Source organism: Aedes aegypti, chromosome 2, assembly GCF_002204515.2.
Source record: "Aedes aegypti strain LVP_AGWG chromosome 2, AaegL5.0 Primary Assembly, whole genome shotgun sequence".
In the NCBI taxonomy this organism is placed as follows: Eukaryota; Metazoa; Arthropoda; class Insecta; order Diptera; family Culicidae; genus Aedes; species Aedes aegypti.
This window is the reverse complement of record NC_035108.1, coordinates 171,971,694-172,095,278: the sequence shown is the minus strand read 5'-3', so window position 1 is coordinate 172,095,278 and position 123,585 is coordinate 171,971,694. Positions and strand designations below refer to the sequence as shown.

The window sequence follows — 123,585 nt, the reverse complement described above, 5'->3', positions numbered from 1 at the left end:
CAAATGATCTTTATGCCAAATGACTTTATGCCAAACGGCTTTATGCCAAATGACTTTATGCCAAACGGGGTAGCCCCGTTAGGAGAGCTTTGTTTGTAGTTGACAGCCGTACACCCACCCTGATTTTCTCCGTATTTATGGCGTTTGAGCTTTTACGTCCATTTATAAACATAGTCGAGAAGTTTATCCAAATTCTAGCAACACTGCCAATATGTTTTGACATCGTTTGCTTCTGTCAAAACCAGACAAAATATTTATTTGGGAACAAAAATCGCAAAATCGATTTCATTCTCGAAAAATTGTAGATTTCTGGTGAAAACTCGTCTTGTGCATTGTGTAGTATGTTGTAAATCGAACATTGTGTAATTCCTCTTGTGATTGTGTTGTAAAAAGCCAGCTATGTTTTCGATCAAAACTCCACGCATCCAACAAAAGGATCTCCAATGCCTCAATGGCTGCGGATTTTACGGCAATGCCCAATGGAACGGACTGTGCTCCAAGTGCTATCGCGAACGCACGATGAAGGAACGGCACATGAAACGTAAGTGTAATGCAGGGATATCCATCGATATTGAAGGCTCATCTCATATCTGGCCCGTTGACTGTACTACCAGCAAATCCAGCTTTCAGATACAGTCAGTCAGTGGCACAATTTCATATTCCTACAGGACACTGTTTTCACATCAAGCTATTAAATGATAAATTGGGTTGAAAATACTTTATCAATAATGAAGGTCATAGGTGTCTCAACAATCATGAAATGTTTCCATTTACATTCATCTTTGGATTAATTACAAAGTATTGAAATCGGATCTAAACTAGAAACAATTCTATATGCGTACACCTATCGAAATGCAAAAATACAACATTGAAAACTAAATTTTTATGCTCTATTTGATTGCTCAAGTTTTTCATTACGTTGTTCAAATGTATGAGAGTACATTTTGACAATATATTGCTTAGTTTCTCCTTCAAGCAGTCTTCAAGCTTGGGCACTTCAGAAGTTTTCAGGCATATCGAACCAATTTTTTTTTTTTTGGTTTTTGGAGTTGCTTTTCAGTCATATTGCTCATCTTAGTCACTAAAACCACTCTTATTTAATTGTCTGGCCGCCGCTACCAATCCTGTCTGCAGCAGTTGCCTTTTCCTATTTCTCCAAACGAAATCTTTTTATTTGACTGACTTTCATTCAGTTTTACGAAACTGTTTAAACTGCTAGTGCTTCAACACACTACGCAATATAATTTCTGCGATTTGGCCCGCGGTTCAAAAAGCTTGGGTAGACCTGGTGTGAAGCGATCACCTCTTCGCGTATATTTTATCAAAGTTCCGAATGAAAACGTTGATTGTTGCATTACCTATTTTCGTTTCAGTTTATCGCCCGGTTCGATTCGAAGGTCACTCAAGCGGAAAAAAGCAAGAGTCTCATCACGGTGTGGGACACAAACAGAACCAACAGCAGCAACAGTTATCGCATCAAGCTGATCAACGTCATGCTGCTAAAGTCGTTCATGGCCAATCGGCCAAAGCTGGAGCTGCCCCCAAAGAGGAGGACAAAAAGAAGAAACGTAATCTAATGGATCTACTGAAAAAGACCACTTCCATGAAGGAATCGGACAGGCCTTCGAGGCATCATCATCATCACTCCCATCACCACCATCGACAGCCAATGGATAAACTGGAACAGGAATATCAGGATGCGTTGAAAGCTCTGAAAATTGACGATGCAGCCAAGAGAGGTCTCAAGTATTTCATCGAAATGTTGGACCAGGAAATTCGTAAAAAGCATTCGGACTGTAGCATAGAAGAAGTATCTGATATTGTCCAGAATAGCTACACCAAGTTCCAGGAATATATGAACCTGGAAAATGCCCCATTCATAAACGTATCGCAGGAAACCAAAGAGCAGGCGCTAGACTTTTTCGAAAAGTGCATCATGACCATGAACCATAGTCGATTGTTTTCCCCTCCGACGACAAATGACGAGGAGAAGGATTCGCTCATCCAGAAACGCATCCGGCAACTCAGCTGGATCAATGCCAAACATCTGGTGTGCAGTATCGATGAGGTCAATTCGGAGGTTCGCGATCTGGTGTACACGGCCATCACGGAGCTGGTGTCGATGGATTCGTTTCATTCTCCTCAGGTTAGTTGGTAGCAAAAAAGCAAGGCTCGAAAAGTTATGGTGCTTAACGCTAGAATGGAAGATATGTTTGTTTGTATGTAGCATATTTTAAGAACAAATCAACTTCCTAGGTAATTGTTTAGGGGTTGCGCCCTGATTAATTTATGAGAATGGTTATATTTTGACGTTTTGTGGTAATATTTTCAAAGCTCACTGTTTTTCTTATATTTTCTTATTTATAATACTCATAATATATTATAAGTATCATTGGGCAGTCGTTCGGCATTAATGTATGAAAATACAGTAATATCTCGATATAACGTAACTCGATTTTTGTTTGAAGCAAAATATGTTTTTTTCTTAATTTTGTTTAGTGGGCATTTTTTTATGGGAAAAAGAATCTAAAATACAGTGGGGGACCGAATTCCGTACAGGTTCAAAATCCATACACTTCATTTCTTAGGCGTACGCATTTCGATCCCGCACGGTAGATGTTATTCGCCTAGCAGGTGTGTTCAGTCTTTTTCACATTTTTTTTATATTTTCCCAGTTTTTTTTTCATTTACTACGTTTCTATTTGAGCAGAGCCGATTTCACAGCGAGCTATAGATTACTGAATCGTTTGCTTAATGATATGTATTTTAAGTCCTCCGAAAAAAGAAACTTGAAGGAATGTTTGTATACAAACTTTAAAAGAAATACCTGGAAGATACTGATGTTGTCTAGTCCATACACAGGGTGTCTACTACCTGGAAAAACATGGAAAACCTGTAATTCTCAGGGAGTTTTATTCAACCTGGAAAAACCTGGAGTTCTCAGGGAATTTCGGCTACACTCAGGGAAATTCTTTCGAAACAGTAATAGATAGTAGAATATGTGGGTTCTGTGGCAAAAATCTCCTCAACCATAAATTTTGTCGGCTGTGCCGCTATCAAAACGCTAGTTGACATGTTCAGTCTTTTTAACGATTTCTAATCAATCAGTATAAAACATGTTCAGACAAGGACTTGAGGTTGCCAAATTAGTAAAGGCAAGTACAGTTTCAGTTGGATCTCGTTCATAAGCAGTTGATAAGTTGAAAACTTGAAAAAAAAATCAAAATTGTTTTTTTTTTTTTTGATAATATACAAAATAAATAAACACCTGGTGCAAAATTCTAGAGGCTCCAGAGAAATCTACAAAACCTATTAGGCGATTATTCCACAAGTTCTTAATGATATTTGTCTCAGATCTTCAGACTGCTTCAGGATTTCTAGTAATTTCTCCAATCATTTTCGTAAGGATTTTTTCAAATATTTATCCTCGATTACTTTCAGGAATTGCTCAAAAAATTATTCAGGCATTATTCGATGATGTCTATTATAAACTTTTCAAAGAACTCCTCGATAATTTTCTTCTTGGATTTCTCATTAAGTTCCTCCAGATGTTTTTCTTGGAATGTCTCCAGCATATCATCAAAATATTGTTGCTGTGGTTCAAACATTTCTCTGATATTTTTTCTGTAAAATTTTCCAATCTCCATAGATTTTTTAAAAAATTATTCAAGGTTCAGGGATTCGAACCAACTACTTCAATTATTATCTTCAAAACGTTTTGTAGAACATTATTTGGAGATAATATTGACATTTCTAGGTGTCTAAAGGTTTTTTTTTTTTTTTTTTTTTTTTTTTTTTTTTTTTTTTTTTTTTTTTTTTTTTTTTTTTAGGATCATTCCAAACATTACATTCATTTCTTATATCTAAGTGTTCTGTGCTATTAGACAACACTATCATCCTAATTTGGTAAAACAAATTTAAGATTTTATTAACATTTTGTTAACAACATATTACATTTCATTTGCCGCAGCAGATCAGATTTTTTACAGGTGAGTTGATTTCACCTGCTTATAAGAGAAAAAAAAACGCTTTGAATATACTTAACCTAACTTAACCTAAACATATAACGCATTAATCGTGGCAATAGAAGATTGTAACGATTTTTGCCTGAAATTATTTATTATTTTATTTGACATTTGTTCCAATGTTTCAACATTCATTGGATATTCTATGTAACTCATTGGTACTATACCAGGGAGGAAGTCTCAGAATCATTTTCAAAATTTTATTTTGAATTCTCTGCAGAGCTTTCTTCCTGGTATTACAACAGCTAGTCCATATTGGTACAGCATACAACATGACTGGCCTGAAAATTTGTTTGAATATCAAAAGCTTGTTCTTAAGACAAAGTTTTGATTTTCTATTAATAAGGGGATAGAGACATTTTACATATTTATTACATTTGGCTTGAATACTCTCAATGTGATTTTTGAAAGTTAAATTCTTATCTAGCATGAGCCCTAGATACTTAACTTCATCTGATCAATTTATTGGAACCCCTCTCATCGTGACAACATGTCTACTTGAAGGTTTCTAATAAAGAGCTTTTGGTTTATGTGGGAATATTATTAGTTGAGTTTTGGAAGCATTAGGAGAAATCTTCCATTTTTGGCAAGTATGAAGAAAAAATATCCAAACTTTTTTGCAATCGACTACAGATGACACGCAGGCTTCGTCCTTTGGCAGAGAGGCCTGTGTCATCCGCAAACAAAGATTTTTGACATCCCTGGGGTAACTCAGGTAAGTCAGATGTGAAAATATTGTATAATATTGGTCCCAAAATGCTGCCTTGAGGAACACCAGCTCTTACAGGAAGTCTTTCAGATCTGGAGTTCTGATAATTAACCTGAAGTGTACGATTTGATAGATAACTTTGAATTATTCTAACAATGTATGTTGGAAAGTTAAAGTTTTTTAATTTTACAATCAAACCTTCATGCCAAACACTATCGAATGCTTTTTCTATGTCTAGAAGAGCAAGACCAGTAGAATAGCCTTCAGATTTGTTGGAACGGATCAAATTTGTTACACGTAAAAGTTGATGAGTGGTTGAATGTCCATGGCGGAATCCGAACTGTTCAAAAAAATTGGAACAACCTTGGCATTTTTCCATTTGTCAGGAAAATATGCTAATTGAAAACATTTGTTAAATATATCAACTAAAAATGATAAGCTACTTTCTGGAAGTTTCTTGATGAGGATGTAGAAAATTCCATCATCGCCAGGAGCTTTCATGTTTTTGATTTTTTTAATAATAGTTCTCACTTCTTCCAAATCAGTCTCCCAGGCATTTTCGAAAACGTTCTCTTGATTGAGAATATTTTCGAACTCCTGAGTAACTTCATTTTCAATTGGACTAGTAAGTCCTAAATTAAAATTGTGCGCACTTTCAAACTGCATAGCAAGTTTTTGAGCTTTTTCGCAATTAGTTAGTAATAATTTGTTTTCCTCTTTCAATGCCGGTATTGGCTTCTGAGGTTTTTTCAAGATTTTAGATAATTTCCAAAAGGCCAGGGTCCAATTGAGAAATTTTATTTTCAAAATTGTTGTTTCTTAATTGAGCAAAACGTTTCTTGATTTCTTTCTGCAAATCCTGCCATATAATTTTCATAGCAGGATCACGAGTGCGTTGAAATTGCCTTCTCCTCACGTTTTTAAGACGGATCAAGAGTTTAAGATCATCGTCTATAATCACGGATTCAAATTTTACTTCACATTTTGGAATTGCAATGCTCCGAGCTTCAACAATGGAATTTGTTAAAGTTTCAAGAGCATTGTCAATATCAAGTTTAGTTTCTAAAGAAATGTTAACATCAAGATTAGAGTCAACATACGTTTTATATATATTCCAGTCGGCTCGTAAATAATTGAAAGTGGAGCTGATAGGATTGAGAATCGCTTCTTGGGATATTTGAAATGTAACAGGGACATGATCAGAATCAAAATCAGCATGAGTAATCAGTTGGCTACAAAGATGGCTAGAGTCGGTTAAGACCAAATCAATCGTAGATGGATTTCTAGAAGAGGAAAAACATGTGGGGCTATCAGGGTATTGAATTGAGAAATATCCTGAAGAGCACTCATCAAATAAAATTCTGCCGTTGGAATTACTTTGAGAATTATTCCATGACCGATGTTTGGCATTAAAGTCACCGATGACAAAAAATTTTGACTTATTGCGAGTCAATTTACGCAAGTCAGTTTGGAGTAAATTAATTGCTGCCCAGAGCATTGAAAAGGCAAATAGGCAGCTATGAAAGTATATTTACCAAACTGTGTTTAGAAACACCTAAAGTTTCAAAAACTTTAGTTTCAAATGATGAAAACAGTTGATGTTTTATACGCCTATGAATGATGATTGCAACTCCCCCACATGCCCCATCAAGGCGATCATTACGATAAACAAAAAAGTTAGGATCTCTTTTGAGTTTAGATCCAGGTTTTAAATACGTTTCGGTAATAACTGCTATATGCACGTTATTAACCGTAAGAAAATTAAACAGCTCGTCCTCTTTACCATTCAGAGAACGAGCATTCCAATTTAAAATATTTAAATTATTATTTGGATCCATTAGAAAAACGTAATCCAACAACAATTTGATTTGTAAATTTTACACCTACTTGGACTGCTTCAGTCATAGTGGTGGCTTTGAACATTTCATCAATCATTAGATTCAATTGTTCAGTTAGAAAATTAAAATCAGAGGCAGACATGTCATGTGATTTCCCATTAGAATTTCCGGTAGACGAAGAAGCGGAGTTACCTGTGGCGGTAGGATTTTTTCCATTTGATTTGAAACAAGTAGAATGGGTACCCATGGATCGAACAGGGGAGGAGTTCGAATTTCCTGCTACGATATCGGCAAAGGATTTACCGTGGGTAGATACATTCGAAATTGAAAGATTCGAACGGCTACCCGACGGATTAAAATTAGTTTGTGAATGAGCATGATTATGATCTTCCTGATGGGTATGATTCATGATCAAGCGATCGTTAACTGAAAAATGAGCATTGTTCGATACTCTACCAGGCAAATTGCGGAAACGACCGTTATCGTAACGGATATTATCTTTCATCTGCCTGGCACGAGCCTCAATGACCTTTTTGCGTGAAGGACAATTCCAAAAATTGGACTTATGGTTAGCCCCGCAATTACAACATATGAATTTGGTGGTATCTTCCTTCACTGGACAGACGTCTTTGGCGTGAGAAGAACCTCCGCAAATCATCCATTTAGCATCCATGCGACAATTTTTTGTACCATGACCCCACTTTTGGCACCGACGGCACTGAGTGGGGTTCTGGTAATTTCCTCCAGGTTTCTGGAAATGTTCCCAAAGCTTTAATATTATTTAGTTCTTTTTTGTTAAAGTGAACTAAATAAAATTCTTGAGAAAGCCCTTTCCGAACAATGCCAGATTGGGTTCTCTTTTTCATAATGATTACTTGGACTGGGGAAAATCCAAGTATATCATTTATTCCATTTTTGATCTCTTCAGGTGATTTATAGTCACTTGAGAGACCTTTCAAGACAACTTTGAACAAACGTTCAGTTTTGTCGTCATAAGTAAAAAATTTGTGCTTCTTCTCTTCAAGATGTTTGAGAAGAAGCTCACGATTTTTAAGAGTTTCCGGCAAAACGCGACAGTCTCCTTTCTTTGCGATTTGGAAGGAAACCTTGATTCCCCTAATGGAGTTCAAGATTTCCTGCCTAAATCCCGCAAATTCGGAACAACTGACCACGATAGGCGGCACTCTTTGCTTCCTCACTTGAATCAAAGAGCCTGGGCTAGAGGCTGCTTCGATTTGGTGTTCGGAAAATTTGTCTAGAGCATCGAACTGATTGCTCATTTCGATACAATTATTCATTTCACCCTTGGAAGAAACTTTGCATTCCGGGGAAGCGTCCTTTCTTCCATTCTTGCCACGTGTAGTGACAGTTTTAAAACCCACTTTTTTGGAAGGAAGTAGTGAATTCAGAGATTCACCCTTCCTTTTGTTTGTTGTTGATACCATGTTCAATTAATAAACGAAAGAAGACGTGACCTTCGAGAGGTTTTTTCCCAAGACGGTGTCCAAGAAGGATTACCACCGCTAGCTTTCGCCAACGGGTCCAACGAAAAATCGAAGGCACGGGTCCAAACAAGGATCGTAAAGGGATCAATAGTAGAAAAAAAAGTACTGAAAAGTACTGTTTTAGTAGCACTGAAAAGTACCGTTTTGAATTTTAGCACTGAAAAGGTACGATGCGCACAATCTAATGTAATTATTTCTAATACGATCATACTATCAGTCTCAATTTCCCCAAAGAAAAAAAAATGCAAAACGCTCTCCAGAAAAAAATATTGTGGGTACGTCAATGAAGTCCATACATCTGAATCCCATTTTAAGAGAAATATTATGAGTAAGGCTCTTTCAGATCACTGGATAAACATTCTTGATTTTCGTGGTAAACAACAAAAATAATCATTTTTTCCTAGATAATTTTATTTTCGAACATACCTTTTATTTGAAAATAGTTATTTATGCAACAAGTTGCAAAATGATGATTTTTTCAGCACGAATTGTACATTTTTACCACAAATGACATGAAGAGACTGGGTTATTCGGTTGACGCCTACCTAGCACTCTTTTCGGTGCTGAAAAGTACTGTTTTGGTAGGCGTCAACCGAATAACCCAGTCTCTTCATGCCATTTGTGGTTATTCTGCGCGGCGTGTGAGTGGAGACGAGTCGTTCTTACCACGGGTGACGTGAGGCGACTAATCAAATGGGAACGAGTCGACACCTCACCGACTTATCTCGCCTTGCATGTCGCACAGAATAAGCACATTGCATCAGATTCTTGGGTTTCTTCTATGATTGGCGTGATTTGATGTCGTATAGCGAGGTGACAATTCTCGACTCGTGTGAAGTGCCTTTCATTTGGTTTACACGGTGAGTCACTTCACTCGAGTGTATATCCGCTGTGTGATCTGGTTCCGACACAAGCTGGCGGATCGTCCAGCTTTTTTTGACGTTGGATAACGTCTTACGGCAACATACTGGGGTACAATTTTGAAAAACGAAAAATCGCTCGCGTCACGAAAAGTGGTTAGATTTTGACTGTTAATAACTTACTAACGCCCGGATAGATTTTCAAGATTCTTGCACCAATCGATTGGAAATCTTTCTACGAATCTACTCCAACAATGAAAACTATTGATTCTCATGACTAAACTATTGAAAAAATTGGGAAATATCGAAGCATGTCTTATTTTTCATAGAAAAGCACATTTTTCTTGTGTATTCCTGACACAGACATCATTGCGCGATATCTTAGCCACTTTCGTCATTCAAAGGGAAACGCCCCTTTCGGTCTTCTTCTTACTTCTCTTTATTATCTAGTGTTCAGTCGAAGTCAACCAAACTCGACTTCACGCGCGCATCAGTAAATCGTTGACCAGCAACCGGAGAAGGGCTCATATCTGAATAAATTTTACACATTCGTCGCTGCTGCTGCTGCTGTTTATTCCCAAGCTAAAAGCTGCGGGTTCCGTGTAATCGCTCATCATGGCCCTTGACATCCAGCTAGCCCATCGAATTCGTGGAGAATGCGTCCAGAAACCTTGATAATTACCGTCGGAGGAGTGAGCAAGCCATCGAATACCGGGTACCCCCGTTGGTTTGACCACATTTAATCTGAACACTTTTTAATCTGTACCCCGCTAATTTGCACATCGTTCAGATTAAAAATGGTTCAAACGTCATTTAGCTCATGGAACGCTGTGGAACGGAACGCAGAATCAAAACAAACCAGTGAAAGAGGTAACCAGAACACGTTTCTAGGGTGACTAGATGTTCAAATTTAAAATGAACCCCGATGGTTTGCATGAGGTACCGTTCAAATTAGCGGGGGTTCACGGTACAAGGATGGATAAGAAAGCACAAAATTACCGACCGCATTTTAATTTTATCGTCTTCGGTGATCTTTTGGCGTGTTTCTATCTAACAATGGAATGAAAACTCAGTTTGATCGACGGTGACTACCACCAACCGTCCTTTTCAGGACAATTTCATTTTAAAAGAGTTGTGAGAATTTTCCACCGTAAAGAGCGACATTACTGATGATTGGATGTGATTGATTCAGATTTTGGTCAGTCATTTGCACGCAATCGTAAATGGGACAAAAATTTCCCATTGTGCGCGCGCGGGGCAATCGTCGACAGTGTGTGCATGAGTCGGATAAATTGCGAACGGCACTTGAATGAAGAATCCCTCCCAGTTTGTTTCGCATTTAGAGATGATCGCATAATGCCGTTGTCGCCGTCGCTACGTACATGATACTAGAGCGATCAGTATCAACTCGTCGAACACAGAGCTAATACTAATCAGCAACAGCTTTGTTGACGTTTCGATTTGGTAAGACATTGTCGATCGGATGGAAATACGCACACAGAAAAGACTGCGAAAATGCTACCGCCGCCCGACCCGAACGACGAGAACCTATGTTAAACTTTGTTTGCCATTTATCTCCGTTGAAAACTAATCATCCTAAACTATAATTGATAACTAAATAAATTATTTAATCAATTATGGCCCTGAAAAGGGCAGTTGTTTGAAATTGTGCTTCAATGCAATTTAAGCGCGTTCGCCACGGATACGACGTGCATCGAAAGGCTTCGGAACCCACTTAAGCAATCAATCTTAGTGGATCATGCGTGGACCTTCAAGCGGAATATTTGTTTGTTGACCGCTCATGCTTCTTCTTCTATCAGCCGGTTGAAGTGTTATTCGAATCAACCAAATAATAACACAAAATGTTCATAATAGGTCAGAATTGACATGCAACAAATAGTGTGAAAATTGATTAGACGAGCACTTATTTTCGACCTACAAGAATTCTGTGCCAATTTTCGGATTTTCATACAAAGTAGGCCAAAACCGTATCGAAAATCGGTCGAAAATTAGGGTTGGGTCGAAAATTGGTGCTGTTCTCTTAGGAATCTTTCATAAGTTCGTGACGGTCTCAAGCCAGGAAATAGAAGAAGCTAAAGTTATCCAACGTCACTTTGGCGGTCGTATCTCGGAAACAACCTCTTACTTTTTTGCTACTGTATGTGCTGTCTTACCTGTTCTTCCCTCCAATAGGGAATATAGAACTGCATGATACCGATGGGAACGAGAAAATTTGTGACATTCATGGGTACTATTGTATCACAGCCTACGTGATAGAAAAATACTGAGTGCGTAGTTTTACGCATGGCTGTATGCCCATGTGGGTTCTCTTAAGGGGGCAGAATCCGTCATGAATTATTGTGATTTCAATGATTATTTGGCTTAGTGTTAGTGCGCACTAACATTTTTACTAATTTAAGCCTTATTGTATTATAAATCACAACTTACCTGCATCTGTTAATGTTCACAGGATGATTTAAATGAAATATGTTGCAATAGAATATTCATGTTCATACAAAATCGATTGAAATTTCCAAAAACTGGTATTTTGTAATCACGCATAATTTACAATCCTCACCAATACCATGTACACGTGTCGTTGCTATAACAAATACATTCACAAGACACCGCCACTCGAAAATTGCAAATGAAAATTCTCTTTATTTTCAAAACATTCCTGCGGTAAAAAACGATTCATCACCCGGAAAACACATATTAATTTCAATATACATTGATATTTTTCACTTTATCACTCTTTAATTCCAGAAAAGTACTTTTCAAGACTCGAAACCACAGGACGAATGTTTTGTCGGTATTGCCTATGCGTTAAACATCGCGACTCACAAAAAACTTGCGCATCAAGCAGATCTGATCTTTCAAAACAATCACATTTCAAATTCGACATGCATTGCAATAAAACCCGCACTGCTGGTAGAACTCACACTGTAGAACAAGCGAATGGAAGGGGCATCATCATTCAATTGTTGCCAGAATTATTTATCTATTCTTTCCACAAAAGTCAAGACGATAACTCACAGAATATCGCAAAAAATATGAAAATGATTTCAAGTGTCATTTGAAAAGCGATATTGATCATTGTATGATCTTTTTATAATAAGGGGAGTAAAAAATCGTTTGCTTGTTACATTTACCAGATTTATATTTCAAAAGCAAATGATCACCATCCTACCAGCTGGCAACATTGCTAGTCAGCTGTTATCTTGATACCTCCCTATTTCCTCCCATCATTTTGTAAACAAACTTATCGCATGACTGAGCGTGACTCTCTCTAATGTGCAGAAATGATGGAATAAAAATGTTCAAAACACGGAAGGTCTAATGAGCCACTTTGTATCCCGTTAAATAGAAGCGGATGACGTATGCGCTTGGAGTGTGCTAGGATGTAATACACATCAATCTGTAAGAGACCAAATTATGTACCAAATCATAGTGCGCGTAAAAAAACAGGACAGCAAAACCAACTATGGGCTTCGTGGTCATGCTGTTAGCTGCCTTAGTCGACTAGGTGTATTGTGCCACAGGGTGTGGGTTCGATTCCCGTTCCAGTCGGTGGAAACTTTTCGTCAAACGAAAAATTCACTGGCTACTGGGTGTTTCGTGTTGTCCGTTGCCTGATGTTAATGATCGTTCAGTCTGTGCAGCCTATGTGCTGAAGACGGTGTAAATTGCCTTTATGTTATGTCTATTATGTTTGATCAATTTTATATGGCATAACATAGGCAATATTTTCCTAACGTATTAGAAAAGTGAGTGAAACAGTAAATATTTACGTTACTGGATTGTATATATTTCAATAAATATCAAAAACATAATTAATATCACCCCTTACCTCATACAATAAACATTACTTCAGATAATTCATAAAAAAAAACGTAATATTGAATGAAATTTCGATACTCATCGAAAATCCATAGCATACGAAAAGTAAAGCACGTGTTTGGCTTTCCACACACACATTTCAATTCATTATTTCCAGACATACTAATACAACAGCATGAGAATCATTGATGATCAAATCAGACTTACGGAGCGTTGAACGTTAAAATGCCTGTTTGTGCTTCTAGAGTTCATTCAGCTGAAACGGCGTTTTTCGAAACAGCAAAAAATGTTGTATGCAACTCGTTGAAAAACCCGATTTTTTCAGCAATCGTTGTATTTATCCAACTCGGCGAGCCTCGTTGGATAAATGTACAATTCGTGCTGAAAAAATCATCATTTTGCAACTTGTTGCATAAATAACTATTTTAATCATCTTTAACTAACTATTCGTATGTTTTGGGGAATTTCTTTAACCTAGATTTTTTGTTAAACCTGGAAAACCTGGAAAACTCAGAGAATTTTATTTCTGTAAATGAGTAGACACCCTGATACACTTTTTTAGTGCATTATGAACAATGTCGACCAAATGTATTGATGGGTTTTCAGGATAAAATGCTGCAGAGTTTATGAATTATGAACGAAGCAATTATTGCGCATTTCTTTCACCACTGAACTACACTGCCCCTCTTTGCACAACAGTCCCATGTTAAAAAACGATAAAGTGAGAAAAAGACGATTGAAATTTGCAAACAATTTCGCTCCATTTTGAGTCTCTATGTGGCCTAAACTGTGTTGTATATCTACATATCACTATTTGTTGAGTACACGGACAAACCTAATAAATTTCTTTTGAATTCAAGTTGAAAATTTGCTCAAAAATGCACAAAAATTGTAGCGAGACTGTTATGCGAATATATACAACATAATATACCAATATATTTGCATACCAGTCCCATTATGTTCGTCGGCTCGGTCGACAGCTAATAAAACACTGGTTGTTATTAAAACACTGGTTGTTCCATATTCTATTTATGTTCTTTGGTCGTAAAAAATAGTTATAGTACAGTCAACTCTCCGTAACTCGATATTAAGGCGACTATCGAGTTAGGGAAATAGCGTGTTAATGAACACAAAATCAGGGCAACTTTGGTTCAAGGGTCCATCGAAGTATCCATGAAAACCCACATTTACTACACATATCTCTATAACTGTATAACTCAATATCGAGATACGGATAGTTTACTGTATGTCCATGAATGAATCACCAGATAAAACAATCTTCGGGTTTAATGGTTTCTCAAAACACAAACGTCATGATGTGGAATGCGCTTACAGTCATGAGTCGCAGTCATGATGAAAGAACTAGAAGATCATCTTTTGGATAATGCGGAAATGGAATCCGATGGAAATGATTCAATGTTTTAGAACAATCGATTCAGGATAAAACATCCCAATCTGTGATATGGGAGATCGAGAATGACGAAACAGTTTTTTCAGGCAGCTTCTATAAGCCTCGACCGTAGATGTAAAATGCAGTGGCTCGTGGGATGATGCCGAGCCAAAGTCTTTCTGTATTTTCCCAATAAGTAGATGATATATATATATATTTTTATATGGAAATCTTGCTTTCGCGTTGAAAAGTTTGTATTTTCCACACTCGCAAGCAAGTACTCCGTGAGGCAATTTTACCAGTTACCGAAAAATACAAAATAAGTTTTAGTTCAATATTCCTGAGCCCATGCAAAGTAGGTAGGTATACAAAATTTGAATACAAATTTGTGGAATTTTATTTATTTTATTTTTTTTTGTTCCACATTTATTTTCCCCCCTAGTACCACCCAAATGGTTACGGATATAACAGAAGGCATAGACCTAGGGGCGGGACAGCTTTACTCAGAGCAAAATTTTGAACGCAGAGCAAGCTTGAGTTACTCGCTTTTTGCTCACAACTAATAACGATTACTTGGATCTGTATAGTACCTGACGTCAAGAGTGCACAACACGGTATTCACTAAATATGTAAAACGTTTTTTTTTCTTCTGTTACAGCTAATTTAACTCATTTTGCATTTCAGATTATAAGAATGAAGTTTTGTGTCACATTTGTTTGTCCCAGTGAAAGAGGCAATTTCTAAATTTGATAAAGATGTCTTCTACTTACATTGACGAATGGAAAACTTATCTCAAGTCCCATTTATTAAATCTCTGTACAACTTCGATTGCTCTGGTCAATCACGGAGTAGCAACTACAAATTGTACGGTCACCTATGCTCATGCTCATCCATAACTAAGATGTCTTCTACATTAACCATGCATAAAAGTTGTAGAAAAAAGAATTTGGGTTTTTTAAACCCAATGTCCGGGATTCGAGGCATCCTGGCGTTTTGAGTCAAGACGGTACATAATATTTCCCATAGTGGGTCTTGCGTCTAAGCCAACCGCAGTGAGCTTCGGAGTGAAAAACTTTCGTTAAAACATAACAGAGCGCATTCATATGCTTGAGAAAATTGCGATCTAATCGTCGTAATAAAATGATTAATGGTGAACGAATTTAAAATTATTTTTCTGGGAAATGAATAAAATTCACTGAAAGTTGAAAATATACGTAACACCGTGTAGTAACAGAGAGAGCATAGATAATAGTTGCAACGCTTATTGAGTCGGAAAACGTTCTTCGGGAAATGTGCACTGGAGCGGGATCTTAAAACGCACTTCTAGATAAACTTAGATTCAATCTGATACTAGCAGCCACACGGGTCCCGGATCCACGAATTGAATAACGGATGCACCACATTCATCAAACATTTTAATTCAGCACTACAGCTTCTGGAACTAGTCAGTATAGAAGTCAGACATTTTCGAAACAGACATTTTTAAGTAGCTCGTATTCTACAAATTTCAAGGTTACAAGCACTGTTTCACGTTTTCCAAGGTTTTCTGACCAACATCTATCCGTAAATTAGAAGGAAGAAATTTTTGTTATCATGAACGCACGTCATTTACGGCATCAGTTTTCAAATAGTAACGAGCTATTACGGGTACGGGTTGCTATGAGTATTTCATAAGCAACCAGAGTTACTCAGAGTTGCTCAAAATCTCACTCAAGAGTTTGCTCAAAAGCAAAAGCTATCCCACCCCTAGGCATAGACCATCGACTCATGGAGGTTTCACTCTATAATTGATTTGTATTTACTACACTTCACGTCAGTGAATAACTAGTAGTACCGAGAGATTGAATGTAGTACTAGAAGTGGTTACCATTCCGAGCCCGACCACTAAGTCTTTTTACGGACTTTGATGTGACTGTTATCCGATTATTTTCAGGATGGGACAACACAAGTGAGGTTTGGTTTTGTACAAGTTAGGAACAAAAGCTACTTTTTTAGCAGTTTTTATCGAGCTTCTAACCATGTTGAGTTGATTTATGCAACAAACGCAAATCGGTCAAAAGTCGACATGGGACTGTTATGCGATTATGGGCAGTACAGTGATGGAAAGTGGCGAATATTTCTGCCGAACTGAAACAAAAACAAAACCAAACGCTCCCGAGCGTCAGAGCGCTGGTTTACTCGCATCTGTCATGCTCCCGAGTAACCGAAGCTAAAAGTGATTCGCGATTGTGTTCGGAGCTGTTCAGAGTCATATTGTGCTTTTAGGAAAAAAAGCTGCTTCCCCTCCGAGATGTATGGTTTTCAAGCATTTGACTACAAACTAGTAGTTTACTGTCGATATGATGGTTATACAATTAATTTGTCTGTCAAAACCATAATAAATCACACCTTGCTCGGTTTCTCGCGAGTAAACGCTCCCGAGCAGACGGGTGCGGAATTACTCACACCTAGCCAGTTCCCGAGTATGTGACGTTTGTTATGCGTTGGTATACACTCGTAAGCTGCTTCGTAATGCAAACTTTTCCAGCACTGATTATGAGTAGTCCGTTGCGCTCTCTAGAAATTTAATATTCTTTAGGATTGATGAATACAAGACCAAGAAACAATGACTATACTTAGCTGTGGAATAAAATAATTGTAAGGTAATTCGGCCATTGTCTAGTCATCTGGTCGAAAGTCCAGACTGCCAAGAAGCATGTTCTTACAGAAACGCTGAGGTTGTTTCATAACGTTTGATCAGTCACATAGGGAGACTTACGGCTTCGGCACCATTTGACTATTATCGGCAACCAAATTTCAAATGCCAAATACACAGTATTTTTCTATCAAAACACATCAATAAAAACATTCAGATGATTCTTCGTTCTGCCGTTTCCCCGCTGACGAGATTTTCTAGACTGAACGCCATCATCAATTTAAATGAATACGCCTCAAAATGCGATTGATTTGAAGCTGCCGAAGAGATTCACCAGCAGTTCTTATGGTAAAGTTGTCGAACAGAATGAGGCTGCCGACAATAGTCACACTGACAAGAGATGTTCGCAGCGTTGTAAAAACATTTCCAAAAGCATTTTGACAAGTCTGTTGGTGTGAATCGATAGAGGATTGAGCAACGCATAAATGTAAATAGACAAACACGGAATTTGTCTGCTTATGTCTGAGAAAATTACAAAAGAAGCACGGCATCGGCTTAGATTGCCGAGAACACGTAAGTTCCCCTACCTAGTTTTGAGCTTCATCCATGTATGTCTGGTTTACCGGAAGTGACCCTACAACCCAGCATTTGTCATACAGTAAAATTGACAATATTGAGAGTTGATGTCTTGCATTTGGTTTCTGAGATGATTTCATGACGTTCATGTAGCCGTATTGTTGCTTCGAGTCAAATTCCTTGGCATCGGCTACAAACCGCAAAACACTTCCGGAACCAAGTTCCAGCTTTCGCCCCGTGCACGAAAATAATAGTAGTTTACGCAACAATGTGCCGAATGAAAATTTGCAGCACAAGTCGTACGTTTATCTAACGAGGCTTCCCGAGTTGGATTATTACGAGTGTTGTAAAAAATCGAGTTCTGCTCCGAGTTGCCTACAACATTTTTTGCAATTTCAGGCAAAATTACTTAAGGAATAATTTTAAAAATATTTTTCATCAATCTGCACATGACCGTCCGTAGCCATGCTTGAAAAATTCTGATCGTAGTAGGTTGTACTGAGCAATTGTTAAAATTTTTCAAGTCGAGTTTAGTACACGACACTGAAGACGGCCTTACAGTTGAGGTCGAAATACGCGTATCTGTCAAAGGATACAAACTCTAGTAGAATTAAATGGTATAGTACTAAATTCGGTTTTTTCATCTACTTATAGGTATTCTACTAAACAGCTCGAAGATTTATTATCCATTTTTTTTTTTATTTGTTATCAACATAAATAGGTAGACGGTTTTTCAATTAAGTATATTCGTTTGGACTATTAAAAGAAATCATTTGTTAATTCAATAAAAGAAGAACAACTTATAGAACTCTTTTGAACTCCCCATTTTGTTCTAACAATGATAATTACATAAATCCTAAGAAAGAAAATTCATAGACCTCTCATTTTTTATAAGAATGATAGTTACATAAATCACATGTCCTTCATTACGTTACTGAAAAGCGTTGCATAATGAACCATTAACAAACGCTTGTCAGTTAGGTAATAGACTCATACGACAATGCGGGAAGCAGTAGGATAATTACGACGAGTGCTGTAAAAATCGAGTTCTGCAACGAGTTACGTACAACATTTTTTGCAATTTCGTAGAAGACCACTTGAGGGTATCAGAAATTATGTCGGAATGCATTCATCATTATTTTATAATTTCTGAAAAATAGTTGTGTAATGATTCATTACGGAACTCAAAACAGTTGCGTTATGAGAAAGCGTTGCGCAATGAACCATTACAGCACTGGTTTCAGTTGCGTAATGAGTTCTCCCGCACTGCAAACTTTAGTGCAGGAAAGTAGGTCGTTTCATGACAGATCGGCGTGATGAAAAACAGCCTATTACGATGAGAAATTGCAAAAAACCGCTTATTACGATGAGAAATTGCAAAAATCAAATTATGTGTTATTGCATTGGTCCGTTACTTGAATCCTAGCTAAATGAGATGAAACATATTCCACATCATTATCGAACTGTTTATCAGGAAAACTGTAGCGCACTACCAGAAAATAAAGGATGCTACAAGAAATCTTGAATGACATTGAATTGCATATAGTTCTTAGTAGAAAACTAATTTCCAGGAGTAGTATTATATTTTGTCACGATTTTTCCTAGCACTTTATGTTCATACATATCCGCTAATACTGTTTGCTTTTGTTAGAGAAATGAAATCATGGTCCTTAAGTACGTCAATTATCAAAAATGTTAATTTTTCATAAATCGATCTAGCGGTATCTCTAAATGATTTTCAGAAAGGTAATTTGTTCTAGAAAAATGCTATAGATAAGCATATCTCTTATTTTAGGGTTGATCACCATGTCTTTTCGAGCATTATTTTTTTAATGGGAAGTTACATGTTTCATTAACATTCAAATATGAAAATAAATTCAATTTTTTTTTCAGGAAAAACTTGAATGCATCATTCGTTGTTGCCGGAATATTTTCAGTCTGTTGAAGCAATCCGTGGGTGGTCCCGCAAGTGCAGACGAATTTCTGCCAGCGCTAATATTTGTAGTCCTCAAAGCGAATCCCGTCCGTCTGCACAGTAACATCAATTTCATAACTCGGTTTAGCAACGCATCGCGACTGATGAGCGGCGAAGGCGGTTACTATTTCACCAACCTGTGTTGTGCAATATCGTTCATAGAAAATCTAACTTCGGAATCCCTGTCGATGTCGGCCGAGGAATTCAATGGGCTGATGACGGGTGAGAAAGCTGGACCATCGGCTTGGGAGAGCGCGCTGATGGCTTGCGAAAGCTTACACTTGATTTCGGAGAATATGAAAACGATGAAAAAATTAGGTACCCGGAATGAAGAAATTTTGAAGGGTATCGAAACTCTGAACGAAGACATCGTGACCTTTCGGGTAAGTTAATTTTAAAAGGTAGCTACAGATGGGGCTTCTTTTGACATTATTCCGTCAATCTTCATCTTTGAAGACTTGTAACTCTGAAAATAATAGATAGATTTCGATAATTACATTGAAGATGGAAAGGTACTCCAACTCCCAAGCTACATATGACGGTTCTTTGTGAAACTTCGATTGTTCTGGTCAGTCACGGAGTAGTAACTACGAATCGTAGGTCATCAATGCTTAAGATATGCAAATTTATGATACGTATTGAAACGTATGTATTTGTATTTATTCATTTTTAAAATACATTTTCAATTATTTTTTGTTATAAAATATACAATCTAACACTTGAGAAAAAAAAAGTTTCAAAAAAATAGACTTTTGATCGACCATTTCAATAGAACAGCAGTTTTGAACATACAACTATTACAAACATTGATGTAGCATGACGATTCAATGTTTGTGTGATGCTTCCAACAAGTTTCCATTATTTGTGAAAAATTAAAACAATATTCACACAGCATATGTTTTATTCGGCATTTTTGTAATGTATGTGTTCTTGTTATTGGTGAATATTTTTTCAAAGTAATATCTATGTAGAGCATATATTGATTAATGAAAGTGCTGAAGACACAAAATTGCTCAGATCAATATTTATGCTGTAAACAAATCCCAAACGTAAGTGTCAAAATTAGCCCCCGTCTGACAGTATTGAATGAACTGAATGATTATACATATTGTGGTTTTATTTGTAGAATGAAATAAGCCAAAAAGTGACAGAGGTCCTAGACCGTACACCGCTTGTATTGAAACCGATTCGCACACCACGACGTCTGGAGAAACGTAATGTACAAATTTTTAGCTCAGCTAGTGGTCATCAACCAGTCGATGGAGGTCACTTTCAGTCAAATCTAATGACGGTCATGAAGGTAGGCGACATTGACGAAGGAAAAAAGTCAACCATGGAGCCCGCTTTCGCACCGCCAACCAATTTCGATGATCTAGTTCGAAATCTTTCCGATACGCTGGTTACGCCTCTAGTTTCAGTGGAAAGTGATAAGAACTTATCACCTTCTCCGTTGCTAGGAGTTAGTGCGAGTAATTCGTCTGATTTGTTGTCAGCTTCACCTATTTTTGATTACAAGAGAGTTTTTGACACACCTTTGGATGAAACTGCAACTCCGGACGACATGGCTCACACATTCATCAAAGGGATTCGTAACATAAACTACGATTTTGATTTCTCCGACCATAGCGGCGAGAACAGTGCAGCCGACGAAATCGATGTAAAACCAACGCCATCAGCTGCGCAAATGAGTCGATTCGATCTAGAAGAGTTCGACCCTTTAATTGCAAAAAAACGCGAAGAGACTGTACCATCGTTACCACTGCAGCCCACGACCAGTGGAAGTAACCTGTTGGATGAGGATTCACCGCGAGCGCTTTTGCTAGAATCGCCCATCAAACCAACCGTAGCAGAGTATCAAGGTTTTTCACTGCAGGGATGCAATATCCCAACCATAACGTGTGCCGCCGGCGATATGGGGGCTTCCTGTTCCAACACGAAATCACATCAGCCAAAGTCGTCTCTAGAGAATGCCCTAGGTAGTGGTGGGAGCTTGATATAAAGTTGAACCCTGTCCTGCAGGTGAGTACAGCTTGTATGTAGTAGTTGTTAAGTCCGTTATGTGTACGTTTGAAGATGTTTAAAATATTTATCAACCTTTATCAGCAAATATTACAACGACTATAATATATAGATGCAATACTTATCAATAATAAATCTACTTATGTTATGATGTTATGCCGAAACTAACCGTGTACTTGTTTGCTTTGGTTACTCTGATATTTATATTGTCAACCTTATTGAAAGTCTAAGATTCTTCTGCCTAATCCCGTGAACTAAGGTGGGGCAAAAGCTCAACCTTAGTAAAATAATCAATATCACTGCAGAACACGTTTTTGTCTCAAGTTACCAAAAAAGTGGAATACAGGTCGGACTCGATTATCCGGAGTATCGATTTTTTTTTCATTCCGGATAATCGAATCACTAAGAAAAAAATTGAAATCTTCGATAAAAGAACTTAAATATTATCTTTTTTCTTTGTTTTATCTATATGATGCAGTAGCGTAGCCAGAAATTATTTCTAGAAACAGTTGGGGTTTTTACAAGAAAAAAAAATGTTTTTTTCCAGCATACACAAAAAAAAAACACTTTCTTAAACCCCCTTTGCTTAAATACGTTCAAAACCGCAAAAACCTTCCAAATTGTATACTGCAATATCAAATTATCTCAGATTTATGCATAAAAATTGAAAAACAAGACATCAAAAAACAAATTCCGGATAATCGAGTCTAAAATTCCGGATAATCGAATCCCGGATAATCAAGTCCCCGGATAATCGAGTCTCCGGATAATCGAGTCCGACCTGTACTACTTTTCTAGATCTGTTTTATAACAAATCTAGAGAAAGAAACCTGACCATGCTGAGGGTCGTGGGATCGAATCCCGCTGGTCGAGGATCTTTTCGTAAAGAAAAATTTTCTCGATTCCTCAGGGCATACAGTATCTTCGTACCTGCCACACGATATACACATGCAAATGGTCAATCGGCAAAGAAAGCTCTCAGTTAATAACTGTGAAAGCGCTCATAAGAATACTAATCTGAGAAGCAGGTTTTGTCCCAGTTGTGACGTAACGCCAGAATGAAGAAGATGTGAAAGAAACCGGCAATCAAATATACAGCCCATAAAAGCATAACTGTCCCATATGGATTTTCGAACCAACACCTTTTTTCATCGAAAAATCCATGTTTTAACATATACTTTACGCCGCATATGAAAATTTACACATTTTGTTTGAAAATGTTGTGGACAAATATGATGCTGGTGCAGTCCCATATTGAAAAATAAAGGCATAACAGTCTCTATATGAACTACAAATCCAAATAGCAACTGAAAAACGTGAATTATAATTAATAATCCTCTGTAAAAGTGTTACTGAATAAAGATAGAAGATTTTGGTAATTTTACAATTTACTTCCAATACAAAAAAGCCTAACTAACCTGTTACAAATAGTCTAGGATTTGTTTTTCGTTTCTCTCCCGGGTAATTTGGATTCTTCAAGCAGTTTTTTTTTTCAGGAACTCCTCAATGTTTGCTATCACATAGGGTAATTTACGGCTTTGGCAGCATTCGAATATTATCGGCATCCGAGTTTCAAACGCCAAATACACCGTGTTTTTCTATAAAAACACAACATTGAAAACATTCAGATTATTCTTTGTTCTGTCAGCTTCCCACTGACGAGATTTCCTAGACTGAACAACAACAAACAATATCGCCAAAAATATCATCAATTCAAATGAACACGCCTCAAAATGCGACTGATTTGGAGCTGCCGAAGAGATTCACTAGCAGTTCTTATGGGAAAGCTATCACTCAAAATAATCTAAACGTCGTTACTACGTGAAAAATCACGTAGGTTCATGATAATGAACCATCCTCTGACTTTACCTGACTAAGGTAACAGTTACCGGTTCATAAATGAAAGTAATATGTTGCTTCGATAATTTTCACTGCGTCAACCTATCGACCTTACGTGAAATCTACGTACATGCTTTAATTCATTCCGAACGTGTTCATTCTTCGATTCATTTTGTTCATGGCGTCAAGTGAAAATAAACATCAAGATTTGGTGGACTTCCCATTTTTTGATTGATTGAAAGGTATATTTTAATTTGTTGTAGTAAGGCTTAAATTGATTTGAATTTTACTTCTCAATAGATCATCGGGCCATTTTTCTGAGTCGCATCTTTGCTAGCAATGCGGGTCAGATTGGTACGTGGTACTGGAAGAGCTGGCGCTGGTCAACTATGGTTATCCCGTTTTTTAAATTTAAGCGTGAGTAAACATTTATTTTGTGATGCTTTTAAAAATAACTATTCTTGTTTCCGATATACCCTGGCCTGGATCATGGGGATTGACGGTGCCAAAGTGAAGGTGCACCGTAAAATAATATCCGTTTGTATAAAATATCACCTTCCCATTACTTTGGCACACCTCTAACGGATCATGATTTATCATGAAACGGCTGCTTGCAGGCTGAGGATCTGTTAATAAGTTTCTGCATATTATCAGGAACTCTTCGAATGGAGGGACCGCCAGGGCTCAGTAGTTACTTATGCACCTCTACTTGTAGTTGCAGTTTGTTAGATGAATTGTAGCATCCTTTGTACTAATCAGTAATGGTGGATAGGTTTCGAAGCTAACGTATGATCCAACTTTTTGTTATGTGATTTAAAAGTGAGTATTCGGTGAGTATCTGTGTAACATTCGTCGTTATAAAATTAATGATTGTGAGGGTGATAATGATACTTGATGAATTGCATAGTGATGATAAACAGTTGAAATTGCATTTGAAGTGATTGTGAGGGTTACGTTAATACCATAGACATAATAATAACAGTATGCAATTATTTCTTTAAAGAAAAATACTATTGCCTAGTTCTTTACACTTTTACAATGACAGTGTTCATAATAACAGCGAGTGCAATAGAAGTGATCGGAGTATTTTTTGTTACGGTCGTTGTGATAATTCGTAGTTCAATTAAATAGTAAAAAAACAATTATTGGGTAATAAAATAAATTGGTATGAAAGTGGCTTGATGTAATATTGGTGAAACTTTTAGCTGTGATAGTGGAAAGTGATAACGAAAGTTCATACATGATAATCGGGTATAGAAGTGGTAGTATCAAAAACAAAAGTGACGACAGCAAAAGTGAGACAATTATCTGACAGTGAATAATAAAATAAAATGGAGAATGGGGACCTTTCAATAAAGCTATTTCGTTCTTCACTTTAACCACTCTAGAAGCATTTCAGGCCTTATCATAGTTTGATAGTAGTCTAAAGTAATAGACTGCAAAACTACGGTAAGGGCTGATTGCTGCTAGGGTACACAGTGACCATTTGAGCAACATTGCTTAGGAACGTCTGTGTGATGAAAGCAATAGAGGCTTATAAAAGCAAATGCTGGGAAGGAGCTTAGGGCAGAATAAAAGTGCCAGTACTACCCCTATCGCTACCGACAAAAAAAACTATTCTTGTTTCCGATATTCTTTCTCTGAAACAGAAACGTTGGCTGTAATTGTGTGCCGAAGGATTTTCGAGAATTTCGAGCCGAAAACACACAACAAAACCAGACTTGTTACCAGATTTTCCGATACTCCAGCATTGTGTGAAATACCGATGGTTCAATAAATAAAAGTAAGAATTAATGTTTAACTCGTTTTATTGAAAAATAACAATGCGAAAGCAGCATTGCACCTATACAACATTTTAGTACAGTTTACCGGGAGCGTATCTTAGGTTCCATCCAACTACTTGGTAAAATATACGAAAAAATCACGTAGCTGTTACGCGTGTCTCCGATGGAATGGTACAAGTTCATTTGTTCATTGGTTCATTCTTCGTCACCTACGATTCCCGTAAGAGCTACGTGAAAAGTGAGATGGAAAAAAACTACGTATGTTTCCACGTAACAATGACGTTTGGATTATTTTGAGTGTACCGAAGAGAATTAGACTGCCAACAATAGTCACACTGGAGTGATTCCAAGCAACAGCACCAAATTTGGTAAATTTTTTAATTCATTTTTTTCTATTGAGCTGAAACTTTGCACAGTTTTCCAGTTCCATCTAAATCGTCATTTTCCGATATCAAATCATCAAGTTGAGTCACGACTAACTTTTCAAAAGGGTGTATGTGAAAATGGTTCAAAAATATTCAAAAAGCTGCACAGCAAAAACGGTTCGTTCGATTGTTAGACAACTAAAGAAACAAAGTTAGACAACTAAATAAAGATTCCAAAAAAAATACACACAGTAAAAAAATACACACAGCATTAAAAAACATAATTTTTGACACAAAAACTCAAATATCTCAAAACCCTATCGGAATACCAACGTAATTTTTTGAGGGAAAACGGTCCATTATATTAGCTATCTACCATAAAAATTTGGTGATGGTAAACCAATAAACAAAAAAGTTATGACATTTCAAACATGTCACAATTTTCACATTTAGTAGAAAAAAAAATTTTTTTTCGGTGTAAATTATTACGGGAAACGCAGTTTGTTGCTGATTTTATTGTTAAGGGCCTTGCGTGAATTAAACAAGTCGTTTTCATGTATTCATTTGTATTATGTATATTATATGTATAAATATTATGTATATGTATAAATATTATATGTATATGTATATATGTATAAATTAAAATGAATTAACAGATTACACGAAAATAAAATTGTTTTTTACCAGGATATTTTTTTTAGAGTATGATCGATGAGTTTCTAAATGTTATATATAAACTTTAAAAGTTTTGGATTTGGGTATGCGTTATGAGATCATGAAAACATTTTATTAATACTTATTTATTTATTTATTGTTATTCATTTTTTTTACAATATCGAACACTTTTGCATCATTATCAGTACAGTTCGAGTATAGTTTTGCTTTAATTTTATTTTCTGACAATGGAATGAAACAGTGAAATTTTTGGGTTCCTTGGATTGTTTTCGCGTTTTTATATTGCTCGCTGAGCTCTGATGCCGTTAATTCGTACTCTTCAGTAGTAGTAAAACAAAATGATCATTTTGTTAAATCTTCTTCTTTTCTGTGATTCGCCCATAGGCCCAATAGGCACTTTTCAAGCAACCCGATAATTAGTTGGCGCCTTTATCTGCGAGAAACAGATTTTGTGAAGTGCTATAATTGTTGATCATATTACTGACGAAAAGCCAAGATCGATCCGATCATATGCACTGATCCAGCTTTATCGGCTCTAAACTTATCGCGATAATTATCACAAGGGAAATAACAAAAATGTTTGCCGCCGACGGGGTTCGAACCCATGCCCATGAGCAAAAACGTTTTCAAAACGCGCGTGCACCATAACCACTCGACCACGCCAGCTAAACGAAGGGGGAGGGAAGTTTGGTACATAAAAGCTACATGCGGAAGTAAAGTACACTCAAAACGACGAAACAAGAGAAGAAAAGAAGGAAGCCAACTTTTCGTTGCTGGTGATAATATAAATTCGCTGCTGCAGATCTCGTGAGAGCGCACTCTCGCAGTGCTAGACGGGTATACCCTATAGGATATTATCGCACGTCTCTTTTCTCCGGAAAATCGGCTTGAGCGATAGGCTTATGATTATCGCCGTGACCGATAATTTCACTCCCAGCCCTCGGCAGGGCTAATCCTTTGCTGCCAACTCTTGGTCGGCGCGCCATAGGCGCTGCAATTATAGCATAATGTGAATGACAGCCGTAGTTACTGTATTCCACCACTCGGCATCAGTTCACATTCTCTGGAAAATGTGCCTACAATCCAGCTACTGAACATTCATTCATTCTCAAAATATAAAATAAATAAATTTCTGTTTGATAATAAAATGAAACGAAATATAAGGCAAATACTTGAACTTATTATACTCTAACTTCAAGCTGGTAGAACATTCAACGGGCCAGTTATGAAACGAATCTGAACTCTTCGCAGGCCGCACAAAATGAATACGCGGGCCGGATGCGGGCCTTACGTTGGGCAGAAGAATACAAAAAAATGAGGAGATTTTCTTTTCATTTCAATAACCTTTAAAGAATGACATCAGAGAAATACTGAATGAAATTTATTCTTCAATAATAATATTATTTTAAGGTGCTGCCCTCATGTTTATGCCCTCAGAAGAATCGCGTATATTTTTCTAAACATGCCCAAGTTTTTAAAAGAAAGGAACTTTGAATTGAAAGAAAATCCGACTTGTCATTAAAAAAATAAAATCAGCAGTTTATATCGAATCTTTCACAAAAACATATAATACTTGCGAACTAACACTAGTCCCGGTCACTGATTGTTCAAAATTGAGCTATAAAATTTGTCCTAAACTGTAACGAATCCCTGCCAATGCCTCCACTCTTTAATCTCTGCGTATAGTCCAGCAGCATCGTTGTTCTGTATTGAGTCGTCAATTACGCCAAATAGTCGATAGTTTGGCGATAGGCAAAACCTTCTGATGGATTCCGTTATTAGTGCCTTTGTTTCTGCGTACATCACATTTTCTGGCCGTTGATCATTGAAGGTCCCTAAACGATGTATAAGAAATCAATAAATATTATCAGTTGAAAAATTGCTACATTGCTCCATACCTATCATGCCTACAACAATTGTATCGTTTATTCCGGGGAGATTTGGAAACCCGTGTTGAGATTTCCAGCCTCTGCCTTCGTACGTTTTCCCATCTCCACCTACTAGGAAATTATACGGAATGTGCGTTCCGTTTTGACTCCACGCGTCGTTTTGTAGTTTCTGTACCAATTGAATACATGCGGCTTGATCGTGGCATGTCTCACTTCTCGTGTGCAGAATTATTACATTCTGAGTTGCACGTTTTTCCAACGGACTTAACTCGAATTGCTCTGCTGGTTGTTTCCACCAGACATTTCGCTCCACTAGGTAAAATGGATGAGACACGGGCCAAGGACGAGGTACTACAAGACAATTTAATAAGAAAAATAATTATTTATACTAACGCATTCACTCACCTTGCATCAGAAGCAAATAAACTGCTATTATAATGCCCAGCAGAAGGAACAGGAGCAGCGTTAAAATGCCAAGAAGGGCTGTGGTTTGTACGGTTTGAATCTGACGAGATCGATCGTCCACCTCAGGTGCGAAACGAACCCTTGAAACCAAAAGAGGTGTTCGCTCTCCTACTTCCAGGTCGTATTCGGATAAGTTACTGCCATTTCGACTGATTGGATTTTTCAATCGGTTGGAACTGCTTATGGCGGCGGTACGGGCTGCAATTGTATGAATAAAATTGTAACAATGTTTATAACAACGTTCTTGACCGAGTGTCGGTTGACTGTCTCGGTTTAATGATAATTTATCGGAGTACTTCTGCTCGAAAAGGCGCTCAACGGTGACAATCAAACGAGAGTTTAGGAAAATTAGCATTTTTGCGTAAGTAGTGTGTTGTATAGATGCACATAGAATACTGTAGCTGCAATTTTCAGTTGGGATGGATTCCTCCATCAGGATAGAGTGATAAGACAAAGGTCAAAGTTTATTCGTAACTTGTCAATAACTTAGATGTGATTATCTTCGCGATAAGTGTACAGTGTACACAGCTCATGTACAGCTGAGTGGACTGTTGACACTGTAAATATTTAGAAAATCACTTCCTTTCGGAGGATTATGTTTGGTGGAACATCATTGCCCAAACACAATTTTCAATACATATTCGTAGGAAGCGTAAACTATGATCTTCAGGTTTTCTCTCTGGAAATAGTTTACGCGGTTTCTGATTCTCCGCTAAAACAATATACAATATTTACTTGGACTTTTCAATATTTTTCATCATTGGTCACCTGGTTTTGGAGTTATTCCGATGTTCTTTGATTGTAAGTAGGCCTTTGTCAAAACGACAAAAATTGCCTGCCGAAAGTGTTCTTTTGACAGGCAATTTATTGCGGTTTTGTACTGTTAGCTGACAGATCTGGCAATATTTTCATTACAGATTTTCTGTTTTTTTTTCAAAGACAGCTGTGCTTTGAATAATACTATTATCGATTCCTATTATTTCGATCAGATATTTTCTTTTCTTTTGAACAAAGCCCGATCTTTAGATTTATGATTTTATAATGATTTTTGTGTCATCTCAAGTGTTATCTTCTTCTTGCTTATATAGACTGTTCTTTTGAACAATTGTTGAAAAAATAGTTACTTATACTTTTGTTAAGACCTGTTAAGAGTTATGCTGTTCTGCAGTGCTTATTGATGAGAGCCATTTTCTACTCATCTGATTTTGTTTTTTACTGAGTACATTATTTTCACTGATTTTCACAGCTTTAATTTGAATAAAAAAAAAATCGTTTCTTTCAAGCATTACGTCCTCACTGGGTCAGAGCCTGCTTCTCAGCTGAGTACTTCCAAAGAACTGAGAGCTTTCTTTGACATAGTTGCCATTTTCGCATTTGTATATCGTGTGGTAAGTACGATGATACCCTATGCCCAGGGAAGCCAAGGAAATTTCCAATACGAAAAGACCCACAGGGAATCGAACCCAGACACCATCAGCATGGCTTTGCTTTGTAGACGCGGATTCTAACCACTCGACTAAGGAAGGCCCCAATTCATCAACTTACTAATTAATTATCAAAATATGACTAAAAGATCTCCTAAAGTAAGGCAATTTTTTCCCTTGTGACGGTGATGAGTGATCGCCGTGATTTTTTTTTTTTTGCAGTTCCTATGCATAACAAGCTAACCACACAGTGGCGGGTCTTCATACAAAGGTCGGACAAAACCTCAAATACGTCCCAAATCGCTTGATAATGAGCCTGTGCATGCTATAAAACGTTTGACTTTTACTGTGCGCTCTGTTTTCAAGTTGCCCGTGAGAGAGAGCGAGACAGCACCAACACACGGCGCACAGTAAAAGTCATGAGAACAAAAGAATTTATGGCTCGTACAGAGGCTCATAGTAATCTAGTAACTATTTTGGATACCTGATATTATCCCATTGCAAATAACTGTCAAATTGAACATTCGGGTTTCTAGTGAAATTTGTCTAAGTTAAGGTTTTTCTTCCAATCGAATAAAAAGGCTATTATTACAAAAAAAATGATAATAATGCAGAAATTTGTGTATGAACCTAAACTAGAGATACATATTTAAGTTCCTTGTAGTGATTTCTATAAAGTCTTAAACGAGTTATGACACATTATACAGATTTGAATGGTAAAATGGATAAATTATAATGAAAAATGAGAATGGAATTTTCACCTCTAGGGGCAAAGAAGGGCAAGAAAAACTATTGCACGTCAGAAAGTATGGATGATTTTCTGCTTTATAGTGAGTGACTCACTTCATATAAAACGCACGAAGTTTTGAAAATATATCATAATTTTGAAGAAAGATTGCAAAAAACATTTTTTTGCTACAAATAACAACTTAATGTGTTGAAAATTATGTTGTTATAGTCAAATTAAAGGCTTAAGACTACGCTTTCAAATGAAGCCGATTGAGCTTAAATCGGATATGATTTCGTTGAGATACATCTTTTTGAAATTTGAAGTTGATGAATTTTCAGCAGTCCAATTTTGCTGACTTCAGAAATTTGGGACTAACCTCTAACCTCTATTTTGGAATTCCGCTGCGATATTGCTGAAAATTCTAAAAAAAAACCTTTCCGAAATCTCCTAGATTTTGCCATAAATAGGTACTCAAAATACCTCTAGAAATTTACATTATCCGCTTAGAAATTTACAGGACACCCTAGAAATTTTAAGAGTTTATTAGGAACCTCTAGGATTTGGATATAATTCCCCATAACTAACTAAACATTCTCAGGATCCCGCAAAAAACCCTCAGTGTCCGCTAGGAATCTGCAAGACATCCCTAAGAAACCGTTGAAATGTCTGCGAATTCTCTAAAGAACCAAGAATTCCTCAAGGATTCTTTAAGATACAGTTAGGAAACTCATAGACCCAGCTCGTAAGGAACATTTTGATTATTTGTTGAGACTCGTATCGTTGATTTAAATTCTTGTACAGAATGACCCGATTTTGTCAGCCCCCAATTTTGTCTACCCCTGATTTTATCTACCCCCGATTTTTGCACCCTTTTTGACCCGATTTTGTGTACCCCCGATTTTAGCATCATTTTTTGCCCGATTTTGTCAGCCTAAAATTTATATTTATTTTAATCAGAGTAAACACGTCTAGACTGGCAACACTGGGTGCATAAAGTCAATTATGACCTTGGCCACGTCTATACAATCATCTAAAGACCGAAATTTCGAAATTTGAAATCTATATAAATAAAAATGGAATGGTGTTTGTATGTCACGAAATAACTTACGAACGGGTCTACGGATTTGGATGAATCTTTCTCCGCTTCGTTCGACAAGGGTTCCGACGTGTTTGTGTGCATCAAAATCCAAGGATAGGTATTCACCAGAAAAGTCGAAAAACCGAGAATTAACGGACCTGTCATTTTGTATGGGGTGATTCAAATCGTTTGCCAACAGCCTACTTGATGGCAAGACGAAGTTTGCCGGGATCACTAGTTATTAATAATTATCCAAGAAACTGATCAATGTTACCTTGGAATATGGTACATAGAAAATGGAAGTAAAAAATACAATGTTTATACTAACAAAATAATAAAACTAAGTTCTTAAGTTAAAATAAAACTTACAACTTGTCGAACAAATTTTTCCCGATTTTGTCAACCCTAAAAGCAGCATGGAGCTGACGAAATCGGGACATTAATGTATAGAATTCTGGATAGTCTCTCAACAAATCTAACATCTTGCAGAATCTTTAACAGTGAGGGAACGTAGCTCTAAATAGTTGACACAGAAATATCAATATAGGGAGCCGGACCAAATTCTTGACACTTTTGATTCACTTGGGCAGGGGTTTTTTTTAGAAGCTACAAATCTTATATTTGGTCACAAGATGCGTCTTACTGGAGTGCCTCTTTCTTCAAAGCTTCAAAAACGGTGTAGGATTTCGAATTTGGAATGATTGTGCTTCGATTTTTGGGGAATACGAAAGAACGACTTTATTCGCTCTACTGAATATACGCGGCGATATACAGTGTGATGCGGTTAACGTTTTATTTGCGACTGAGTGAGAGCTCTGATGGCTATCGAGTTTTATCGATAAGCGGGAAGATGGTATAGAGATAGGATCTGATAACGATCGGTAATCCGATCGGATGCTGTGATCTTCTAATAATATTGGCACATGAGCGAAAGCGAGACAACTATTGATGTAACTATTCGAGCAGTTGAAGTGAGTCCATTAATGACTTATAGTATAGTTACAGATTCAACAAGTTACACAGTATACCCTGGCCACGATCACAGAGTTTGACGGTGCCAAAGTAGAAGGTGCACCATAATAATACCCGCCTGTGAAACATATCACCTTCCCAATACTTTGGCACACCTCTAACGGTTCATGATTTATCATGAAACGGCTGCATTCAGGCGGAGGATCTGTTAATATGTTTCGGCATATTATCAGGTCCTCTTCGAACGGAGGGACCGCCAGGGCTCATTAGATACTTATAAACCAGTGCTGGTTGTTTATGGTTCAGTTCGTTTACCACGAGCTGTAGCATCCTTTGTACTAATCAGTAATGGTTGTTAAGTTTCGAAGCTAACGTGTGATCAATCGTGTTATAATGCAACATAAGAATGGGTGTTTGGTGGAACTGCGCGTAACACTCGTTGTTATTAAATTTAGTGATTGTGAAGGTGCTAATAGTGATTTTATAATAAAATCTATGGTGATGAAAATTTGAAAATGAAATTGGAAGTGATTCTGATAGTTTTGTTAAAAATATAATAATGATGATGTATAATGATGTGAACTCTACTAATTTAATAAAGGCCATAATACATTTTGCAATCATTTCTCTGAATATAAACATTATTGCCTAGTTCTTCAAACATGCATGATAAACGTGTTAATAATGACAGCGAGTGCAGAAGAATGGATCTAAGTGATTTTGTTTTACTTTAACTTTTTTGATAGTGCTAAATTGTAGTTTGAATAGTAATGACTCTACAGCAACAAAAATAATGAAACATTTAAATTGAGTATCTTTTAATTACTTAGTAATGCTAACAGATGGTAAATGGTAATAACAATGAATTTATATGAAAATGGTGTGATATGAAAAGTGATATAATGGAAAGTTGATGAGTGATAATCGGTGATATACGTGATAGTGTCGAAAATAAAAGTGACGATAGTGAGTGATGAAATGAAATGGGGAATGAGGGCCTTTTAATAAAACTATTTCGTTCTTCATAACAAATTAAATGTTCTTAAGCAACTATACAAATATTATTGTTTCTGTCCAGCTTGTAATCCGAATCAATCTTAAAGTGTTATGTATTAGGGGTAGTGGGAATACAATTTTTGTACGGTGAAAAAGCACATTGCTCACTTAACTGTTGATCAAGATCGAGTAGCTTAGTACCGTAAAGTGTCGTAATTTAGTACAGTTAAGGAGAAAAGTCGATTCAAATGCTTAATTGACAATTAGAATTGCATAAACAAAAATGCTTTATGAGTGGATCGCTAGCAAAACTGTTTTAGATTATGGGAAAAATATAAATTTTGGAATAGGTCACTCGTTGAAATTGCCTATTTCCGCGTATTTTTAAAACGTTTTCCCATATTCCGCGCAGAAGAATGCCTTATTCCGTGCACTCACGAAACAATCAAATTAACATTAGTTTTAATGTAAGACAGCATTCATTCATTACATAGTGCTAAAATTGGGGCCCAGATAGCCGTAGTGGTAAACGCGCAGTTATTCAGCAAGTCCAAGCTGAGGGTCGTGGGTTCGAATCCCACCGGTCGAGGGTCTTTTCGGGTTGGAAATGTTCTCGACTTCCTAGGGCATAAAGTATCATCGTACCTGCCACACGTATACGCATGCAAAAATGGTCATTGGCATAGTAAGTTCTCAGTTAATAACTGTGGAAGTGCTCATAAGAACACTAAGCTGAGAAGCAGGCTCTGTCCCAGTGGGGACGTAACGCCAGAAAGGAGGGGGATAGTGCTGAAATTGAAAATATTCAACCCCTCTCCCCTCCATACCGCTTTTTGTATGAAGATAGTAAAGTTTTGTATAAATCGTAATGCTTTAGTTCACGTTTAGTTTTTTTTAAATAAATTTTTTGACTATACACGAAATAAAGGTAAACATTTGCTATAATCTTTTCAATACCGTGGCATTGGTAGTGTGAATTTCGTATAGGGAAAGTGAGTCTAGAAGGAGGATAGAAGCACCATGAAACATATCTTTAGCAAGTAGTTCCATGGAATATTGCATACAAATAAAACATTGTCAATAAAGAAATCGCATTGTTTTGTCCTACAGCACGGACGCTAAGTAAATTAGAAAAATAGCCATATAACCTAGGATAATCAAATGTCTAAGAAAAATTTTTTGATTTATAAATTCGATTTTTGTAATTTTTTATGATATTTTTGAAATAGCTTAATTTCGATTCCAAAACCAAACTCTACGCATTGTTTTTTTTATTAACAACTTTTTTATATTACAAACTCCGAGGCTGTATACTGTTTCGCGTCGAAAAATAATTTAACCAACGTGCCTAGATCGATTTTTGACCAACTTCGACGCATCGCGACTTCGCTATATTGCGCATCCATGCCCCTGCCGTGTGCATTATGTGCACTATTGATAATCGAGTTGCGACGCGGTAAAGTTGGTCTGAAATAAAACTTCGCACGTTGGTTAACCCAAAGCAGTATACACTGATCGCACTATTATGGGTCACCTAGTCACGATTATTATTCACTCTGTTGGCATGCAATTTAAATGGAAATGACCCATAATAGCGTGACCACTGTACATTGTGTTCAAGAAATTCTATAGAAATTGACAAAACTTTGATCTGGTTTGATTACATTTTAATTTGAGATTATTCATATAACAGATGACCGGCCCTAATAATACATGAAAGGAAGAAAATGCCTGGCTTTTGACCCTTGATGTTTTAGAAAGATGAAAAATCAAAAATCGCAGTTATCTATGACAAGAGCTCAGCAATATTCACGCATCGATGTAAACTGAATTATTACCAATGTACCGTAATAAGCTACCACGGGAACAATTTGATTCATATTTTCTAGATTGTACTGATTTGAACTGACGAATTCCAAATCGTTCTTAGAACACCACAAACACCAACTGTACAGAACCAACACTCACTACAATCTACCTGTAAGCTTCTTTATCCTGCCAACTGTTCAGAGAGATGGGATGAAGCTAAGGCAATAACTTATCACGAACTATGGATGTGATTTGTTTACCATTGTTTCGTTATCAACTCAACGTGTCTTCAAACAATTGTCGACAAAGAGAAAATAATGAGATCATTCTCACTAGCACTATTACTTATATAATTTATCAGAATGCTAATATTGGTTTTTAAACTAACGTCTGCCGTCTTGCTACCGGCTGATGGTAATCTAATTAGGCTGTATATGAACTTACCTGAAGAGTACATACTGGTTGAAGAACAACTTCCTAACGACAAAACACAAAATTCTGGTCCTAACAAGTCTACAGAATTCCGTATCTAACGGAATCTGCTAGGCCCTAACGTGGAACGCACAAAGTACGACCGACCGTTGAGTGGGGCCTTCCAAGGATTCGCTACATTAAAACAATCGTTTCTTCTATTGGGAAATAGGCGTTATTGGCCTACACTGCTGTTAATAGTTTCGGGCACTCGTACAACTTTTCTTCGTTTTTCAGGCCTATTAGCTCAAGGAGGTTCTCGGACGAACTGCCTATTCGCAGTGTGCGAAATTGTCATCTGAGAACGCCAGCACCGATTTGCACATACTGAATGAAGAGCAATCTTGTATGCACCCAGCAGCTCGATAAGTGATCGATCGGCTTTCTCTGCAACCGATGCCGATCGATTGTTTCTCCTCTCTCGTTGTGCACTTGCCGACCGACACAGATAAACTTTTGAACCTCGTCGGTTGATCTCTATAGCCAGCGCTCGATTGCAGCTCAATAAATAACAATTTGTTCCTTGCCAGAACGTTTGTGCTCGATCTGGCTATGTTTTATAGGTATTTATGGCCTCTATAAGGGATGGATTTAGTTTGTAGATGAACCGCAGCCACACGTTGAGTATCGTTTTTCAACTTCCAAACTGAAACGATTCAAATTACTGTGATCGCACTTGCTGCATCTGCAAACTGCACAGATAGACTGTACCGAGCCCTAGGCAGGCGTGTGGGATGTATTAAAGAAGCATGATTAAGCGGTCATCAGCAAGATTGTAGAGTAAACAAAATGACCTTATCTGAATAGTCAAGAAGTATTGCGATCATGCATGTTTCGTTGATTTAGTTTAGGAAACTGGTAGGGGGAAATATTTGAGTATTATGTCTGTCCTCGTTGAGTTAAAGGCATAGTGTCAAAACATTACAATGTTTGTGCTTTCCGCATGCAGCTAGCGGAATTTGGGGCAAGTGTGCCATAGGGGCAAGTGTGCCACCCCTTATTTTTATTAAAACTACACTATATATTTTTTCTTTGAGCTTCACTATATGTTCCCTAATAGTTCATTAAACGATGATCAAAATTTGACGAAAATTGCTCTATTTTTCATGTATTTACATCGACTTTTGTAAGAACGATCAGATTTCAGTGAACTTTTATAAGATTTCGTTGTTTCTAAATAACATGATGAGAGGTAAATTAATAACATATTTTGCAAACGTATTGTACATCGTGAAGCTATACAAAAGTGTAAGTTATTGTAGCATTTGGACGTAAAAAATATTTAGTTTCACAAACGAAATCCATTTTGGTTGAAATCTATACTTTTTGGGGCAAGTGTGCCACCTATTTGGTAAACAAAGATGGTTGGAGTGAAATTCATAAAAATGTAAACATCATCCACATAATCATAATAATAATAAAACCAAAATGAGGCACCAGTAGTGGTTTCTGAAGTGTAGAACGGGAAAAGCGAGCATTTTTGCGCCCAAAGTGATTTTTTCTTCAAATATTCGATAATAACATGGTTTTAGGCGTTTTAAGAACTGTTTTACTTATATTTATCAATATTTTACCGTTTTTTGTTGCTGATCTAGTGTAATATTATACAGATCCTCCGTAATAAAAGGTTAATTTATATATTGTATTGAATGAAGACAAAAATAACCATTTGACTTATTCGACTTATTCCGCATGTAATGACCCTTGTTATAAAGCATCCCCTTATGACGGTAAACTCAAAAATATTTTTTAAATTATCAATAAGTCTCTGCTTTGTAAGTAATATCAATATGAAATAAATAATTTTTTATTACAAGTGGAATTACATGTGATGTTCATTCGGTGGCCGTCTTGCCCCATATGGGTGGCACACTTGCCCCATAGTGTTGAAAATTAGGTAATTTTGGATGATTTTTGAGGAGATCCAAAACTAATACTTTTTGAAATTATTTTCATTTTAAATGGCATAGTGCTTATGAAAAGATGCAAAACTAACATCGTGAGGCTAAAGTGGTGGGTTTTTTAAGCTTTAGACAAAGTTAGAGAACAATTTGCTTAAGGTGGCACACTTGCCCCAAATCCCGCTACTAATAAATTAAGGTGAAGATAGCCGTAGCGGTAAACGCGCAGCTATTCAGCAAGACCAAACTGAGGGTCGTGGGTTCGAATCCCACCGGTCGAGGATCTTTTCGAGTTGTAAATTTTCTCGACTTCCCAGGGCATAAAGTATCTTCGTACCTGCCACACGATATACGCATGCAAAAATGACCATTGGCATAGTAAGCTCTCAGTTAATAACTGTGGAAGTGCTCATAAGAACACTAAGCTGAGAAGCAGGCTCTGTCCCAATAGGGACGTAACGCCAGAAAGAAGAAGAAGAAGAAATCGAAGCCAAACTTCAAATTTTTTGAGCACAAATCTAGAAAACAGAACACCCGTTTGAGCTTAAAACTTAATCGATTGGTCACCCCCAGCTAGTGACCAATTGATTAAGTTTTCAGCCTAAACGGATGTTTGGTTCTCCAGATTTGTGCTCTTGAAAATTTGAGGTTTGGCTTCGATTCATCTTCACCTTAAATTACAGCTCATTTGGAGTGCTTTAATGATAATAAATCTCCTAGCTGTTCGGTGGAATACCTACATGTAAATAAAAACCGAATTTAATACCATACCATATAATTCCACTAGAGTTTGTATTCTTTGCCAAAAAATCTGTTTTAAGGGGGCAGGATCCGTCATTGATTTCGGAATTTTCAAAAGCATTTTTTTCGTTCAAAATCAAGAAAATTTACAGGAAAATATGTTCACTGTATTCTATTCTCCAACCGAAACACAGTGAACACATTTTCATCGAATATTTTTTTGTTTTGAACAGAAAAACTGCTTTTGAAGTTTCGACAATGACGATGATTATGATGACGGAGCGTTGATCGTTAATACAATACACATAGTCACATATGTCGTTAATCATTATTTAAATAATGTGCTAAGCTTGTGATCAAAACTATGATCTAAATTATCACTTCTAACGAACGGCAATTCAGGTACCGTAAAACGGGGTACCATCAGTGCACCAGTATCCGCTCATACCCCTATTTCCGAGCGTAAAAAGGGATTTTTCGTTTCAAAAAACAACATTTTTCGCATGGATATATCCTAGCAATAATAGCAACATTCAAATTAAGCCGTTTGGCATTATTTTCATTAGATAAAATATTTATTTATATTGAAAACACAAGACCTCGTGAGCGATTATTGGAAAACTATGTATACAACAAAAGTTGTATGCATAGTTATGTATACATACAAAAGTGTCAATAACCGCTCATGCAAAAGAATTATCAAAATTTTGAAGAAATGTCGATTTTAGTATACAGCCTTCTTTATTGCAGTAGTAGCAATGGCTTGACCATACAAAATATCAGGATAAATAACTAAATTCGAAATAATGCACTTAGTTACACTTAGTTCATCAAGTGAGCGGAAATAGGAACACTCAGATGTAGTAACAAATGCAATTAAATAATTTGGTATGAAAGTTTTTCAAATTATTATTATTTTGCCGCTGATTATCTATACTTGGAGCTTCATTGTGACATAAAAATAGTATTGATCGACACAATAGTTATTTTATAATACACATTTGAACACATAACTTTCCTTAAATGAATCGTAATCTGGTGCACTAATGGTGTATTTGATATTGCGAGTAACTTTGATAGTATGGCACCCATAACATCAGGGCTGGTAGCAAGTCACTTTTTAGTGACTTGGTCACTTTTTTCGACCTGGTCACTAAAAAGTCACTATTTTCAATAAAAAGTCACTAAAGTCACTTTTTTCTGGAAAATGGTCACTAAAGTCACTTTTTAGTGATCTGATGATTATGAAATTAAAGGCAGGTTAGCTTTTCAAACATAAACTGAAAGAAAGAAAAATTTGTTATTATAAAAGCAACTATCAGGTATCAGGTATCAGAAGGCCGGCTCCAAAGGCACGTTCCCCACCAGTTGGGAGATTTGTGCCATCGCCATATTTGAGCCTATTTCATCATCTACCCGATGGGAGAGGAAAGGGAAGGGAAAGATGGGAGGAAATAGGAGTGGGGTCCCTTGAAGAGGGAAGATCGCATAAGCGAAATGAGAGCATGTAGCTCCATACCACAATGGGTTCGAACAGCGCCCTAAAAAGGGCACTGCAAAACGCATGAGCGTAAAGAGAGCCTATAGCTCATTACCATAGCGGGTTAAGAATAACAGAATGTCCTGAAGAATCAGGCTTCTGAATTCAGTTTCACTTAATAAGTGTTTACCAAGTAATTGGAATCGCATTTGCGAAAAAACTGGACAGTTACATATCAGGTGATACGAAGTTCCATAATCGGAGTCACAACTATCACACACAAATGAGTCAGCACGCTGAATATTTGCCATGTGATAGTTGAGTCGGCAGTGGCCTGTCAACGCTCTGACCAAGAGATTGCAATTCTGCTTTGACAGATTTGTTAAATACTTCGCCACCCTTGGAGATGGCTCAGTAATGTACAATTTTGTTTGACGACATGACTCCAAACTATTCCAATATTGCTTATGCTGAGTTGCCGCCCAAGAGTTTATCTGAAGCTTAACCCTGCACTTCGAAATTGGAATAGCCGGCTCAGGGCCAATGACGTCATGCGATGCTCCATCGCGAGCTAGCTCATCGGGCAATTCATTTCCAGCGATGGAAGAATGGCCAGGTACCCATGCAAGGTTTACAGAGTTGACTGAATTCAGTTCCTCAATTTGAGTTCGACATGCGATAACAAGCTTCGACCTTGAGTTGGCCGAAGCGAGAGCTTTTATAGCAGCCTGACTATCTGAACAGAAGTATATGACTTTACCCATTACGCGCTGTTGAAGTGCTGATTGCACTCCACACATAAGAGCAAATATTTCCGCCTGAAAAACGGTGCAGTTTCTACCAAGTGAGCAAAACTGATTCAGCCTTAGCTCACGAGAATATACTCCTGCACCAGCTCTACCTTCAAGAAGGGAGCTATCAGTGTAACATACTATATTGTTTGATATACTTCTTTCCAAATAGCCAGACGTCCACTCTTCCCGTGAAGGGAATTGTGTGGTAAATGTCCAGTAAGGAAAGTTACAAGCAATTGTGAGATCACTTGGAGCAAGGACAATTTTGTCCCAATTCACCAAAAGTGGAAACAACGAAGTGTGTGTAGATCTACGATTCACTGGATTTTTCTCCAGTAGATCCAGTACCCATAAACGGTAAGAACAAGAAAGTGCTTCTTGTTTAAGATATATGTGTCGTGGCGCAACGTCGAAAAGGGCCTCGAGCGCTGCTGTGGGAGTTGTAGACAACGCACCAGACATCGCCATCAAGCACATCCTTTGGAGATGGCCCAATTTTGATTGGATTGTTCTCACTTCGCCCTTTTGCCACCACACAAGACATCCATATGCCAATATTGGTCGAACAACTGTTGTGTAAATCCATTTGATATATTTGGATTTGAGGCCCCAAGTTTTACCAAAGGTTCGCCGGCATTGACCGAAGGCCATACAAGCTTTTTTGACTCTGAAATCAATGTGAGGTGTCCATAAAAGTTTGGAATCTAGAATGACTCCGACATACTTTACTTGATCAGTGACATTAATCTCAGTGCCAAAAAGACGTAAAGGTCGAATTCCATCGCGGTTTCGTCTTTCCGTAAAAAGAACAATAGATGTTTTATTCGGGTTAACCGAAAGGCCATATTGGCGACATCAACTCCCGACTACCTGAAGAGCACTTTGCATCAGGTCGAATAGGGTGCACATACCAACTATCAGAGCTAGATAGTCGTCGGCAAATCCATAAGTTGGAAAACCGCAATTATTGAGTTGCCTCAATAGCGTATCTGCTACGAGATTCCACAAAAGTGGTGACAAGACTCCCCCTTGGGGCATCCGCAGACACTCAATTTTCGAATCGCTGCTTGACGCAATGTCGAGAAGAGATGTCGGTTTTTGAGCATTTGATGAATCCAATTGGTAATCATTGTAGGTAGCCCATGGTTTCGTGCTGCTTCCAATATGGCATCGAAAGACACGTTATCAAAGGCACCCTCAATATCCAAGAAAACACCCAAGCAGGATTGCTTCTGAGCAAATGCTTTCTCGATATCGTATACAACTTTGTGTTGAAGAGTCACAGTGGACTTTCCAGATTGGTAAGCATGTTGATTCACATGAAGAGGCATGTTTGCCAAATAAACATCACGGATGTGATGATCGATAATGCGTTCCAGACATTTCAGAAGAAAAGAGGTCAGACTGATTGGTCTAAAACTCTTCGCTTCCTCATACGACGCACGTCCTCCTTTTGGGATAAACTTTACAGTAATATCACGCCAGGATTTGGGAATGTACCCGGTAGCAAAATTGCTTACAAGTAGCTTTTTCAAAACATGTTTGATAGACTCAAATCCCTTTTGGAGCAGAACAGGATAAATCCCATCCGCTCCTGGAGATTTGAAAGGAGCAAAACTATTAAGTGCCCATTGAATCGATTCAGTAGTTAGCGAGCCGAGGCCAGAGACTCGTAACTACATGAAAAGACATTTGGTTCATCCGTAGATGCTATGTCCACACATCCGGGGAAGTGTGCATTGAATAAACATTCTAGAACTTCTTCATCGGAAGAAGTAAAGTCACCATTAGGTAAGCGAATTTCGTTCACTTGGAAATCCTTAGATTTTGCAAGAATTTTGTTCAACCGACTGACTTCACTCAAACTGGAAACATTTGTACAAAGGTTTTTCCAGCCGGATCGTTCAGCAGAACGAAGAGCCTTCTTGTAAGCCTTGCGAGCTGACTTGAACGACTCTGATCCAGCTGAACGGCGTCTGTTCCAACTCCTTCTACATTGTTTCCTGAGTCTAGTCAGATCGGAATTCCACCATGGGGTCCCTCTTGTAGTCTTTACAGACCGCAGAGGACATGCTTCTTCAAAAGCTTCCATTATGTAGGATGTTGTAGTATCAACGGCATCATCCAGATCACTTGGATTTTCAATGGACGGAGAATATCCATGAAATTTGGTCGCAACCAATTCAATGTAGATTCCCAGTTTGTTGACCGGGGATTCCTAAAACGCAAAGTCTGCGCAGTTACATTTGAATGTTCAAAGAAGATGTAGCGATGATCAGATAATGATTCCTCATCTGATACATGCCAATTCGTCAACTCGTGACTGATTCTATTCGAGCAGAGCGTTATGTCTAACACTTCTTCTCTATTAGAAACCATGAAGGTTGGGCGATTGCCTATGTTAAGTAATCCAAGGTCTGTACTACTTAAGTATTCCATCAGACTGGAGCCGTGTAGTTCCGGCGTCCAGAATAGAACTACGGACAACCCGTTCCGGTGGTAAGAGTCCACCAAACGGGGTAACCCCAATTCAAGGTGTGATGCGAAAAACCGTGCTGAGGAATGAATGGTCGAAGGGGTGAAAAAGATGTTCGGCCATTAACGGAGCCTGTGGGGCACCTGGGCACCCCTCACAGTATTTTGTCCCTTACCGCGTTAATGCAGGGCTCTGGCGTGCATTCCCGTGCTACTCGTGGGATTCAAAAATGAGTACAATATCTAATCAAAACAATAGTAGTAGTGCAGGTAGTAGCAGTAGTAGGGAAGCGAACCCCTTCGCAAGAAGTGGGCTAGCTAGATCTCCGTTGAGGAGAGTAGAAGCAGGAGGAGGTAGCAGTGCACGTAGTGCCAGTGCTGGAACCCATATTTCATCCCCGGCTAACGCATCGGGTGAAGTTATGGATGGAGCGTGGTTGATGAGGGTCATCAATAAAAGTAGAGATGGGCTCTCTGCGATGGAAGTGGCTGCACAGCAGCTCGACTCCATAATTGACTTTGCGTCCTCGAAGTCTAACATCAGCAAGGACCTCAAGCAGGCCTTGCTTAGACTTCGTAAGTCAATGTTGGCGGCCAAGCAGAACCATGCTGAACCCATGGTGACTGTGGCTGCGGCAGAACCCGTGGAACTGAAGGTGCCGAAGTCTACCCAGACGGAACCCTTCGTTTTCGCGGGCAGCCCCAAAAGCGTGGAAGCGAATGCTTACAGCAAGCAATCGCAGAAGCGCGCGAGGCAGCCGTCAGGGGAGGAGCTACCCGGCGGCGCTCGTAAGGCCAGGCGGATACTGACCCCGAAAACCGGCAGAAGTGCCGGAAAATCGGACCCCAGCCAGGCGTCCCGGAAAGCCGAGAGGGGTGGGCCCGAAAAGGCTGGCCCCTCACGGAGTGATGGGAACAGGGGGTTGCGACCTTTGAGAGGTCCTCCATCACCACAGGTCAGGGCGGAGCAGGGGGGGGACGCCCCCTGGACAACCGTAGTGAGGAAGAAGAAGAAGAAGAAACAGGAGAAACAGGAGCGCAGGGATACCAGACCTAAGAAAGGTAGGAGGGTAGGTGCCAAGCGCGAAAAGGGTGATGCGATCATCATCAAGACGGAAGAGTCCAATTACTCGGAAGTCCTGAAGGCGATGCGCAGCGACGCGAAGCTTGCGGATCTAGGAGCCGACGTACGCAGTGTCAGACGCACTCGTACAGGTGAAATGATCCTCGAGCTTAAGCGCGACAAGGAGCGCAAGGGCGCCGCCTACAAAAGTTTGGCGGAAGAGGTCCTTGGCGCTGGTGTTGAAGTGAGGGCTCTGACGCAGTCAGTGACTCTGAAGGTGATGAACCTTGACGAGATCACTAACGCAGAAGAGCTCGTCACGGCACTGCGGCAACAGTGCGAAGTGCAGGTGCCCACCACCGCCGTTCAGCTACGGAAAGGTCCGGCAGGTACTCAGGTGGCCTTAGTACACCTACCTGTGGCAGACGCAAATAAGTCCGCTAAGGTAGGTAAGATCAAGGTTGGTTGGTCAGTATGTTCACTGAACATACATGAGCAACCAGTGATCTGCTTTAGGTGCAGGGAACCTGGACACAAGTCCTGGGGCTGTAAAGGCCCTGATAGGACTAAGTTGTGCAGGCGTTGTGGTGAGGAAGGTCATAAGGCACTAGGCTGCAAGAACCCTCCCAAGTGCTTGATTTGTTCCGGCAAGTCCGTGAACAACAATCACCCAACGGGAGGCTCAAGGTGCCCGACCTTCAAACGAGCCATCAACGAAAAATCACAGTGCAGGTAACGCAGCTGAACCTGAACCACTGTGACGCAGCTCAGCAACTGCTGTACCAGTCAGTTGCTGAGTGGGGGACGGACATCGCCATCATATCGGACCCATACCGAGTACCCGCCGGCAACGGCAACTGGGTCGTGGATGGATCCGGAAAAATGGCGGCGATATGGACAACGGGTAAATACCCTGTCCAGCAGTTGGTGTCTACTACCTACGAGGGCTTCGTGATCGCCAAAGTAAACGGGGTCCTCTTCTGTAGCTGCTATGCGCCTCCGAGTTGGTCGACCGAGCGGTTCACGCAGATGCTGGACTGTATGACGACCGCGCTGACAGGGCGAAGGCCAGTTGTAATAGCGGGTGACTTCAATGCCTGGGCCGTGGAATGGGGAAGCCGTAACACGAACCAGCGAGGTCAAATCCTGCTAGAGGCACTGGCCGTGCTAGATGTCGATCTGGCTAATGTTGGTGCCAAAAGTACCTTCAGCCGTAACGGAGCGGAGTCGATTATCGACGTTACTTTTTGTAGTCCTGGCCTAACGAGTAGTTCGAACTGGAGGGTAGACGATGGCTACACTCACAGCGACCACCTGGCGGTTCGCTACAGTATCGACTACAACAACAGCAGGCAGCGGGTTGAGGAAGCGGCTAGGTCAAGGCCAAGCCCTCGTAGGTGGAAGACATCGTACTTCAATGATGAAGTACTTAGGGAGGCGCTCCGCCGTGAGCGTAACCTACTCGGCCTAAGCGGGGACGAACTGGTAGCGGTGCTTACGCGTGCATGCGATGCGACCATGCCTAGAAAAGTCCACCCTAGGAATGGGAGACCACCGACATACTGGTGGACTCAAGCTATTGCGAACCTGCGCCGTGCCTGCCTACGGGCCAGGAGACGGATGCAGCGAGCACGTACCGAGCAGGAGCGTGAAGAACGACGGGCGGTGTTCACCGCTGCCAAAGTCGCGCTGAAGTCTGAGATAAGGGCAAGCAAAAAGGCCTGCTTCGAGGGACTCTGTCAGAGTGCCAACGCGAACCCGTGGGGTGATGCCTACAGGATCGTAATGGCGAAGACAAGAGGTGCAATTGCTCCTACGGAGCAGTCTCCACAGATGCTGGAGGGGATCATCGAGGGGCTCTTCCCGCGCCACAACCCTAGCCCGTGGCCTCCTTTTGTAGGACAGCCGGGGATTGGGGCTGGTGATGAGGATAGAGTAACTGATGAGGAACTTGTAGGGATTGCAAAATCCCTAAGCATGGGGAAGGCACCAGGTCCAGACGGAGTTCCAAACCTGGCCCTCAAAGTCGCAATCTTGGAGGCTCCCGGTATGTTCAGATCTGCTATGCAGATATGCCTGGACGAGGGAGTATTTCCAGATGCGTGGAAGAGGCAGAGCCTGGTACTATTGCCAAAGGCGGGGAAACCACCCGGTGACCCGTCGGCGTATAGACCAATTTGCTTGATTGACACGGTGGGGAAAGTGCTCGAGAAGATCATCCTCAACAGACTGTCGAGGTACACCGAGGGTGTAAATGGTCTCTCAGGCAACCAGTTCGGCTTCCGGAAAGGGAGGTCCACTGTAGACGCTATTCTGGCGGTTAAGAAAACCGCTGAGATAGCACTCCAGCGTAAGAGGAGCGGTATTCGCTACTGCGCAGTAGTGACTCTGGATGTAAGGAATGCATTTAATAGTGCCAGTTGGGCGGCTATTGCTGATGCGCTCCTGCGTCTGGGGATACCCGAGTACCTGTACAAGATTCTCGGAAGTTACTTCCAGAATCGGGTATTAGTCTATGACACAGAGGTGGGTCGGAAGTGCTTTCACATAACCTCAGGAGTCCCGCAAGGTTCCATCCTGGGTCCGGTGTTATGGAATGTCATGTACGACGAGGTGTTGAGATTAAAATTCCCGGCGGGTGTGGTCATCGTTGGCTTTGCCGACGATATTACGCTGGAGGTCTACGGTGAATCGATCGAAGAAGTGGAATTGACTGCAGCCCACTCGATCGCAATTGTGGAGGAGTGGATGAGCTCCAGGAAACTGGAATTGGCTCACCACAAAACGGAGGCTGTTGTTGTCAACAACCGAAAGTCGGCGCAGCAAGCGGTGATCAGTGTAGGCGACTGCACAATCACTTCGAAGCGCTCCGTCAAACACTTGGGGGTGATGATCGACGACAAGCTTACCTTCGGTAGCCATGTCGATTATGCCTGCAAGAGAGCCTCCACAGCTATTGTGGCACTGTCCCGGATGATGTCCAATAGCTCTGCGGTGTACGCCAGCAAGCGTAAGCTTCTGGCCAGTGTCGCCTCGTCCATACTGAGGTATGGTGGCCCGGCTTGGGGCACGGCTTTGAGTACCGATAGCTACCGTAGCAAGCTAGAGAGTACTTATAGGCTAATGTGCCTGAGGGTTGCGAGCGCGTACCGTACCGCGTCACACGATGCACTTTGTGTCATCACCGGTATGATGCCTATTGGTATCCTTATCATGGAAGACATAGAGTGCTTCGAAATGCGCGGCACAAGAGGCATACGCAGGACTGCCAGACTGGCCTCCATGGTCAAATGGCAGCGTGCGTGGGACAGTTCCACCAAGGGAGTGTGGACTCACAGGTTGATTCCGAGGTTAGATATCTGGGTCAATAGGCGCCATGGGGAACTAACATTCCACCTAACACAGGTCCTTTCGGGTCATGGATGCTTTAGACAATATCTACACCGTTTCGGTCATGCGGGTTCTCCCGAATGTCCAGTTTGTGCAGGTTTAGAGGAAACGGCGGAACACGTTTTGTTCGTGTGCCCGCGTTTCCGCACAATGCGTGACCGCATGTTTGCCACATGCGGTCGGGACACGACTCCGGACAATTTGGTCCAGAGGATGTGTGCAGACGAGTTTGGCTGGAATGCCGTTTCATCGGCTATCACCCACATCGTCTCGGAACTCCAAAGGAGGTGGCGTGTGGACTCGAGGAGTGACTAGTGCAGACGCTAATCAACAGGTGGTCCAAGGGTTCGCAGTCGGCTACGTAGGTCATACCGGTGCCCTACGGTCGAAATCGACCCTTACAGCGATTAAGTGGCCGCGGGGAGAACATCCTGGTAGCGCTGCTGTCGTGGCACCGGCCTACTGGGTGGGTACGAGCCTCTGGTTGTTCGGGGCAGGTGGAGGCCCCTTCGTCAGCAATCCCAGCTCGTGCTAGCTGATAGGGCCTGAGCCTTCAGTAGGTCAAATTGCGAAGCCCGCAGTATCAGTTCTTGATACCTGCGGTGCAGCTGGGCGCGGGCTTAGTGGTCGACCCTGCCCGCCTTCAGCGGACAACGGGAGGTGAGGACCACCCGGGAAGCTGGTAATGCGCCAGCATGCTACCTTGGTGGACCCCCATAAGCGTGTCATCGATGTTCGTTGCTGCATGGCTACGCAGCTAACCTGGAGGATGCGATGTGCAATAGCCCCTCTCCGAAGCAATGCCTTCTTGGTGGTCCCGGAGAGACGAAGGGTTTGGCGGCAATGGAAATGGTTTAGTGGGTCGGGGGTGTAGTCCTGTTTACTGCTTGTACGTAGTAAATGGTCCCCAACCCCACACTCCCGGACCTCGGTCCGGAGTCTGTTGAGCAGATTATCCCCCCATTGCTTAGAAGGAAAGAAAAAAAAAAAAAAAAAAAAGACTGGAGCCTCTCAAATTGATATCCGAGCTGCCCCAGATGATGTGATGAGCATTGGCATCACTGCCCACAATCAGCGGAAGGCCTTTTGTTACGCAGTGTACGACAACTCGTTTGAAGTCATCCGTTGGGGATGGTTCATCATGTGGTAAATATACCGAACAATAGACGTATTTCCTGTTGAGGTCACCAACAGAAACATCGATTGTGACAGCACATACATCTCTGGTAGTTAACTCAGAAATGAGTGTAGCAACGATTGATTTATTAACGAGCACGCATGCGCGGGGCATGGAGCGCGATTTTGTTATTTCAAGCTTGCTAAAAGTAGCAAAAACTGGGTCCACAAGGTTACCTAGATAAAAGTTCCCTCTACGAAAGTAGGGTTCTTGAACTAGCGCCACTTGGGCTGCACCATTTTGCATGAGTCTGCAAAGATTGATCGTTGCTGTTCTTTTATGCTGAAGATTGATCTGAGCTAACCTAACCGTAGCCACTACCCAAACTAGGCAGGATTAAGCTTTTTGCAACCTCAGCACGAAAAAGACCAGCAACGAAAAAAACAGATCGGTATCTATTTAAAGTCACCAAAGGCGAAAGAGCACAGAATACACTGTGTAAAACGCATAATGCGAATCCATATAGGTGATAATTTAAATTAAATGTCAACATATTCATAATCCCACCCTTATTAAGCCTCAGGATAGAGACTGAAGAAGGGCAGCCGATTATCTCGGAGAAACACAAGGTCACCTGCACCATTGCTCCGGGTAGCACAGGAAGGACTCAATACTGTGGAGGGCACCCTGGTACCCCACAGGCTCCGTTTGCGGTTAGGTTTTATTAGACCCCCCTAACCATTCATTCTTAGGCACGGTACGCATCACACCATAAATTAGGGGTGATCTGATGATTATGAAATTAAAGGCAGGTTAGCTTTTCAAACATAAACTGAAAGAAAGAAATATTTGTTATTATAAAAGCAACTATAGTGTAAATTTGAAATCAATGTGTCAAGATTCTTGACTAAAGAAAAATTTAAACTCCCGGCTAACTTTCTGGAAGAATTCTGGTGAATATTCGGTAGACATTTCCAATGGAAAATATAAAATTTTTCTAATGAAAAATTCTGTCAAAACTTAGAAAGCGACTTAGGGATGAATTTTTTGTCCGAAATATTTTTATAAATTTTGACAAAAACCAGGACCATTATCTGACAGACTTGCTGGATAAATTACCAGTGATCTTTATGCAGTAATCTACGGCTATGGAAGGAATCCTGAACTTGCCTTATGGAAGAACATCATCAAAACTCATCCGGGAATAAGCCAGAGACGGTTAGAAATAACATCCACAAAATTCAAAGAGTTTGTCAGAAATTCGTACATAAAAGGTTATGGTTATGGCTTAAGGAAGCGAGTACTAATTTTGCTAGAAATCATTTCAGAAATTATATTAGAAATGCCAACAAATAAACTATACATTTATCCATTGATTAACCCTCTCTTTCCCATGGTAGCACAGGTGATCCACCGATTTTCAACGAACGCTAGCTAAACCGAATTGGTACGAGGAGCTCAATAATTATTGGAATAAATTTATACGCTCATTTGTCATATCAAACATCGAAATGAGTGACCTAAGGGTCTAACTATTGAAAAAAACGATCAAAATTTTTTATTGTGATTTTGAATAATATAGCTTATTAGCAACAGCTTTTGTTCAAGCACTTTTTTAGAAACGCCATTTTGATAGTTAAATTGTCGAACAAAGCTGTGGGAAAGAAAGGGTTAATTCTTGGCACTGTTTTTCATACGACTTTGGTCAACTTTTTCTATACATAAAACATGTTTCTATAGTGAATGCATGAACATTAGACTGGCCCTAAAACAAAAATGTTGTAAAACTCAACGGGGCACCCCCTAGATATGAACCTTGGGGTAAGAAAAAAGCTCTCAAAAAATTTCAACTCGATTGGTTGCTCCACCAGCTGGCGCATTCAATTTGTAGTTTGTATGGGATATTCGTTTCAAATATATAGAGAATTACCCAATGTCACTGTTTCGTTCCGTATACTAGTTGGTCGCGTTCAATTGAACCCAGAATGACAAATACACTAGTTGATACCCTAATGAACATAATTGCAGAAGGTTGCATCTGGATTTGAGCTCGTTTTCATTAACTTTTCAGTTATTGAAAGTAAGGCTGAATCAGCCTCCCGTACAATCACATATATGCATACGCCTTGTGTAGCAGCTCGCCCAGCGTCATAGGTGGCTATGATGCGCTTAGTGGCTATGTTGAAGAAATACAAAGCAGTATAGCATGAGATTAGCAAATCTGCTTCAAATAGTTAAAACACCAACTTTATCAATTTTAATCATGATACATCCTTCTACAATATTGTTCATTATGGTATCAAGTAGTGTTTTTGACATTCTGGGTGCAATTGAACGCGGTCAACGATTTTCCTGAACCAAACAGTAGATGAAGTGCTGAAACCCATATGTTTGAGCTGGGAATCCCATATTAATTTCAATTCAAATGCGCCAGCTCATGGAACGACTGAATGAGCTGAAACTTTCAGGAAAGCTTCTTCTAACTCTAAGGAATAATCCTGGAGGGTGCCCCGTGGAATTATACAACTTTATTTTTCTCCCATACTAAGCTGGGCCAGTCTAATGAACATTGTAGGGAAATAATAATTGATTACAAGTGATATCAGTGGCTATTTCCTAGCATCAAATCCACCTATTCATGCAGTAATAAAAAAGCGATTTCTATCGTTTACTGTTTGCTTTATAATCTAAGTATGCAAAATTAGTCATTTTCAGGACCGTAGATCAGATAAAACATGTGGTTACGAGTCGCCACTGAGTGATATGATTGTTTTCAAAACCTAATTCATTTATTGAAACAATCAGTTGGAATATTTCAATTATGCATAGAATCATTTTCTAATGCTTTGTGCAGGATTTTTTCAGAATTTTCTGAAATTCATTCACGATTGTCGTAACTTAAAATTTTCCCTCGAATTGTTCCACAGATTTGATAAGAAATGCTTCAAGTAATTCGTTTTGCATTTCAATTTCAAAATTTTCAATGGACTTTTGCCAGTAAGTTTCTCATGAACATGAGTTTGTTTACCGTAGTTCATGTATTTGAAATCAGAAATTTAGAGTAATAACCTATATCAAGCTAATGTTCATCTTTTTGTCTCATCCCGAACAGATAATTGTTAATGATTTGAAATTAATGCGGTTCTCTATATTCTAAATTTACTTAATATGTAAACTTTTGATAACTGCATGTGTGTAATATACGACAATAGTAGGCATTGAGTAAATGGAATACCAAGTGTGTATTTTATGGCAGTATGAAAAAAAAACTAAAACTTCTTAAAATTACCAGAGACTCAAAAGTGCTTATTGGAGGATGAAATTTTGTGCAGCTCATGCCCAATATTAGGTGAATAGTCACAAAAAAAATGTTGATAGGAGTTTCATTTCTACTACATTACGAGGCTCATGTATAATCTTACTGTGACTGTTATGTGGTTACTTGTAGCAATGTAACAAAACTTGTTTTTTTTCTAGAACAATCTTACAGATATCAGTAAGTTGACCGAAAGTGTTTATCATTTGATGACTCTCCACGGTATCAACTCGAAATTGGTTTGTTTAAAGGTATCCAGTTTCTTACATATTCTGAATCTACGTTAAAAATTGAACAAGACTCCAAAGTTTCACAGTTTTTCGTGGCCCGGAACTATTTTCAAAACACGTTTGAAATTAGCATGGAATTCACTTTTGAATCATCCCTGGTGTTCGGTTTTCGCGTTTTGCTGGGCAGTGCGATTCAGAAGCCCAAGCATGCAGTTTTGTTTTTATTTTCGCATTAAATTTTTCATTCACGCGTTTTGCTGAACTACGTTTTGCTACGGCAACCCAAGCCATCAGGATCGTTTACGCCACCCCGAGTAAAGAAAATTTGTTTTTGCGATGGTCGATTGCAGAGAGGTTTCAAATGCAGAATTTGGTGAGCTTGTTCCAATATGAACCAATGCCAAAATATTATTCATAGGTGCCAGAACGTCTGCCAAACGTATCCAATGGTCGTTCACATCCCATTAACATTCCACAATATCCCATAACACCTATGAGAGGTCATAGAGTTCTCTGCATCTTTCTCAAGTAGGTGTTCAATTAATCATTACTTCCCATTCCTCAGCATTCGCAAGGACGTGGCCAGGACATCTCTCAACTGTTGGAGGATGCGTCAATCTTGTCTAAGAGTCAAGAGTTAGTCCTAAATCTTTGACTTTGGTAACGGACGGGGAGGAGGCAACCCTCATACAACGGCTTAGGACTGTACCACCTACGAATTTGTGCGAATTCCTTAATGCTAATGCTAATGCTAAAATTCACTTTTGAATCACTCCTCGGCATATTTTACTTCGGGGCGAGCTGTCATGTAAATTGAAATGCCATTGAGTCGACGGATTGAAATCTTTTTTAATCATTTCTGATATCAACATTAAGATATTGAAGTGCAATTAAATCGTGTCATACTTAGAAAAATGTGTTCTTTCGATCAAGCTACAAAAAACTGTGGATTTTTCTTCACTATACCAATTTAAAAAAATGTCGAATGTGTCAAATATGCAGTTATGGACAGTAGAATGGTTCATATACAAATAGAAAGTATTTTCATTTCTAGCCATTTTTATGACCAATACTTGTATTTTGAAGTCACTTTTAGGTCACATTTTGGTTACTATTTGGTCACTTTTTGGTCACTATTTTGATCATTTTGGTCACTAAAGTCACTATTATTTTGCTGTCTGACTGCTACCAGACCTGTAACATACTTAACAAAATAACATATTTTCTGTTAATCAGTTAAGTAAAACGAATGCAAAAGTAAAGAGTACTATTATGATACTTCATGTCAGAGCTATTTTCGTTGAAATAGAATACTTTTATGGTTTTGCATTCGAATATTTAAAATTGATGAGTTTTTGATATTTTGGATATGCTTACAAACAATCTGTTCTATGATCACTATATGATTATGTTATAAAAAGTCACTTATTTTGGTCAGCCTTATTATAGAAGAACTTGAATTCAGTCTCAAATCTCTTAACGAAAAGTATTTTTTGAATTGGCGTTTTTGTAATCAAAGTCAGACATTTCTATGTAACGTTAATCGCTAAGAAATATGCAATGCCCTATATGCTTTTCGTAATTCATTCAATTTTTTTCGTAATATTCTCATTTAAATTCCAAAAACAATTGATTTATGTTGGCAAAATAAGATTAAATTAGTAAAAAATGTACTAAGTTTGTCATTTTTCTTGAGAACCATGTTATACAGTCATCTCTCCCTTACTCGATATTGAAGGGACTATCGAGTTAGGGAGATATCGAGTTATAGAACACAAAAGCAGTGCAACTGCGTTCCAAGGGACCATCGAGTTAGCCATGAAACCCAACTTTTACTATGGTTCTCTAACTCGATATCGAGATACGGAATATCGAGTAAGAGAAAGTTAACTGTATTATATTTTTTGCTGACGAAAATTTAACAAACCCAAGTTCTAGTTGAGATATTTTAATAATACGATGCATAAAAATTAGGATATGACGAAAAAACTTGAAAAATAGTGCAATTTTTAAACCTTTATATTTTAAAAGCGCAAAAAATCGCTAGCGCAAATTTTCAGGCTACATAGAAACGGATGTCAAAATTTCAGAAAGGTGTATTTTTAAGGGAGTGGTCACTCTACGCACTTCATTCGGCACAGCTGTGCCTTTATTGCGCCTAGGTGTGCAAACGTGCTATAACACTGCATGCCATTACTCCTCGAAAATTGCATTACTTCCCCGTCATGTTTTTTATGGGGCGGTAGCTTCCCGGGATACATTTTACTTACATTGTCCCAGGGGATACTAACGAGGAAATCAGGTCTAGACATCATTTGGAAGGTTTGAAAAAATCGGTTCACATGATTTCCAAGACAACACGGGAACTGTGTATTTTGATGTTTTTGAGATATAATTATTTTTCTAAGGTTTTTTTTTTCACTATACGATTAATTGTTTCGTAGCAAGTGTAATTTGAAATTAGCGGAAAAAATATTTTATTACTTCATAAAAGTACTCTACCTACAGTACAAGCTGGTTTCAGATTGTATCTGGTTAATCGTCTCTTAAAGTTTTTGGAAGCTATTCATTTAAGGAACAACCTAACAGTTCTCGAAGCCGCAGTAATCTCCAAATTGCAATTTTTGATCTGATTCCTCTGTTTCAAAACTTCCAAGGATCGATCAACGCTCTTTCCGCTAAAAACAAATTTACAAGGCTTGTTAGAGCGTAATGAAATTCGGATCTATCATCCGAAACAGGTGCTAAATTTTATCCGAAATGTAGTATCTGATTGGGATGCATGCCAATAGATGTGAAGATAGCTACTTCATATTGTAGCATATTTGTACAGTACGGCAAAAACAAAGAGGATAACACAACAATAGATCAACTTAATAGTCGCAATGGTATCATGCCTACACATAGCTTTGATAATGTTCTCTATTATCATCTTTCACGTATATTTTATATAAACGATTAACAGAAATTATGCTATTATGGTATCAAAGATACATGTATTACCCCGTTTCACGGTAACTGATTGATATATTTGAAGCAAAATGTTGTTAAATACTTCAAAGTAAAAACTATGGTGAAACATTATAAATCATTATTTCTATCAACACATTCGATATTTTACAGTTTGATTTTGCAAAGAAATGATACAGATTCACAAATTACACCTTAAATGTTACAAATATGAGTCAAAACGATACTTTGATTGCCCATTCTCACAAGTCTTTCGGGTGATTGATGAAGTCAAGCTTGCTTCAAGCTCTGGGTACTACGTCACTTTCGCATCCGGCTTACTTCTGCATACTTTAGGATAACCTTTAACTGGATTCTGTTTGACAGAACAAATACTCTGATAAGCCGGCGAACATTCCGGCTGGCCGTGACGATATCTACGTATGCAAGGTGGAAGTAAGTCGTATCATTTCATTGCCTAACGAAATGATCAAACCACACGGTTTTAAGGCGAATACGAATAAAAGTCACATCTCGAATTTTCAGGAGCACAAATCTGGAACACCATACATTTGTTTCATCTGAAAATATGATTAATTGGCCATTCGCTGGTAAATGACTAATGTATTAAATTTTCAGTGCAGAGCACTTTTTTGTTCTCTAGAAAATTCGATATATTTCTTCGTTTTTATCTTGCATTTAACGACAATGATGAATCACATGTAGTACGGGGAATGCTATCTGGCTTACGCTGTCATTCAACATTGATCGTGAAATTCGGCGGAGGCAAAAGGCAGTTCAATAGGAAAAAATATGTTTCAATTGGAAAGTTTATTTTTGACTCATTCATACATTTGTAACTTTTAGTAATCATCTCATATAGTAAATATTTTTTTCGAACTAGTGCAACTTTTATTCACACTTGAGTGTATCCAAAGGTACTATTTTTTCGTGCCTTCAAGAAAGATGCTCGTAATGTATTTCTAGTGAATAACCTTTTTTCGGTATATTTTGAAAAACTTGCGCAATCGATCTTGCAAGGCTTGGTACACAGCTATATTGTGATATCATGATATATATCATAAGTCTAAATGTACACAATCTTTACGGCTAAGGTGAAATTTATTTCAGAAAGACACATTTGCTATACAATGGGATCTTCAAACTGTTCATGATGACCTCTAAATCTATATAGTACATAATATAACTAAACACACTCACACTTTTGATTATAGTAACATTTCAACGATCGATATCTTAGCCTAATGACATTTCAGAAATCTTCACTAATCCACTTCCAACTTTCGGAAGCTACCCGTAATAGTTTCCATGCCCAAGGCGGCACCATTGTTGTTGTTACGATCGGTTCCATTCCGCGAAATGATGCTTCGATCGCTGAGAATGTTCATGTTGTCCAAAGAGAGCAATGTGTTCCGCTTCGCTGCCAACTCCTGCTTCCACCAATCGATCATTTCGACCATCGGGATGTTGCCGCCCAGTTCCTTCGGAAGACAAGCCGGGTCTACCTTTTTGCACAAATCCGGGATGGTAACATGAACCTGAAAAATATCGTTTAATGAAACTACGTTAGAAAGAGAAAACCAATATCTGTTTAAAATCACTTTTTTCGAATACCCTACGCAGAGAACAATTTTGTCTTGTTGAAATTTTCAGCAAAAAATGATGAATTTTTCACCAAATTCTGCTAATTACCAGCATCAATATGCTGAATTTCAGCAATTTTTTGCTGATTTTCAGCAATTTGGTTTGCTGAACGCTTCAGCTCAACAAAATATTGCTGAATGGGTTTGGTGTGTATGGTTATATTTCTTCTTTAGAAATAGGCTAGAAAAAAATAGTTCCCACCAGGGATTTCAAACTACTAAGCGAAGCAAGCATTTTACTCAAGAATTTTTTGATTTAATGTTTCAACTCCCCATAGCTTCTAACTCAAGTTACGCTAATTTTATTAAAAGACACGGACACCGTCTTCAGCCATTTAGCTGCACAGACTGTAACTTAACACTAGACAACGAACAAGCATGCTCCAATGGCACAGCCGTGAAACATTCCTTAAAGGCCTGACGACACTAACCGCACGGCCACGAGGCCCACAACAGTTATGGCTAAACTGGTTAAACGACATTATGCCAAATGACCACATCTTTAAGATTCACTAAAAAATAATTTAATAACTAGGGCTGGTAGCATCTGAGTGTCTTTAATATATGAAATTTCGATACCTTATTCTTGAAAAAAAAAGAGACCGAACGGAACATAGAAACCAAAAACATTTTAAACAAGAATTAGCAAATTAAAGTAGGTATTTTAATGAAAAAAGAATTCAACCTGAATTTTCAAAGAATAACCCCAGAAGGTGGCATCCATTTATTACGTAACGCTAAAATTTGTAATTTTTGACCTTCTCCCCCCTTCCGTAACGTTTTTTATATGAAAAAAATATTTTTTTGTATGAGCCGGTACGCTTGAGCCTACTCCCCCTTCCCCTAGAGCGTTACGTAATTTGTGAACGGCGCCAAAGTACTCCAGATAATCCACCATGAATTACTTCAGGAACTCCTCCAAAAAGCCTTGCACTAATTTTTCAAAAATAAAAATCCAGTGATTCTTCTATCGATTTCGCTAGGATTTTTGTTCAGTATATTTACAAGAACTAGAGTAATTATTTCCCTTTAGAAATTACTAAGACATTTTTCCTATGATTTCTTCAGAAATTCCAGTATTCAGCAGACATTTTTCTAGGGATAACTTCAATGGATAAATGTCAAGAGCATTTTAAAAGAAATCATTGGACATTGGTAAAATTGTTTAGCGATCTCTGATAAAATATATGCATGTAATTCTTGGTGATCTCTTGCGTGGATCTCTGAAAAACTCCTTAACATCTAAGGAAGTATTTGAAGTTTTTCAGGATGAATTGCTAAGATATTTTGTAAAAAATAATCAATTGAATCCCTGGATAAAATCCTGCAGGGTTTTATGAAAGCATTCTTTGAAAAGCATGGAATTTAGTTCCTGAAGAAACTCATGTAGAAATACTCAGAATGACTTCTGTATGTAGTATTTACTGGTCTCAAACTTCAAATAAAATGTTAAAGATTCCTCGGAGATCTAATTGTAAAATAACTCGAGAATCGTTTGGGCGAACTGCAGGAGTGATTCGTAAATGAAGTGTTGGAGAAATTTATCCATAACTAGATAACTTATAATTTTTTTAGAGTACTTCCCGTGAAAGAAAGAACTTTTTGAGGAAATTCTCAGTAAATTCGATCAATAATTCATCATTAACTAATTCTTGATCGAATTTACTGAGAATTTCCTGAAAAAGTCCTTTGGGTAACACGGGAGACCGTGTTATTTTCCCTATCTTTCGTCTCAATCTAACAATTACCATCCAAACTTTGCAAAAGCAAGTCTCGAGTTTTTATGAACCAATCAAGCTGACAATTTAATGGGTTGTGCACTACATATATTGAATTATAGTGATACATTTTTCACATCGACATATGGAGTGGTACTTGAGCTTTGCTTCTTCAAATGCATAGGGGGATTATAATAACGTCCCGTTATTATCAGATCTTCTGGAATTATCACCTATCAGATTTTCTGGAATTATCCCTGGAATTGGAGTAATTCCTGTGATAAATTGTAGAAACATTCACAAAGGAAATCGTTTGAAAATGGCTGAAGAAATCATCGTAGGAACTTTTTGAGAAGTACTTGGGATTCCCGAAAAAAAAACATTAACTCATTTCTTAAAAACTCTGTAGAGAAAAAAAAATTGACTATTTTCTTGAAAGAATCTCCTGTGGGAATCTTTGAAAGTTTGTTGAGTAATTGCATATAAAGCTTTCTAAGAACATATAATCTTCTCAGGTCAATTTTGATGATCAATTTACTAATCTTATTCCTATCAACATTTGCTTTAAGGGGGCAGGATCCGTCATTGATTTCGGAATTTTCGAAAGCAGTTTTTTCGTTCAACATCAAGAAAATTTAACGTTAACGTTCAACGCTCCGTCATCGTAATCATCGTCATCATCGAAACTTCAAAAGCAGTTTTTCTGTTCAAAACTAAAAATTATTCGAAGAAAATGTGTTCACTGTGTTTCGGTTGGAGAATAGTATACAGTGAACACATTTTCCTGTATATTTTCTTGATTTTGAACGAAAAAACTGCTTTTGAAAATTCCGAAATCAATGATGGATTCTGCCCCATTAATCCTATTTCTTATCCTTAGCGACTGTAAAGAAGTATTGTATAGACGACGTAACGTAAAGTATATAACATAACGTTCAACTCAGTCCAACTGTCGTAACAGAATGTCAACCAAATCGTTACCTGAAGTCGTTCCTTCATTTTCTTGCTAATCATCGACTTTCCAGCTTCAATGACGTATTTCACTGCAGAAGGAACGTGCACCAGGTGCACCTCTTTGTGGCGCATTGGAATCGACTGTTCACCCCACTTCATCATGCGTAGAAAATCGGTCGGATTCCAGCAGGAGACGTGTGCCGTGGTAATGCCCTTGAAATCTCCAATGTGTACATAGCCCATGATTTGGTTCTGAGCGTCCTCCTGTAGGGTTTCGTAGGTTATCGCGTGCACTCGGGACATGTCGGAACTGTCGTGCTCTTCCGGGTTGAAGTTTCCTGAAACAATCCAATAATTTAGCAATATTTAAGTACCGCCGCTGAAAGTCCGTCTAGCATACTTGCAAATCCGATGATCAGCCGTCTGCCATGCTTGTCCCGCACTGGCGATGGAAACATGTAACCGTTGTTTATCAGTTTGTTCAATTTCGGCGAAAGGAAGTCCAGTCCGTACATCAAGTGCATGTGGACCTTCCGAAGGTTCAAATACTTCAAGATCATTTGCTGAGCCATGAAGACACTGAACTTCTTGGTGCGTAGAAATTTGAGTAAGAACAGATCGTCAGTGCGAACGTTCTCGACATCTTGGTTTTGTTTGAGCCATTCGCGCATCTGTTCAAGGGCCTGCTCGCGGATCGCTTTGTCTTCGCGTAGTTCTTTGCGGGCCACTTTCATCACGACGTCGGTCAGGCCTGTGTCATGGTGGATGTCTCCCTTTGGTTTTTCATTGTTGTTGTTATTGTTGTTGCCCCATGGAAAATTCAAAATTACACGGGTGGTCGTCATGGTAGTGGTTACGTGGAGGCTGATGGATGCTCTGAAATGGGAAATTCAAATTATTATGAATCATTATTCTTCTCAATAGATATTTAACGACAATTAAAACTGAAAACATTTGTAAATAGGACGTCTGTGTCAGTGCAGTGATGGCGGCAATTTTAACGGGTTCAAAAATAAAAAAATCGCCAAAAAAAATATTAAAAGCTTGTTTTTAATATATCTATGAATAGGTACAATAAGGTCTCATATAAGACTCGGCCACCCACTTTCCTCCCACGCTAATTTCTCATTAGATATTAATAGGATGAAGCTGAGTTTTGTGTGTGGCTGACACATACTATGAGCTTATAGTCTGACGAATTTCATCTGAATCGATTGGACGACAGCTGATAAATTGTAGTGGGTGGAAGTGTCTAATAGGAGACCTGACTGTGCGTCATTCGAAAGCTTTTCTATTCCATTTTACATAAATAATAATCTTAGAATGATAAAATTCATTGAATCTATTAAATAAGCAATTTCTCCATTACGTTTCAGTAATAGTGATACATACAGTCAGGTCTCCTATTAGACACATGGCGGGGGGCGTAATAGGAATCTGCGTTATAGGAGACCCAGGGCTTATGGGATTTCATCAATTTGGGGGTGTTGTTGAATATCTCATATGCCAAAAGAGATAGCACAGTACTGTCTTCGGCGATGTTTCAGTGCTAAGTACGATCTACCTTTGGGAGTTGAGGATCATCCTTTAAGTTGAGAACTTGGCCGGTAGGGGCGCTTCACGGTGTGCTGGAACACACATATTATCGAACTTGCATGAACCTCCGATCTTTTTTCACTAAAAGTTAGTCTTAATAGCCAAAAAAAGCTTGCGGAATATTAAAAAATCTTCCATCGGCAAAAAATTGAAAAAAGTCGATTTTTGTATTTTTATTCTCTCATATGCGAGTTCATAGGAGAATATTAGAGTTACACTAATTTTGATGCATTGCAATAGCTCAAAGACTTATTTGATATACCTTGAACACGAAGCGATTACAAGACGTTTCAAATTGAGCATATTTTCTACCTGCATTCACACAATGTGATCAGCCCATGGTGGTATGCCGTTTATCAACGACATCGCATTTTTACATAAATCTATTAAGTTAAACATACTACAACTTATCAAATTTCAATCAACGTTTCCTATTCTGCTGAATAGTTGAAATCATTGGAGTTCGTTATTGAACATGAAGCTTTTTTAAGATAACAGACAATTGTATAATCCCATGCAACCATTAAAATAAACAGCCATAATAATTATATAGGGCAATGTACTGTTTCAATTTTGTATGGTAGGTTCACTCTAGCTGGTCTTGTTATTCACATTTGTTTTGATTGAAAGATGGAGGATCTACATCCAAAACTAGAACGCATACAAATATTGTAAAATATCGTTACATACAGGGTTTATACAGAAAATGTAAGATGTGAACATAAAAAAAATCTAGGATAGTCTTATGTTTCTTGTATGAGTAACAATATTATATAATATTTGTAAAGTTGTCATGCAGATTTATATTGAAATCTTGCAGCCTCTGGTAGGGTGCGTTTGCTAAAACATCACATCATTAACGTATCATTAGTTACATTCACATAATTAAAACTAAATACATACCATAAAACGGGGTAATTTTGATAATTTTTTGAGAGAAAATCTAAATATTTTATTTTTTATTTGTAAAACAAGCACTGGTTTGTTAGTTATCGATTGCATATGAAAGATTGCATAACGGTTCGATCTTAATGAATCTATAGATTCTCATATAATCGAAAGTCAGTTTTTGGTAATGGGGTAACATTGATAATGAGTAGATAAGCGCTTGAAAATCCACAACAAACTATTGTTTGACATCATCACAGTTTGAATTGGATTGGAGAATGTTAATAGAGAAATTGGATTAGATTTTATCAATTCAAGTGCATAATTTATTGAACAAAAACACCTTTAAAAGTGGCAAAACAAACATGACAAATACCATTATAAGTTGATAATAATGGGTATAAAATTATATCTCTGAATAGATATCTGTCGATAATCATGTTTCGACATTGAATTCACCATAAATCAATCGTTTTTGGAACATGACTGAGTATAAATCGAATGAATCCCGTAAAGTACATGAGGCGTTGCATACCTATAGGCTATTAATGTTATACGGGAATTTGTGACTTTGAGTACAAAAATGATTTTAAATTGTAAAACTGTTTTTTGCTATAAGATTCGATACCGGATTCATGTTCTACTATAGCTAGGCCATCAAGCATACGTACCGAACTCATTATAATTTCATGAAATAGTGATAGTAAAACAGATTGTTTGTGAGCGTTTTTAAAGTACTAGAATCTCATCGTTTTTTAATATTCGAATATAATGCTTCATGTACTCTCGATTGGCACGAAACAGCTCAAAGGTGAAGTGTCACACTGATACTGCTTAGTTTCGCATTCGTTTTGCTTAACTGAATAACTGAATATTTTGTTTAGTACGTTGCGAATCGCGCACTATCAAAGTTACCCGCATTATCAAAGATACCTCGTTTTACGATACTAAAATTTATGTGTCAATGTTGGTTATTGAAATTGTTATGTCTATTTCGCAAAATGTGCCCTCCATAAGTGCGAAGTCGTGAATAAAAGTGCTGGATTGCGTTGGATCGATTTTTTATCTTCGTCACATTTATTATTCATCTTATGACAAATAATTGGAGGGATGCCATAATGTCGACCCGAAGTAATCCAGCCCTTTTATTCAAAATCAGGCACTTTAAATCCCAAATATAATGTGCGCATTGCATATGAGTAGATTGGTGACTGCACAAAACTTGTATCACGATGAGCTTGAGATCACATTAAGGCTATATAATCCATTTACTGTTAATCATGTTATAGTGAACCCTCTTTCAAGACTTTTGCGCGTATAAGCATATGAATACAGCCTATACTGCCATGTGTATTTATTTCTGGGAATTCCAATTCTGATTAGAAAACTATGCCGCATACGTAAAATATTACTGATTTGATTCAGAAAGAAGAATACAAAGCGTTCGTATGAGCTTTTCTGAAGGAAAAGTGAAATTTCCATTATATAAAATACGGCTGGCCATATTGTGTGTGAGTGTATGTAGGAAATGATGCTTAATTTGAAACATCTAAGAATTCATTCATGTTAAAGATATGTCAAATTGGTCATTAAGCCGTTAAAAGTCATTATATTAGCGTAACTCTAATATTCTCCTATGAACTCATATATGGGAGAAGGGTAAAAATACAAAAATCGACTTTTTTAATTTTTTTGCCGATGAAAGATTTTTTAATATTCCGCAAGCATTCTTTGACTATCAAGGCTAACTTTTAGTGAAAAAAGATCGGAGGTTCATGCAAGTTCGATAATATGTGTGTTCCAGCACACCGTGCGCTTATTCTGATTTGCACTATATGAACCATGAGGGATAAGAATGCAAAATTGTGTAACATATGATATCTCTAGATCCTGATGTTTTGGAAGGTTGGTGTCTTCGGAAGAGTTGTTCAGTAACTCAAGGACTGACATGTGGTGGTCATTCTGATACGGAATTACGCCACGAGGCGGCGCTAGTGGGCATGGAATGTTTGTTTTGCGCATAGCTCAGTAGCCTGACCACTTAGAAAGATGGCGTCTTCGGCAAAGTTGCTCAGTATCACAAGGGCTGACATTATTTGAGCCGAAAGTTTCAAAATTTTGCCACTAGGCGGCGCTAGTGAGCAAAGAATTTTTGTTTTGCGCATAGCTCAGTAGCCTGACCACTTAGAAAGATGGCGTCTTCGGCAAAGTTGCTCAGTATTATAAGGACTAACATTATTTGAGCCGAAAGTTTTGAAATTTTGCCACTAGGCGGCGCTAGTGAGCAAAGATTTTTTGTTTCGCGGATAGCTCAGTAGCCTGACTACTTAGAAAGATGGCGTCGTCGGCGAAGTTGCTCAGTATCACAAGGGTTAACATTATTTGAACCGAAAGTTTCGAAATTGTGCCACTAGGCAGCGCTAATAAACAAAGATTTTTTGTTTTGCGCGTAGCTCAGTAGCCTTACCACTTAGAAAGATGGCGTCTTCTGCAAAGTTGTTCAGTATCACAAGGGCTAACATTATTTGAGCCGACAATTTCGAAATTTTGCTACTAGGCGGCGCTAGTAAGCAAATAATTTTTGTTTCGCGGATAGCTCAGCCACCCTATATGAATCATGAACGATAAGCTACATTCTGGAAGTTGCTTGGTGAGGATATAAAACCTTCCATCATACGCCACGTTATGTAATTTTCTAATAATACCTCAATCAACTCTCCATAATTTGATATTGAAGGGACTATTGAGTTGAGGGCGGTATCGAGTTACAAAACACAAAACTATGGCAACTGCGATACAACGGCCCATCGAGTTAGCCATGAAAACAAACTTTTACTATGGTCTAACCAGGTGCGTCCCACTCGGGCTCAGATTGGGTTCCGCTTCTAGTACTGCATTTGGTCCCTTGGTACTGCAAAAGGTACCCAAATTTGACAGATCGCAGGCATTCTAGATTTCGCTCTATTATCTTATGTACCATATAATTTTGGGCAACTGCAAGGGACATGGAGGTCTTTATTTTGTCTTAGGTCTAACTGGATGGGGGAGTTGACTGTATTACCAATTCTTGCAAATCAGTATCCCGAAAATTTTCGAAAACGTTCTCTTGATTGTGAATGCTTTCAAAATACCGAGCAACTCGAACGCGAAACTTAAATTTAAAATGTGCGCGCTTTCAAACTGCTGAGCCAGTTTCTAGTGTTTTTTAGCTTTCAGATAATAACAGTTTGCTTTTCTCTCTCAATTCGGGAATCATCTTTTGAGCCTTTAAAAATGTACCGTATTGATTCATATTACGGACACCTAGGGCTCATCAACCTCATCGTCATGGGAACTTAGCGACGATGCTTTGTATTGACACTTAAAATGATCGTGAATTGTCTTACACAGTTTTTCAATCGCACTTGAACGTCTGTTATTTGTGATTTAAGTTCTTCTGTCGGGTGTGAGATCACTGCGTCCATTTTTTAGAACTATTGTGATAGTGATTTAAGTTACAAATGACGTAACATTAAACTGAACATTTTTCGGATCACAACAATTTTCAACAAATTTACGTCATATATAATATAAGTTTTTTATTAGCATTTAACAAACGTTAATTTAAAAAAATAAAAGAATTCGTTTATAAAGGAAATGTATATGGAAATCTTTTCACTGTTCTGTGGATAAATCGCCAAGACACAGAAGCTCTTTTGAAATGAATAATCAAATAGCTTCACGGGTAAAACTGCGGCACTCTAAAATAGGAGAAAGAGTCATGATTTCAGGAGGAAGGTGTGTTTTCATGTTATGAAAATACACCATGACCAAAAGTCATAAAATCAAGAAGCATTTTGTCGTAACGCCGGCTGTACATTACGTTTTCAATTTTAGGCGAAGAAAAATGTCAATTGAAATTCTCCATCATGAAGCATGTATGCTGGAACCATGAAATCCATGGAAACATAAGCACTATTCATTGATTAAGTCATTTGTCATTTATGATTATGTCAATTATGATTCCTATCATGACCACAGTTCATTAAAAGCATAAGCACTTTCCATTTAATTAGATGTTTGTTATTTATGATTCCGATTTTGGTGTTGATAAGTGGAAATTTGAGTCATGAAATCATGAAGCAGGATCCCTGAATCTTGAACTCATTTAATGAAAACAAACATTATTCGGCAATTAAGATCTCAGTTCATATTTGCCATTGGTCACCAAATAAAATGAAGATGAAAATTGTTACGGCTTTTGTGCCGGTAGTTTCGTAATAAGCCGTGAAAACATTCAAACAAACATATCAAACGCCACATCTTTAGCAGGCTTGCGAACATTCGGTGATTAGGATTGTACGCAAAATGTTGTTTCGAGCATCAATTGAATTGACAAATGGTCCCTGGGCTCACAAAATGCTGGTGCATTGCTCTGCAGATGTGGAAATTGGAACTGGGATATCCGGCTTCCGAAGGCCTTTTGTGGGCTGCTCTGTTATAGGACGAATAGTTAAAATCGCCGACGAGTTTTTCAAGCAAAATCTTCGCTCAAAGTCAAACATTGTCAGTTCTGCATAGTCAGGATGAAGGGATTCCTAACTAAGTGGGATGCCACATTGGTGTTAAACTTCTTGTACGAGTATTAAGGAAGGAAATATATTATATATATCAGGCCTTTCCAACCTCTCTGAACCGCGGGCTAAATCTCAGGAACTAAATAGTGCGGCAGCTTAAACAATTTTGAAATACTAGGTAACATTTTCAATCCTGTACGTACAGGATTGTGCAAGAATCCTTTGAAGGAGTTTGTTGGAAACGCTTCTAGGATTCTATGATAGGTAGTTGTTATTTTTTGTTCGATTCAGTTTGCACTTGTTCTGCTGGACAGTTCTTCGTTGACGCCCAAGCAGAACGTTCGTTCTTTTTGCGTCGTAGTCGGGTTTTATTCGATTCGTTATTCTCGCGTCGGTGTCGAAATTTGTTTTCTCGATTCATTCTGAACGTGTTCTGCTGCGCAATGCTTCGTTGAAGACTAAGAAGAAAGTTCATTTTTTTTTCTCGATTCACTTTGCACGTGTTTTGCTGCCCAAACGGAAAGTTCGTTTTTTGTCGTCGTCACCAAAACTTTTTTTGAGTGCTTCTCGATGGCTCAAGCAATCGAGTTCGGGTTTTCGCATCGCCGGGGTGATTTTTTCTGTGCAATGAGCATGCTGATTAAAATTAATTACGGCTACTCAGCCAAGGATGGATGATCAATTTGGTGAGCTCGTTTCATGCTTTTTTTTTTTGAATGTACAATATATTTCGAAAGGTATTTTTGTGTTGACAACGGTAGGAATGTTGCTCATATGAATTGATTTAACAAAATATGAACAGTTCCTCACTATAAGTGTCGGCCTGAACTCTAGTACATGTTTTATATAATAATAGAAACTCCATATTTTTCCTATTATCTTATTTTTATCATTTTATAAAAAAAAAACTTTGAATGACTCGACGCTAAAAGTGTCGATTTACCATATGTTCAAGTTGTCTTTGAAGTACTGCTAGGTGATTTTTTGAACTGAGGTTGCTTGAATCACATCACTTACCAAGGGTAATTCTGATCATGCAGCTTTGATCCTTCCCCACTAACAAAACTCTTTCCCATGACAACCATGGAGATGCAGAGGTGATCTCGATCTCTAGTAACAATGGATGTCACTCTAATATTCCTTCCCTTCCCCGATGACAGTAAGGACGTGACCGGCGCCGTTATTGACAATACTAAGTTAGGAGTTCTCGAAATTGTATATTGAAGATGGTATGCAACTGCCAAGCTACATCTCTTGGTTCTCCGTTCAATTTTTATTATTCCGGTCAATCACGGAGAAGCAACTACGAATTGTACGTTCATCAATGCTTATGCTTATGCTTAACGCTCCTAGGGTTCTCTAACACTTTTGCACAAGATTCTGTGAGAATTGTGCTCAAGATTTTTTGATAATCTAGTCTAGGATTCTCAAAAAATGCACTAAAACTACAAAAAGATCCTCAAAAATAATTTTATTCCATAACCTCGGATAAACCGCGAGTATTATGGTTCGCTAAAACTAATACAATACAATAAAAGCAAACAATATTCTGCAATCCGTTGAATTAAACTTCATTATAAATAAGCATATACAGTATTGGACAAAACATTTGCAACTTTTTCGATTTTCCATACAAAATGACCAACTTTTGTAAGCTTTATCTCAGTTATTTAAGGACCGATTCGAATGAAATTTTGGCAGAACATCAGACATAACTTGAATTTAAACATATATTTTTGAGAGATTTTTCCAATCACAAATTTAGAAGCAGTAACGGTTTGACTAAAGTAAATTTTTTGATGATTTCTTATACATAACATAACTAAAAATATTGAAGAAATAGCTTCATAGTATCTTCAGCAAAGTTATAGATTTTAACGAGATGAACAAGTTTGCTGAAGGGCTATCAGATTTTGAGATAAATAGTTTTGAATTTTTCGTCGAAAATTACACTTTAGATAAACCGTTATAACTTATAAACACATGATTGGAAAATTTTTTTAAAAATATATATTAAAATTCAAGTTATATCTGATGTTCTATTAAAATTTCATTCAAATCGGTCCATAAATAACTGAGATATAGCTTACCAAAGTTGGTGTTTTTGTATGGAGAATCGAAAAAGTTGCAAATGTTTTGTCCAATACTGTACTTATTGTTTATTAAAATGTTCAGGATTTTATAAAAACTCTACTAAGAAACTATGTTAGAAGTCCGCATTGTACTGTTTAAGAATTTTATCTCATACTCTGCTCACACTATTATGGGTCACCTTGTCACGATTATTAGTCACTCTGTTCCACACGCTTTACAAATGGAAATGACCCATAATAGTGGGTGACACATGATAGTGTGACATGCAGTAGTGATTGACAACGCTTCTATACTAATCATACTGTGGAACAGCTTTTTGTCTCAAGCACCAAAATAACGTCATAGGATTGCTGAATCCATTGCTGTTTTCAAAGATATCATAGCACGTCTAGTTTTTGAAATATTGGCTGTAAAAATGCATTTTATTCCGATTTCAGCTGATTCTTGCGTGCAAGTATATCAGCGTGTATGGCGATATATATAAGCATAAAAATCAAAGTTTATGTGAATTTAATACTCATGCACAAAGTTTGAAACATGCTCAAAAGTTATTTTTGATGCTTCAGAAAAGTATTGTTTTTTGCCATATATAATAAACGAAAAATGTTGTGTGAAGACGGCTGGCATGTTAAAAAAAATCGTTTTTATCGAAATGTTTTGCTGTTTGCTTTTGAGGTGTAAATCTCCACTAAACGTCTTCCAAATGCGGTAACACAAAACAATCAAAGGACATCTAGCAACGGTTATCTAAATCACCGCCGGCCTAGCATCTAATCTATCTATGACACCGCTTTTCTTATGGAAAATCTTAACGCAATGGACCGATGCACAAGTTCACTATTTGACGTTTGAGCGGTGCCGTGGTATTTACGTGACCATGGCAACGAGTGAATTCGGCACCGCTCAAACGTCAAATTAGTGAACTCGTGCATTAGTCCATTGGTTTTTCCGCATTTGATGTTTGCGTTTTAAACGCACACAGCTATATATCGAACTATATTCTACATAAAAGCAAAGATCGCAGCAAGCCGTGCCCGTGGGTGGCTGCATTTAGAATTTTCTGTCACATTTACTTTGGTTCTGCGTAATTTTCAATTCGGCTGGGGTAAAACAAAATCGGCTGATGGTGCTATGCCACTTGCTGATGTGTTGTGGAATTTTTTTTTTTCAACATGATAAAAGTGTTTTTCTTTGCGAAGTTTTGATTGAAAGATTGCTTGTGTTCTGCGTGCTAGATTTTTACTTGATTTCAAAATTTTCCGTCTATCATGTTATTCATTCGTGAATAATCTGATTGCCGAAAATTTATAAATTACCTTCAAACCCCAAGTATGCACAAGGGGTTGGCCATTTTAAAATTGTATCAAATCATTGATATGCTGCAAATATTAATATTGACAAGAAAATACTGGAAGAAATTTCGGTATTTTCAAGTTGCTTCCCAATATTGGCTGTGCAAGCACTTATAATAGAATAGAGTGGAAACTTTGTCCTACATGAAAGTTCACGTTATACTCTACCAACATGCTTGGTAAATTAGATCACTAAAAAGTTTGATAAGTCATAGTGTAAATTTCATGGGAACATTAATGAATCATTGAAGATAGTTTTTGCCAGTGCTCACCGCATCAAAACAAAGGCGCCACTGTATATGGGATTTAACATTGTGACAGCATGGACCAGTGCACGAGTTCACCCGTTGACGTTTGAGCGGTGCCGTGTTATTTATGTGACCATGGTAACCAGTGAATTCGGCACCGCTCGAATGTCAAATTAGTGAACTCGTGCATTGATCCATTGCTGTTCTGTCAAACACACAAGGCTACGGTGGCGCTATCTATGCTTTCCATAGCGGCCGTTTTGGTTATTTTAATGATCCATTAAATCAATTTTTTGTACAACTTTGGCAACCTGTAGCACACAATTTTGACGAGCTGGATGATTTCTGAGAGTCACATTCATCAATCCCTTATTTACTAAAGACACATGATTTGACCCTTGAGACACGCCAAAATGTTTTTTTTTTCCACACTGTGATAATGTTGTCCAGAATTTGAAAAGCATTCTGCGACACAGTTTTCCAAAATTGACCAAGAATTCTAACAGAATTACACTTGCCCTGCCTAGGATTTCATGACAACTTCGCCTAAGATTCAGTGGTAATTTCAGTTTGTATTTTGTGAGACTTACCCAATATTTTCTGAGAACATTGTCCGAAGTTTTCCATAAAAATCATGTACTGATTTCAGTTTGAACGCTGGCAAAGATTTCAGAAGTAATCAGCTCAACTTTTGCGAAAATTATACCCATTCAGGATTGTATAGAATTTCCAACCCATGTGTAATATCCTGTGCGTATTTTTACGCCACAATATTTTTTTTTTCAGTTTTCTTTCAAATACTGATGAAAGTCAGATGAGAGAAACTGTTCTTGTAATCCTAACAAATGCAAATAGAAGAAATTGAAAAAAAAGTTGTTGATACTTTATTTAGTTTTTAAGTAAATTATCATAGGTCACATATGTACTTCTCTCGGTATTTGGAACACCAAGAGACTGCTTAAAGTTTAATTCTTAAGTATTTAAAAGAAAAAATTCAATTAACTTCTTGAAAAATTATTGTAAAAATGTGGTGAATGTTATAGTTTATAAAACATATATATATAAAAACAAATACATGATTTTTGATCCGCAAAGCAATCCTGTTCATTGATCTGTGATCAATTCTATAGCTCAACGACGTACTCTTAATTTGTGAATTTATGAATTGTAGAGAAATATATCTAAAACAAAATGTATTATGTGTTTTTATAAGGGGACGGGCCTGGTATAGTGGTTAGAACTCACGCCTCTTAGGTCGAGAACCTGGGATCGAATCCCATCCTCGATATAGTCACTCATGGCGTAAAGGTTATGGTTATGGACGACTTCCTTCGAAAGGGAAGTAAAGCTGTTGGTCCCGAGATAAACTAGCCCAGGGTTAAAAATCTTGATAATAAAGATAAAAAAAACTTGTTCGATGGTTCGTCGTTCTCGCATAACTATGTTAAGCGGACTAATGTGAATTTTCAATCATCGTGACATAACTATTTTTCGAATTTAACCTCTGCTCTTGTTGATTATGCTAATTATAATGATGCTAATTTATCCAGAACCCATTTCCTGATCATGCAAGTAAGGAATCTTGCTCACATCATTTTCAGATAGCACCTGCCGGTTAAATATAGAATGAGAATTTTTTGACAATCCCAAACATCAAGCACATAAATATTCGCATACCATAAGGGTAACGACTGAATGAGCTCTTTGGATACCATACCAGTCACACTACCACTGATTGGTAAATATTTACCCTCATACTTGGTTGGCAGACATTGTCCAAATAAAACACTAGCTTCCGATGAAGCTACACGGTGTGTATGGTTGTGATGTTAAATCGCAATTGATTGGCAGCCAAACAGCGTTCATTAAAGTCAGTGCAAATCGATTCTAGTGTTTGCTGCATCACGCAGTGAAGCATTGTGCAGCAAGTCTCTCGAGCGTGAGATGAAAGACATATTTGCAGAAATTTGCACTAATTATGGACATTGGCATTAGACTGGTTGCGCCGAGGGTCCAACCTTCACTGAAGAGCTATATCGTCCTTCAAGGACGGGTTCTAAAACAGACTTGCAGTAAAAACTGATGGAAGTAATGCAGTAAATCGATGCACTGAAAGCTCAACCAAGCCCTACTCTTGGGGCGCAAGATCAGACACGCGTGTGATAAATGCCATTAGCCCATTACGTAACATGTAATGATCTTAAAACTGGTACCGTTAGCAAGGGTATCGTACCAAACAACCGCTGCCAGGTACTTTCAAATATATATCGAATCCATTGATTCAGCTTTTGTAACTGCTCTGTTGTATTATTCATCGAACGCTTTCCAGCCTATTAATCCCAAAGCGAAGTCAATTGTTGTCTCATCTAGTGGAAGATAGCAACCGAGCGTTGTTTTGTTGATGGAAGAATGGATTTGCAATTTGAATTTCAACCCAAGGATTTCCCAAATGAGTTTCGCACTTTATCGTAGATTGGACTTTAATTGGTTTGAAATAGCTTTGAATAGTGATCCAGCGCAAAAGATAATATTTCCCGCACGTTTTTTGTGTATGCTGGGAAACATATTTCGATTATTATCTGTTGTTCATATTTCAGATAGCCAAATTTCTGAAACGAAGATTGATAAGACTCAGACATGGGATTTATGTATACTTTTCGTGTAGACTTGGGTTTCATGGACACATTCTGAGATTGGATTTACAATCGCTTTGACGTTTTGAATAGTGTTTATCCTATAATATGTGGTTGTGCAGATTTGAATGCATTGATAAGATTGATAGAATCAACTATTATAAAATATATAGAACAATCCAATCAAATAAGAATGGTTTCACAAGTATACTTTCTCAGTATAAAACAGTTTCATACAAAAAGGTTAAATTCTCATATGTTTGTTCTGTTCTTCCATATTAGTCTGAACTTTTGTCATCAGAGAGGGAAGGGGCTGTCTGTTAATTACGTAAAGCAATTTTGAGCATTTTTCAACAACCCTCTACCTCTTTTTATGAAAACAAAAAATAAATAATATAGAGCGTAAGAAATCGCAAAACTCCCCTCTCCTCATAACCTTTCAAGTCAGGGCTTCCCAACTGGTGGTCCGCGGGCCCCTAGGGGACCGTGACGATTTTCTGGGGGTCCGCGAATACAGCTTTACTTGACTGATAAATACATAACATGAACCTCCTACTTAATTTGTTAAAAGAAAGCATTGTAACCCAGTTGCAGGTTTTTAATACATACACAAATTTTATTCTTTAACTACGCAAATACTAATGAAATATTGTTGATGTCATTCTGTCAAAAATAGATTGCAAGTCAGGTATAAGTATTCGGCGCGCAGCTATGCTATAGCGGTTTTAATTTATAGTGTGTGAGCTCTAAAATGGTACTTAGATAATTCCTAGAGGTAACCGGTATTCCTGGAATAGTTTCGGCTCCATCCTTGTCAGCTATGACATATCAACCTTTCCGGCAAGATTCTCAACAAATTCCTCGGCAGTAACTTATCGGGTGAATTGAAGAAATTTGAAATTATTTCCATTAAAACCACTTGCGGAATCCTCTGTAATGTATATCAAGGATTTTTGTAATACTAATGTTTAAACCTGTTGGATCTTAATTCTGATCTTTAGTTTCTTGATGGTTATCTGACAAGGTTTTTGGAAAGTTATTGGCGAAATTTGAATCAAATTGTTCCTACAACCGATAACTGATTCCCAAGAAGCCCATTAGCAAACCTCCTAAAATGTTCATAGTTGCTTCCAAAGAACCTAACCGTAAATTTTTTTTAATTGTTTGGCGTGTTTCGTTTGGGTTTTCAGTGTGAGCTTTGAGGGATATTTGAGCATTTTTTTTTTCCAATTCTTGTAAAATTTGTCAAATGTTTTTCCACAAACATAATTGTAGAGGAAGGGTGGGCTGGATCAAGAGAAAAGCATCGATATCCATTCCCAACCATCGACTTGTGCGGCTAGATCGGACCGGCTCAGAAGGAGGGGGAGTCGCGGGCGGTACATCATCGCTGGCGACCTCAACGCGAACCACGAAGCCTGGAGAAACCCCCGAAGAAACCGAAACGGAGTCATCCTGCAGCAAGTCTTGGAGGAAGATAACTTAACATGTTGGGCCCGGATGCTCCCACCCGGTTGAGCAGATCCGGGGCCCATGCCATCATCGACCTTTTCATCACCAACATGGTAAGCATCTCCTAACCGGTCGTCTGCCAGGAACTCAGCTCTGATCACTATCCGGTGGTGGCGGAAGTTGGGTCCTTGGTCAACCGACATCTCACGACTCGGCGCAACTATCATCGTGTCAACTGGGACCAGTTCCGGTAGTGTGTCGACACCCACGTCGACTACGACGTGCGACCCGAGATAGCTGATGACATCAATCGGTAGCTGCAGGCCATCGGAGGCGGTCTCCCAGTACAGAGAACGACACGTGCCGGCAATCAGTCAGGTGAGCAACAATGTACCAATTGATAGACTTACTAACGATTTGATCCGACTTCGTAACACTATCCGCAGGCAGTACCAGCGAACTGCACTGCCTGCCCCTAAATCCGATGTTGATCGGATTAACAGAATTATCAAGGCCAGAATGTTGGACCTCAGAAACCAAATGTTTTGCTAAAAAGATCTGTGCTCTTCCGGACTGTGCTCAGTCGTTCTGGAAGCTGACAAAAATCTTAAAAACCAAGCCTAGGTTCATTCCACCGTTGGTTCCACTAGATAACAATGGCCCCGTAGATGGCTTGATAACGCCTGCTGAGAAGGCAGCCGAAATAGGTCGAAATTTCGTCAGCTCACATAACCTTGGACGCAACATAATCAGTCCACATGAAGCTGTTGTAAATGAGCATGCAAACAACCTCCATCAGATTCCCAACAACTTCTCCGGGGAGTTGGAAATCACAGCTGATGAACTCTCGACTTATTTAAAATCCTCCTAAAACATGAAGGCCCCAGGTTTCGATAACATCATAAACTTGGAACTCAAGCACTTGAATGTCCAGTCCTATGATCATCTTGCGGTGATCTTCAACCAGTGTCTCCGGCTTAGATACTTCCCATAGTCCTGGAAGTCAGCTAAACTCGTCCCCATCAGGAAACCTGGCAAAGATCCTTCCTCTCCCAGATGCTATCGTCCCATCAGCCTTCTCTCAGCGTTTTCTAAAGCTTTTCGAAAGGGCAGTTTATCGCCGGCTTCTTGCTTCTGTTGAGCAAAATAACATCCTACTCGAGGAACAGTTTGGTTTCCGATGCGGTCGATCAACCAACCGTGCACCAATTGTCCCGAGTCACCCACATCCTCAGACGGAACAAGTCCTTATCCAAAACCTCTGCCATGACTCTGCTCGATATTGAAAAAGCATTCGACAATGTCTGGCATGATGACCTGGTGTTCAAGCTTCACCAATACAATCTTCCCAGCTACCTGGTGAAAATAGTGCATAACTATCTGTCAGCGAGGACATTCCGGGTCTCACTAAACGGAGCAATTTCCGATGCGCACGACATCAATGCAGGCGTTCCCCAGGGCAGTATCCTCGGGCCCCTGCTATTCAACCTGTTCACCTCCGATATGCCCGCACTAGAAGAGTGATCAGAGCGCTCACGGCAAAACTCCAACGAGGCCTAGATGTCTCTACAGCATACTTCACCAGTTGAAAGATCTGTATCAATGCCGCGATGACCCAGGTCATCCTCTTCCCCCACTCCAAATCCCCCAGACTTGTTCCGGCTGAGGATTGTAAATTCACCCTAAACGGTACAGCGGTGGAATGTTCCTACGAGGCCGATTATCTAGGTTTGACCTTGGACGGCAAGCTGATCTTTCGACAACAAGTTGACAAAACGGCCACGAGGTGCAGCACGATGCTGCGAATGTTGTATCCCCTCATAAACCGAAAGTGAACCTTGTCTCTGAAGAACAAGCTTGCTGTCTAATAACAAATCATTCGTCCCGTGATCGAGTACGGCATACCGGTCTGGGAGAGCTGCGAGAAAACACATCACCTTAAGCTCCAGAGGGTTCAGAACAAGTTTTTGAGAATGGCTCTGAACGCCCCTTGGCGAATGCGAAATTCTGAGGTCCACCGTCTGGTCGAGATACAGACTCTCGAGGATCACTTCAGTGAGTCAATCGAGAGGTACAGGGCTCGTTGCCGCACGTCAGACCAGCAGGTCGTCCGCGCAATAGTCGCACCCTACTAGGTTTGTGTTTTCTATTTTTAACATAGTAGTCAATTTTCTTTTTAAAAATCACCGGCGCTCAAAACGAGCCAAACTATTAGTATGATCCAATCAAAACAACTCAATCATCAAATTAAAAAATTCAAAACTTAGATTGAAAGGCCCTTGGCCGACCATGTTAGATGGAAAAAAACATGTAAAATGTGAACAGAATAAGCAAATAAATATGAATTTAACGAAAAACCCCTCTTGAGGACTGCTGGAGTACACTGAAAGCAGCCATCAATGATGCAGCTGAGCAACGTCGGGTACATGGGACGGATTCACGAAACCATTGGTTCGATGAGGAATGTAGGCAGATGAGGGGCCCAGATAGCCGTAGCGGTAAACGCGCAGCTATTCAGCATGACCATGCTGAGGGTCGTGGGTTCGAATCTCACTAGTCGAGGATCTTTTCGTAAAGGAAATTTTCTCGATTCCCAGGGCATAGAGTATCTTTGTACCTGCCACACGATATACACATGCAAAAATGGTCAACCGGCAAAGAAAGCTCTCAGTTAATAACTGTGGAAGTGCTCATAAGAACGCCTAATCTGAGAAGCAGGTTTTGTCCCAGTTGGGACGTAACGCCAGAAAGAAGAAGAAGGCAGATTTTGGAGGAGAAAATGCAGCGTTGGGTGGCCATGTTGCAGTAAGAGACCCGGTTATCGACGGCAACAGCAGACCCTCCTCTTTCGCAAAAAAACGCCGCCAGGAGGAGACGGAGTGCGAGGAGATGGAACAGCTGTGCCGATCTAAAACAACACGTAAGTTCTATCAGAAGCTCAACGCATCTCTCGCGAGCTGAAATGATGAGGGATAAGGATGGAAGCATCTTGACGGACGAGCGTGAGGGGATCGAAAGGTGAAAGCAGCACTTCGACGAGCACCTGAATGACGCTGAGAGCACAGGTAATTAAGGCGCAAGAGAAAAAAGCACAAAAGTCAGATGTGAATAAGCAGTTTTCTCCTTTTAAAACAACAAATTGGTGAAAATAAAAACACACATTTTTTTTATTTGGCAAATAAAAGAGCTGTGTGTTTTTATTTTCTTCGATTTGTCTATTTGAAAAGAGAAAACTGCTTTTTCAGTTTTGACTTTTGCACCATTTTTGCTTGGGCTTTAGGGTGGGGTCAACGGAGAAAATGCCTTCGTCAGTACAGCGGACGATGGAAACCGACCAGAACCCACTTTGAAAGAGGGTAGGAAGGTATCGGAGCTGAACTCCTGAAGAAGGGCCCAGAGAGGCTGGCCATTTGTTGGCATCGGCTGATAGGCACAATCTGGGAAACAGAACAGCTAGCAGGAGTGGGAGGAAGGGGTAATATGACTCATCTACAAGAAAGGCGACAAGATTGTAAGAACTTTCGAGCGATCACTATCCTAAATGCGCTCACTATCCTAAACCGATCACTATCCTAAAATTAATTGAATTTTAATTTTATTTAAGCATATGAAAGCGTAATTAAACACTGTACTGAAATCAACAAATTAAATATTTTGAAATCCATCTTCCATACACTTATATTGTATCAAATGCAGGCTCCTAAGCAAAGGTCACCAACTACGATCGGTCAGTGACGATGTAAGTTCAAATCCGGTCACTGGCGATCACGACACGTGCCCAGAGACACTCTTGAAATTTCCTCCAATGTGGGTTGCGCACTAAACCAAGAAGTTGGAACGAAACCCTTACATAACTTCACTCTAGTTCACATTTGAACCGTCGCGACATCGTTGATTATAGTCGGTTTTGTCTCGTTGAACCCTTGCGTGTGTGATGCGGGCGAGATGAAAACATTTTTAATGAGTGTGTATAGCGGAATCATAAAAAATATGTCTGATTAAGTTAAACTGGCCAACGAAAGTATCTGCAAGGTCACATAGATGCGACTCGCCTTTTCGGACATGTCTTGTGGTTTGTCACGCTACAGTTGGGCTTTTTTACTTGGCAGTGTCATTAACGGATAGTCGTTGGGTTCGTCAGCTGCTGGCTATTGAGGTCGTTTGCTCAGTGGGTTCGTGTTGCATCCCGGTCAAGGTTAATTTTTGATTCACGTGAGAGAGTAGCAAAATGTGATATGGCCATTTTTGTGATGGTAAAGTGTCATAGCATCAAGGATAGTTAGAAACATATTTTTTGACTACCTAGTAACACGCTAAGAAAAATCTTTAACTCGTTGCATTGTTAACTTCATCGAGTTTAATAAAAGAATTTTCAGAAATTCTGACGCAGTGAAGGGTTGGCTCAAAGCTTTGGACCAACCACGAAAAAAAATCACGTTTTCAATTTACTTACCCTAACTTAATCTAAATATATAACGCATCAATCGTGGCAATAGAAGAATGTAACGATTTTTGCCTGAAATTATTATTTATTTTGTTTGACATTTGTTCCAATGTTTCAACATTAAATATTCTATGTAACTCATTGGTACTATATCAGGGAGAAAGCTTCAGAATCATTTTCAAAATTGTATTCTGAATTCTCTGCAGAGCTTTCTAACTGGTATTACAACAGCTAGTCCATATTGGTACAGCAAACAACATGGCTGGCCTGGAAATTTGTTTGAATATCAGAAGATTGTTCTTAAGACAAAGTTTTGATTTTCTATTAATAAGAGGAAAGAGACATTTTACATATTTGTTAAATTTGGCTTGCATGCCCTCAATGTGATTTTTGCTCTCAGTTAATAACTGTGGAAGTGCTCATAAGAACACTAAGCTGAGAAGCAGGCTCTGTCCTAGTGAGGACGTTAATGCCAAGACGAAGGAGAAATCTTACATTTTTGCAAGTATGAAGAAAAAGTATCCAAACTTTTTTGCAATCGTCTACAGATGACACGCAGACTTCGTCCTTTGGCGGAGAGGATTTTTGACATTTTGGAGGAAACTCAGGTAAGTCAGATGTAAAAATAATATTGGTCCCAAAATGCTGCCTTGAGGAACACCAACTCTTACAGGAAGTCTTTCAGATCTGGAGTTATGATAATTAACATGAAGTGTACGATCTGACAGATAACTTTGAATTATTCTAACAATGTATGTTGTAAAATTAAAGTTTTTCAATTTTACGATCAAACCTTCATGCCAAACGCTGTCGAATGATTTTTCTATGTCTAGAAGAGCAAGACCAGTAGAATACCCTTCAGATTTGTTGGAACGAATCAAATTTTTAACACGTAAAAGTTGATGAGTGGTCGAATGTCCATGGCGGAATCCGAACTGTTCATTGCCAAAAATTGAATTTTCGTTGATGCCGAAAACTGGCCACCATTCGGTTCAAAATGACCTTTTCAAAAGGTTTACTGATAGAGATCGCTAGAAACTTCTGCAGAATTTTTTCCGGTTTGAAAATAGGTACAATTTCGGCATTTTCCACTTGTCAGGAAAATATGCCAACTGAAAACATTTGTTAAATATATTAACTAAGAATGATAAGCTACTTTCTGGAAGTTTCTTGATGAGGATGTAGAAAATTCCATCATCGCCAGGAGCTTTCATATTTCTGTGTTTTTTAATAATAGCTCTCACTTCTTCCAAATCAGTCTCCTAGGAATTTTCAAAACGTTCTCTTGATTGACTTGATTTTCTTCTATTGGACTAGTAAGTCCTAAATTAAAGTTGTGCGCGCTTTCAAACTGTATATCAAGTTTTTGAGCTTTTTTCGCAATTAGTTAGTAATAATTTGTTTTCCTCTTTCAATGCCGTTATTAGCTTCTGAGGTTTATTCAAAATTTTAGATAATTTACAAAAGGGTTCAGAGCCAGGGTCCAATTGAGAAATCTTAATTTTCAAAATTTTTGTTTCTTAATTGTGAAAAATGTTTCTTTCTGCAAATCTTGCCATACAATTTTCATAACAGGATCGCGAGTGCTTTGAAATTGCCTTCTCCTCACGTTTTTAAGACGGATCAAGAGTTTAAGATCATCGTCTATAATCATGGATTCAAATTTTACTTCACATTTTGGAATTGCAATGCTCCGGGCTTCAACAATGGAATTTGTTAAAGTTTCAAGAGCATTGTCAATATCAAGTTTAGTTTCTGAAGAAATGTTAACATCAAGATTAGAGTCAACATACGTTTTATATATATTCCAGTCGGCTCGTAAATAATTGAAAGAGGAGCTGATAGGATTGAGAATCGCTTCATGGGATATTTGAAATGTAACAGGGACATGATCAGAATCAAAATCAGCATGAGTAACTAGTTGGCTACAAAGATGACTAGAGTCGATTAAGACCAAATCAATCGTAGATGGATTTTTAGAAGAGGAAAACCCTGTAGGGCTATCAGGGTATTGAATTGAGAAATATCCTGAAGAGCACTCATCAAATAAAATTCTGCCGTTGGAATTACTTTGAGAATTATTCCATGACCGATGTTTGGCATTAAAGTCACCAATGACAAAAAAATGATTTATTGCGAGTCAATTTTTGCAAGTCAGTTTGCAGCAAATTAACTTGCTGTCCAGAGCATTGAAAAGGCAAATAGGCAGCTATGGAAGTATATTTACCAAGCTGTGTTTTAACAGAAACACCTAAAGTTTCAAAAACATTAGCTTCAAATGACGAAAACAGTTGATGTTTTATACGCCTATGAATGATGATTGCAACTCCCCCACATGCCCCATCAAGTCGATCATTACAATAAACAAAATAGATTGGATCTTTTTTTAAGGTTGGATCCAGGTTTTAAATATGTTTCAGTAATAACTGCTATATGCACGTTATTAGCTTCAAGAAAATTAAACAGCTCGTCCACTTTACCATTCCAATTAAAAATATTTAAATTATTATTTTTTGGATCCATTAGAAAAACGTTATGCAATAACAATTTGATTAGTAAATTTTACACCAACTTGGACTGCTTCAGTCATAGTGGTGGCTTTGAACATTGCAGCAATCATTAGATTCAATTGTTCGGTTAGAAAATTAAAATCAGAGGCAGACATATCACTTGAATTGGGTACATGATGATTTTCCGTTAGAATTTTCTGTAGACGAAGAGTGGGAGTGGTGGCTGGGTTTTCCATTTGTTTTGAAACAATTAGAATTGGGGATAAATTGAATGAGGACGAGTTCAAATTACCTGCTACGATATCGGCAAAGGATTTTTCTTGAGTAGATACATTCGAAATTAAAAGATTTTTATGGATACCCGACGGAATAACATTAATTTGTGAATGAGCATAATCCACCTGATGGGTATAATTCCTATTCAAGCGATCGCGATTCTTTGAAAAATGAGCATTGTTCAATACTCTACCAGGGAAATTCCGGAAATGACCGTTATCGTAACGGATGTTATCGTTCATCTGCCTGGCACGTGCCTCGACGATTCACCTAAGCGAAGGGCAAGCCCAAAAATTGGACTTATGATTACCCCTGCAATTGGCGCATATGAACTTATCGGTATCTTCCTTCACTGCACAGACGTCCTTGGCGTGAGAAGAACCTCCGCAAATCATGTATTTAGCATCCATGCGGCATTCTTTTGTACCATGACCCCACTTTTGGCACCGACGGCACTGAGTGGGGTTCTGGTAATTTCCTCCAGGTTTCTGGAAATGTTCCCATGTCGACCGGACATCGAACATCATTCTAGCTTTTTTCTAAAACTTATTATTTAGATCTTTTTTGTCAAAGTGAACTTAATAATATTCTTGATTGAGCCCTTTCCGAACAATACCAGATTGGGTTCTCTTTATCATAATGATTACATGGAGTGGGGAAAATCCAAGTAAATCATTTATTCCATTTTTTATCTCTTTAGGTGACTTATAGTCACTTGAGAGACCTTTCGAGACGATTTCGAACAAACGTTCAATTTTGTCGTCTTAAGTAAACAATATGTGCTTCTTCTCTTCAAAATGTTTGAGAAGGAGTTCGCGATATTTAAGAGTTTCCGGCAGAACGCGACAGTCTCCTTTCTTTGAGATTTGGATAGAAACCTTGATTCCCCTAATGGAGTTCAAGATCTCCTGCCTAAATCCCCCAAATTCGGAACTCTTTGTTTCCTTACTTGAATCAAAGAGCCTGGGCTAGAGACTGCTTCGATTTGGTATTCTGAAAATTTGTCTAGAGCATCGAACCGATTGCTCATTTCGATACAATTATTTTTGCGGGTCTCAAGTACCAAAGTATGTGTCTCTGGTAGATTTGGGGTTGCTGAATCTAATACCATTATCAGAAATGTTCCAGCACGTCAGCTACAGGTCGCCAAAGTTGTATAAAACTCTGGCGTTTTTGCTGTTGACATGAAATTTAAAGTACAATTCATCAATCTTTTTTGTATTCTAATGCACCAAGGATGCAAAATAGAACTTAAACTTTCATTTCAGTTATAATTTGATTGAAATTGAATCAACCTAAATTACGATTAAGCCGACTTTTTCAACATGCTTGCAGTCTCCATACAAAACTCTTCGTTTCTCGTATATGGCATAATACAATAATTCTCAAAACCATCAGAAAATAACTTTTCCACATCGAAAGTATTATAAACTTTGATGATTAACAATACTTATCATCAAAGTTTATAATGCTTTAGACACATAAAGTTTGAGTTCTGTGGCAAATTAAGCAAATAAAATGCCTTACTAGCTGGTAAACTTGCATGCAAGTTGGCTGAAATAGTCAATTTTTGCATTTTCAACAGTCAAGGTCTCAAAAACTAGTCGTGCTATGATATTTCTGAAAACGGCAATGGATTCAGCAACCTTTAATTAAGTGAATAGCGGTATTTTGGTTCTGGAGACAAACACGTGTTCCGCAGTTTTATCAACATTATCCATTTCACCCTTGAAAGTTCGCATTCCGGAGAAACGTCCTTTCTTCCATTCTTGCCACGTTTAGTGACAGTTTTAAATCCCACTTTGTTGGAAGGAAGTTGGGAATTCACAGATTCACCCTTCCTTTTTTTGGATTTGCAACCATGTTTAGTGAATAAACGGGAGAAGACGAGACAAAAAATGCAAAAATGGTCAAATGGCAAAGAAAATTCTTAGTTAATAACTGACTCGATGAAAATGGGTTCACTGTGTGGCGGTTGTTAAGTTTCTTGGTTTTGAACGAAAAAACTTCTTTTAAAAATTTTCAAATCAATAACGGATCCTGCCCACTTTTGAAAAGTTCCAGACACGTACAGGAATGGAACTCAGTCACGTTCAGTATGCTTTGCTTTATAATCACGGACGTTAGTATGATAGCTCCTGACGTATATCTTGTAGGGCCCTAATTGTTCATTTAAATAATGTAATAGATGTGCGCAATTTAGATTTATTGCTCAGAGAAAAGAGGGAATACCTATGTACTTAGACATACGATTTTCTAGCGGAAATCCCCTGATTCTACTGCCTGCTACTTAGAAGGTCACGTGGAGGTCCGCAACATGTCAAATAGAGAAAAAAAAACTAGTGTTCAGTTCCGACAGATCAACACGGACATTAAACTGCCATAAGTCAGCCGCAATTAAAACAGTTAGTGATCGATGCATCCCATTCATAGACGAGCGGCGCATGCTAAGCACGTACATTTACGATGTGCACACGAACTAGACAACAAGCAGGGAAATTTTTCTCCACTCAATCAGTTGCACTATTGCAAATGCGATCTGAAGAATTCCAACGGTTATTGCGGTTCCTTATTATAAACCGGCTTGGTGGAAGTAATTTCAATTTACTATCCAGTATTAAGAACGACTGTATACTCTCTATCAATTCGATTAATCAGTAAAGCAAATAAGTGCATTAAAATTATCTTTTGAGGCAATATGATTTAGTTTTTTGCACAAAATATGTTTTTCAATAATAAGATAATACAAGATCGTTACCGCCCTCAGCTATCGCCAGCATCACCACGCTTGTGTTGTTCATAGAAAGAGAGCTTTTTCCAGGATCAATGTACTGAATACATGTGCGACTGGCCTTAAAATAATTAAATATTTTTTTAAGCTACATTCACAGTAATCAATCTACAAAACCAGTTGGTGAAAGGTGTAGGATAATAGTAAAGTGCTCTAGGGTATTACCTTCGGTAGTTGGCATTGTTCAAGTAAAATGTTGGGTAATCAACAGGACTACAAAATATAAAGGGCTCTGATGACTTGCGCAGATTTCGGAAATCGCTGTTCCGTACAAAAAAAAAAACGACCGGTGGTGCAGCTATTAGTGACTATTGGTTGAAACCGAAAAGCATGGAGCTAGGGGATACAGAAAAGAAAACCAATTTTGATCGTATCTAATACATGTTACTGCAAAGATTATGACAAGCTGACAGTGTCGACAGACATCTAATGATTCAGTGTTTTGTCACACGATTGATGATGTGTCTAGCAGCAATTTGGCTTGCAGCTGTTTTTGCCACATATCAAGGAGTCTTTAGTGTTTCTGAATATAATCTCCCATTCAGGCAATGATGCTGAAGATAAAACACAATGAATCAAGTTGATATCTTATTCGCATCTACGGTTTGCCATTTTCCAGAATTTAGAGCAATACGGTTAAATTAGGTGCATTCTAAATTCTTAAACAAATCTTATTTCCAATGGGGATTAGAAACATTGGTTTTCACCATAGTATAAGGATTCATTACGGTGCACAATTGTGAATAACGTGTAGAAATGGGCTTTTAACACCGCAAGATCCAGTTTTTCAAAAGATGCTTTCTTACAGCGTGGCGCTCGTATAGTAATGAGTCTTATGGAAAATTAATGTAAACTACTATTATAGGAACAGAAGTTAGCAAACACCTTTATTACTGGAACATGTTCCAATAATAAAGGAAGTGATTTTTTAAAAGATTTATAGGGGATTTTGTCCTTCAATAGACTCACACCTGAAAAATTTTGTCCCACCAAAATATTTTCCCACCACGTTTGCCATATATTGGATGGCATCGTAGCTAACAAAATCAACATATAACGCACATGTAACGCACACCGTGGGATTGTGCACTGAATGCAAGGTGCGTGCTTCTGCTAGACTACCTTTTAAACTAACGTGTGAAGTCGGGTATCCACATCCTAAGGTCAAGTACAATTTGTTGCCAATTACCAAAGTAATTTTGAGAGTCGATTCAGTATGAGCGAACTGTTACTATTTTCCTTGCGGAATAATTGAGTGGAACATTCTTCCGTACGGAAAAATGACAGCTCCATTTGATTTTCACGGCAGGCGTTATGAAACGTTACGAACATTCGCTCTACTTGTCAACTGGATACAACTGAAGTATTTCTTAGCCTATCCTTTTCCACAGTACTTACGAAGTGGATACTACCCATGAGTATGTATTTCCCCACGTTGAAAATTTGCACGACAATCTATTCGCCAAGAAAACGAACAATAATTATTTTATAATTTTAAGATTATTTTTCACGTTAAATGGAATAGAAAAGAATAAAAAGACGTTTTTAGTGATGAAAAAAGCATCCGTTGTTTTTTGATGGTAATTTATTCCTCAACTGTTTACTACTGATAGAGGCCACTGGCGCAGACGCCCTTTGGCTTTAATTTTGACCCTGGCTATTTTTGACAATTCGGTTGCGAATAATGTAATAATTTTTATTTAATTCCGCTAGACTTTGTATCTTTCGACAGATACGCGTACTTCGACCTCAACTGTAAGGCCGTCTTTAATGTCGTGTATTAGACTCGACTTTGAGTACGATACCTGACAGAACAGAGAACGGTACAGGGCAGCGAGAGCCGAAGGAATGCGAATCCACCACGGAAAGAAACGGATATTATATGCAATGATCAATGGCGAGCGGCACAATACCGTACAAGCTCCCACTATGTGCAATGATCGAGAAGGGATTTTGCTGACCGATAAAACGGCGGTGACTGCCAGGTGGAATGAGCATAGTTAGCAATTGTTGAACGGTGAAAATGGAAATGTAGTGAGAAACAGGATGAACATTGATGATGACGATCAAGCTGTGGACCCACCGACCAAAGGAGAGGTTAAAACACTATTAGCGAGCTGAAGAACTGTGAGGCAGCTGGGAAGGACGAGATCCCGGTCAAGCTTCTCAAGCACAGAAGTGAGCAGCTTTACCAGTCGATCCACCGAATACTTCTGAAGGTATGGGAGGACAAAGAAATGCCCACCGGCTGTTTGGCCTCATACGTCCAATATACACGAAATGGCACAGACGGCGTACACAATTCTCGCATAACTTCTGATCTCGCCCTAAAAGCCATTGGTAACCATGTGTGTAGCTCGTTGTTTCTGAGCATTTGGAAAGATTTTCAAGCTATTTAACAACGCTATGGGGAAGAAAGGATCGTTATCTACTTGCCCGTGATGTTGGTTTGAATGCTTATTCTTACTTTTGCTCAGAAACAACGAGCTACACACGTGGCTACCAATGGCTTTTAGGGCGTTATCTCAGAGTATGCGAGAATTCTATCGTGCATTCTGTTTAAAAGAATGAGACCGCTCGACGAGTTCTTCCTCGGCGAATACCAAGCTGGTTTTCGTCAGGGTCGCTTGACAACGGACCGATGTTTACCTTGCGAATGATCCTAGATAAATCCCGTGAGTATAACTTGCAGACTCACCATCTGTTTATTGATTTCGGGGCATCGTACGACTCAGTGAAGAGAAATGAGCTTTAGCAGATAATGTCTGCATATGGTTTTCCGGCGAAACTAATTAGGCTGATACGTGCTACGCTGGATGGTCCGATCGCAGACGAGATGTCAAGCTCGTTTGTGACGATAGACGGATTGAAGCAAGGAAACGTTTTTCGAAATGAATGTTCAACATTGTCAACATTGACAATCGCCCTGTACAACACATTGATTCTTCCGGTGGCTCTCTACGGGCACAAAGCGGCGTTGAAAGAGGCAGACCGGAAAGCTTTCGGTGTTTTTGAGCGTAAAGTGTGTCCGCAGTACTCGGTGGGAAACTCAAAAATGAATCACGATTTGTATGGAGTGTATAAAGATGCGACTGTTTTCAAGCGCATGAAATACGGCAGACTTCAGTGGGCATGGTTACTTAGTGCGAATGTCGGAAGAAAGAATTGCGAAAATAATATTCATCAGGGTAGAGGTCGGTGACTTCGTGGAAGACCACGAATACGCTGGCTGTACGCAGTGGAATAGGACCTGGCGACCCTAAACGTTCGGTGCAACTGGAGAAGTATCGCCCAAGTCCGACGAAGATGGAGCTCTACAATACGCCCGGCAATGGCGAGACGCTACGCTGTATCAAGGTAGGTACATGAGCTCATTAGTTTAGTATTTCATTTGTTTTGCTCTGTAAACTACTTCCAACGATTTCCCTTTTTTAATGGATTTCTGGTATTTTTTCAATGCATTCAATTTCTCGATAGATGTCTTGTAATATTTCCTGTTGAATTGATTTAGGATTAAGACTTGAAATTCATCTAAGGATTGATTCAGGGATACATTCAAGGTATTTTTAGGAATCATTCAAGGAACTTTTTAGAATTTCATCTCATTTTCAATATTTCAATATTTCTTTAGACATTACTCTTGGTATTTTTTCTGGAACGAAGCCATTAAGGTGAAGATGAATCGAAGCCAAACCTCAAATTTTCAAGAGCACAAATCTGGAGAACCAAACACCCATTTTAGCTGAAAACCTTATCGATTGGTCACTAGCTGGTGGTGACCAATCGATTAAGTTTTCAGCTCAAACGGGTGTTCGGTTCTCCAGATTTGTGCTCTTGAAAATCTTAAGTTTGGCTTCGATTTATCTTCACCTCAATTTTCCATGAATCTCATGAAGTCCTTTATCGCTGGGAAAAACTCTAAAAATCCTTTGAGCATTCTCTCAGAAATTATTTTTGGAGACTTTTTAAGTATAATTTAAAAGAATTTCTCCAGAGGTTTTCCCAAGAATGCTGCAAAAATTCTTCAAGTGTTTTGTTAGGAATACATTCTAGCAATGCTCCAGATATTGGTTTGGGAACTCATCGAAAGATTTCTGCAGGATGTTTTCTACTTTCTATGGCCGAAACTTGAGTAATGCAAAAAGCAATATGTTGAGGAATTTTCTTTGAGTTCATCTACATAATTTGGTGTTCTTAGAGGTATTTATGGATGAGTGATGGTAAACACTGAAGTAAACATAAAAAGAAGTGCTACAAAAATCTCTGCATCTTTGGAAGAATTACTATTTGAATATTAGGAGAAATTTTGAGAATCATTACATTATCAGACAATAAGAATAAATCTATGGAATCTATACGATACATGTTAATATAATTTCTGTAGAAAATCAAATTTTATCGTTTGTCTAGAGAAATTTCTAAGATAACCTCCAGAAACTGTTTAAGGCAATTCACTTTGAATTATATCTGGAGCAATTTTTGGAGGAATCTCTGACTAAGGCAATGCTTAGAGCCGTTACTAGTGAAATTAATGATTGAACCCTTGATCGGATTGATCATAAAGAATTGAATTTGGTGAAAGTTCTGTAAAAAAATCCCAAGGAAAAATGAAAAAAATGGAAAAATCTATGAAAGGTATCTTGGAGGAGCCCTCAGAAATATCCTTAAACATTTTTTAATTATTATAGCGTTGCATTTCGTTGAGGATTAACAGAGAAAATTATTTTTGGAAACATCCTTGAAAAAGTTTATGGAGTTATTCATGAATATCAAATGTCATCAGAAGCAATTTCAAAAAGAATATTTCGAGCAATAACTAAATATATATAAAAAAAATGGACGACTTTTGCAAAGATTAAAAGAAAAATTAAAAAAAATAAGATTATCGTCCCATACTACGGGCGATCCTTCTAAAATGAGTCTATTTCCGAAACGAGTTGCAAAATAAATATGAAAAAACAATAGCATTCTCAAGCATGTTGAGTTTATTTTTTTTTCTTTTCCATGCGATAAAAGCTTGACCTGAAGTAATAACTCCGCGTCAAAACCAACAAATAGCCATTAGTATTCCAGATTGTAATCAATCTTATATTTTTTTGGAGTGAAAGCCACTACTTGGCTAGACTCGTGCTACCATCACGTTTAACCATTAATTTTGATTTGTCCCACTAGAACATTTTTCCAACTTGCTCTACATACATTTAACATCAGCTGATAAATCTTCGATCGATAGACGCTTAATTAGGCAATTGACACTTTTTGAGTTAAACGTTATATCGAACATCTTCTATACTATAATTTGTAGTTTTTGTACTACTCTTTATTCATACATCCTAAAATATGACAAAATCATAACCTTGCCGACCATATTGAAACCTTAAACTTCATCAGTTTGAAGCTGGGATGGGTCTATTCATTCATGGGAAATATAGTTACGTAAAAGAATGTCATACAACCGATTCAAAGGATCATTGTTGTGCGATTAGTTTATCTCATTCACGATTGTCATCATCCAGCCCATAATGAGCAATCGAAAAATGCTTGTCCGGTTTTGACAATGCCTAAATTCCTTCACATGATATTTATCCAACCCGAACAATCGTTGACACCACGAAAGCAATGACAATGACCCGCAGAGTTCGACCAGTTCATGGTGGGTAACTATACCTATCTTCAAAAAGAATCCACTATGCAATCTTCCCAGCGTCTAACATCGTGCGTGGGGACTGACTGACTTGTGCCTATGAAGCTAAATGGCTTTTGCGCTTTGAGTATCAGTGTGGTTCCTTTTTGGATCTTGCGATTTCAAAATATGCAGCTCTTCAAAATATGCAGCTAGTTTGCTTATAAAATAAAACAATAACTGAACTGAAAGTTAAACTAACTAAACTGAATAACTGATATCACCAAATTTTTGAGTCTCCAATCAACAAAAAAATAATATTTTTTTTTCTATTATGTTATTCAAGCAGCAAATTTCCGATACGCAATCCAGGGTCAAAATTATCAGTTTTTTTTTATTCTTTTGAAAATGGCAAAATTTTTCAACTTTTAATGAAGGATGTAGCCCTTCCTCTATACGATGTCACTAGATGTGCTATTTGTTCCAAGAGTAATATGACACATTTTACACGAATACACGAAATTAAATAGCTAAGATTTAACAGAAAAAAATGGATTTTTCGCAAACTCTTCAGCTATCTGGCGTACGAGGGGTCCACCAATTTGACTAAACCGAAAAGACTCCCATTAGTTTTAGCAAATACTAGCTATAAGTGATAAAAAATTGGAATTCTTACCATGTATGCCGATGGCGGCCTGGTTTCAGTGAGAATCGCTCATAGATAAAAACCGCATTTAGTACTATACCATTTCATTCCACTAGAGTTTGTATCTTCTGACAGATACGCGTATTTCGACCTCAACTGTAAGGCCGTTTTTAGTGTCATGTACCTTAGATATATCAAACAATAGGCTTTTTTTGCAAACTGTTTAGTTAGCTGTCGAACGAAGAACCATCAATTTGAGAAAACCGAAACGACCACTCTTTAATTTTAGCATATAGTAGCGATCAGTGACATTAAATTGGAATTCTTACGATGTGTGCCGACGGTGGCCTGGTTTCAGCGAGAGTTGCTCCTATTAATCGTTAAATGTTGCTTCAGATATTTTTATTGACTTTTTATTATGGGGAACTACAGCCCGAGGCTGGTTCATCCCCATCGAATATCTTACTAGGATGACTCTCCGATCAATGTTACTCCGCTGATCAGTGTTACCCCGTTTTACGATAATTATATTAATTATTATAACTATCAATTCAAACATAGCTTTATTGGTTAAGCAACATAATCATAAGTATATAAACTATACTAGATAAAAGTCTGAATTTCGAAAACAGGTTAACGTCAACGCCACGCCAAAGAGACTGAAAGCAAACCACAAATTCGAACAGTATCGTCACTAATCTCATACTATGGGCTTTATTCTCCATCGGTTGCGGCATATGATGCCATCCTACCTCATATTGAAACACGGTTGGAAAAAGATGGTAAAATGAAATACATATTGAACTCTTATAGCCGGCGATATGGCCATGACATTGCCATTTTTCAGAAATGTTGAACCCCAGTCGCAAATCGGTCCAAAAACCAGATTTCTGCATTTTGCTTTTTTTTTGGTTTTGACGCAAATTGATACGTAGGCATAAGCCGAAAAGAGACAGATTTTTGGTTTTAGACGTGTGAAACAGCGGAACCCGACACACTAATTTACATATTTTCGATATAAAGGGGAAAGCTGACACACTCGATCCTAAATATTTCTGTTCAGAATGCAGTTATCAAACGAAAAAAAATTGAATTTTTTAACAGATTTTGTATATATTTTGCTGGGATTTTAACCACTGTAATATTCATGGTAATTAGGAATAAACACTAGGGACAAGACACATTTGATGATTTTAATGGGATTATATGGTATTCATCCAAATATAGCATTTTTGGAGTGTTTTATCAATCGCGTCTGCCATGATTTAAATTTTAAATTTGAGGCATGACAAAAGAATTCGTAGGAAAAAACACGTACATGCTAAAGGAAAACAAGAACGAGGCCGTTTGGTTTTACCTACTGTTAACAAAATTAAGTAGGTAGGTATAATAGTGTGTTTGTCACAGGAAAGGGCTAATAATCTCAGAGTATAGACGCGAGAAGGATACAGGCGGTCTATGTACGTGATAGCAGCATAAAATTTGATGTAAAAATTGTAGTTTAATAAAGACATTTTACTTTAATTTATTTAAATTATAATATAACAGTCTACGCAACGCAGTTTGCAGTTGAACCGCACGATTCTGGGCTACTTGAAGTGCCATGACTTTATCGTAGGTATTCCACAACCAATATTGCTATATTAGAATGATCACACATAATTTCTAACAGTAAAACCTATGTAAAATCTGTAAATACAAGGATTTATTTGATAAATTTATTAGACTTGTCAGATCACTCGTGACAGGTTGTTTATTTTGAATGCTACATATACCATGACCCCACAGCTATAGATCAATTATTATCTAATCCAACCTATTAAACTCAATAAAACTATGTTAAACATAACTTTTTAATATAGAAGCACGAATCCTACCGTTTCAAAGTGGAACTTCGATTAGTAAACTATTTGGTGTTTAGGTAATATCAATTCAAAATTGCATACCTAACAATCAAAAACTCTATCAGTTTCTGAAAACACTATCATGGAACAATTTTCATATTATGGATCAAATTGTGACATATTATGGGTCATTGTGCAAAATCAAAAGATGTTCAATTCAATGCAATTGTACTGCAGTATTTGGCGAAAGTTAACAATGTGTGCATCTCATTGCAATAAATAGCAGAGGGAAAGGAATTAGGAATGGATCAATAAAAATTCGTGGAGGCGCTTTTCAGATAGTTCAAATTTTTTAGAAACCCCGCTTTGACCATTACTATTATTTTCTTTATTAAGGAGATTTTCAGCCCTATGGCTGGGTCATCTCCGTCCCGCTTTGACCACTCAAACCATGATAATTGTCATTGTTTTCAAGCATATTTAATTTCCATAAGACATAAGATCAGTAACTGTCTGATTTTTTTTTTTCGATGATATTGCAGTGCAGTAGTTGAAACATAAACTGTTTTTACTCTAGATCAAGTTTTGCATTTGTTTTAAAGTCAAATTTACAACTCTTGATGTTGTTCGTGTTTTATGCATAGTGCAATTGTCTAAACATGTCAAATCAAATGCGTTTTGAATGGCAGAAATCTACTTTCTTTGAAAGTGATAAATAAGTCTGACAAACAATCAGTTCCTGGTTCATATTATGGGTGATCCAGTTGTAACTGCCAATAATCAGTATTTTTAATCAAGAATCAAGAAAAATGTTCGGGAAAGATGAATTCATACTGAATTTATGCAAATGAGCAGTGTTTATGGAATAACATTTAAAGTTTATCACCTGTGGGAGCTTAGGAATCCTGATGACTCTTCTCATAGAAAACGACAATATTTCGATAGCTTTGTAAGACCAACTATGTAATATGATATTGTTCTGAATATGTATGCTTCCTATTTTTATCGCATGTTTGATCATACCCTTGATTCAACACGAAGTGACATCATGCCTACAGAAGTTCTACAGCCAGATGTAGATGTTCTTGGATAAATTGTCATTAACATTCCAGGAAGTATTTCTTGACATATTACTGGAACGTGTACGGAGAACTCATCATCTAGAGGTTCCTAATGAATCGTTGGAACATTTCATGGATTAACCAAAGACCCGTAGCATTGTGTACACATCTTAAACAAAGCCCGCTTGTTATACACTGCATGAGCGTAATGCTGCTGGCGATGGTCGATAATGCTCTTGATTTTTCAAGGCATTTCTGGAAGAATCTATTGACGATCTGTTGAACAATCTCTACAGAACTCCCGAAGCACACTATGTAAAAGTTCTTGTCTGAATTGTCGTAAACATTTCTGCAAGATATTCCTTGATTAATTCATAGAAAATGAGTTGATCATATTTCTCACGATTTATAAAAATAGAGTGTTTTCTTCATATTTTCTTCTTTGTGGCCTTTTTTTGAATGACGGTTCTTTCGAGTTATGTGTTGTCTTTGGAAATTTTGGTATCAAGTGTTCAGTCAAACAGAATCAAATCAAGTGGACACCTTGTTTATGCTATTTTTTTTATTTATTGATAACATTTTAATCGATTGGAATGTTATAGGCACAGCAAATTAAAAAATACTTCGATACTATGAAAAATTCCCTCCGTAACGCGGGTAGATCACCTTTTCGAGGTGCGTTACGAGAAAAGATCTACCATATTGTACTCTTGTTGTATCTGATCTTGTGAATACTTATAAGTTACGGTCGGAAGAGTTTAAGAGAGTAACCAGCCACTAAGACCCACCTATTTGTCCTAGATGATGAGGAGGTCGAAGTGGAAAATGGCTCAATCGGCATCTGAGGTTGGTTTCAACTCATGAGACAATTTCTAGCCGAGTTCAAGATTTTATCTCTCGATATCTAGGAGGGAAACGATTCCGAATCACTGGAGTAGTAGACCTCTTAACATCTAAAATAAGCTTTTTGTTTCAAGGAATCTAAATGTATCATGCGATGAAACCTATTCACAGTTTCAAAAAACGACTTTGAACCTTATAAGTAAGAGCAATAATTTGATACAATAGAGTACCGATGCATGGTCAGAATCAGTATCATTCAACCAGCTTAGTGGCCGAACCTGATTAAGGGGCGCGCTTTTGAGAGTTTAATGGTGACAAACTGTTTTCTCCAAAAGATATAAATAGCGGTATATTTTCTAAAGAGGCGCTATGCAAAATGGTAAGGAATGATATTTGTATAAAAAACGACTACTTCATTATTTCTCAATAGTAATGGAGTAGAATGACATGCAGTAAACAAAGGAAATGGGTATACCACAAAAGATCAAAGATAACTGGTCGCAGTGGTTCATCCCGAACAGAAATTTCGTACCGAATTGTTCTGAAATCATCAACACTATTATATACAAGCTTCTGGTTGTCGTGACCTTTCACGGTTATTATTCATATTCTTTACACTGGACACCGCACTTATTCTCGATCCATTTCTCTTGCTGCCAACATATTCATAGGCTTGATTCAATCAGCAATTAGTTTAATTAATGAAGTCCTCAAGCTCATATTCCAGAGCTCCTCAAGCTCGTATCACAGAGATTTTTGAATACTTGTTCAATTATTTTAAAATGTTAAAAGACGGCGTTGTGTGCTCGGATTAAGCTGTTTAAAAGATACCCAGCGAAATGTGGGCGTCAATCAGTTTGTCTATTGGTCTTAGTCTATGCCAGTATCAGTAGTCCACTTTGGTATCCTGAGTGGAACTAATGAATAAATCATTGTCCTAACATTTAACATCAGGATTGGTCCATTGTGAGAGGAGGTAGCTACATTTCGCAAAGGTCGAGTGTAGATCAAGTCAATTTAAGACTTATTGTCACCAACAAGCGCATTCACCAGTCAGATGTATGAAATTGAACATCACCCTCTTTCACTGGCATAACCAAGGGGGAGTTTTGGAGGTCAAATCCCCCTCCCCCTCAGAGCAGAAATATTTATATACTACAACCTACAAGCACTGCAACAGTAGCTTGTATTCACAGTAATATTTACATTGGCCTAGCTAGGATTTTTTCGTGGAGGGGGCCTAGGGGGGGCCTAGTAAATACTTATTTTACAGAAGTAATGTCGGTCGCAATAGTCACGATTTTTACAAATTTCGTTGTTTTTACAGATTTGTCTTGATTCAATTTATTTGTTATTTTGTTTCATTTCGCGGCACATCAGTGATATTTATAAATTTTAAATTTCGCAACGAAAAAGATTCATTTTTTTGCAATCCAGTCAAGGAATGTCCTTTGTGTTTCTTCCTTGTTCTTTTCAGGTGTTCAACTATGCGCTTTGAAGAAATTCCTCTGAGAGTTCCTACGGGAATTTGTCCATGAATTATGTTCGTAATTTTCAGTGCTTTCACTAAGAACTTTTTTGCCAGTTTTCGCTGAGTTCGTCCTAGGATTCCCACGGAAAATCATTCCAATTGTCAAAGTATCCTCATGTGTTCATTGACAATTTGTTTAGGACTTTCAGAAATTTTTAAGAATTTCTCCAAAAAAAAAGTACAAAATAATGTAAGAATGTCACCAAAAATAACCTCAAAATCACTAAACAAGGATTCATTTCACGAATTCTTCAGATAATTCGCCAACAGTTTTTCCAACTTTGCTTTTGAAGTTCTTTCTAATGTTTGTCTACAGGATTGTTTTAGAGAAACGCAGCAAAAACTGGATAACTTTCTCAAAACATTTAATGACTCTTCTAGGTATTACTTTAAAGATTTCTCGTAATATTCCACCAGAATTTCATGACCAATTGGTCGGTGTCCAGACAGACTGAACCAAGTGTATTTTAATTGTTTCAGGAAAACGTACCCCAGCCCCAGGCACTCGAAATATTAACATATTTGCATTATTTGCTGTAATAATGCAACTTATCTATTCGAGGATACATCTGTATCAAAACAGTATCGAAAAATTCTGAATTGTCAGAGTTCTTAACGTATCTTTAGCTCGACAAAATATCATCTAGTCCGGTCTGTCTGAACACCTACCAATTAAAATGAATTCAATTGGGCAAATGTTATTCATGAATTTCTCTATTAATCTATGTGTATTTTTCACAGATAATTGTTTCTTAGATTTATCTTAAATCAATCAGCAACATCTCGCATTCCTTCAAAACAATCTCGATAACAATTTATTTTTATTTTTTTAAAAATGCCTTACTAAGAAATTTTTAAAGAATTCTAACATTCCTATAAATTGCCTAGTGGAATACGTTCAACTGTTTTTTCAAAAACCCTTCCGCAAAAATACTCAAAGAATTTCCTAGTCATTTTGTCAGGGCTTTCTTAAAGGTATATTATTGTTTCCCTAAGATTCTTCCGAAAATTTTACCAATGATTCATCTGAGCATTTCGCAGAGATTTTTTTTTTCAAACCGCACTAACGATTCTTTTAGGAAGAAACCTTTCATTAAATTTACGAAGATTGTGCAGTTTATTCTTGAACTTCTCAAAAAAATCTCCAGGGATTCCATTATATATTATTTCAGGTTTTAGAAAAAACTTCTTTTTTTTGCGAATTTGGTAATCTCAGGATTTTTTACTCCAGGCTTATCTCAATATTTTTTAGGGATTGCTTTACAAATTCCTCTACGAATCACTAAAGAAGAGTTTGAAAGAACTTCATTGGCGATTTTTTGAATAATTGCTGCTTAAATATGATGATAACTTAACTCCTGTCGTAAAATTCAAGAATTAAACCCCTGAATTTCTGAAACTTGTTGACAATGTACCTCACAGAAAAGCTTAAGTGGTCCTTGTAGGAGGTTGTTTGTGCAAAACGTTCAATATATGTACATTTACCCTACCATTTTACCACCACATATGTGTATAAGAAATAGATCGTATTTTATTCAATAGATATTACTATAAGTTCTTGTGCCTCCGCCATGGCAGGACAGCTAGAAAGTCGGTCGTGTTTTAATTATTTTTTACCAATTATCACACAACGTAATTAGGGTCCAAATCGCTGCGCGATCAGAGGTTTTTTTTTTTAAATTATAGTTCTTTTTCTACTTCTTTTATAATAGAAAATGAATGGAATTTTTACTGAAAGTATTTGTAACTAAAATCCGAAGTTTCATGATACTATGCTGCACATACTGATGTAGAACCTATTTTTTTCCTACCTCTAGAAATTCTAAACAAACTTTTTTGAAGGCTCTATTATCAATTAAGTTGTAGTACTGTAGATATTTAACGCAAAATTTTAAGATTTAAATAAATTTAAAACCTAATGAAAACTTTTGCATTACTCTCAAAATTTGTTGAGGAATTCCTGCTGGATTTTCAGGAATCAGACACTATACATATAAGAAATCTGCATTTTTTTCTCGAAATAGAAATTATCCTTGAAATCTATCCTTCCTTGACTTCTGGTTTTCTACAATTCTGAATGTCGCTCTCGTAACGCTAAAAAATTCAAACTAAGAATATGGTTAAATTATTTCTGAAAAAGTGTTTTAAGGAAGATCAATACAAATTTCTTCAATAATATCTTAATAAATCTTTTCCCCACCTCAGTTATTTTGCTACATGTTTCTCTAGAGATTCCTTTACTGTTATGCTAGTTCCGGAATCAAAACTTTTCCTGGAAGTTTTTCAACAAATTTCCTCTGAAAATTTGAAGGCATTTCAAAAACAATTTTCTTTCCAATTCTTGAATAATCCGGGCATTTGAAGCAAAATTTCTAAAAAGAACAGAAGAATTACGCGATTTCTGAAGTATTTGGAAATATTTCTTAAGGACTTTTGCTGAACCTCGAGGAAGAATTTATTATAACATTTTTGGGAAAACTATTTAAATAAATTCACAGAAGAATTTTTAATTGAACTTCCAGCGATAATCTCAAAATTAGATTTGACAGAGTCAATGATTATTGAAGGCATTGCGAAGGAAACTGATCTTTTGAAAGATTAAGTAACATTTTTCAGGTAAATCCGGGAATATTTTCTCTCGGAATCAATTTGCTAATAAAAAGTAGACATAAAAGGAATGAATGTCCACCAGGAGGAATTCGCTTTGAAAGTGTGAACAAGTCCCACAATATTGTTCGACTAATTTCGAAAAGTTTTATAAAAGCTCTGAAGCCGCCCTTAAATATTCCTCGATTTTGTTACATTTTTTATACCAGGTTATATCTCTGTTACTCATCTGAAAAAAAAAACTTTGCTATGCCGAAGTTCCTTGAATGTTTTTATTTGAAAGTTTTAGTTTTCGACAAAAATTCCCGCTTGGTATTGCCTGAGAAATTCCTTTAGTAATTTTGTCTATTTTTTCAACTATTTTTCTCGGACATTATACAAAAGTCAATGAATGGATTTCTTTAGTGAATTCTCATAATGGGAATCATCAGCATCACCACACACTTCGAGAAGGGTATCCTCCAAAAACATTAGAAATCAGAATGCTGCTCTATGCTAAAACAGCATCATTTGGATTATTCAGAAAAAAAAAACAATTTTCGGAATCAAACTTCCCCTTCTTGTACCACGGTATTTTTCGCAACGGAGTGTCGAAAAATTTCGCGTATCGCATACTACAAGAAACTAGTTCTAACAGTAATCAATGGATCGACAGCCGGACGGTTAAGCTTTCGGTTGTCGCGCGATTCACTGAACTCAGAACCGCCACGCTAATGCTGTATAAAACAAGCAAGGTTTTCTCACTATGGTGTTGTAAAACATAAAATAACGTAACTACTGAAGAATTGTTCGTCCATAACAAGAGTCATGTACATTGATTCAGTAAATTTTGCTTCATATTTAATTGTTTTTTTTTATTATCATCAAAAATTCTGGGGGGGGGGGGGGGCCTGGATGGTTCTGGAGGGGGCCAGGCCCCCCTGGCCCCCCCTGTTCCTACGCCAATGAATATTTATCTAAGTTGTGACTTTCTTATTAATAGACAAAAAAAAAGAGTTTCAAAAAAAACTGATTTTCTCACTTTTACTGATAAATATAGTGCAGGCTTTTGACGAGATGTTTTTCAAACATACTAATAGATGTATTGGAATTCTCAACAGTTGATTCCGAAGCTTCGACAATTTTATAGTTGATGCAGCATTTGGGCAAATTTTACGACCTTCACAGCACGTGAATTATTGGAGAAGCATTTCTTTTGTGTTCAATGATTACGGAAAAATCCTAGTTGTAGAAAACCTCAAAGGGGATGGCGATTCGGTTTGTAAGACGAGAAATCACAAATCGATACTGTTACTTCCAAAGGGCTTAACTGACATGTGCGATTTCTCTACATCAATCTTCTCTTTCGATTATAACTTCGCCAAATAAAAAAAATGCAAAACTTCTTGTCCATGCAGTAAGATTTAGGAAACTCCTTATCCTCCAGCACGAAAACATGCTATGAAAAGTGAATCAGTTTTCTGAAATAATACAAAGAGAGCAAGAATGAGGAGAAATCGCTGAATGTAGATAAGTTCTAATGAAAAATCAATGTCGATATATTTGTCTACAAGCTAGGAATGCTTCAAAATCTTAAATGCTGATTTTCATTCGACCATACAAATGCCGAAAGATCATTTTCATCGTTGAAAAACTTGAAAACGTTTATAAGGAATGAAATAGACGAAGAGTGATTTAAAGCTGTCACTCTAATGTATGTGCATATAAATAAAACTATAAGTGAAGGTACAGTTTTGGGACTTTCAAGAAAACCACAATGGATGGAGACTTAAATCGTTATCAGAATGTTTAAATTTTATATGAACTGTGTTATCCATTCATATCTGAAAAGTAGAATCTGTGCTAATTTTTATATAGAATAAAATATCTTGAAGAAAACGAAGCTTCTTTCATTAGCCACAGGCGTATTTTGGAAAATTATATTAGGTAAAATAGACTTTTTTCAACTAGAGGTGTATGTTCATACAAAAAGGCATGCCTAGAGCGAACGAAAGGAACTGAAATTTGTAAATGTTGTTGCTTCTTTCGTAAATGTTAAAATATTCAATTTTTTCTACTTTGACTCCCTTTTTACCGACCAAACTTTTCCAAGTCGTCCATAGATTGGAATATTGTTGATGGTTTCAAAGCTCTACTTTCAGTAGAATAGGAAAGGATACCATCTTATAATTTGTTCACAGAAATAAGGATTTTTGTTAGACGAAAAACAATATTTAACTTTGAAGAACAGCTTTCTTACGAGTTTTTGGAAACGGAATTCGAACCAAAGTGTCCGGAATATGAAGCAACAGTGTGGCTGTGCCCGAATTAAAAATCACGAAGAGATAGAAAATTTCTGTTTATTACAGTGAGTACAAGATGTGGAATCCGAATTCTCACACGGCGTGTCTGGTAGAAAAATATTATCACAAAAAAATAGGCACCGCTAAATCTTTCACCATTCAAAAATATAGGTTTTTAGCTTTCATTTGACGTGTTTCTCAAAAAAATCCACCGAGGGATCCCGAACATTTTTTTTTTATTTCAAATTTTTGTTCCTTGAAGTATATTATTTTCATATGTAATCATGGTAAAAGGCAGTTTTTTTTCCTCAAGCTCGATGGTAGTCTAAATTTGAAATGGAAGTTGATAAAAAAAAGATATGGGAGATTATATGTTGTAATGGACAAAACTACAACACATAGGACATGTGATATTGTGGATTTAATAAGCCATAGGACACTTATTCGTACATTGAAGGACACACTCAGTTGAGTTCCACTAATTTTCATTCTTTTACCGAGATCCGCACAGCCGAGCGATCAGCAAATTAATTTTATGTGATATTTAAGCAAAAAAAGCAGCACCTTTGGGTGCAGCTGACATTAAACCTCACTTTTACTGAGATGTCATCAAACGACCTTTAACCGAGAAATGCACAGCTAAGATCGATAACTATTTCTTTTCATGGTTAGAACTCATGAATTTACTTTTTCTTCTGTCTGGAATTACACCCCCATTGAGACAAAGCCAGCTTCTCAGCTTCGGTTACTCATTAACTGAATATTTGCTTCGCCAATCGTTCATTAATGTTTTTTTTTTATGTTGTAAGTAAGAAGTAATCGCGAATTAAGTTTATTTGGCAAATAAAAGACCTGTGTGTTTTTATTTTCTTCGATTTATTGTTTTAAAAGGAGAAAACTGCTTTTTCAATTCTGACTTTTGTGCCATTTTTTCTTGCGCCTTAACGGGATAGGCTACTGACCCGTGATTTTTTTTTTTGTATAAATATTTCCGTAGTCTCTAAAGATATTTTAATTACATTCAGCTATTGATAATTGATTCAACTAATCTATAGAATCGATACAAGAAAAACTTTGGAACATTAAAAATGTGTTGCCAAGATCGAACCGTGTCAAAACCGAAGAAATTAGGCGTGCCAAAATAAAACGGGCACTGCAATTAGGTGTTCATAAAAATATGAAAATAAATAAATTAATCAATGAAACTTTTTACCGCAATTGATCACGTGTAATGTAACTGAGAAATAAATGCTGAGACAGACTGAAATTGGCTGTCGGACTATAAACTCGTGTCAAATAAACGATACACTTCTATAGCTTCTACGGGGACTCATTTTGTCTCCTCTTCTTATCACTAAACTTTGTGTTCATATTTTATAAACCAGTTTTTTCGCGAAAAACTTGGATTTTTTCCATCGAATATAACCGGATGTACCTATATAAAGATGCATGTAACATTTCTCGCAGAATCGCTTTTTCAGCTTTCTCACATTTGCAATCTAGTGATGAAGGCGTTGTGCCTTCTCTTCTGTTCATTGATCTTCCATCTTCGTTAGGAATATAACAAATATTCATTTGCATAAAATACGATAGTTTATTACTGAGTCGAATACACGACTAGAACGCAAGACCATCGCAAAGTCGCCTCTAATTCTTTGATCTAGAAAACTTGAGTGGTTCTATTTCTTGCATTAATTTGCATAGGATATCGATTTATCAGTTCTATTCAACTGGATTTTGTTCTTTTTAAAACAGATCGAAATAGAAGCTAAACTTCACTAGTAGCATAGTTCAAAGCTGTAATTTGAAATCATATACTTAACAAATTCTCAATCTCCGGATATTTTGAAATAATTATCAATTCTAGAAAGTCCAATTGTAAAAACGGCATATTCATTGACCTTGTGTACTAGTTCACGGTACTTCTCATTGTTCTTTTTGTGCTCAACATGTAATTAAACCCTCGATAACAATCCAAGGTGCTCGATTTTGATGTGGTTCAATGAGGGCTAGTTTATTCAAGGGGAAAGTTGGTCAGTCGAGCAATATTGATCTGGTCATTAAACCAAAGCATTACTGATGCAGAACAGTCGGAGAATTAACACGCTTGTAAGTAGAATAAATTGTAAATCATTTGTTCTTGAATTCTGCATAAATAAAGACTGGAACGCGCAAAAATTGGTCAACTTCGAATTGATGCAAAAACATGAAAATGCATTAAACAAAACCGGAAATGCTGCATTTGATAGTTGAGTGTAGGGTCAAATGGTCCAAAATGCCACTTTAAAGATTTGTGCCGTTTTCTCCTAATGAGATCCACATTTTAACGCCATTCGAAGTCCTAACAGTAACTTTACAATATTTGCTAGCTACTATCATGAAATCATTTCCCAAATTTGAGTTTTTTAACGGGCTTAAATCGTGTAGAAAATTTGGTTGAAAAATGGGGGTGGTTCAAAATGGCAAAATGGATGGGGTAGAATTTGTATTTGTATTTGGACTATAGGATATAAGCCCGTTACCCTTACTTAAAATTAACAAACAAATTAGTTTCTTAAAAATATCCTTAATCTACTACGAATTTCATCACTTGTCATATTAATAGATATTACATCCTGTAGTCTGTTGAAGTCATTCATAAATCTAGCTGTAGGCTCATGCCCTTCTGCGGCGAAGTGAAACTGGACTGGTGTTAAAACAAAGCCGATCGTACAAAAGTGTACTCCTTATGGGTCCACTCAAAATATTGCAGAAAAATACAACGTCTGCGATCTGATGTCTGTTGCTTATGCTGTCGATATCTACAAGGCGGGAAAGTTCATCGTAATCAGGCATTTGCTCTCTAGTCCATCCTAGGTTTCTCAGCGCAAATTTCACGAACTTTCTCTGGATTGCCTCAAGTCTCTGCACATGTATATCATATTGGGGACGCCACACAACGCTCGCAAAATCAAGCTTAGTCCTAACTAGGTTGGTGTAGATTGTTAAAATAGCATGAGGATCATCGAAATCTCGGCCAAAACGTCGGGTCAGCGTAGGTAGAATGCCATTTAGTATGGAGAACTAGTAGTTATCAACCATGTTTCTCCATGAGTTTGATCTGTGGTATGGAAACGCTTATTCCTTAACCCGTATAAGCCTGAGTGAAAGCAAAAATTCTAAAACCCTCACCGCTCAGCGAATTCTTAATGGATTCAAATGCTTTTTTGTCAGTATACTTGCACACATATCTAGTTTCTAAAAGTGGACAGAGAAACAAGGAAATATTCCTGTGGCCGGAGTTAATCCGGTGGATCACTGGGTCAAGTCGGGTGACAATGGTACTGAGCGTTTGTGCCCCTGGAGGTAGGCAAATTTCAAGTCACAGATAATTTCCAGAATCGGCTATAATGTGGCCACAACATGACGGAATTTTAAGCAAATTGCATCAGTGTATACCTTCTGAAAAACGATTGAATTAGATAACTATGAGTTTTGCATTAATTTAATCCTACAAATGGCCATTTTCGGGTCTCGGGACGCCTCAAACTTACGATCAAGTGGCCAATTTGTACCTGAACATCTGTGCCAAGCTTTAGGAACGCGTTTTAGTGCACACTTATGTTTGATTTCTACTTTTCGAGAATTAAAACGGTTTAGTATCCAACAAACCTCTAGCCGGTTCTTCAGGGCATTACGTCCGAATGGCCACATCCGGTATGTTTTAAACGGTGCAAAGATTTTCATTTATAATGTTGAATATCCGATCTGAATGATTTATGCAAATTAAAATGATTCTCATTGCAAATAAATAAAGGTAACTTGGCATGTCCAAAAAAATAGCCCTATTTTACCCGACTTGATCCAGTGACCCACCGGAATAACTCCGGCTACAGGAATATTTCCGAGTTCCTTTAGCTACTTCTAGAAACTAGAAATGTGGGCCAGTGAACTGACAAAAAATCATTTGAATTCGTTAAGAATTCGCTGAGCGGTGAGGGTTTCAGTATTTTTCTTTTCACTTAGGCCTATACGGGTTAATGCAATCATCGGAAAACCTTAATGTTTAGGCAGAAAAGGGAAAAATATTGAATTTCATCGGAAAATTATGGAAAAATCTATGAGTTTATGTTCAAGAGTTGCGACGGCAACTCTTGGGTAAACATATTTTAACATCGTTTGGCAAAGAATACAAATTGAAACGTTCTGGGAAAGATTTAATGGAGGTGAGTCATTTTACCCCATTAGTGCGTCTTGGACCATGTTCCCCTATATACAATTGTTGCTATGATAAGTTTTCACCCTTTGCTCTCCAGTATTCAAAATGATGTCTAAGTAAGAGGAGCAGTGTGTCAAAATTTTACTCGCGCGAAACTAAAGCAGCTTCCAGGACAGGAGTCTTATATCGCATTAGAAAAAGGAAAGGTGGCTGAAAGGTGGCAACATAATAGACCTGTTCTATTCTGGCTAGACTTAACGATCTTGGGGGGGGAAAAGGCAATCGAGTGGTACTAAGCAAACAACGTAGTTTTGGTATCCAAAGATCGCAACCCTCCCAATAGCCCAGAACTTCGCCCTATCGAACGGCATTGGCCATTAGTCAGATATAATTAAAAAAAAAAAAAAAAAAAAAAAACAAATAAATCCATGGAAAACGAGCACCAGTTTGAATCAAACTGGCGTTCAACGGCAAATAAGGTCGATGAGACCACTGTGCAAAATTTTATGGAAGTGGTTAAGGTGAAACAGTTTGGAATCAACTTCTAAGATTGCACTAAAACTTCAAAGGCACAAATCTCGCGGAGAAAGCATCCCACAACAGTGTACTTTTTATTCTGGCTTTGTGCACTAGCAGAAAGCTTAAAATAAGAAGATCAGAAACGTTTGCCAACTATTTCTCCAGTTTTGTGCCTTTGAAAACGTGAGTAGGGGGGCAAGTCGGCCATTGTGCAGGACATTTTTGGACTCCGAGATGTTTCACCTTAACCAGAAAGCACGACAGTTCGGATTTGGCAAACGAAAATAAAAAACGAACCTTTCTTTCCTTTAAATTTCTGAACTAAGCTATCAAAACAAAATAAGTAGGTTTTCCTGTTATGAGATTTGACTGAAAGATACAATTCTCGCGTAACATTACTAAAGGACCTATCTAACATTGAGAGGCTCTCTTTGTTTACTTTCTCTTTCATTAATAACTGAGTCACATTAATCTCTTTTGTTGCTTTTTTTTGTATGAAACGCTAGTCAAGGAAATTGACTTTCGATCTATAGTGAAAAACTTCCCAAAATCTTTAGTATTCCACTGTTATAATCAAAAGAGAACGAGAGAGGAGAGAATCTCTCATTTGTACATAGGTCCTTTAGTAATGTTCCGCGAGAATTTTTGTCGACCAATTTTTGCGCGTTCCAGTCTTTAGGTACACAGCAAAAAGTTGTTGAATTTTAATGAGATGTAATTAGAAAAAATGTAAAAATACAATAATTGAAATTTAAGTTAAAATCAATACACATGTTCGGAGCATGCACTCTAACATAAAATTGTATGTTTATCCATTTAATTGTATTTGCCAGTTCATTTTTACACTAAACGCGTAGAAATAATTACTATTTTCTCTAATTTTCAACTGAAAAACCTTTAAATTTATACGATTGTTGAAATTTCAATCAGAAATCTCAACCGAGAATCAAACATGCCTGCAAACATTTGTTCGCGATCCAATCTTTCAATTTTTGAAGTGAAAAATGACATTTGGCAGTGACGTCATTCCTATCGCAAACTCGAACGAGTGCAAAAGAAAGCAAGGCTTGCTCTCTTTTACTATCCTATAAGCCACATGCTTGACGACACATGTTTTGATTGAAAACTGTTGTTTACACGTGGGAATAGCCTACCTTGTTGTTTCTACCGTGCCCGAAAGTACGCACTAAACGCCTTGAAGTATGCAACAAATGGGTTGTACACTAGGTATCGTGATTTTTAGTTAACGCGTTGATCGTTAGACAATCATACATTTCGTCTATGATTGAACGGTATTTTTTTCTTAGTGTTGGTAGTTGCAGGTCCTAACTCGATATTCCCAAGACTTGATGTCCCCTTGATTGTCTTTATCTTATTCACCTAGTAGAATGATCACTTATTTTGTTTTATTGAAATCCTGATTAAAAAAAAATCAAGTATAGGCAGAAATTCATTAAAAAAAATCTCCATTTTTTACATAGATCTCATAAGGAAACCCTTACAAAATGTTTTAGTTATAAAAACTTGAAGCATTTTGTGATTGCCCTGAAAAAATAAAGTAATTTAGTCAAAAAACGACTGGGAAGTATTATTTTGAAAATTATAAAACAGAGGTAGATTATATTGCAATTAAATAGCTTTAAAATTATTAATAGCAGTTTGCTAACGGCAATATTGGAAATTTAGTCAGTAAAGTCAAATCATTAACTCTTACTTATATTTTAATATTGTTGTGGTGTATTTGGGAAATACTAGGTAACACATATTTGCCAATTCTGAAAACACTTGTTTGACAAATCCAAAATACAGTAACACACATAAAAACTCAGAAAAACGGTTATCTTTTAGGAATCGTTCATAACTGACGTAACATTTTATGGGGAGGAAGGAAGAGTATAAGATTTCGTGACCAATCATGTATTAGATATGGAAAATAGGCTACGATGGGGGAGTGGGTATCTACAATTGGGCAAAAAAGGCTACGTCATTTATGGACGCGTTCAAAATAACGTAACAACAATACATTAGTGAATTTCATGTGACGTCAGATAGTAGGAATGTACAACTGGCAGCTTTGGCAAAGAAAGCTCTCAGTTAATAACTATGGAAGAGCTCATTGTATAATAAGCTTAGAAGCAAACTTTGTCCCAGTGGGGATGTAACGCCAAGAAAAAACAGTTGGTTGGCGGTGAATTTAGAAATACCATGCAAGGAAGCTTAAATATTAAGAAAAGGACTTTAAAAAACACCTGGTTAAGCACTGGTTAAGGTTTGACAATTTTGTGATATTAAAATTGAGCATATTTGTCGTTCTCTATCAAAATTACGGACCGATTGCTCATAGGGAAACAAAGTTACAGCATGTTAAGCATTTTATATGAAAATCGGCTTTTACCACTATTATTCTTAACACAACACTGTACCACAGGATTTAATTTTTAATAACCTTTGACATATAATAAAGGCACATTGAATCTGTAAACCTCAACTATCTGCAAAATTATGATTCTGGCTAAATATGTTACTGTTATCACCATGGCTTAAGTTTTTCTACAGACAAGTTTTTTTTAAGTTCGTTATTGTTAAAAACAAACAAAATTGTTTACAGTGATCAAAAATAAAATTGTCCAAACTTAAAGATAACAAAAATGTAAACTGAATAAATGTCTACTGAAACTATTTAAGTACCCACATATATCATTCGTACAGGAGAAGCATCAACATAAATGTACCAAAATGTTCGACTTTGGTTTTATAGCAAAAATCATTGAATGGTGTTATTTTTTAAAAAATAACAAAGTTTTAATTATGTCATCTTATTAATGGTTCAAATTCCATCTGAACAATGCTATAGAGGACTTTAGTTTCTAATATTGTATGTTAAAAGTTTGATAGGTGTACGAATATAGAATTAGGATTTTGAATAATAAAACAGAGTATTAGAACTATAATAAATTAATTCAGCTCATGAATTCGTATGAGAGGAACGACAGGTGCATGTAAGATTATGACACTCTCGAAATGTTGTGTGCCTATATTGCTAAGAATTTGTAAACACTTTCTAGATACATCGTAATTGTTGTCGTTCATCAAAGCTGTCATGTTGTAATGCAACGTAACCAGCGGTACATGCATGGAAGTTGATTCCAATCATATTGCGTTTCCTGTGAGCGACTCATATATGAAGGAACATTGAGACAGAGTTCTAATGGTAAAACGTTTCCAGTTAGGAATTACTGATTTCGAAAGCAAATCGATCTGCTTTATATTATAATAAAACCAACAAGTTTTTCAACCCTAGCACGCCAGCGCGCCAAATGCTAGAAGATATGCTGAAGTTGGCATGCGCTCAATGTTGGCTTCTAGGATTTTCCACATGCAGCACAACATATCCACTCCACATTGCATAACCGTTACGAAAAAATGCACCGAGTTGCAACAGAACTTCGCGCGCGTTTGATGACCAACAACTAGCAGCAACTACAAGTTCTGCACCAGCGCAACAGGGTTTCCCGCCTGTTCACAAGTCTTTTGGTTCAAATTTTTAAACTGAAACTTGTTCAAGCTCTCGCTATGAAGTGCTACACTACCGAAAGAGTACCACGCTTTCATCTTGCAACTTACCTCCTTTAATTTGTTTTGGTTGAAAATATCCAAATTTACAGTTGTTAAAACACGTTGACTGAATCTGGAGGTGATAATCCTTTGATTAAACTTTCTCAGAGTACGAATAAACGGCGTATACTAAATTACTGTTAGTCACTCGTCGTTGTCTACCCAGCAGAATTTCTGACAGTTCGCCTGAACTGTAACACACAAAATAGGTCAGATTCGCGTTCTTTGCCGATAGATTCCTTACAAGATGAAGAGCTAGCTAAACATAAAGGAATTGATTCACCACCCCCGACATCGACTTACACTATTATAGAAACGGACAAAGATATCGTAACCCAGAGCGAACTACACGCGACCGAACGCGGAGCAGAACTGACTGCTAGACTGATTAGGAGCCAACGAGCAACCCTTCCTTCTGTATCACAGCAAGAAAGCAGCAGCACAAATAAACACTGCTTATTAGTTGTTGGTTGGTTTGGAAAACGTGCGTCATATATAATGATTGCCGCAGTTTGATACGTAGCGGAATTTCAGATGCTGATCTCTATGAAGTAAGATTAAACGTTATATTTTAGTCAATATCTAGCATTTCGAAGTTCATTTTAATCCGTCATAAATTTTCTTCTTAGATAAGAGCCTGTTTCTCAGATTCGTGTTTTAACAGCACTTTCAGCCGTTTTCAACTGGGAGCTTTCTTTGTCAAGGTTGCTATTTTCGCATTCGTATATCATGTGGCGAGACGATATTACTATAGTTTTGTAGTTGTGAATCGTGTTAATAATTCATTATACACAATAAAGTTAAACAAACTCACGAACCGATCCTGTTCGTTAATTGAAACCAAATGAGGGTCTCAAACGCAAAGGGGTGTAAGTGACATTTTGGTCGGTTTTGAGTTAAGTAAACTGAAAATTTTTACTGTTTTCAAGCTTTCTAACGATATTGTTAGGCGATATTTACATCAAACAGAAAACAAATAATTTAATTCGTAGGAGTGCTGTTTTTGGTTCCCACACTATTTGTATGGAATGAAAAACTTCCGAAAGAGCTTCAAACTTTGTTTTTCATAAGCAGATTTTTGTCACTTACACCTTTTACTTTTAACCCCCACAAATGCCTTGAATACAGTTTGGTTTTATAACTGTAGAGCAGCGATTCCTGCAGTGGGTGAATTTCTGATCCAGGGGGTGATAATTATTAACAATTTTGGGGGGCGAAAACTCTAGAAAGGGGGCGAAAATTTTAGTCTACTGGAAATTAAAAACCATTATACTCAGAACTCAACTTAATACTCAATATAATAATGTTAGAATTATGCATATTTTTTCCACTTGTGGAAAGGCCAGAGTGAAGTGCGCCCTTCACTCTGGCTACAGAGTGCAATGCACGCACACCTTTATTTGTGGTTACAGATAGCATTGGACGCATTTTCTAAGCAAATCTATTTGAGGATTATAAGTAATCATTTGAAATTAGTTCAGAAATCTGAAAAATAAAATTAACACGTATAGGCCTGAGTGAAAGCAAAAATTCTAAAACCCTCACCGCTCAGTGAATTCTTAATGGATTCAAATGATTTTTTGTCAGTATACTGGCACACATATCTAGTTTCTAGAAGTGGACAGAGGATCGCGGAAATATTCCTGGGGTCGGAGTTATTCCGGTGGATCACTGGGTCAGGTCGGGTGAAAAGGGTATTGTGCGTTTGTGCCCCCTTTTTTTTTTTTTTTTTTTGTTTGTTTTTTACAAGGGGGAAATCTGCAAACAGATCCCCTGAGAAGATAACTCAGGGAATGCGGGGATGACGCACCAACGACGACCCGCTAAAACCAGCCTATGCACTGTGCATGAGCAATTCATTTAGAATGGTTCCATCGTTTGTGCCCCTGGAGGTAGGCAAATTTCAAGTCACAGATAATTTCCGGAATCGGTTATAATGTGGCCACTACATGACGGAATTTTAAGAAAATTGCATAAGTGTAATCCTTTTGAGAAATTATTGAATTGGATAACTATGAGTTTTGCCTTTGATTAATCCTACAAATGACCATTTTCGGGTCCCGGGACGCCTCAAACTTGCGATAAAGTGGCCAATTTGTATCTGAAAATCTGTGCTTATGGGATTGCATTTTAGTGCACAATTATGTTTGATTTCTACTTTTCGAGAATTGAAACGGTTTAGTATCTAACAAATCTATAGCCAGTTATTCCGGGCATTACGTCCGAATGACCACATCCGGTATATTTTAAACGGTGCAAAACACTTCATTTATAATGTTGAATATCAGCTCTTAATGATATATGCAAATTAAAATGATTGTCATTGTAAATAAATAAACGTAACTTGGCATGTCCCAAAAAATAGCATTTTTTTTTACCCGACTTGACCCAGTGACCCACTGGAATAACTCCGGCCACAGGAATATTTCCGAGTTCCTCTGGTCACTTCTAGAAACTAGATATGTGGGCCAGTGAACTGACAAAAAATCATTTGAATTCGTTAAGAATTCTCTGAGCGGTGAGGGTTTCAGTATTGTTGCTTTCACTCAGGCCTATACGGGTTAACTATTGGCTTTGGTGGCTGCTTATGTGTATGCATTAGACCTGTTCATATATGAAAAATGTCTGGAAATTTTCCGGTCAAGCAATATTCTGAATTCTCAAGCTATAAACAATGTCTGGTCAAATTTTCAGCTTATTTAATGAAGATTACATATATGCTTTAAGTTAAAAATGTGCTTTTGAGCTTATTTCAAAAATCATAACTTAGAAGGTTTGAAGAATCATAACTAGCATGTTGAAAATCAAAACCACTTGCAATTACCGCTATTTGAAAGCTAATTATGTTCTTTTAAAGTTTGTCGAACACGCTAATAAGATTAAATTGAGTTTTAACATTGTTTGATCAAGCTTTGATCCCCACAGTACCCAGAAGTCACAGTTTTCTGATCATGAAAAAACACACATTGACATTATTTTTCAGACCCTAGTCAACGGGAAACAAACATAATAAATCTATGAATTCATTAAGCATCAACAGTTTACATATTGCTTCAGTCAATAAATTACAAAAATACCCAAAGATCAAACATCGCATCGCAACCTGATGATACAGTTAACTCTCCCTTACTCGATATTCCGTATCTCGATATCGAGTTAGAGAACCATAATAAAAGTTGTTTTTCATGGCTAACTCGATGGTCCCTTGAATCGCAGTTGCACTGGTTTTGTGTTCTGTAATTCGATACCTCTCTAACTCGATGGTCCCTTCAGTATCGAATAAGGGAGAGTTAACTGTACTTAAATCATGCATGACACATATACCGACGAATTAAGGTGAAGTAGGCCGTCATTTGTACGCGTCGTTGATGATTGTTGCTAATTCATCTCACGATTTCGAATCAAAGAAAATCAGTTGGTATTGCACTGACACAGCTGAAAAAGTATCAGCATACTTTATGCATGTTAGCGCATACAGTGATACTTTTTCAAGTCGATATAAACTATCAAGACTGAGTTTTATCACTTTAAAATGAAGGCTGAAAAATCATCATTGTTGCCAAAACGAATGACGGGCTGCTTAGCCTTAATGAATTGAACAAGTTAGCATTGCTTCTTTTTTTCCGAGTGATGATTGTTTTGTTCGTTTTTCAATCACTATTCAGAACAATTTAAAAACAATCATCATCATCGACTAAGAAAAAGCAGTGCTAACGTGTTCATTATTTATATTCTTCGAAGCTCACGGTGGTGCTCTTGGCTCACCCACAACGGATTTACAAATGTGTTACCTAATTACCTATTTTTTACCATTTATTTTCATAAGATAAATGTTAACTTTAAACGGGATTGACTTTTAGATATGCATAGTCATCATGTTCCGGAAATAAAAAAAAATCTTAATTTTCAAACAGGTTTGTTTTTCAGAGGAAACACTCCCCATAAATAGTAATTTTCAACAACCTAGAAAGTGTAGAACTAGCCCTCGTGTGTTAAAATACACTCAAATAAAGATTTAAAAAAAAAAAAAAAAAAAAAAAAAAAAACAACCAAGAAGCACAAACCTCAACCAAACTATGTTAAAACATGCGCCAATCATAAAATTGTGTTTGGCAAAAGTTCGTAGAATTGAATGTAGTACTATGTAGAGGTATTTCTGATAAGTTTTGGTGTTCCGTTTGGTAGTTATGATTTTTTTAGGCTTAAAATTAGCCCAAAAACACATAATTGATTTGAAGCCTAAATTTCCTCGAAATTGACTGAAATTTTGACCAGAAGTAAATTTTGACATGAAGAATCAAAATACTGGTTAGCTTGACATTTTTGAAAATATGAATAGGTCAAGTATGCATTCGTTTTTTTACTGACAAATGTAAGACACAATGATCTGAATTTGAAATTCTTGGTTACAGGAATTGTAATTTTATCATCAAAAATTGGGCGATAATTATGAAACCACTAACTGCCGAAGACGGTAATCCTTACACTTAATTTTTTCATAAGCTCGGCAGTGAGAATCTCTCGTTTTTATTTTTTTATTTTAACCGAGATTTATTTATTTTTAGTTTATGTTGCAATGAAAAAGAAGTGGATTATTATTATTTATTATTTGCTTTTATTGATGGCTGTTCACCCTTGACGAGTTCTACACTGAAATAGGAGTGGAAATATTTGATGGATTCTATTATTATTAAAGTTGAAGGGTCGACTGGTACTTGATGTTACTAATTTATTCGGCTATCTCAGTCTTAATGTTCTACATGATTTTATTTAATTCTGCCCGACGGCCACGGATTTTGGCCTTTTTCAATGGTAAACTATTGCGTACGAAATACAGTTAGTATATAGCTTAGTTATTATAGTCTAGTTTGTCTTACATGGTCTATCGTTTTATCCTGGTTGAAATAGTCGTATCTTCGATTAATTTTTAATATTTATCATTAAAAGTTTCTGAAAATTAACAGTTATAGAAATAACAGAAAATTTATATCATATACAGCTATTCCATGAAAAACCGATCTAGTGGGTCATCGAATTCCGTGAAAATTTGCTATTTTGTTCCTTACCCGATTTTTTTTTTATTAGGGTGACCATTTATGAAATAGAATGACCACAAAAAATATTTAAATTTGTTTTACCAAATTAGGATGATAGTGTTGTCTAATAACACAGAACACCTAGATATAAGAAATGAATGTAATGTTTGAAATAATGATACCACAAAAAATAGCGACCTTGAAAAATTTTATTTTTTTTAAATTATTACTTTTGAACCGCTTGACCGATTTTCAATTTTCTTGGACGAAATGAAAGCTAAAGATTTTGACTTTTCAAGAAAAATAAAAAATCTACAAAAACTGGTTTTTACATGAAAAATATAAAAAATTTTCGTTTTTTTGTGTTTTGAAGGTCTTGGGGCAGAAAGGGCTTGCTGTTCTTATTTATTATTGAAAGTTCAGACAATTTTACGTTTACTGTCAAATTTTCAGCAATGTATGTTTTTTTTAGTTTTTGAGGTATATATTTTTGAAAATAAAAAATCAATTCTTTTTTATCGGTACTGGGGACGGACCTGGTGTAGTGGTTAGAACACTCGCCTCTCACGCCGAGGACCTGGGATCGAATCCCATCCCCGACATACCCAGACAACCAGAAATCGCATGAAAGTTCACGTTACAACTCGTTTATTCATACTAATTACATCAAACTCGCAAAACACCGTGGATAAACTCGTCAGATTGATGACCTTCCTCGCATAAAACACTTCTTTTCTGAGTTCACTTGTACATTTTGTTTCGTCTCGTACACTCGTTCAAACAAAATCGGATCACTCCGTAGCAGCTGTCAAATCAACATTTGTTATCATAAGTTAAGTCGGATAAGATCACAGGTTAGTTCGGTAGAAAATTTATACACTCGCATTGTATGTTATTATTCATCACAAAATGTATGCACGCATATCGCCTCCACTTTTGTACGTAGAAGGCCTTTTCGCGACATCTTATATGTGAAATGTTGCACATACAAAGCCTCCAGGTGATTTCGTTATACGGACATTTTGGTTGTCTGGGATAGTCACTTATGACGTAAAAAGTTATAGTGACGACTTCCTTCGGAAGGGAAGTAAAGCCGTTGGTCCCGAGATGAACTAGCCTAGGGCTAAAAATCTCGTTAATAAAGTCAAACCAACCAAACCTTTATCGGTACATACTGTAGGTCTCAGCGCATTAGATTTTTTATTGTAAAAAACTTTTGAACAGATCAACCGATTTCCAACCTTTTTTATGGAATGTAAGCTTAAGATTTCAACTTTCCAGACAAAATATAAAACCATGAAAAAAAAATTTTTTTACATGGAAAAATATAAAAATTTCTAGTTATTTCGAAAAGTTTTATATGTTTTCACGTCAATTTTTTTTTCAGGATTTTATATTTTTTCTGAAAAGTTGAAATCTTAAGCTTTCATTCCATAAAAAAAAGATTGGAAAGCGACTGAGCTGTTCATAAGTTTAGATTCTTTTTTAAATAAAAAATCTAATGCGCTGAGACCTACAGTAGAGTTTCCAATCCCGGGAAATGAGATTTCTGTAATTCTGGGTAGTTCTATAAAAAAAGAATTGACCATCTATTTTCAAATAAAATCCATCGCACAGTTTACCCTTATCATTCTAATCAATGCCCTCGCTAGATAACTAGTTATAGTTGGATGTTGAATTGTTTTTCGTAATAAAATAGTTGTTAATAAAATGTATATCTTCTTGACGTTATGTATACTGCTATGTACTAGGAACATATTCAAGAAAACATTTATAAGGTTTTATTACCGCATGACTTTATTATTATGAAAATTTATTGGCTTTTTCGGTGAATACAATATCCATACTCAGAGTCATTTCATTACTTTCGTTACTCCCTTTCACTCTGAGTATAGGTATTGTATTTACTGAAAAAAAGCCAATATATTTCCATAATAATATTCAAGAAAAGTTGTAAAAGCTATTCATAGTTTGGACCAGGCACAACTTTTTTTAACAGTTAGCGGTTTTTGGTAAGTTGTATAACAGTTTTATCGTGACAAAATCATACTGTACATTTCTAGGCATACTCGGATTACTTTTACGGATAATTTTTTTTTCGGGAAACAAGAATAAGTTACTCTAAAAACAGAAATAACTATATAATTTACTAGAATAAAATAAATCTATATGAAATACGAATGATTAAAAGCAAGCCCCAAATTTGTTTTATTTTCAAGATTTTTAGAATTTCCCGGGATCCCGGGATTTTCCGGGAAATGGCAAATTTATTTCCCGTTTCCTTGGAAATCAAACACCGGGAAAATTGGAAACTCTAACCTACAGTTTGTGCCGATAAAAATGACTGGTTTTTTATTTTCAAAAAAATATATCTCAAGAACTAAAAAACATACATTGCTGAAAATTTGACAGTAAACGTAAAATTGTCTGAACTTTCAATAATAAATAAGAACAGCAATAGCCCTTTTGGTTACCCTAATCAAAACATCCATAAACACGTGTATCCTTATTTCGGATAAGGAACAAAATAGCAAATTTTCACGGAATTCAGACCCACTAGATCGGTTTTTCATGGATTGATCAAAATTTCAACACGGTATGACGTTTATTTCAAATATGTAAACTACGTATCAGGGGAGCGATTCTAAACTATATTGGTCTCAATTTTGAGATTTTGTTGGTTAATCTATATTTGATATAGCTATTTATCCTTAAAATTGTTGAAAAAATTGGAAATTCTAATGGACCTAATGGGTTGTCCTACCATTTCAAGTATACCGTTTTGATTTGAATTCCGAACAGCTCCAAATTTCTGACGGGAAAACATTGTATGGGAAATTTTTTGCACGAAATGTTTCAATATTTGTCGCTCACAAGCTCACATTTTCAGGGGCTCGTATTAATGAGCATTTTTCATAATTATCCGATGCCTAACTACCTCAGACGTCTCTCTAGCGGTTGAATTATTTCTATTGATGATTGGACATTTCTAATTACGACTTCTATCAGTTATCTGGAATTCGAATCAGATTGTCTGGAATATGAAGCAAGAGAGCAGGCGTACGAAATTGGTGATCTAAAGCAAAGCTAAAATGCGTAGATGGCGCTCTTCTCGAATAGGGATTGGTACATTACAATCAAAATTTCTATTGGTAACTTTGGAAGAAAAATCACCACAATCATTTATCTAACAAGATTTTTGCAATTCAAGTGACAGGGAACCATCAATATTCATTTTAAATTGAATAACTTTCGCAACCTAACCTCACTTTTGAGAATCATGGCCACGAAATAAGAATCATGTCCACACATTTCTATTTATTTTAGATTACTCATGTTGTGGAACCTAAATCTTAACTTCGATAGTGAAGTGGTTTGAAAGTTTGAAATCAATAAAACGGTTACACAAATTCATAAAACGGTTGCACAAAACATAAAATGGTTGCACAAATTTGCTTCATTTTTCACAAAAGGCTCTTATCAAACTATTGTTTAAAAAACCTGAGAAACAAATTTTGGCCTGAGATGTTTACGTGCGTAATGGCTACTCGATGGTCTTTCAAGGAATTTTAAAACATCGCCGGAATCAGATGACCAATTATCAAGACACAGATACTTAAACAAGAGTTTTTTTTTAGAAATTGTGAAAAAAATGGTTCAAAAATATCGAAAAATAACAAAGTTCTATTGATTTAAATATTGTTGAATTGAGCGAAGACTACCTCTTTTATGCGATTTTGTTCTATTCCCTATTTGAGGGAGTTCAATGAACAATTCTCTTGGAGGGAACAAAATGTACCCTCTTTACTTTAATTACAGAAAGGTATTGAAACCATTCTCTTTTTTTACTGAAAACCCATTCTATGACTCGATATTCTGTATATCTAAATAGAATTGGAGAACCATAGTAAAAGTTCGTTTATAATGACTACCTTGATGGTCCCTTGGATCGCATTTGCACTGGTTTTGTTGTCTATAACTTCTATAACTGGATAGTTGACTGTTCAACTATTCAAGCATTTTTTAAATTTTTCTATGGAATAATATTGCACTTTTAGAGATAACTTTCCGTTCTACGGTTGAACAGAAAGCTATAGCAGCCGTCACATTACTGATTTTCATAACCTATCATCAATCGGCTGCGATGATACCTTGGAAACCACGCTAATGATTGTTGTTTTCTGCCGCGTTTCAAAGCTTGGGACTCTACAAGCATACTTTGATTAGATGGTTTTGTTCAATGATACAATGATTTTCAAGCCTGCGGTAGAACTTTGACAGCTGCGGTAGAACTTGGCGGCTACCGCAGAACGGAAAATTTTCAAAAAAAACCGTAATATATGGTTCGAGATGTTTACTCCGTTGATTCGAAGTTTCGTCCCACTATGGGACAATACTGGTTTTCAGGCATTTATGCAAAAACTAATACACATCAACGCCTTTTTATGTTAGGATCTTTTATTTTGAAGCATTCTATTTTCTAAGCATTCTTCCTACATTCTAAGCATTCTTATTTTGAAGCATTCTACGATCTTTTGCCCCACTTAAATCTAATATTGTAAATTTTGCTCCCTATCGGACGCGACGATTTGTAATCGTCGCCAGTGAAACCGTCGCCAAAACCGTCGCCAGCCAAGCAACCGCTGTGAATTTGACTTTTCGCCAGTCTTACCAACACAATGGCAAATCACCTCCTTTGATTTATTTTCTGGCATTTGACATTTCACCAGTCTTGTCAACACAAAGACAAATCACCTCCTTTGCTGGCGACGTTTTTTTTTCAGTCTGTTCGAAAGTTGGTGGCGCGTTTTGTTGCGAATGAAACAGACAATAATCATCAAAAACTAACCTGAAGTTGATTTTTTTGGTATACTTTTATACACTTTGCCACACTACTAATGAACGAGTATCAAGCTTCAATTATTGAAATAAATGCAACTAATTACATTCATGCATCTAGTGATCAACGGCTTAAGGATGATTTACTAACACTCCATATTGTTGTAAGTGAAACAGTAATCAATGACCGCTAACCGCAATGCAGAAAAAAAACTTGTTTATTTCATATTATGGTATCGCATTTCACATTAGAAAAAGATTCGCACATAGTATAGTAGGTATGTAGAAGCTACTAGAATAATGTATTAAGGCTGTCTCGCGTGTAGATTTTTGATGATAACCTTAGCAGTGATGCGCTAATAGTGTTGCGCAAATGTTAGCGTATCGCGTTTCAAGCACTTCTATATATTATAAGGATTGTCATCTTCTAATATTCTTTTCTCACCCTTGAATCGTCATAATTTGCACATGCTGACTGGGTCATTATTCTTCTTCTTTCTGGCGTTACATCCCCACTGGGACAGAGCCTGCTTCTCAGCTCAGTGTTCTTATGAGCATTTCCACAGTTATCAACTGAGAGCTTACTATGCCAATGACCATTTTTGCATGTGTATATCGTGTGGCAGGTACGAAGATACTCTATGCCCTGGGAAGTCGAGAATATTTCCAACCAACCCGAAAAGATCCTCGACCGGTGGGATTCGAAGCCACGAACCTCAGCTTGGTCTTGCTGAATAGCTGCGCGTTTACCGCTACGGCTATCTGGGTCATTATATTATTCAACAATAAAGAGATTTATTAGTTTTAGCACAAATCTTCAGAAGCAAAAAGCCATTCATGCTGGAAACTCGATGGTTATGATCAAAAATTAAATTTTCAACATTAGATTCCCTCAATTTATACTGTTTAAAAACTAAGGTTTGGCTTCGATTCACTTTTATTGTAAACCAAAAGACTTGAGTCATGCCAGAAAAGTTGATTCTTGTGGGGTCAATACAATACAAGGTTACTGTATACCTAGAACTGAATTCAAGACCATTCATTTAGCACGTTATGCCAATTTTGGGAATTTTCAAACATCACACACATTTTTCCTTCATTCAATACATTACTTCTGACGTTTTTGGAAATCCGCAGCATTTCGTAATCAGTGAATAACCTTCAACAAAATTACGCATGTATTCCTGCATATGAGCAGTGCTTTCTAAAATATTCCGTTGATTAACTGTAATTATCTCTTTATGAGATTGATTCAGATGAGGGATAACATTGGCGTCGTGCGAAAAAGCGTCGCTAAACGGATAGGGGAGAGATCTACAATGTTGCAAGCTGGAAAAAACCTAGTAGGGTATTTGAAACAGAATTCTCGATTACTTTTTCAAATCGACGTAAGTAACTTTTATACGGTTTTGAGAAAATTAATTAGGAAAAATCACAATCTATTTTCTAAAACTGTTTTAAAATGAATCACCTTTTTAACATTTTTTTGCCGTGTACTTCGCTCAAATTTTGCATACATTCAGCTCACGTGCAAAAACTAGGTAGTTTCTATCATTTCCCACAAAAATAATTATAAGAAAATGATAAGCCGTTTCATTCAGTTACTTTCGACGTTTTTCTACCAGTGTACAATCGGCTCAAGTAGTGTTTTGTTTTGATTCGTGGTTAAGTCACTTTGTCTCTCCATACAGCGGGGCGGCGAAAGTAGTGGTTAGGTTGTGAAAGTTGAAAATCTTACTTTCGTCGTTTTGTAAATCCGGAAATTAAACGTTCTTAAAGTGAAAAGTTGAGTTGGTACAGAGCGGTACGTGTAGAATTCCGCCTGCTTAACACGTAGGATCGATAAAGTAAGTTTGTATACTTTTTTTACTTGAGTCTGTATGAATAAGTTTTCGAGAATTGTTCTTTCGATTCTGTTTGGCTATGAGATTTTCAATGCACCATACAATTTATTTTTATTTTTCATATAAAAAAATCGTCGAAATTGTTTACGTGATCAAACCACAGCCTCTTGGTTCAATTAATAAAAAAGGTTATATTTAACAAGCCACATGATATAGATTTACATCGTTTTACATCATTCCTTAATTTTAAAATTCACCAATGTTAACAGCAACAATAAGGGATAATGCTAATGAAGCAAAATAATTCGAAATGATTTTTTTTTATCTTGACTACAGTGGCCACACTATTATAGGCCATTTTCAATCAAATTGTATGTGGAACATTTTCGTCATCCAGTATAATGAGACCCGAGGTCTCGTCATTTCACGTAGTTTTTTTTTTCAAATAACGCGTTTTTTCACAACGACCGACGTAAAAAAACTTTAGCATATGTTTAGCTATGAAAATACTTTGATATTGATGCGATAACATTGTTTGATTGCATAACCTCTAATATTGAATATTTTGTTCGAAGAAAATCAATTCTTTTTTAGCCAGACCATACATTTTTGTTTTATGGGAATATGACTAATCAATATGTTTATTGAAGTCTTTCACCGTAACTAGTTTAGGTATATTATATTTAAACTTTTGTTTCAAATGTTATTTAACCTAAAAGTTACACATTATGCATTAAGGCTTTGAACGCTTTCAAAAATACATTTTTGAACCGATTTTCGTTTTTCAGCTTTATATGAAATACTAGTGGTCCCGGCAAACTTCGTCTTGCCATCAAGTAGGCTGTTAAAAAACTCTATGCAAGTCCCGTGTAGAAAATGTCAGATTAGTTTTTTCCAGTTTTCCTCACTATCCCGAAGACTTTTTTAAACTTTTTCTTCGCACAAACACGTCGGAGCTCTGGAAAAATTCAACAGTGAAATAATCATGTAAGACCAATTACCCTTTCTCAAGCCATTTCGTGACATACAAACATCATTCCATTTTTATTTATATAGATATGGAACCCAAGGATAGAACCATGGATATTTTTTTAAGTACGGCGATTCTGGACACAAAAGCACCTGGAAACTGTTTCAATAGGAACTTGTACTTATCATATTCAGAAGTTTATACGCCATTCGAACCATACATTACGACGGTTCGAATTTTGGTTCTTCATTCCGATTTTCATGAGCATCAAAAAGAAAAACAACTAGATTTGGTCGGAATATTCCGGAACTGAATACGGTAAGGTGTAATGTGGACATTTTCAGATCACCATATAGTTCCATCATGTGACATGATTTTTCATTCAGATAAAAATAGACACCATGCCAAATATCAAACATAAAATTCGTATTCTTGTTTCTGGCGTTATGTCACAACCGGGATAGAGCCTGCTTCTTAGCTTAGTGTTCATGTTTTTTTTATATGTAAGTAAAAATATATTTCATTGCTGAAGATTTATAACTTTTGACAGCAATCGCAATTTTGGAGCCCGTTCAAATAGGGTTCCAGTAAATCATTCAGGGTAACCTCCAGAGATTATTTCAATAATTCATCTCTCCAAAGATTTGGCCAAGAATTTCTCCGAAGAGTCCTCCAAAGAATTTATCAGAAATTCTTCCAAAATAATATCTACCGTAATTCCTACAGCGATTTCACTAGTGATTTTGCCAGAGATTACCCTAGGAAGAACTTTTGTTCGCTAAAGATTTTTATGACCGGTTCTGATAGGGCTCCCGAATATCTTCAACAATTCTTCCAGGAGTTCCTTCAGGGATTAGACAAGGGACTCTTCCAAAGATTATTCCAAGGATTTCTGCTAAAACATCTCCAAAAGTATTCCTTTCAGATGTTTCGTAAGGAGTTCCTGCAGAAATGACTCCAACGATTCCTTTATCGATTCCTCCAGTAAAATATTTACCGGGATTCTTCCAGATATTTCTACAAAGAATTTCAAAGCAATTTCTTCTGATATTCATTCAGAGTTTCCTCTGAAAATTCTTCCAGAGACTACTCCAATGATTCCTCCACAAAAATACTATAAATATATTTGCAGAGATGTTTTAGGATGTTTCTTTAGGAATTCCTCCAAGGATTACACTAGGACAATCTCTTCAATGGATTACTCAAGATATTTCTCTAGTGAATTCTCCAGAAACTCTACCGTAGATGATGCATCCCCAAGTAGTCATCTCGAGATTCTTTTAGGAGTTATTCCGCAGATTTCTTCAGGAATTTCTCCAGTAAACAGTCGCTATGAAAAGCACAGATAGCGCCACCGTAGTCTTGTGTGTTTGACAGAACAGCAATGCTGTCACATTATTAAATCCCGTATACGGTGGCGCCCCTGTTTTGATGCGGTGAGTACCGAAAGAGTGACCTTCAATGATCCATTCTTCCAGGGAATCCGCCAGGAATTCTTCCTAATGTTTTACAAAAAAATACTGAAAATGAATTTTTCAAGAGATTACTCAAGAATTTCAGGGATTTCTTACTACATTACTTCTGACATTTTTGAAAATCCGCAGCGTTTCGTAATCAGTGGATAAC

General features: G+C 37.4%; 3 protein-coding genes across 8 annotated transcripts; 1 reads left to right on the top strand and 2 right to left on the bottom strand.

Moving 5' to 3' along the window:
- Positions 1-222: 222 nt before the first annotated feature.
- Positions 223-21,507, top strand: LOC5565822 (rab5 GDP/GTP exchange factor). The gene is made up of 4 exons (XM_021843156.1): positions 223-541; positions 1,374-2,146; positions 19,272-19,736; positions 20,480-21,507. The coding sequence occupies exons 1-4, from the start codon at positions 400-402 to the stop codon at positions 21,350-21,352; spliced, it is 2,253 nt and encodes a 750-aa protein (XP_021698848.1). The 5' UTR covers positions 223-399; the 3' UTR covers positions 21,353-21,507.
- A 5,887-nt stretch (positions 21,508-27,394) lies between these two features.
- Positions 27,395-36,582, bottom strand: LOC5565821 (peptidoglycan-recognition protein 3). 3 transcript variants are annotated; one of them, XM_021843155.1, is made up of 4 exons: positions 35,843-36,582; positions 28,330-28,587; positions 27,934-28,275; positions 27,395-27,870 (listed from the first exon to the last, which is right to left on the bottom strand). In XM_021843155.1, the coding sequence occupies exons 1-4, from the start codon at positions 35,853-35,855 to the stop codon at positions 27,668-27,670; spliced, it is 816 nt and encodes a 271-aa protein (XP_021698847.1). In that variant the 5' UTR covers positions 35,856-36,582; the 3' UTR covers positions 27,395-27,667. The 3 variants fall into 3 exon arrangements, with proteins under 3 accessions (XP_021698847.1, XP_021698846.1, XP_021698845.1); XM_021843154.1 differs by lacking the exon at positions 35,843-36,582 and adding an exon at positions 35,436-35,554; XM_021843153.1 differs by lacking the exon at positions 35,843-36,582 and having other exon boundaries at positions 28,330-28,759.
- A 19,837-nt stretch (positions 36,583-56,419) lies between these two features.
- LOC5565819 (clavesin-2) lies at positions 56,420-109,669 on the bottom strand. 4 transcript variants are annotated; one of them, XM_021843151.1, is made up of 6 exons: positions 109,574-109,669; positions 109,401-109,461; positions 109,280-109,343; positions 60,062-60,537; positions 59,689-59,999; positions 56,420-56,884 (listed from the first exon to the last, which is right to left on the bottom strand). In XM_021843151.1, exons 4-6 carry the CDS (start codon positions 60,504-60,506, stop codon positions 56,612-56,614), a joined length of 1,029 nt encoding a protein of 342 aa, XP_021698843.1. In that variant the 5' UTR covers positions 60,507-60,537; positions 109,280-109,343; positions 109,401-109,461; positions 109,574-109,669; the 3' UTR covers positions 56,420-56,611. The 4 variants fall into 4 exon arrangements, with proteins under 4 accessions (XP_021698843.1, XP_021698841.1, XP_021698842.1 ...); XM_021843149.1 differs by having other exon boundaries at positions 109,280-109,461; XM_021843150.1 differs by having other exon boundaries at positions 109,401-109,654.
- Between the last annotated feature and the right edge of the window lie 13,916 nt (positions 109,670-123,585).

Excerpts from the sequence above, each read along its gene's own strand:
- LOC5565822 (XM_021843156.1), top strand. The coding sequence starts at position 400 with ATGTTTTCGATCAAAACTCCACGCATCCAACAAAAGGATCTCCAATGC. Across the intron at positions 542-1,373 it reads GAAGGAACGGCACATGAAAC|TTTATCGCCCGGTTCGATTC; the intron begins GTAAGTGTAATG and ends TTTTCGTTTCAG. Across the intron at positions 2,147-19,271 it reads ATTCGTTTCATTCTCCTCAG|GAAAAACTTGAATGCATCAT; the intron begins GTTAGTTGGTAG and ends TTTTTTTTTCAG.
- LOC5565821 (XM_021843153.1), bottom strand. The coding sequence starts at position 28,744 with ATGCTAATTTTCCTAAACTCTCGTTTGATTGTCACCGTTGAGCGCCTT. Across the intron at positions 28,276-28,329 it reads TTATTTGCTTCTGATGCAAG|TACCTCGTCCTTGGCCCGTG; the intron begins GTGAGTGAATGC and ends ATTGTCTTGTAG. Across the intron at positions 27,871-27,933 it reads AATTGTTGTAGGCATGATAG|GGACCTTCAATGATCAACGG; the intron begins GTATGGAGCAAT and ends TACATCGTTTAG.
- LOC5565819 (XM_021843149.1), bottom strand. The coding sequence starts at position 60,506 with ATGACGACCACCCGTGTAATTTTGAATTTTCCATGGGGCAACAACAAT. Across the intron at positions 60,000-60,061 it reads GCTGATCATCGGATTTGCAA|GAAACTTCAACCCGGAAGAG; the intron begins GTATGCTAGACG and ends GGATTGTTTCAG. Across the intron at positions 56,885-59,688 it reads AAATGAAGGAACGACTTCAG|GTTCATGTTACCATCCCGGA; the intron begins GTAACGATTTGG and ends GATATTTTTCAG.